Raw genomic sequence first — 141,893 nt, forward strand, 5'->3', positions numbered from 1 at the left:
AACGAAATAACCACTGAGACTCCCTGTTCAATATACAGTACCGTGTGTTTCGACGACCCCGCATAAGTTGAGTTTGAGTCTAGTAGGCTAGTGAAATTATTAGTTGTGCTCGGAGCGCACGTATATCGCCCAGTGCTCTCCGAGTCCAAAACATCACTAGGCATACCGCCTCATAAGTAATAATTACATGTAGTTTATAATTAGTTAGTTGTAGTGATGCTCCGTTCCCAGCACGACAAACCCCACAGTCATGATCGTAATGAGTAGATCTGCCAAGCAGCTGCTGCATAAGTGTGCATGAAACAGGGTCGCACATAATTATGTGGAGTTGTGGATACAGACGCCGAGGGTTGTTGACCAATGGCTGTCACTTCCGCGATCCGATCATAGAGGAGAACACAATCCCGCCGGAACTGAGAAAATGTATTTTACCGTTCACGCTATAACTTCGACCGTCGACCTGGACCGTTTTTTGCGTGTTTTCAAGACGTGGTTAGAATTTCGGTTTCTGACGGAACGATCGACTTGTGACGTAACTCTATTTGGAATCTTACCGTTTCGTTCTCCCGCTAAACAGAGCTTTCTATCGTCGAAACGATACCAAACCGACGGCATTTTGGGTGTTGGGTACGAGTACCGCTGGGTTTAGCGTGAATGATAAAAATTAATGCTAACCATGTCGATTTTATTATTTTGCGACTTCCGCGGTAATTGCGGCTGCTCCTAACGTGACTCCTGAGTCCTGACTGCACTCGACTGACTCAGCCTCTGGAGCACAGGAAAATAATGGCGGCCTGCTGTTCTTCTCCTGTATCCTCGTCATAGCATACAGCTTGCTCCTGCACAGCACAGCCGGACTACATGTCACTACATACACACTACATGCTTGGCGCTATAATGGATCTGGTGATATGCCTTGCCTCTTGTGTGGGGGTTGGGGGGGGGGGGATATACCAGTATATGCACTGCAGACAGCAAGCTGTTTCGGCCATAAAGGAAACAGCTTTTAAAAGGAAGCCGGAGTTGCAAAGGTGGCACCACAGACATTTTAAGTTAAAGACAACTCATTGCTCTAGCGCCAGAGTGCTCAAACTACGAAAGGCAGCGAGCGATGCGTAATGCTGCAGCACAAATCAGCCAACCGAGAGTGCTTAGAAACAAGACAAATGCCGAGGAGCGAGATACCCAATGCTGTAGACAGCATGCTGTTTCGGCCATAAATACCTCATCAGTATACACATGTAGCTGGGCTGGGTCCTTCCTTCAAGCACAAATTTCCAGCTTGGTACTATAGAGATTCGAGAGTACTCAGGGAACTGAACACTCGCTTGAAACACCTAGAATGTCTTAGATGCTCTCTCCGCAAAGTTACTTCGAAGTACAAGCAGTTCTTAAAAGCACATACATGCACTATAATTTATCAAGGCAGCACTTATTTTTAAATTACTATTCAAGTACAAGACAGTACTACAAGATCAATAGCTTCAAGGCATGCCGGGCATTGGCGGTCAACATAATAATTAGTGCTCAATGCTAGGTGCGACAGTCGTGCCAATACAATTTCATATCGATCAAAAATAATATGATTGCTTATCTAAGAAGAGCGCTGGTTACGAGCTCACAGAACACGCCGGTGTGCCAGTGGCATGCAGACAAGCAATTGGTTGTTACCTTAGCTGCCGTGCAGCACACCCCTAGGTAATCATAGTGCCACTACCAGAGACTATCATTACACTAGTTAAGTTCCTTCTACTCTCAATGCAACATTCGCTTGCTATTTGCTAACACCAGATGACCTGCCATCAATTCATGAACAGCAACTGGTTTCCTCTTCCGTCTCTGGCTCCAGCACAATCTTCTTGCTGCCGGGATCCAGTTTTCGCTCATCCTCCATCAGCCTGCCCAGCATTGCACTACATACGAGGGCACAGGCAGACGGGAATCAGAATGGAAACTCAGCATGATCTTGTCAATGAATGTAAAGTCAATAAGTTGAAGTCCTGTGAGGAAATACTTCTACCGAATACTTGTACTTTGTGTGTTTCCCCAGCCCTCATGTCCCTCGTGTCCAGCTAGATCGTATGTGTACTATGAAACACCGCTACTGAAAAAAAACACCTAAACTGACGCCTGAGATACTGGCAGAGCCCTTGAACAAACAGTAATTCAAAAGCGTCACCCCTTACCACCGCCACCACCGCCACCACCACCACCACCACTAACACCACCACCACCACCATCACCACCACTAACACCACCATCACCATCACCACAACCAGCACCACCACCACCACCACCACCAGTAGATTGTGCTCTTGACCGACCTGGTCCAACCGACCGAGTTCGGCCCCGGTGTGGTTTGTGTATGTAAGATGGCTTGATCGATCAAGTGTCGATCAAGTGTGGTGGTGGTGGCGGCGGTGGCTGTGGTGAAGTTTTTGAAACACTTGAACCATACTTGCCAACCCCCTGGCAAACAGTTTCCTTGACACTGATTACGTTTTTCCTTGATTTTGCCCATTTTTCCTTGATCCGCAATTTTTACATCATAATTGTGCAAAATATTGTATATGACATCATGGTGACGTCACCATGACCACAAAACATTCGCAAATAGTACCACATGTACGACAAAAAAGTACTTTTCATGCACTAACTCAAAAGTTCTCGCTCGCTACACCTTCCTTTTCCTTGATTTTCCCGGAAATTCCAAGTTTTCCGAGAAATTCCGAGTTTTCCTTGATTTTCCCGGAAATTCCGGTAGGGTTGGCAAATATGTTGAACTTGAACTTACGTTGTGATAATGGCACAGGATTCGCTGACACCATAACCCTCCGTGGCACTGACCTCGAGGTACATAGCTGAGCTCATTTCCTTTGAAAACACAGAACGACCAAGCAGCGCAGGACAGATGGCGAGTGCTAGATGCCAACATACCCCAGAGCGAGAGACCCAATAATAGAAAACACACCACTATGCATTCGCTCCAACTGATTCCACCGGCTGGTGCGTGTATTGTGAAGGGAATTTGTATAACCGAGAACCGGATGTGCGGGATCTCCCTGCATCTGATCTTCGCAGTACTGTGGCCAGTGCTACTGCCTGCCTACTGCCTGCCCTATCAAACAGATTCACTGCAAAGAACTATCTAGCATACCATGAAACTGGATACGGGCCTGGTTTAAATCTGGCTTTGGAAAATTTATTTTTCATTGCTACCAGGTTCGGCCTCATTTCCTCTGTGCTGCGCTGATGAGTCCACAAAGGACGAAATAGTTCTGTCCGCAGATTGAGTACCATGGATATTACAGGAGCAACAACAACAGCAAAATTCACGGTTCGCGTCAGACTCGGCTAGAGGCCGAGTACTGTGGGTAAAAAACTATAAAATGTATCATTTTTTTACGGTAGCTCATCCCATGATACTTTATGAGTCATTTCATCTCAGATGACGATATAGAGCACCTTGGCTGTAAAATACACGTTTTGTGGTTCTCTGATGTACATTGTACGTTGTACCAACGTTTCACAGTGATTGCTGTCGCACAAACTCACACTTTGCAACATGCATGCACCGTAATTATTTCCGGAGTACAAGCAGCACTGGAGTATAAGGCGCACCCAATTTTTTCACAAATTTTAAAAACATCTGCCCTGTATTTCACCGTTCATTGGACCATCGTAGTATAAGCCGAGAACTTCTTTTGTTTTGGTCAACTACGAGTATTTAAAGTGTGGCTTATACACCGCTTAGGAGCTGCATCTGCGCCTTGATCCAAGAGGGTGGTGGCGTTCCTGCGGATGCGGAAAACTGGGCCTTTGGCCGAGTCTCACGCGAACCGTGAAATTTTTTTTTTTTTTTTTATACGCCGGAAATACGATATGTTTCCCTTTCTCACCTGAGCCAGGCTGATGGCTTCAGCCATTGTCACGGCATGACACTGGTCCTGGCGATTTGCCAGATCAACCTTGTTGCCCAGCATAAGGATAACGACATCGTCACGGCAAACGTCCTGTACGCAGAAGAAGAAGAGCAGACAGTCAGTGCCATAGAGCTCGACAAAAGCCACTCCGAAACTGACGGCCATCGTCAACAGCTGCGCTGCTATTTGCCTCCTCCATGCTGGCGTGTACATAGCACAGTCTCAAACAGTTTGAGCTGTGGGCAGGCAGCAAAACACATGCCAGAGAAGAGGCCTTACGACATAGAGATTTGCTGTGATAGTGCGCAGCAGTTAGAGATTGTGCATTGGTTGCTCCCGGTGAGAGCTCCCGCTTTCCTGGCGACTTGAAATGACACTTGACTGGACCACACCGCTCCTGTACTAAGTTATCCCCGAAGTCGCTACACCCATTAGAAGGTGAAGAGTCCAAAAAATGTTGAGAGCATAAGCCAGCTGGGCCACTGATAACACAGGAACAGATAAAAACGTGCCTAACAAGCCCAGACAACTCACCGCTATGAGCTCATACCAGGACTTCACTCTGTGGAAAGAGCTGCGATCTCCGACGTCAAACATCAGTATGATGCCATCGCAGCGTCGCAGGTAGTTGCTGGTGAGACTGCGGAACCTGGATGTAAAAATTGATCATGGTGTCAGGATAATAAAAGGGAAAGTAGGAGAAATTCAGATAGATCGAGTGGGTTGGCACAGTCACAGGTGATTAAATGCTGAAAAAATCTGCATAGTAAAACCAATTGCTGAGAGGGCACATTGACATAGCTCGCTCACCAAAGAGAGGCAAAGAGCACAAAGAAAATGTAATCTCCCTGTTCCATACAAACTAACCTTTCTGCACCAGCTGTGTCCCAAACCTTCAGCGTGACGTCCGCTCCGCACACGCATGATGTACACACAACAAAGTCCACACCTGTTTCATAGTTTAGCCAAAAAGAAGGAGAGAACGGCAAGGAGAGATGTCCATTGTGAAGGTGATGGCACTGATGGCCCAGTGATGGGTATGTTATGTATAGCTATGTCATGGTGATGTCATCGCGATGTCATGATGATGTCATCGTGATGTCATCTTGATGCAATGTCTCATATGGATAGATACATGTAGACGTATGGCTGGGCGAGCAGATGGGTGAATGGAAGGGCTAACAGATACATAGTAGGAGAGAGACACAAACACGATGCGACGGAAAGATGGATCAAAGCAGCAAGAGAACAAATCTGTTTCAAAGGCCTTTGCTAACCAAACCTAGAACAGCCACTGCTACTAGTACTCTAGTCAGTTGACCATCGCAGCACGCACGGTGAGCTGGCAAGCGCATAGGCTTGTATGCCTACTTACCAATCGTCGTTACTGGTAACCCGGGGCCCGGTTGTCCTGCAGTGCCTGCTCCGAAGCGATGAACAAAGCTGGTCTTGCCAACTCCGGACGGTCCAACCACGGCAATGTTGAAGAGCTGGACCTGCGGTACGTCATAACAGGAGTCAGGCAAAAGGGATTTATATACAATCAACTTTGCATATAACGACACTCGGCGGGGCATCAGAAAAAGTGTCTTTACTCGCGAAGTGTCCATGTACCCGAAATCCCATAATACGTATTACAGTTCGATGGGACTTTGCTCTGGGCATGGAAGTTCTGTCGTTATTTGCGAATTGTCGTTATATCCGCAGTCGTTATTAGCGAAGTTCACTGTCGCACAAATCCTTCCGTCGTTATCGTCATCGAGCCCGGCTCACAGTACATGTGCATGGCTCAATTTCTGCACAGCTGGCTCCAGGAAAGAATTGCGAAACGGGAACCATTTGGTATGGCTGTCGGGAAGAATGTGTGAAGCAAGAACTGAGATGGTGAGCCAATGAAATATTAACCCTTTAAGAGCCACAGGAAATTTTCAAAAATCTGCATTTTTTCATGTTCCTCGGATCATAGCTTCAGTTCTACTCACTCAATCCTCACAATCTAGGGCTTCCTGGAAAGGTATTCGCGAGAGGAAGAGAATGAGGTCGATCATGATAGCCAGCACACCGTCTATCCAGCGCTAGATCGCAGCGACAGTACGAAAAATGCCCCAAATGCGTCCAATTGCGTCCCGCTCCAGATATTTCATTCTACTCGATCGTGGAGTTCCAATTTTTTTGCTGTGTACCCTTGACAATATCAACAGTGAAACCCGTGCAAATTCGAGTAAACCAGCGTGACGAAAAGTCTCAAAAATCTCAATACTAAAGTTGCACTGCGCGCTTTTGAAATTGCCGCGATCGCGGCTCAACTTACGAGTGATTTATCTCGGGAACCGTTGCTTGCAGCGCTTCGCAAATTGTTTCTCCCGACAGGTGAGAGTTTTCTCTTCGCCCTGGATATTTCGATCGATGGATTTGAGCGAGATTAGACTGAGTTACGATCTTTTGAAGTTTTGCATTTGAATGCGTCGTTTACGACGCATTCAAGTATGGGGCGGCTCTTAAAGGGTTAAAATAATTGATGATCCACGTGGGTCAATAGAGGGTGGTGATGTTCCTACGGTTGCGGAAAACTTGGCCTACAGCTGAGTCTCCCGGGAAGCGTGAATTTTTTGGCTACAGTTTTGGTATGGTTCCATGCATGTTTGGGTGGTTTCCCTTCACAGCAGGGTGACTGACACATCCGCCGGTAGTAACCAGGTAACTGGCCTGGGCCCTACTGGTTGGTGTGTGTGTGTGTGGGGGGGGGGGGGGGGGGGGGGCTCCTGGTTTGGAACATGTCACATATGCGTGCGACGCAAGGGGTCCACCCACCACACAATGAATGTACTTCGCTATGAGCAGAGTGGATCCAATTTTGACCCAGAAGTCGTTTTTTGTCGTTATCTGTTGACTTCTGATGGCAGCACTTGCAATCCCTATGAGCAATCACGCATCCACAGACAGCTTGATTCCTACTATGCATATTGCACATGGATTGTACTCAGCTTTTTTTCTGGCGGAAGATTGGTGGAACACGCTTCCTCCTAACTGTCGTCAGGCACAACCTACTCATTCTTTTGGGCACAGCACAAGTCTTTACCTAGGGTTCCCGGTAATAAGGCCATGCCTCTTGGGACTTCCTAGTAAAAAAATGATAGACTTTACTACTACCACAGTGCTGGCAACTGAAATCCGACCCCCTGAGCGGTGGGTTCACATTCTTTGCGATGTGAGCGCACCGCTCAGGGGTCGGATTTCAGTTGCCAGCCCTGTACTTTTAGCTAGATAGATCACTAGAATTCCCAGCACATACCGCTATCCAGCTGCAACTCACATCTAACTGACGTTGTGGGGAAGTTGCTGACACGGATTTAGTCCCGGCCGAGGGCGTTCTCGGTGTTGAGTTCCTCACCGGGTAGCTCGGGCTGAGTACAGGCAGCCAGTTGATGCGCGAGACGGCGGCGGAAATCTCCACTTTGGCCACGTTGGACTCGCCACGTCCGCCGTAGCTGTGCGAACGAAACCTGCCGTCCATTTCATCATCCCCACTGTCCGTGTCGTCATTCGTAGCATACTGTCGGCTAACTCTCAGGCTCGATTTCAGCCCTGGGCCTGGAGTGATCGGAATCGCTGATGATGATAATGATGATGATGATGCTGCCACGTCAAGTGAGATCTCTGGGCCGTCCACAGACTCTGTGGAATCTTTCTCGATTATGCTCTCCAGCCTTGGGCATGATTTGCTCCTGTAGACTTTAATGCTGTCGATAGGATCTGGGTAGGAGATGGACAGCATCGTCATAAGATGGCTGTGCTGCATCTCACTGTTGCCACGGTGACTGGATTTTCCACTGAGATGTTCGGCCGGTGAACTAAACAGACGTGCGGCAGAGATTGCCTTGAGTTCAACGGCTGCCTCCTCCGAGTCGGACGGCTCACCGGGCGTTGACAGCACATTGCGTTCGCTGTCGTGTGTTTCGTTGGCGGCTCCTAGCGATGTGCTTGCAGGTGATGAACGCCGGCCGGGCTGTTCGCCGGTCGGCGTGAGGTCATCGTCGTTGTCGGGGCCAACGAGCATGACTGTATCGACTGGCACCAGGTTGCTGCGGTGCATGGCATGATCCGCCGGCAGCGTGTCCGCAGTGTCCAAGGTGATCACTGGTTTATGCTTCAAGCTGGCTGCACCCTCAATGACGGCATGGTTGGCAACGTGTTCGTCGTGGGATGCGCCAGTCGTATACCTAGTCGTACTGTCACGCTCCACCGTATCATGACAATTCGCATCGTCCAGTGCCAGTGGACTCGGAGGCCTTGCCAGGCGTTCCGTACTCCCCCGGAACGAATCCGTTTGCGACACATCCATGTTAGCAGAAGGCAACTGCGACACGAACCGGTTGACGACACTGGGATGATCTTCGTCCATCGCACCCAGGCTGCTGGTTCCTAGGGTCGACCTAGGGTCAGTGTGGATCGGCAAGTGAAGTGAGCTATCTCCGCCATCAGACCTGGCAGCAATGCACAGAGCATGAAGTGCACAACACCACCACAGAAGGAGCTGATGAGTTTGCAACAGGGAGTAGTAAAATACCTACTGGGAGTAGTAAAATATCTACTCCCTGTTTACACAGTGACAGAGCCCATGACACTTCTGAATTACAGTTTTTTAGCATGAACAAAAAAATCAGGTTCTACCGAGATTTGAACTCGGATCGCTGGATTCAGAGTCCAGAGTGCTAACCATTACACCATAGAACCCTGCATGTGTGTAAAGGTGAGAAATATTCACAAAACCTTTCTTTGCAAACTGGGTGTACTCTCTGACAGTAGGGATGTCAGCGAACGCACTGCGCAGGCCTCTGCGCATGCATTGCGTCATCGATTTTTTGAACGTGATCGCGGCCGACAGAGAAAACATGGCCGCGGTCTGTTTGCACCGCTGGGAGTCGTAAAATTACTGTTCTTCTGTCCCCGCGACCATTCAAATCATACGCGATACTCGAGGACCCACGAACTCACCACGTTCTCCCCGGTCGATTTCTCTGAAAGTTTGCACATCGTGAAACACCAGTATGAGAGGTGTTCAGGCCAATTTTCAAGGAATTTCCCTGGTTGGATCGTTCCAAAATCGGACTTCCATTTCTCGCTCGCGGCCATTTCTTGCGCGATGGAAGCGCCCTGCCCTGGTGAGTAACCAGCATCGCGCTTGGTAGAGAGTTGCTGCAATCAGCTCCCTGATGTCTTCGCTGCCATTGTCAGAAGCGATGGACCATGAATTTGTTTGAGAGTCTCTGGATGCTACTATTCCTCAGCCTAGTTTTCAGCCATTCCGTGCATCTTCTTCGCACGATTTATTTTGCAAAAAAATGAAAGTGTTCATGAGTTTTCTTGTCGGCCGCGCGTAGATGGGCCAGGCTGACCTGCGCAGATGGGCTGCGCAGTGCGTTCGCTGATATCCCTACTGACAGTTAGGAGCTGTCTATCAGCTGAGAAAAAAGTCAGTGGACTTCCACCAACCTCAAACCTGGTAGGGCCGGTAGAGGAACCAGTAGAGGCAAGTAGAATCTACCGTTGTGGGTAGAGACAAAGGAATGCATCTACCGAAAGTTGTGATGTGAAGTTCTGCCGTCGCAGCACTGCATAGAGCGGTTGTGCAGACAGTTGCACACTCTTGGCGGTTAGGTGCTCATGCTTGTAGTGACTTTCTACTGGAAGGTGTCGGATCACCACACCCATGCAAAGTATACAGCACATTTGCACCACGCACCAGTCACCGGCGACAGAGCTTCCAAATTGTATTCAAATTGTAGAAAAGGAGATCGATGCATCACTATTTGCATTACAATAATGCAATCCACAGCAATACTTAAAATTGCACAATCCCATGGCCCAGTGCTGTTTTGTCGCACGAATCTTCCCGAGGTCAAGTCCAAAAAACTTGCCCAAAAAAGGTTCTACCGAGATTTGAACTCGGATCGCTGGATTCAAAGTCCAGAGTGCTAACCATTACACCATAGAACCCTACACATTCTGCATCAAATATTTTTTCAGTATGTACACCATGGGGCTTGATCCTCCTCTACTTAAACGTTTCCCAGTTTGTGTTCCCAACCGATGCAGAGTGAGGCCGGGGGTGCCAGGTGGGGGTGAGGGGGTCAGGGCATGGTAGTGATTGTGATCATAGGTGTGTGTGTGGGGGGGGGGGGGGTACTGGCACAATCTAAAGCTCCACTGTTAGCAGGGCAATCAATGCATTACCTCCCACTGTGCTCCACGTCCTGGAGATCGAGACCGTAGTCGAACAGTGCCGAACCTCGGTTGCCGATGGAATTGTAATCGTACGATCGCTACTCCACGAATGACGATTGTCATACACACGTGTGAGACACACACACGTACACACACACCCGTGCGCACCCATGCACACACACATACACCCACGTACAAGCACACAAACACACGCACACACATACACACACACACACACACACACGAGCACATTGGAAACAAAAACACAAGACCAGGACGTGCAACTACACTAATCTACACACTGGGTATATTCCAGCTTCCCAAAAATCGGTTAACATACTTCGGTACAACACAATCAACTTGGACGGAGTTACCACTCGTAAGGCGGATATATGTGTGTGTGTGTGTGCGTGCGTGCGTGCGTGTGTGTGTGGGTGTGTGTGTTGTACTTACCACTCGCACGGCGGATCTGTGTGTATGTTGCTCCATGTCTGTCAGGTCTTGGTGTCTCCTCTGCAATGACAAGAGCTCGCTTCTGCAACAGATCAAAAACAGAGCACAGGCCTCATAATGCTACTCTGCACAAACTAGTATCGCATTTTACCAGTTATAAGTCGACCCCAGGTGCGGATCCAGAGATCTCTACAAGGGGGTTCCAGTTTAGTTTGTGCTTTGTACTGTTGAGGCAACGAACTGAAATAATAAAAACCAAACCAACCAACCAAAGTCAAACTGAACTGCTGATACATGCACATGTACATGCATATGGTTTCCTGTAGTACATTTTCAAAATTTATGGGGTTCCAAGGAACCCCTGGAACCCCCCCCCCCCCCCTCCCTGGATCCGCCCCTGGACCCCCAATAGTCCTTATGCACATTGTACAGATGTACGAAGTTCTGTACTATGGCCGTAGGTGTGTACATACCCGGTTGGGTGTTCATTGTGTGCTATACATGCGCGTTTGACCCATTTAGCCTCACAATTCATGGCAAACGATCACTTTTCAAGCCTTCTTCACTTTGGGATTGAACTAACGACTAGCTAGATCTCTGCCGGAAAAAGATTTCGTATGAAATGCCTTCATGGCCCATTTCATAGTGGAAATAGCAGTAAACACAATAGGGTCCTGCACATTCAACACCCAACCGGGTCTACGGGATTCTACAAGATTATACGGGATTTCGTGCATCTGTACAATGTGCATAAGGCCTATACTTGGGGGTCCAGGGTCGGTGACTCTATGGACTGGGCAGATGATATCCAAGGTTGATTCATCCACAAGAATCACCTAACAACACCGATAGCATGAAGCGTTGTGATATTGCCGTGCCTATCAAAGGGCTGGTAGTCTGTTCCAGCTAACTCGGCTCTCTCTGTCTCTGTCTCTCTTTCTCTCTGTCTCTCTCTCTCTCTCTCTCTCTCTCGCTCTCTCTCTCTCTCTCTCTCTCTCTCTCTCTCTCTCTCTCTCTCTCTCTCTCTCTCTCTCTCTCTCTCTCTCTCTCTCTCTCTCTCTCTCTCTCTCTCTCTCTCTCTCTCTCTCTCTCTCTCTCTCTCTCTCTCTCTCTCTCTCTCTCTCTCTCTCTCTCTCTCTCTCTCTCTCTCTCTCTCTCTCTCTCTCTCTCTCTCTCTCTCTCTCTCTCTCTCTCTCTCTCTCTCTCTCTCTCTCTCTCTCTCTCTCTCTCTCTCTCTCTCTCTCTCTCTCTCTCTGCCTCTCTCTCTCTCTCTGCCTCTCTGTCTCTCTCTGTCTCTGTCTCTCTCTCTCTCACACACTCACACACACACACCAGGCCCATCGCACCGACTTTGGAGGTGGGGCGGCCATGGAAGGGAGTCCGGGGGTCGTCCCCGGGAAAAAAATTCAAAAATTGAAGCCAATTGCAAGCATTTCCGGGTATTTGGTGCCATTTCAGTGTATGGTAACTACAATGAAAGTCTTTTTGATTCTGCAACAAACGAAGAAGACGCTACGATCGGGGACAAACGTTACCCTCCCCCTGGAAAAAATTCAAAAATTGAAGCCAATTGCAAGCATTTCCAGGCATTTGGTGCCATTTCAGTGTAACTGCAATGAAAGACTTTTTGCAACAAACCACGATCGGGGACAAGGATTTTTCACGTTTGCGCTAAGCTGCGCGTGCGATCATTGTGCTTTGTTGTAATGTGCTCAAAAAAAAAAAAAAAAAAAAAAAAAAAAAAAAAAAAAAAAAAAAAAAACGGTCGAAAAAGTGGGGCGGCCTCAGCCGCCCCAGCCGCCCCGGCTGTGACTGCCTTGCACACACACAAACACACACACACACGCATGTACAGACACGCATACTTCGAAGTACATACATATGCACACACCGACACAAAAACACACACACAGACACACACAAACAGAGGAAAGACTTCTTCCCACAGAAACAATGATTATATGTTCACACACTGTGCAGGGAGCATCCAAGGGACTCACCTCAACTTCTCTGCCTCGTCTGCCTTTTCACTCGCCAGGCTGCACGAGAAAATCACAATACGAGATCAACACACAGTTGGTGAAGAGCTAGAGTTCTGTGTAATTTTTACAACAGCCAATGTCCGGCTTCACAACACATACCAACTGCCAAGCGTTGCAACAATCCAGGACATAGACCACTGTAGGTGCCGTGCTCTCCTATGTGTCTCAATCTGCCTTCGGTGAGGCTCCGTGTTGGGTTGTATTGTATTGGTATTTATGGATTCTCCACAGGCCTTAGCCTACATTGAGGGAGTCTCCGTGTCGAGGCTTGCAAACGTGCTACCGGCATGGCATGCAGGACTTTCAACGCTGGAGAGAAGTAAACTGTAGAATACCGAGTACGTTTGACAGCACAGCACTGCACCAAGGTGATCTTAGTCTAGTGCGGAGTAACCTGGTCCATGCACTCACCAAAAACCAGCTGCTATAGAATCATGATGAACAGGCCGAAAGCTGCTGGTTACCCTTTGAGAGCTATAGAATCATGCTATAACTACTAATCCTGTTCATTTTGATCTGTGGATCCAATCACCAAATCGGTGCATATACATGTACGGTGCGTGTACTTCATGTAGAGCACACCAATGCAATGACATTGGCCTTCTTTCCGAACAGTTCTACTTCGAATACTAGTGTGTGTGCTGTTTACAATTCTACAATACTCGATCGCTACACACCACTACTTGCCCCCAAGTGAGTGATAGAAGGAATGAGCTGTGTGTTTGCCAGCCGCCTTTACGCCAGTTGGGCAAAGCCGAGCAGCAATCCCGTGTATCATCCGCAACAGCCAGTGGATCGTGTGCATTTAGCCAACCCTAAATCTAACGCTCCGAAGCCAGTCCAGAAGCATTAAGTATGGGTGAGTAAGGCATACGCTTGCAATGATACAAACGGTGTGCTTTTCAAATCATACAGGAAATTCACACATAGCCGACACATGCCATAACCGAGGGGTGTCACTTTACTGAATGTCCCTTCCCTTCCAACACTTACTGAAGGTTTCGTCTGGGGGAAATCCCCTGATCGTGTTATAAATAGTGTGCAGTTCAAAATAGATTCACTCCATGGCCATGAACCATCTCTCTGATAAGTGATAACACGCCCTTGGAAAATGTCTCTGGTGCAAATAATTGCATGTTGACTATGCTGCATTTGGGCGCTTGCTAAGGTGGTGGCTGGTTGGAGAGGGAGAGGCAGGATGGGAGAGAGAGAGAGAGGGGGGGGGGGGGGGCAGGAGAAATGGAGGTGAGGTGAAGAGCTGAAGAGTACGAGCAGTCATGGTACTACACTGCTAGTACTGCTACGTCACAACAACGCCTTTACTATACAGTGAACTTTGCGTATAACGACACTCGGCCGGGCACCAGACAAGTGTCCTTATTCGCGAAGTGTTCTTATACCCCAAGTCTCATTAAATGCACTACAGTTAGAAGGGACTTTGCTCTGGGCATGGAACTTCTGTCGTTATTCACGAATTGTCGTTATATCCGCAGTCGTTATTAGCCAAGTCACTGTAGTACAGCAGTCCCGTTTTGGGGCACTAGAATTTTCCTAGGGCCTTTGGTTTTTCGCACCGAGAGTACCCGATGCTACATTGAAATAGATGAAGGAGCATGTTCAGAAGCTGAATAGATCGCGTCAATCCCTCTGTACAGGGAGGATATGACTGGAATGAGAACCGTGTTCTGAACTGTAGCGGACTGTGTGAAAGTGCATATCACACAAGTTGAGATCGTCTGATGAGGGGTTTTGAACACGAAACTCGGAGTCACAAGTTTAATTCCTGTGCATGTGTATTACTTTGATAGTTGTTCCAGTAACATTGAGCTGGGTCTTGAGGCCGTCTCGCCACCAAACCGCTTGCGCCTCCGCAAACTCCTCGTCTTCACCTCGACAAGCTGCGTCCGCAAGGCGTCCACCTCGTGAAGCAGCTTCTGCTGACCCTGTTCAGTCAGAGGAAAGGACACGATGAGATTCATCTGTGCTTGTAGTGTGGATACAAGCCAGTGCACCGCCTCGTAGGCATGCCATTACTATATTGAACGTCATACAGTGCTGGCAACTGAAATCTGACCCGGCCCTGAGCGGTGGGTTCACATTCTTTGCGATGTGAGCGGACCGCTGAGGGCCGGGGTTGGATCTCAGTTGCCAGCACTGTGCTACAGGTGGTGTATGCACACCACAGACCCAGTCACGGATGCTTACTGCGTAGAGCACACATCGGTTACATATAGGTTGGGCCTGGCAGGCTGCACAACGATAGTGTACGTTCGTGTTCTGCAGAATGTTTCTGTGATCATGTCATATTGTGATCATTACATAATACAATACAATCCCATAGAACATTGAAATTATTCGGAGCAGTTAGCTGTCCAGAGATTGGATGCCATATTGATAGAAGACAAGAACACAGAGGTAAGGACTTCGGCGGCGAAAATATGATACTTTGTAAAACTGCACTCCTTGATCAAGCTGGTGTCTTAAAATGGCTCCTCTATGCACAGAACGCTCCATTGAGTGTCAACTCTTTGGCCTGGTAAACATGGATGGGAATCACAAAGACCCTTACGTCTTCAACATTCCTGAGATTATCTGCGTGCTGCTGCTCTTTATCTGCCAACTGTTGCTTTAGCTGTATTCACAGACAGACGGACGAACGGACGGATGGACAGACGGACTGACAGACAGACACATGCATCTTCCCTCCTTGTAAAGCTGCCGTGTTCTGCTACGGAGTCCAAATGGGACAGATTTTGGGAGGGGGGGGGCAGTGTTGTCTCTGGGAGGTGGTGCAGGGGTATCTGTGGTGGGTGACACTGAAACATCTATGACGGTCGGAAGTACTTCGAAGTAGTATACACAGCCATGGTGTATGCATCGTTGAGTCATCATGATGATGATTATGTGGACATGCTCTTTGCCATACCCATACTTCAAGTCTACACAATCATCATGCACACACAACTGTGTGTAGTTTCATGAAGGCAGAAAGAGATTCAGTCGTGCAACTTGATATCCACACAACGCCAGTGCACATGCCGTTGAAAAAAGATGTCACTCCCCTCCCTCCCCCCCCCCCCCCCCCCACACACACATGCTATTAGTAATAGCTGCTAAAATTCAATTCAATCAATGCCTTGGCAGTACCGGTACTCGGTGGATATGTGCGTGGCGTCTATCGACTTGATGCCTCATCAGGCACATTGCCCTTGCGCAGCGGCCTCCAAACAAGCCGCTCCAACCTACCTAATCAGACCTGCCTATATTATAATATATCTCACCTTATTTTGTTCATTCACCATGTGTCGCATTAGCAGCTCCTTTTCCTGAAGCTGCTTGCTCATCAAGTCAACCGTATCGTCGGGATTGATCTCAGTCGCAAAATTCTGATAGCAGGACACAAGTAAACAGCAAATGTACGCATTCATGTATTTATGTATTTATGTATTTATGTATTTATGTATTTATGTATTTATGTACGTATAAAACTGAACTGATTGTTTAGTAACTGGTGGTGTTAGTGGACATTATAGTGTAACTTGTAGTTCCTTGGTCCTATTTACTTTTGTATAAAACTGAGAGAGAGGATCCACGTGGAAAGTGTTGTAGCTCAAATTTTTCATGTGTATGTATGCATATCCCATAGCCATCCTGGTCGTAGGGGCGTGAAACGTGTCATACGGCAGCAGCAGACAAAGTTGAGGTGCTTGTACTTGTAAAGGGAAAGGTCGGTAGCATGACAACACGCGTGGATGTGTCTAGTTCTGCAAGGCAAACCTCAACCAGGGATGTTCCCATCGATGATGTCATGCTCGCGGACTGTACAGTCTGCATAGTGAGGCAGTGAATCAGCGTACACAGCTATTTGACAGCCATTCGCTCCATCTACTAGCCCTACTCTTGATCAGTACAATACAGGCACTATAGTCATATACTAGGGAAGTATGACGGAGGGGTTTGTAGTTTGTACCATGCTTTCAAAGCAAATGGCAAAGGTGTGTGCAATAAAACTTGAGAATAGTCAATATGCCGTCTCCATTCATATCATTCATGTCGTACGTGTTAAATGGGTATCATGAGCTACTGTACAGGCAGAAAATTTCGTCGGTCAAAAATTTCGTCCAACTCCAACGAAAGGGAGTTCGTCCGGTTGTAAATTTTGTCCATGGATCATAAGAGTGTATTGAAAAGCTGGACAAATTGACATTAGTCCGGCATTAAATTTAGTTCAAATGCTCCTTGGACGAAAAAGACGAAATTAAATTCCAGACGAATATTTCTGCTTATACAGTACTGTATATCATACCCACACTGCACTCTCGCTCACTGTACTGACCTCTCTATCAACCTGATCACTGTCTTGGCACTTTACGTCAACAGTTCGTTCCCCATGTGACCTTTCCTGCTGTCAGCCCATGTGAAAAGGTAGATACTGCCATATCTGGTCAGCGACGCTAAACAAGTCGCCTTCTACCAAAAAGAAAGCCAGTGGTACTGAAATCGGCAAACTGAGGTTACACAGTTCCCCCGTGCCGCACCTACCTGCAATATTTCAGCTTGCCTCGCCACCGTTAGTTCATGCTTGGCTTTCTCGATTTGATCGGTGGACAGCTCTTCCAGGTACTGGACGTGTTCGTGTTGCTCCTGTTGCCTTCTGTGATGCCAGCAAGACGTATGCATGCACGCAGGTCCACCATAGTCACGACCTAAGTTATCGTTGCATGTCCCACACCAGAATGCTCAATGCGCATGCAAGAAGTGCTTCTACTGAAGTATGTAGTAAAGAAAGGCATTATTTAAGGCAGAATTTTATGAAGAAGTGTGTGTTGCTCCCTACATGGGAGCTCGCGGTTTTCCTGCCGACTTGAATTCTCACTTGACAATTTTTTGAGACATTTAATATGGTACTCAAAGTGAACTTGTGACAAGTGAGTCATTCAAACTTTACACTTGTGGGCCTTCCATCAACATAATTGGCCTTGTATTGCTGCTGTAAATCAGTGTACCCCTTGCTGACTGAAGTTGCTGTACACCGCACATGCATGGTACAGGCTGTATCACAGGAGACTCCCGGGCCAGAGTGCCATTGCTGTGATTCAACTTAACGCAACACAGGCACACTGGACTGCCCAGAACACAATGTGTTTTTAAAAAGGCCCCACAAAACCAGCCCAACAGCTTCTAGAAGTGGTGAGGCAGGATCACCAACTTTCCTGGCAAATTCCACAGATGGAAACTGATGTCTCGGCAAACGTGTTGCGCACATTGGCAATTAGCAGCCGGCCAGTCATACAGGGGCCAACAGCTTGCCCCCGACGGAACTGAAAAAATGTTTTACCGTTTCATTTCGTGCTGCGTGGACGTCAGCGCCTGCTGAAGGCTGCGGCGCTCTCGGATCAGCTCGGTCATGATGTCGATCAGCTCCGGGTGATCGTCCATGACGTGTCCCACACTCGGATGCCTGCAAGAGAGTGTTTGCAGAGCAGGCAGCACGGTACAGAGTGAAACACATACTTGCCAACCATCATGATTCGGCCGGGACCGTCCCGATATCGAGGGTGGTAATAAGCACCCAAAAGTGCATTTGTCGCATGCCTCATAGCTAAAGTGTGTGCACATTTTCATACCTACCTTGTAGGTATGTCATTGTCCTGATCTCAGGATTGCAAAGGCTGGCATGTATGATAAAACCTCTAACAGACTGCGTGAAAATCCGCCAGCTAGACAGAACTGCAGGGTGATATGCACTGCATCGTTTTTGTAAAGATTGTCAAAGCCATTGCATAATGGGGTATTCACATGACAGGCACTTGCACGTTTTACAGGGAGTGACCTACGAGAAAAGTGACTGTGTGGATTCAGTGACCGATTCACACAGCTGCACTCGACGACAGGCACGTTTGCATTTTTGAATGCTTCACCGACCAGTATCCATGGGCATTTCAAATTTTCAAAACACGCACACAATAATTATCATGCTCTAAAGAGCCGCGTAAAAAATCAAGTCTTGTTTCGCGCTTTTTGGTGTAAATGTACTCGGACACGCCAGGATTATCGTGAAAGTGGGCCCCCAGCTCGCTTGCACCTTTCAGCCACTTTCAGCCACTTTTCTCGTTCACAGGTAAAATACCATAGCAACTTTCCGGCGCACGTGGATTTGCCTGTCGTCTGAATACCCTATAACCGGCTAAGGGAGGAGTGTGGGGCGCAGAAATAGTACTTCAAAAGTATCTGTACAGTAAAACCTGTCAATGCGACCACTCGGATAAGGCGACCACCTGTTAAAGAAGACCACTGGAACCAGGACCAAGGGATGCTATTTCCAGTCAATTGCCCCTGGATAAGGAGACCACCTGGCAACAGAGACCACATTTTTGAAGGTCCCTTGAGCGGTCGTCTTAGACAGGTTCCACTGTACAGTAAAGCATGCCCTAACCGGATGCCTTTGCTGCAACGGAAACTCTCCTGATGTGACAGGATTCCGTGGGATCCAGGCATGCACATTCAATCCAAAGCACTAGAGCTTTGGTGCATGAAAACATGTCCGGTCGCTACAGGATTCCGCTTGGCACAGGGTGCAGTAAGCACAGGGTTTTACTGCACAGCGTTCACTCTCTGTCTACTGTTTGTTTGTTGTTTGTTTGTTTGTATTCTTTATTTGGAGTGGGAAGTCCAAAACAGGCCCTGGCCTAATAACAATGGTCCCACTACTAGTGAAGTACGGCCAAAATGGGTCAGCGAGTCGCTTTTAGGACGGGGGGGGGGGGGGGGGGAGGGCATTTGCCCACACATATGCTCAGTGCAAAGCATTTTTACCCTCTACAGTACAGTCATGTCATGCAGGACAGACGGAAGTAGTTTTCAATTTATTTATTTATTCAACATCTTATGGCTTCCATAGGCAGCCAAAACGGGAAGATGTGGGTGATAGCCAACCATGGTAAAAGAAGGAGAAGATCATATACATGAAAAGGAAACAGCCGAAGTGTTCCGGTGGTATCATGGCCTTTCATACTTTGTGTATGAGTTGGCGGGTATACATGACCTCCACAGTAGGACACATTTGTTGGTGGCCAAGACCTTAGTCCAGTGATATCCTGACCAACCGGACCAGTTGCGGCAGGCCTGCAGTACATGCCATTGACAGGTGCATAATAATAATTTTAAGAGCATCTGCTCAAGGAAGGGAGGCGAACGACCACATTCCTCTGCACTCTGCAGTTACCCATTTCACCTACATGATGTTCGATGTCATAATGATGCAGCAACAAACAACTACAGTCGACTCCTGATGTAACGAACACCATTGTGCAGGAGAATTAGTTCTTTATGGCCGAAGTTCGTTATGACAGAAATGCACTCTCACCATGCAAGCAGCAAGTCATGACTGGCAAGTGGTCCATGGCAGTATGAATGCACTTTGTTTACATGCGGCCCTTCAAGATTTAGTTCGTTAAAAACGAAAAATGTTCGCTATAATGGGTTAATTTTGTATGGGTTCAAACAGGGACATGGACAAGGGTTCGCTATATCGCGAAATTCGCAATAATGCGAGTTCGTGATAAGTGGAGTCGACTGTATAATGTTCAGTTTACATGGCAGGGCCGAGGGGCGGGGGGGGGGGGGGGGGGGGGCGGAGATTGCAGGATCTTTCAACCAAAGGTGAAAGTGATTAGTGATTCCCATACTTTTAAAAGTCAGAGCAGATCTTATCATCATGACATGAAACATCTTGTAGACGTCTACCTGGAAAACATGTTTATGTATTTGCTACAAACAAAACACGTGCCATGTCACCAGTTTCCCATCACAGCAACCTAACCTGTCAAGCCATTCCGTAGCTCTCAGATGATCACTGAGGTCGTCGCCTAGCCGTGTGGCTAGAGAATTCGTCAGCAGTACTTGCCGCTCGCTTTCGCTGGCATCGAACAGCTCCCCGTGACGATGATGGCGAGGTGCGACTGCGCTCCGGGGTGTGCGCGCCGTCACGGTCGACACCTGCAGGTCGTCTCCGCCAGACGGCGGGGGTGCCCCCAGTGCCAGATCCTCACTTTCCTCATCCAAAACGCGCTGCATGTCACTTTCGACCAAGGTTTCATCGCCGTCATCGCTGTCCGCTCCCTCGTCGACGCGTCGTCCACTGCACGATCCTCGGATGCTCCTCCATGCGTGAGCAGTGCGTCCACCAGCAATTCCGCCTGATTCGGTTCAAGATCTGCACCGCTGTTTCTCAACAGGTCAGCCAGAGCGGACCTCAGCGACGTAGCGTAGCTCGGAGTCGACGCTTCCACATCCAGCCCCTGGCTTTGCTGAACTGCCATGATTCTGTCCTACCTGTCTTGCCCGGACTCCAGGCAACAGTTTGGAACGCTCTACTTATTGTAAAATGACTGTGCGTAACACGCGTGGTGGGTCGGAATGCACAGTCAACTACTACTGAGTACTAGTACTACTGTACTAGTACAAAAGCACAGTCAGGAGATCTACACTTTTAGTTTTACTGGCTCAGCTGGCAGATTGGTAGACCTACACAGCAGTACAGGCTACAGAACGTGTATGTAGTCTCCGCACTGATCACATCGCGCGTCGTAGATCTACCACACCTGCATGCTGCAGGCCGCATGAGCTTCGAGCTGGAAAAGTCCTTCCACGTTTACAAGAAGCATTCCAACATCTCCACTCTAGTAAAATCAAGAGAGCTTATTCCTGGGACAATGGGTAGGCTAGCTTGTGATTGACCCTGGTGGAGTCTAAGACTGTCGGGCATTCATTTAGTAGATCTACTGCTGAGCGCTGCTAGTGAAGGGCCTAGGACCATCTGATTCTGAATCGGAAGCAGTGAACTCAACTCACTGAACAGCTGATCACTTACTTCTTTCTACGCAGGATGGTCTCACACATGCATAAAATAATAGTTTGGCTCATGACTCTTGTGTTGTGACAGCATGCAAAGTCGACATTCGTTCAGTTTTGCTTGGAGCCGCCAGTGATCACGGCTCCTGAGACTTAGCAACAGCAGGAATTCTGTTTTTGACAGGTTGCCACTTCGCGGGTCGAAACTACTGCCGGTGCTTGCGACGATCTGCACTTGAGACTTTGAGAGATGAGTTTGCGGTGATCTGTACTGGTACTGCAGCCTAGTTTAGGTGGCTTGGTGTGAGCCCCGGCCCGTGGCCGATCGAGGCCAATGGCAATGGCAATGTGGCAATGAGGGACTGAGGTGAGGAGTGAGGTCACTTACTCACTGAGAGCAGTGCACTAGTGGTGAGTAGTGTGGGTTAGCACTAACAAAATAAAATACTGTGTAAGTAAAAGCAGCATGTGCGCCCCCCCCCCCCCGGACGGTCAGTGACTGTCTGTGTAGATGGATCTGCCGGCCCCACTCGCGTTACCCCGGATAGGAATGACGAAAATATTCACGTGAACCGGTAACCCCATTCAGCCATTGTACTACTGAGCAGGATGCCACCTGTTCTGTACATCTGGTGCATTGTCATGTTGCCAGCTAATGTCTATTATCACTCTCTTACTAGTAAGACTCTTAGTATTGACTCCCATAGATTTTTGCCATACCTAAGCAGTCAAATATTCCTGCATATTTCACTCCTTAGGACCGCTTATATTTGACTCCTTTTTAGCGATTGAACACAGGCTTTGGCTAGTCGTGATAAATCTAATATTGACTTCGTACTTGGTCAGTATAGGAAATAAAAGACCTCGTAAAAAACCTCGGCTTCGCCTCGGTCTTTTAGGGGCCGTCCGTAAATATCGATGTTTTTTTAGAGACGATATTGGTGCTTCTCTCCCTTGACCCCCCTCCCTCCCCCCAGAAGACGCACATGTACATCTACACATAAAAATAAAATATAGATCATGGAATCAATATTTTTGGATGCTCATGAAGTGCCCAGGATGTTGAGGGTCCGGTGTATGTAGGCGTGAAAATCCCGCCGCACTCACGCAATAGCTGCATCGCCTGGGCCTGGGGGGAGCGAGCCGGGTTGGCGCTGCAGTGCTCACAGCCATCGTGTACTGGTGTAGCCAAAGCGGCTACGCTCGGGCTTGAATTTTTTCAAATCCTTGTTCAGACAGTGAAGACTGGAAACTCTTGTGGAGTTCGTCCGTGTTTGTTCGCACTGCCTCTACGTCTTGAAAAAGGTCTCCTGCAGGCATCGTTCGGCCGATTTCCACAATCAATAGCTCATTCTTTTGCTCTTGAAATTCGCCATGGGCGTACAGCTTCCAATTTTTGATTTTGTTCTTGTGTCGCGAGTTTTAGCTCCGCGAACGGAAGCTGGTTTCACATTTCTTGTATAGCCATTTAGACGTCCGCGTGCAGGGATCGGCGAAACTTCAGATATTTACATCGATATTTTTCTGATGCTCGAAAAGACGCACATGGCTCAAACCCCCTCCCCCCCAGACGCACCAATATCGTCTCTAGAAAAACATCGATATTTACGGACGGCCCCTTAGTCGGCTTTTATTTCCCATATTGACCTCGTACTCAGTCAATATTAGATACGTAATGACCACGATGTAGTAATCATGGGGAGCTCTACTCTAGTAGTAGGCTCTACGGCTCTACCGGTAGGCTCTAACTGGGGATTTACCACCGACACGAGTGAAGGACAAGAGACGTCAAGAGTACAGTACAAGTCAAGAGTTCAGCGCTACATGTACAGTCATGTATCTATCTGTGCCACAAAGAGCCCCTCGTGGTGCAACTACGTTGCTAAATAAGTTACAACCACAATAATAGAAAACCTGACAGGGTCGCTTTTCAAAATGTGCCAGGCAGCCTTGTACAATATGCAGCTAGGCCATGGAGAACATCAAACGATGCACAGCAGGAGATCGTTTCTGTGAGAAGGTGGCCTGTGCTTTAGACAAATATAAAACAATTATTAAAAATACCCTTGTCTCTCAAGATTGAATAATGTGGGTGGAAGACTGCACATGCAGCTCTCTCTCTCTCTCTCTCTCTCTCTCTCTCTCTCTCTCTCTCTCTCTCTCTCTCTCTCTCTCTCTCTCTCTCTCTCTCTCTCTCTCTCTCTCTCTCTCTCTCTCTCTCTCTCTCTCTCTCTCTCTCTCTCTCTCTCTCTCTCTCTCTCTCTCTCTCTCTCTCTCTCTCTCTCTCTCTCTCTCTCTCTCTCTCTCTCTCTCTCTCTCTCTCTCTCTCTCTCTCTCTCTCTCTCTCTCTCTCTCTCTCTCTCTCTCTCTCTCTCTTCTCTCTCTCTCTCTCTCTCTCTCTCTCTCTCTCTCGCGCGCGCGCGCGCGCGCGCGACATATCGTCGACTCGCTATGACTATAATGCTACTTTTAGAAGAGGGTCAATATAATGATTCGGGTCCACTGATGGCAGGCCAGTGTGATGCATGTGCATGGCTAGCACCAGTCATGAGCAGAGCACCAGTCACTCTGTTGCAGGTGACGGTATGCAGCAATCTTGAAGCTCTGCAGGTGTTTCGGGGCTGGCTGCTTGTCCAGAACTGCCTGGTGTGCATAGCAATTACATGATTATAAAACAACAATACAGTTACAAATTATGTACTTCGAAATAACAGTAGAAGTAATCTACCATGGCTAGCCCTGTCTCCCATAGTACTACTTCGTATTAGTAGTACTGTAGTAGCTAGCCCTGTCCCCATGGTCTCTCTCTTCCTCAGTTTTTTTTGGCAGCAGACAGATGGAACATGCTTCCACCTGGATGTCGTCAAGCTAAGCCCCTTTCTGCATTTGTCACAAGCACCAAGTCATTCCTACTATCCTCGGGTTTCCAGTAAAAAGGCAACGCCTGTTGGGAGTTCCCTAGTAAAATATTAAATTCTACTAGTACTACTACCATCGGTACTACTACTAATTCCTGTACTACATGAAGATGGTATAATATAACCCGATACTCCAAAAAGAACTGAACAAGCATTAGATCAACCTTGTTATACTTCGAAGTAGTTCACGCATATTGTTAGATTGACAGCATGAAACAAGGTGGAGGACATTGTGTTCGGAAACAGTGACCTTCCCATTCCGTTTTTGCTTTGGTGTAGCCCTGAGGTTGATTGCTTATTTATTTCTACCCTTCCTCTCTCCATACTTCTGCCCCCCCCCCCCCCTCTCTCATTCCTTCTGTCGTCCACATGTATCAAAGGAGGCGAAATCGCCTGTTTGTGGTGCGACGTTAAATAAACTTCTACAACAACAACAACCTTACTACAACCTTCCGCGGTTGGCAGAGCCCCGGTCCCTGCGGACCATTTGAACCATATGGGTGTCCCGTGTCGCACCCGGTTCTGACCCTCATTATGCTAGGGTGGTAGGAGACTACTCCTGACGTCCGTCGTGTATTCTTTGATCGCTCCTGGATGTCGTCCTGGTAGTCATGTAGCTACTTAAACCTCAACTTCTTTTCTTCCAACTTCTGCCCATGGCGCCCTTCTCTCAGCTCGTCAGCTGTCAACAGTTACTGCCACCACCATGACACTGTCGCGAGAAGGTGCTCTCTATAGACGGGGTGATGTCCCGGCGTGGCCATGGGTAGGCCTTCACCACGTCGGAACACCCTGGTTACACTTTGGTTACCTCCACTCGTTATATAACTTGTTTGTTGTTGATGTTGTCACGTAAGCTAGTACTGGTCAAGAAAAACTTGAATTTCATCTACAAACCTGAGCAACTGCTTCAATTTTGCTACACGTTGGTTACCTTCATCAGTAAGTAAAAGTAAATTATCGTGTCCGTTCCCGAATCCCGAAGGGGACTCACGACGGCCGCTGACACCCGGCAAACCCTTCAGCAGTACCGCTTGGAAATAACTCGTATACGCGTATGTTGCTGAAGATCTACATCATGTGAGTCTGAGCAGACTGTACTGAGGTCCCAAGTGTGCGTTGGACCCAGTACCGCGACCAAACGCGGTACGCGGTCCAACGCACTGATCTGTGCTGACCCAGTCGCTGACCAGCTCGGTACGCTCGTATACGCGTACTGCACTGCCGCGCCGGGCCGCACGCGCGACTCTCGCCGTCGACGTCACATCACGTACATGCATATGCAGTAATTAATTCTTTCTTTCTTTTTTTTGAAAATGCAGGATGAATCGATCAGTGAGTGAGATTTCATTTTAGAAGTGCAATCAACTGTTTCTCAAGCAGCTTTCGTCTCAAGATTAGCTTTAGTAGGTGAGGGAGGCATGGCGTTCAAAGATCCCCTCCTGAACGCCGTTTCCAATTTAGCCCGACGTCGTGGGTTTATTTTTCCAACATCCCATCATTACGGAGGAGTTGAAGGGCGATACGAGTATGGGCCTTTGGGAACTTTATTGAAACAGAATATTGCCAAAGAATGGTGAGAAATAGGTAGTGATAATCATAAATCACGCAGTGCTGATGTTCTCGCTCCAAATTCGTATATGTACATTGCAGAACATGCTGACGAAGATTTATCATTCTTCTTTGTTCGTTCGTTTGAGGGGAAGGTGCAAACGGAAATTCTTATTAAATCTTTAAATTAAGAACTCAGAAGTCTTTAAATATTTAATTTATGTGTGGGTGGGTGGGTGAGTGTGGAGGATGTACTCACACTTGTAGGAAACCAGATTTCGTTTGAACAGAACAACAGGGGCAAGGCTAGTCTGTCGCCACTCTGAGTTTCATGGTTCTGCAATCATCAGGCCACACCTACAACATCTTATAGATTTAAACAAAACGAAAAACAGTTCTTGCAGCTGCCAGGGTGAAGCGCAGGATGAAGCTTTCTGCTCAAGTCACAATGATTTCCCTTGCTGCACCAGGCACGATCTCTCACCGGCTTACATGGCTATTTTTTGTACTATATCGCCGCGTCTTTCAATGTTTCGCCTTGCTGTGTGTTGCCCAAAAGAATCGCACGCGCTTCTCTTATATCACCATCACAGTTCGGCGATGTGCTGGAGAACCTGCAGTGTGACGGGCTATCCAGCGATTCATGATGACCGTACCATACAAATTTGTCAGTGGAGTGGTCTTGCACCGCATAGATTTGGGGTTGTGCACTCTGCTATGCACCGTAATGCCGCGTATTACAGCTGGGCTTATTCCAGTGGAAGCCTATGTCAGAGCTAACTCGCACTGCACTCGCTGACTGTATATGATCTGGTTATGTTGGTGAACAGTTAGGCAGAACTCGTGACATTTTGTCCTTTCTCTTAATCTTAGATAATTGAACTACTAATGTATGAGGAAAAAGGAAAAGCTCACTTTTTTTTAACGAACTATACTGTATGTCATCAGCATGTTGTTGATTGCGACTTGCCTTTTTCCGATTGCTTGATTTTTAACTTTCTCCTTTGTATGTTGTAGGTGGCGTGCGACCGTCACGGACAAGGAGAACGGGTTTGCGATCGACTCTTCTGTTGTGCAGCACCCGCAAGTTTGGGAAACGTCCGGCCACTCCAAGGTGTTCGGCGACAGGTGGACCCGGGATCTGTTGACTGGGGTGAGTGGATCTCTGGTGAAATTGGACAAGGCCAGCCCTACTAGACATTGTATTTCCGAAGTACTGTAAAACGGCTAGTTTTAGCGAAAGGAGTGTTTTCGCCAAAGTTTTGTCTCGCCAATCGAATATTTGCATGTACAGTACAGTAGAAGTGATCCTTCTTTAGTCTCAAACTCGGATTGCTGAAATATTTCATCGTGAATTGGTCCAGATTCAGAAAATGCTTTAAGGGGAAGTATACCCTAAAATCAAATTTTCACCAGTTGTAGTCTTTGGTGTGCTGAGTCGAATGGTCTTGGTCCGAGGAAGCTGAGACGCTCCCTTCCTCCTTTATTCCCAATCGAACTCGCGCACTTCCACCGAAACTGGGTGACTGCGCCCTACTAGATAGGGATTTGTATGGAAAAGTCACTAAAAACGCCGTTTCGTTCTTATAAAAGCGCGGATGACCGCGATTGGTCCATATGTTGTAGTCTTTTGGCCGCTGAGTCGACTGGTTTTGGTCCGAAAAGGCTGCGATGCAGCATTCGGCCCTTATTCCCAATCGAACACGGTTGAGTAAGCGGTCACGTGCTCATTTACAGCCTGTTTGGGCCCGTTTATGTCACTCGAGTTGAACCTTTGAACCAGGGAGTCGTAAAAGCCTCTTACGACTCCCTGCTTTGAACCTTTGAGTTGAATCTTGATGTGAAAATTGTACTCTGCGGGCACGTGACCGCTCACTCAACCGTGTTCGATTGGGAATAAGGGCCGAACGCTGCATAGCAGCCTTTTCGGACCAAAACCAGTCGACTCAGCGGCGACAAGACTACAACATATGGACCAATCGCGGTCATCTGTGCTTTTATAAGAACGAAACGGCGTTTTTAGTAGGGGTCAAACGGGTGTACCTTTAACTAACGAACGGGTAATTTCCTTAACGGGCGGGTTAACGGGTACCCTTTAGCAGCCATATTATTTTTTTGCGCATTTCTCACATAAATCATGATTTTAATTTGTATATTCTCAGGTTGTATTTTGATACTACATTACGATTCGCAATTGATTCGTGTATCATAATATTATTATGGCAATAAAGGTTCCAAATGAATGTCATCCGTGCATTTGCCCATGTACATAACTTCACAGGCAGTAACTTACAATCGTACATGTAGATGGTCCTACAAGCTACATGTATTTTGATACACTACGCAAATCAACTGCAGATCGATGTGATTCAAGCCATGCAAGGACAGAGTGGTTTTGCAAAACTTCCGTGATCTCACGCAATCCTATTTGCTATGTTCGCAGAGAACTGGTACTCGTTGCATTCAGAAGATGTTCGCGCCCATAGCTAGCTGGGGTGCCTGACACAGCTGATGTGCTGCTGGCCAGCTAGCTGCTAGTGCTAGCTTGTTGAACTCGTGAAATGAATCTTCACAAATCCGTAATCTTGTATGCAATATTTCGAACTACTTTTCAACTCGTCGATTGAAGGAACAAACTACAACCATGAGTATCATACATGTAGCTACCACCTACGGACATCACCGTTTGTGACACTCCGACTGGTCACTCAGCCTGGTGACACTAGTTCATCAAGTACTGTGGCAAGTTCGATGTCGGAGAACCATCGTAACTAAGTTACTTTCTAGTTACTCAGCTGCCACCTCGAACGAGTTTCAAGTCTTGCATTTTCTCACATCACAATCAAAAACCTCCAGTACGAGGATTTTTACTTGCACTAGAGTGGAGAGAACAACTGTCAAGTCTGTCTTTCAGCCTGCTCCTGCCTGATAAAGTCGAAAGCGGGAATGCACAGGAAAAAGGAAAAGAGTATCCGCACTCCTATTTTGAGTCTTGGAATACGATAGGATCACCCTTTTTTTTTTTTTTTTTTTTTTTTTTCTTTTTTTTTTTTTTTTACAAACGGGTACCCTTTTACTAACGGTACTTGAGATTAACGGGCGGGTACCCGGGTACCCGGTACACCCGTTTGACCCCTAGTTTTTAGTGACTTTTTCCATACAAATCCCAATCTAGTAGGGCGCAGTCACCCAGTTTCGGTGGAAGTGCGCGAGTTCGATTGGGAATAAAGGAGGAAGGGAGCGTCTCAGCGTCGTCGGACCAAGACCATTCGACTCAGCACCACGAAGGCTACAACTGGTGAAAATTTGATTTTAGGGTATACTTCCCCTTTAACTATTTTCCCGGTAAAATTAGCCCTTCTGCAGTATGCGGCTGCCAGGTGGGATTACACACGTGAAGCATGTTATAGTAGCTGATGCAAAGCCCCCAAGGCACCTCCAGATTGGCTGGGGCCTTCCACGTGACCACTGCTGGTATGTTTTCATGTTTGGCATTGTGTTCACTTGTCCCTTCTTTCACATCTTTCTTGTTTGTCTATTCATTCTGTGTGTGTGTGTGTGTGTGTGTGTGTGTGTGTGTGTGTGTGTGTGTGTGTGTGTGCGTGCGTGTGTGTGCGTGTGTGTGTGTTGGTCGTGTGTCCGTGTTTGTGTGTGTGTGTGTGTGCGTGTGCGTGTGTGTGTGGTGGTCGTGTGTTCTCCAGGAGCAATTCAAGTTGACGAAGGGGGAGAAGGTGAAACATCTCCAATCAGATCTTGTCATCAAAGCACCGAGCAAGAAGGAAGCGCAGAAATGGCGAAATATAATCAAGCAGGAGCTGGCGCCCAATGCTCGGGTTAGTTCTTGTTACTGTTGCTGTTGTTACCGTGGTTACTGTTGTTACCGTGGTTGCTGCTGTTCTTGCCACCTCGCAGCTGCAGTGCATGACTCACAGGACAGTCTGGTGGTCGCTTTCGAAAGCAAACTGCACCCATCGTAACACCAGAGATGGCAGATGACCGCAAACTCAAAAGTGCATGCACCACAACCAGTGGTTTCCTACTTTCCAAGCAAGCAAAGCGAAAAGCTCGTAAACGAATGCGATTTTCTGGTATTTTTCTTGGCAAGCACGTTGTTGCGAGGTTACCTGGCCAGTGACGCCCTTCACATTTGAAATAGTCATTCTAGGGCTGAATAAAAGTGCTAAAGTATTCCAGGTTGGAAACTTTCCTAAAACCACTCCCGATAATGGAGCCCACTGGAGGAAAAATGCACATGTCCCAAGACCAAATGTAGACGAGTTTGCTGTGAGAAAAATTTACTATTAGACGGGTCCTAGGCGAGTGCATGTACAATACTTCAAGTACTATAGTGGTGCTCAATGAAATCCAGTCGCGTCACTCAAGTACGTGCCGGACGTTTTGCAGCCCTGGACCTGCGAACACTGGGCTGCGAAATGATGCAAGCCTCAGACTCGAGCGACGCGACTGGATTCCGTTGAGCAGCACTGTGGTAAAGTTATAAGCGGGAATCTTGTATTGACCGGAAAAAAAATGTCATGCGCCAAAGTGCTGCGGATCGAACGTGCAATCCCTGGATCAAGCCGAATCCTGTCATATCAGGACAGTTCCCGTTGCACCAAGGGCGTCCTGTTAGGGCAGGTTTTTACTCTACATGTGTAGTGAAACAGCTGTCTAAGACGACCGCTCAAGGGACCTTCAAAACGTGGTCTCTCTTACCAGGTGGTCTACTTATCCAGGGCCATTTGACTGGAAATAGCAGCCCTTGGTCTTGGTTTCAGTGGTCGTTAAGGACAGGTGGTCTCCTTATCCAAGTGGTCGCCTTGACAGGTTTTACTGTACAGTAAAACCTGGTTTAAGCGACCACCCCACGGTGCAAGCAAAAGCGGTCGTTAACGCCAGGTGGTCTTCAGAAGCAGGTTCAACAGTTTCAGCGTAGAGCTGTCCGTGCACGGAAAAACGGTCGTTAATTAAGAGCAGGTGGTGGCTAAAATCAGAGGGCGCTTTCACCAGCTTTTACTGTATGTTATATCCAGGGTGCTTGTACCGTATTATCTCTATTATAAGCACGGTCCTTTATTTTTTCAATGTACCTCCGCCCCGTGCTATTAATGGAGACGTTCCTTTATTGGAGATTGTTCCATTATTATTTCAACCTCATTTCAGAGGCATGTTGCCATGCCAAATTTTAAAATTTATATGTCAGACACACACATTTCAGGGTTTTTTAGCCGGTACAGATAATGAATTTACACAGTGTGCTTATAATGGAGACTGAGCACTTTATTTTTTTAATGCCACCCCAAGGTGTTCTATTATTGGAGACATGCTATTATTGGAGACTGTGCTTATATTAGAGATAATACGGTATGTAGAAAGTTGACTAACTCGACTCGTGTATTGGCTTGGTGTACTCTTCTTTCTCTGCTTCTGTGTCTTTCCTGCTGATAGACCTTCACCCAGGGAACTGATATCACCATGAGAGTGGAGTCTGTGACCGACAGTCACATCATCCTGGCGGGAAATGACGGTAAGAAGACGCTTCCAGAGCATGGCAGAACGGTCTGGGTGTGTCGTACGGAAAGGTGGCAGGCTTAAATCCCTCCTTATCCGGGCTGGCCTGATTCGGACACATCTATCGAACCGGTCAGTCTCTGCAGCGTGCACGGTCATGTGCATGACTTCACAGCTGTATACAGTGAAACCTGTCTAAGCCGACCGCTAAAGGGACCTTACATATGTTGTCCCCGTGTACAGGTGGTCTCCTTATCCAGTGTCATTTGACTGGAAACAACACCCGTTGGTGCTAGTTGTAGTAGGCCGTCCGGGACAGGTGGTCGCCTTGACAGGTTTCGCTGTATGTTCTGCCTTCTCTGCCGTCATGCATATGGCTGAACATGTACCCTGGAGAAAAGTAACTTTTAATATGTCCTGTAAGTTCACAAATATTCGGCACATATTTATTTTCGGCTACTGTAATTTCACAAATTTTCGGTGTGCTTTTATTTTCGGTACTTTCGGTGCATCTGTTTCATACCTAAGATTTTAATACACCGAACAAACTTTAACACACATAATCCAATAGGGAACTGCTTCTCTGTACCGAAAATTTCTGTTCACCTAACCTACAGTCCATTCAGAAAAAAATGAACTTCTAGCTTTTGGCCATAAATGGGTCAAACGTTGAGTTTTTTTAGAATTTTTTTCTGCAATCCCATATGGAATCCACTTCCAATTATGTTTCTGAAGTTTTTTTGTCCAAAAAGCAAGCCATAGCAAGAATAGGATTTCGGCCAGGTTTTGCCCCAAAAGCACTGAATTGGGAAAAACCATCAAAATCCAGGCCGTTTGACCCCGCCTGCAACAGTGCATTCTGCGGTTCGAACCCCAGTTCAGGCACCCTTTTTGGACCCTTTTTCAAATTTCAAAGTTCGCAGCACTGCACTGTGTACGATGAAATCACGAAAAATCGCCAAATACGGGAGCTCGCCAGAGCCAGGACCCATTTTTTTATGAATGGACTGTAGCCTTTTGCCCTCATACCGAAAATTTTGAGCACCGAAAATTTCTGAAATTAGAGTATTTTCAGCCTGATCATATTTTGTTTAGGAATGGGTTTGCTCCCACACTGGAGCAACCCCATTCCTAAACAAAATCATCGCCGAAGTCGCAACCTCTACTTCGTACTGATCATATTTGGCGGCAAATTTGTTGCAGCCGAAATTTTGTTTTGCAAGGTTCAGTGTGACAGTGTATAGACCATATCCAATAACGTCACGGATCGCGCGGCCAAGGGGGCTGCAGAGTCACTGAGTGGCAAAAGAGATCAGCTGAGAGTTTTGAGTTTGAAAGTACATGTACAAACGGTCAAACCACTGAGTTTGGGCGGAAGAGATTCAAGACGAGAAGAAGAAGGCAGCAGTTAGTAATGGATGGCGAGCAAAGCGAGGTAGTGGAGTTTTCATCAGAGTACAAGAAGTTGGATGAGGCTGCAAAGAAAAGGTACGACGAGAAGCTAAATTTGATCGCGATGGGAGCGAAAGACCCGTACTGCATCAGTGGCCATCAAGGCGATCATTTGTCAGACTTGCTTCCTCTAGTCGAATATCCGGACTTGTACAACTACTTAATTACAGCCCCTAGCCCGGTAACGAAGGAAGAACTGAAGGCATATAAAAGTCTCGACGGTCACAAGTTCTTGGTGGCAGGGTGGCTGGGAGATGTGAGTGCGTACGAGGCGACATCGGATCATGAAAAGAGAGTTGTGAAAGCAAAGGTGAGACACTCCCAGTCAGTCAGCAGCGACCCTCTCACACCGTGGATAGCTGCAGAACACAACGGCACTATTATTTGCGCCCACTGCACCTGCAAAGCGGGGCTGGGTGAAGCATGCGCCCACATCGCTGCTTTATTGTTTGCCTTGGAATCGCACACTAAATTTGTGTCTGACAACGCCTGCACATCAAAGGGATGTGTGTGGTTGCCACCGTCCATAAAGTCAGTTGACTACAAGAGAATAGCTTATATAGATTTCACCTCCCCCAGCAAGAAGTCAAAGACATCCAAGTCGTCTGCTGCTTTACCCAGCCCAACATCTCCTGTTATTTCGGCCAGTGCACCAACAACGTCAGAACTGGATGGATTTTACAGCAAATTGTCCGAGGTGGCAATGCCAGCCCTGCTGTCCATCGTGCCAACTTACGCAGATGCATATGTTTCAAAGCTACCATCTGATATTCCTGCACCACTGTCCAACTTGTATGAGGAGTCGATGGTCTCAGCCAATTACACTGACTTGCTTGACCGATGTGATGCAGTGTTCTCGACAATTTCTGTGACACCAGATGAGTGCATGGCAATGAAACGAGCAACGCGCGAGCAAGCAAAGTCAGACTTGTGGTTTATGTGCCGTGCGGGTCGCATCACTGCCTCAAAGTTTAAAGCCGCTTCCCACAGTGACCCCCATCAACCTTCTGTATCACTGGTGAAGGCAATTTGCTACCCACAGAGTATGAAGTTTACATCCAAAGCAACAACGTGGGGATGTGAACATGAGCAAATTGCCAGGGATGCCTACAAGGTACATGTGATCAAGAAGCATAAGGCATTTCAGCTTTGTGACAGTGGTCTTGTGGTCCGTAGCGACTATCCTTACCTTGGCGCCAGCCCAGATGGTGTTGTGTCTTGTGCTTGCTGTGGCAACGGTGTAGTGGAGGTTAAGTGTCCCTACAGCTGCTGTGACAGTTCCTTCGACGATGCAACCGAGAAGTCGGGCTTCTGCCTTGGTCGAAATGCTGATGGTTCTTTCTTTTTGAAGAAAGATCATGCATACTATTATCAAGTGCAGGCTCAAATGTTTCTGTGCCAAGCTGCGTATTGCGATTTCATTGTGTATTCTCATACGGATCTTGTCATTTCTCGCATCTTGCCGGATACTGATTTCATTTCTGGTGCCATTTCTAAAGTCTCTGACTTTTTCAAACTGGCTGTGCTGTCAGAGTTAGTTGGCAAGTTCTTCAGCAAAGGCTTTGAAATCGCCGCAGGACATGCAGCATCAAGTGAACATGCAGGCCAGCACGAGCCTCAGACTGGGCATTGCTTCTGCAACCAAGTGAAAGATTCAGAGACGGTGACGTGTGCTGGTGTTGAGTGCCCTGTCAAGACATTCCATGTCGTCTGCTTGCGGATGAAGGGAATACCGAAGCGCAAATGGTACTGCCCCACTTGCCGCAAAACAAGGAAGGCCGAGAAGGATGCCAAGAAAGCACTGTGACGGGAATGGTCTTAGAGACTGCTTCTCCCATTCCCGTTGGCCTTCCAATAACGTAATTATTTACACTCTTCCTGCATGCTCCGAATTACTTATTATTATTCAGGCATAATGTACAACTATTACTCTACACACTTCATTTCTACACATCCTTATTCTACCTCCCACACCGTACTCTACACACAGCGGGGAGTCGAATACGACTCCGTGCATTTGATTATGAAAAGATGAAGCTGGCCACGACGAGGTTTTCCCCTCAGTTCTTGGTTAGTCCAGAAAAGAGTGAGATTGATGTGTCGAGTGAGCTGGGTCTCTTACATGGTGTCAGAACTGATCTAGAGCATTGTTCGTCAGGCTCTTGTATCCACGCCCGCGCCGTTCGTCGGCCACGCCGATAGCCCACTTGAATATTTCCGTTTGTCGGAAGGTTTTTTGTTGTTGTTGTTGCTGTCAGTCAGCATCGCCATAATCCCATGGACTTGGCGCGATTAGCATTTGCTCGTCAGGAGCTGCTATAATTATTATCTGTATCCCTGTATTCCCCTGGATTGGCTGTGGTTGTGCCTGGTTGGGGTTGGGTCGTTGTGCAGTTGGAGTCGCGTTCCGTTACAGCACCCACTTCTGGCATGTACACACGTGCACACTTCTGGTCTCATATGCGTACTCTACCGCATACTCACGCATTCTCAAAGAGAGCGAGAGAGAGGCTGCATTATTGCCTGGACGAATGAATTGTCCAAGCTATCACTGCATGACCAATAAAGGAAAGAAATAGTACATGTGAGTCAGGGTAAAGCATGCAAAGATAAGAGAGAGGCAGAGAGAGAGAGAGAGAGAGAGAGAGAGAGAGAGAGAGAGAGAGAGAGAGAGAGAGAGAGAGAGAGAGAGAGAGAGAGAGAGAGAGAGAGAGAGAGAGAGAGAGAGAGAGAGAGACTGCCTTATCGCCTGGACAAGTGAATCGTCCAAGCCATCACTAAAAGACCAAGAAAGGAAGAAATCATACATGACAGTCAGGGTGAAGCATGCAAAATTAGAAAGAGAGAGAGAGAGAGAGAGATGGGGATTTTATGAAGGACTTTGACATGAAGTTTGATGCAAAAAGGTTAGTATGATGAGCCCTCACGGGGTCGAAACAGCTAGCTGTCCGGAGATGGAGCAAGCACTACTATACACATCCAGCTATCCAGCTCTGGCTTTGTCTCAGAGCTAAGGATACATCCCTGCTAAGCCAAAGGCACGACTGACTCACAGCAATTGCACAACGCGCAGCACACAGTGGCAATCTTGTCAATGACAGCAATGTTTGCATCACTGCTGTCACGCATGAGGAGGTTGATCGGCAATGTGGATTGCAACAGTGTATACTTGTTGCGTAGCACACCAATCACACGCTCAACATGAATCCGGACTCGGGAGAGCTGTCTCGCTTTGTCAATTTCAATTCGAGACAACTGGCTCTTCCCTCTCATGAATGGTGGGATCACAAGCTCAGCACAGTACAGACCTACGCTGTCTTGTACAGTGAAGCCCCTATCTGCCAGTACCTGGTCACCCGGGAGGAGTTTCTCCAGAAAGCCACAATTCTCGGTGATGTGCTTATCTGATGTCCTCCCACCCCAGGCTTGTGAGATGAACGATATTACACCTTGCGGTGTAATGGCAATGAGGAACTTGATCGTGTTGTGCGATTTATGATGTGAGTATGACTGCGCTCTCACCATCAGATCAGAGGGACGCTAGCAGAATACTTCGAAGCAGTCGATGATGCACACACACTTCTTGAAATTCTTGGCGAACTCTGGCGGCATTGTCTTGCCTAGATCACCCGGATCTGGCCATCTTACAAGTGGCTTCATACGCACATACATAATGTTCACCTACTTCAGCACATACCTCGACACGGTACTCTGGGCCACACTAAAATGATACCCAAGGTCAGAATCATTTAAGTTCAGGCGGAGCTTCATTAGCGTCATCAAGAACTGCGTGAACAATGAGGTTGCCGAGCGGTGGTGACGCTCAACGTCGCTGGAAACAAACTCAAAAACAGTGATGAGCACAGCGTACGTTGGCAATCCGGTGTAGAGCTTCACCTTGTCATCATTACATATCAGATCGTTCTCAGAAAGTGCTGCTCCACCACGGAGAGTTGAGTTTTGGGCCCTTAATTTCTTCACCTCCTCTCTCAGCAGCAAGTTCTCACATTTCAAATTATCGAATTCTGACTCGTGATGACAGCATTTACCACCGGTGTCTGGACTAGCTGAGTCGGTCCTATCGCTGCTCTCCACAGGGATCTCCACAGGTCATCACTCTTCTTTCCACCAACAAAATGTGCAGAGCACAGCCAAGTGTTTTGATTTGGTGACCACTTGTCACGACGAACAGCTACAGTCCACTTCTTCCGTTTCACAGGGTCTGCCGGAAAGCGGTAGAAACTGACAACCGAACCAACCTTAGACCGGTTACTGCAGCCAACAGCACAACAACTTTTGACCATCGTACTAGCAAAACTGCAGAAGGAATGACTCTTCCACAACGAAACAAAAAATGCCCCCTCCCTCATAATAATCAGATCAGCAGCTGCTTCTCAAGTTCAAAAATTTAGTTTTTTGCCACTCAGTCCCTCATGATGAGCTCAGCTGGGCACCGTTACTATGGAGATTGCAGCCTGTGACGTGTATTGCATAAGGTCTATACAGGCAGCAGCATTACAGGCCGAACATGTGTTGCAGCCGAAATGTGTTTTAGCCCTGGGCCCACATTTGCGCTCCTTTTCAAATGTGGTGTTCTGCCCTTTCTGGCCCTGATACTTGCTTCTTGGAAAGGGTTTGTCTACTCCCCACTTCTCTTTTCTTCGTGTGAGACTCTCGAAGTTGTTTTCGAACCCATGCGAATTCACCCATAGTCCATCGTAGAGATTCGGAGATTGACAATGGTCTGATTATTGCTGCTCCCCTTGTGCAGGACCAGTTCATGTGGTGCACCACGGTTACCTGGCGCCAGGCTCACGGTCACCGTTCCTTCACGAGGTCAGTGTTAACCCCTATGCTGTTTTCTGTCACGACGGCCCTCGAGTGTACACTCCGGTGTGTGCGGGGGGGGGGGCAAGCTTGTAGTCGGCTGGCGGCTAACCTGCGTGCTGGGAAGGCTCTAGCAGTACAGCACTGCCATGCGCCGAAAAACAAAGCAGGCTAGGATTCCACCACTCAGGGCAAACTGATGTATACACGGTGACCGACAGTACTGTAGGCTTTGCAAAGTTTGAATGGCTGGCTTAGTGCAGCTGGCCATGTTGGCTGTGCATCTTGACGGAGCACTGCCTGATATTGCTTTTCTAGTACAGATAGACGTTGGTATACAATCAAGCACTCTTATGATCATGAGAAAGTGTGGAGTACAGTGGAACCTATGTGTAGCAATTATCCCAGGGTGCACTGAATACGCCCGGTCCTTCCAGACAGGTGGTCTTTCAACACAAGTGATCTCTCAACACAGGTGGTCTTTCAACACAGGTTCGCATGTATGTAGCAGCGTAAGCTGGATCCTGAACTGACCTCTTGCACAAGATGGGTGCTGTCTGATTACAGTGGTCGCTAAGCGCAGGTTTCCCTCTTGGTGTGTGTGTGTGTGTGTTTGTGTGCGTGCGCGCACGTGTGCTCGTGTGGGTGTGTGTGTGTATAGCTAGTTCGGTTGGTGGGTACACTTATGCCTGATTGTGTGGGGTCTGTGGGGCCAACAGGCTCGGCTGCTTGAAGGTGTATTGTTGTATCTGCCACCTTTGTTGGTTACAGGGTTCATATACTTTCTATTTGAAGTATACATACCTGTTAACCATGGACTGCTTCTGGCTAGATTAACTCTTGTGTAATCAATGGTGCTAGTGAAGTTTATATCAGATCCACTCTGATTTAGCCACCCACATTAGTAGCAAGTATTACCTTCACTGGGGGCAGGGGTAACTGCAGTTGGATCCCAGGACGGATACCCTGATGCCGTCAATCCATTTTCTGCATCTTTTCCTCACCCACTTACTGAGGTGTAGGCCTCCATGGAATGTGCCGGCATAATTTCGGGAATTATCGGTGTGATTTTTTAAACGGCAATTATTGGCAATTTTTGTGGAATAATCGGTAAAATTTGAGCAATGCCCCCCTTTTTTCAATTTGTTTCCATTTATAACGGATTTATAACACCCTGATTTGTACCAAAAAGCTTGTGATCCTGAAGTTTTCAAAAAAGAAAGAAAAAAAGCTTCCAGCCGAGTTTCACGCGAACCGTGATTTTTTTGCCCGTACAAGTGGCAAAAACCCCGTACGCGGTACGGTATCTGCAAAAAAGGGAAGAAAAAAGCATTATTGTGAGAATAATTGGTGGAATTACGGGAATAATCGGTCGAAATTTTGAGCAATGCTCAAAGGAATTATCGGTAAAAATACGACCATATTCCGCGGAGGCCTACTGAGGTGTGGTGAGCCCATAAGTGGGATCATTTTCAAGTCCACCCAGAGTTGGGGATTTCAGGGGGTGTCGGCCGTTGGGCAGTTCAATAGCCAATTGAGTCATCTTTCTAAGATTCCTTTTGAGTCTCTCTCCCCTCTCCCGGGGAGACCCACGTGACCAGTTTTGGCAGTGAGCAACAAGTACAAGTGTGTGTATGTGCGCGCGCACGTGTGTGTGTGTGTGTTGTGGTTGTGGTTGTATTTTATGTAATTTTTTCATCTCCTGAATAGCCTCGAATGCAAGGGGGACTGTCCTACTGTGGAGACACCTCGCCTGAAGAGATGGCGGAGGACTTTGTCAAGATCGTTGAAGACAACTCGGGTGCATCTCGGTGAGCTGCTCTCCATCTTAAACTTGTCTTTCTCTACCGTATGTCCCGGCATCTTTGCACTGCTATGGATGGCCATTGTTCGAAGTGATGGACAAGTTTTGTGTTGAAAGCCATACCCGTTGGCACGCGGCAACGCCAAACACATGTATCACGTTGTCATTGTGTGTTGCAGGGCGACGTTGAAACAGTTGTTCACGGACAAGTACAAGGAGCGTAATCGCCCGCTCCGACCAGAGCTCGCCCAAGGTACAATGTGTGTGGGTTCAGTCACTGATCACGGTCATGGTGACTCAGACCAGTTTTTGGGGCTTTACCCACGTAGTTCATTGAAGTTCATCTCTCTCTCTCTCTCTCTCTCTCTCTCTCTCTCTCTCTCTCTCTCTCTCTCTCTCTCTCTCTCTCTCTCTCTCTCTCTCTCTCTCTCTCAATTAAAAGCTGGGTTGGGCAGTTAGATGTCACATTTACTTTTGTGCGCTACACTAGTGCCAGTTTCTCGTGTATCACGATATTGTATGGCTGTGTCCGGACAGTTTCGCTTGAGTTTTGGTCAAGTGCTGGATACCGACTCCTGATGATGGTTTCTAAACTTTGCGTGATCCCTTCAGGACATACTTGGGGGGTCTGGTATGTGTTCTCTCTGCTCCGGTGTTTGTTGATCATTCTGCCAAGGGAGTGATTACTGTAGTGTCTTGTATGAAAGCCTGTCTCATCAGGGACGTCGAAAGGTATTCTATATTGGTGCGACTGTGAAAAGGTGTGTGTGTGTGTTGGGGGGGGGGGGGGGGGGGGGGGGGGGGGGGAGGCTCCCTGGAGAAAATCTTAGGAAATTGAGCCCAAATAGCCCATACTAGTATTTCATTGCTTCAAAAGTCACAGAATATAATTATTGGTGCGGCCAAAGCTACACTGACGCCCTTGCTCATAGAAGCCTGTTTTCAAAACTAGCCTGATCCTCAAGATGGACTGCCAGCACACCAGCTTAGGTTAGTGGGAGCATACATGGAAATACCTGCTTTTAGTGCAGGCCTGAATTAAGTACAGGTAGACTCCCTCTAATTCGAATACGGTATAATTCGAACATTCCGTGTAATTCGAACTTTTTCGTCGTACCGATCTTCTGCAAGTCACTTCAAGTCAAAATCGAATGCATAATTCGAAGTACGAAAAGTGCGCCGGTTGGATAATTCGAACCCAGTCTTCTTACAGAAGAGCTGTTTACAGTACATTGGCTATGTCCTTTGAACGCTTATTTCGAAGTGAGATTGAGTTGCTATCCTTGTAATTCGAAGTTCATTCTTTTCTCCTTCTCTAGCCAAGAGTAGCTCAAAAATCGATCGATGGTCCACTGCAGGATCGACTATAGCGCTCAAGAAACCCACCTTCTCTCGAAATTTCTTTCAAGCTCGTGCGAGGCAAATTGCAAAGGTTTGATTGAAGACGATGTCTTCCAGGTGGCTGACTCTCTTCGCGGATCTCGATGGCCTTTCTTGCCGCGCCAGCTCGTGCGCGGAGATGTTGGCGCACAAAAACACTATTGTCGTAAATATTGTCTATGCCTATGCTCCACTTCCGTTCTCCAGAACGACGTGCTACTGTCCGACGGCCTTTCATGACGCGGATTAGGCAGCGCAGTTCTTTTCCGTTGAAATTGTTTCAGGAAAGCTGCAGTGACTGACAACTTCTCCACTAGAAAATGAAGATGTCAAAATGATTTTGTTTCGATCCAGTGGTTTGATGATCCGTTGTACACGACCGGTACGACCACCTTGCACCTATGTTTCGTTGATGGAAATAAAAATGTGCAAAAAATATTCAGCATGCGATTTCAAGCATTTTGACATACATATCAGTGCATGGGGCTGCATTTGGATAATTAGAAGTTCTGGATAATTCGAAGTTAGGGCCTGGCAATTTGAGGTTCGAATTAAAGGGAGTCTACCTGTAGAAGCTTAGCACCGACTTCTACAGGAATAAGCCCGGCTTGTGTGCAATTACAGTATGCAGTTGTTCCTACGCATTGAGGGTACACAGTAGAAATACTCCTCCTCCCCCCCCCCCCCCCCCCCCCTCCCCTTCCTCTGCCCCCACACAGCGCTCAATGTCGCAATGGACCGTGTTTCCTTGCCCAGAATACAGAACCGGGTTAGGACTGCTAGTTGAGTTACACGTGACGTTATGCGATCCCCAGGCACAAGATCCCAAAATCATCCGCATTGAGGGTATCTTGTTCTGGATGTCTGTTCTTGTGCATCATGTGTCCAGCGGCTTTTCAACAGTTAAATTTCGTATGCAACAGTATTGACAAGCGATTTCCTTTCTCCCTGGCGCAGATCGGTAAGTCGAAGATATCTGCGCTGTGGAGCAAGCACGGTGGAGACGGGCCTGTTTTACTTAGCTAGCTCTTTTATTAGTTAATACTCCCTCAAACTTGTGATGTTTTATGTATTGGGACTCCCCGTGTGCTAGTTTGTGTGTGACGTGTGTGGGTTACAGCGAGGGCTGCGTCCCCGCCCGCCTGTGTGGATTCACAGGAAGTGTGAGTTTCAAGGTCTGAAGAGAATATTTGTCAGTCGCTGCTTGGATGACGACTTCACCATAGCTTAGTGGTAGAGCATCGCTGGCCATTAGCAAGGGCCCCCTGGTTTGAGTTCTGGTGGTGGCGGTCAATTTTTTCTTCCAACTTTTCCCGTTTTCAACTCCCTCAAACTTGCGAATTACTCTTTCTTCCTTTGTTTCTAGTCTGCCTCTTACTGCTGCATATCGTCTGGTACTGTATCAAGTCTACAAATTTCCGGTCCACTCAAATTTCGGCTTCCCAGGGCTAAAACACATTTCGGCCGCACTAAATGTTCAGCCTGTGCTGCTGCTGCTGCTGACCACTGAACCTTGCAAAAGAAAATCTCGGCCGCAGCAAATATTCGGCCAAATATGACCAGTCCGAAAATGGCCGAAAATAAATATGCACCGACTATTTGTTGACGTACAGTAAGTGTTTGTTTGGTCTGCTTGTTACAGGCAAAGCATTTCGCAATGAGTTGTCATGTGGACCATTCATTTACAGGTAAGAAAATGTCTCCTGTTAAGTGTGAACTCGACGAGATACTGTTGACGCGGACGTTTGTCGTGCATACCCTGCTTTGCTGACTTCAGTTCAGACACATGGTGGTGGATGGATAAACGGTCAATCGCGAACAACGACCCTCGCTCGTGCCTGAGAAAGGTTTCGTTATTCGCGGGTTGTCGGTATTGTCAGGAAGAAGGTGTGCAGTCGAATGGCCAAGATGTGTGAAGATCGTGTCGTTATTCGCGAGTTGTTGCTCTGCCCGAGGTCGTCATTCATGCGGTTGACTGTAAACCTGTCCGGCGGCATCGATTGTGTGTAAAATTGTAAATATAGTGCCGCATCCCTGCCCCCCGTATATCATAATACAGTAGTCCAGGGAATTTTCTAGAACCGCCCCAACCGGTTTTCGACCGGTTGAAATTGTTGGCGACCGGTTGAAAAGTTACAAATCAGTTCCAACCGCCTGTACTTTTTTACGGGGGGGGGAACCCCGGACCCCCGACTCTTCATTGGACCGTAACCGGTTGGAAATTTGTCCTAGAATATACCCTGACTACTGTACTGGAAATGCCCCTCCACCAAAGTGTCCGATTTGGGAAATGCGGAGTATACTTGGACTACCCCTTGGTTCTGATTGTTGCAGTGCAGTGTATGTATGCTGTAGTCTAGTCATCAGCATTCTAGAAGCGAGGACGCATTCAAGTCGTTTGATTTTCATGTCATGAGCCCTGGAATCGATTCGGAATCCGTTCCCCCTATTCACATGGGGTGATGTGAATAGTGCGAATCGATTCGCGGGCATAATCAAACGCACTCAGTGTACTGTCCATGTCAGAACTTAGTGAATTGCCTAACACTTATGGGGAAGTGTCATGGATCGAGCATTTCGTGATCTCTGGCAATGTCATTCTTCCCGACTCTTTGAGGGTGTGTCCCTGAGAGGTTTTGGAAAACCACCACCCCACCTCTGGGAGAGCGAAGTTTGTTGTTTCCTTCCTTATGGCCTGATGTAAACAAGCACGTTTGCTTCTGTTTCGTTCTGTCTTGCAGGCTAAAAGAGTTTGAGCAAATGGAGTGCTATCATTTCCTGGAGACTGAGAACAGTGAGCGTCACGCTCTGGACTTGAGTATCGACCGCCTAAGCTGGTGGAGATCGGTGAGCTCTTGTGTTGCTCGGTAGAGGGCTACCCTCATCAGTCGATAATCCCGGAGGCTTCAAATTGTTTGTCTTATAACCGGTGTTGTGCTTGATAATCGAGGGTAGACCTGTTCTGTCAAATGACATGTTTTGTCCCCTTGTTTGCATAGGGGGACTAGCTCACATGGTAGAGCGCTCGCTTAGCATGCGAGAGGTACCGGGATCGATACCCGGGTTCTCCAGGCAATCATTTTTCTTTTTTTCTTTCAAGGAATATATTCAAGTATATTCCTTTTGTAATTTCGAACCAGGGAGTAGTGAAATACCGGGAAAATTCCACGACACGCAGGAATACCTTCCAAAGTGATACCACTATTGCCAGACTTCCATCGTGAAATCCAGTAGGTTGGTGGACTACAAAACTTTGCAAAGGCAGACAATTGTTGGAAAATCTCAGCGTTAAGAGTTTCTTCAGGCTGTAGCGGGAGTCTCTTCGGCGGTAGGGTAGGTATTTTAGTCGAGGGAATCCTGATCCGCGTGCATAACTTACCTGCATACTTTGGTAACCACCTTACCCCAACCTCACCCGCTGGGTGAAAACGGTTCTGAGGCAATTGTCAAATTGGTCGTGTATGCTTGTGTCATCTCCCGGTATTTTACTGCTCCGTGTTTCGAAGTACTTGTAAATCCGGAACCAAATGCGAGCTGAAGCTCAACTGAACTGACGGTCGTAGGCGATTCACACGACTTGCAAATCCACATTTGCCAGATGTCCGCGGGAAGTGAAACGTGAGTTCGCAGTTCAGAGAGGGCTGCGGTTGGTGGCCAGAGCATCCACAAGTATGCTTTAAGCATTCAGAGTTACCGTGGTGATACCGTAGTGATATGGAACGAGTAGCTTTCTCACCGAACCGCCTCCGGTGTGTGTGTGTGTGTGCAATCGTTTTGTTTTGTTTTTGAAAACTATTTTTTTGTTCGGGTGCCGTGGGCAGATTTTATCAGTTTCGTTTCCAAAATGATTGTTGACTGCAAAATCATGGAGAATGCCTAGGCACTGCTTTGTGCCGAGAATTGAAATCAATATTTTGTTGAAGTTCATTCTACCTGCAGACAGGCTGGATGGGTGTGTGGAGGGTGCTGAAAAAAAGACTGCAACTTTCATTTTTTTTAACGATCTGTAACCCCGGACGGCCTCTAAAATGGTGTCAGTTGCTCAACACTTTCACTTATGCCTCAGCGCCCAGTTCCCGAAGTGGTTGGTTAATGACATCTGGTTATATATGGTGTGCTTCCTGTCTTCACTTCATTTCTAGCTTGCACGGAAACGTTCCAATTTCAAATCGGTGGAATTGGACAAGGACGACCTTGCTCATTATGCGACGAATGCGGTGGATATCGAGGTGAGGCAGTGTGTGTGTGTGTGTGTGTGTGTGTGTGTGTGTGTGTGTGTGCGTGTGCGCGTGCATGCGTGCGTGTGAAATTTTAAAGCGCCCGAAATGTGTTTTATGCTTAGGAGACCAAAGTTTATAAAAAAAAATAAAAAAATTTGTAGACTTACAGTATAACATCCTATAGATTGCACAAGCATTGCCGTCGTGTGTTCAGACGGTGTCGAAAGCTGAATCTTCTTGGGGCTGGCGGAAGGACAGTTGCCAAACATCTGCAATGCTAGCAGTGACCTACTCTGAGTACGTACTACTGGTATTGTACTAGTATAAGCAGAAATATTCGTCTGGCATTTAATTTCGTCTTTTTCGTCCAAGGAGCTTTTGGACGAAATTAAATACCGGACTAATGTCGATTTGTCCAGCTTTCCAATACACTCTTATGATCCATGGACGGAATTTACAACCGGACGAACTCCCTTTCTTTGGAGTTGGACGAAATTTTCTGCCTGTACAGCAGCTGATTTTGCTTATAGTGGTAGTGACCAGCGAGTCAGTGACCAGCGTACTGAGTTCCCTGAACACACCGTGAAAGTACCGTCGATCTACCCCTGCTCTAATCCCCGGCCCCCTGTCGAATTTCCACCTGCGAAGCGATTTCAGTGTACTCGCAGAAGCATGGCGTTGAACCGCCGCTTGCACTTCTGTGTAATGTGTGCCAGTGCAGGTGTGCATTTGGATGAGAACGTGCGTAATCCAGCGCGGCAAGTGTGGTCTTTTGTGTAGTTGTACAGAGTACATATTCGGGAATATTCTAATTTCAGAAATTTTCGGTGCTCAATATTTTCGGTATGAGGGCAACAGGTTAGGTTAGGTGAACAGAAATTTTCGGTACAGAGAAGCAGTTCCCTATTGGATTATGTGTGTTGGCGTTTGTTCGGTGTATTGAAATTTTAGGTATGAAACAGACGCACCGAAAGTACCGAAAATAAAAGTACACCGAAATTTTGTGAAATTACAGTATAGTGGACTTTCGTATAAAATAAAAAAATTAAAAAGTACATGTACTGCACTTGACAGCCTTGATCTGACTCTCCCGTCCCCTGCCGAGAAACCAGCTGGGAAGCACCATAGTGTGTGTGTGGGGGGGGGGGGGGGGTACCGTACTGGCTTCAGTTGTCTCCACAGCAATGCTGACCTGCACAGTCCACCACCACTGAAGCTTCCAGTCCAAGTGCATGTTAGTGCCTGCCTCAGGTGTGCAGGGGGACTAGCTCACATGGTAGAGCGCTCGCTTAGCATGCGAGAGGTACCGGGATCGATACCCGGGTTCTCCAGGCAATCCTTTTTTTTGTAGAGTTTTCTTTTTTTGTCAAAGCGAAATATACCACGAACATGCACAGTTGGTTGCTGTTTCTTTTCTTATCCTATCTATTGTTTCTTCTCTGCTCAGTATGAATTTCCTTGGGGCTCTGAAGAAGTGGAGAGCATCGCGAATCGCACAGACTACGACATCCGAGCGCACGGGGAGGCATACGATAACACGTTCCATGTAAGAATCGAATGGGCACGATGCGTAGCTGCATTGACTTTAGTTACTGTGTTCTGTGATGAATATAGTACCTTTATTCCGGGGTCTTGGAAAAAGTCAAATAACTTTCTCGTGTGATCCACAAATGCTGTATTTCTAGGATATGTCAACTACCCAGAACAGTGAAATGTAGCTTTTCCTACTGATTGGCAATCACTGTGGAAAGAGACTGCCCATCTTCATGGATTTCTTGCGTAATCACTGTGGAAAGAGACTGCCCATCTTCATGGATTTCTTGCGTGTGTGTGTGTGTGTGTGTGTGTGTGTGTGTGTGTGTGTGTGTGTGTGTGTGTGTGTGTGTGTGTGTGTGTGTGTGTGTGTGAGAGAGAGACAGACAGACAGACCGGCAGGCAGACAGACATAGAGGAGAGGAAGAGAGAGAGGACCGCCTGTCACTAGAAATCGCTTTCCCATACACGTCGGGGTGACAGCTAAACCCGGGCATTGGCTGTACGAGTCACGCATGTGTATGTGCGTTGGTATCCTGTGTTCCTGTTGCTATGTTCTACTGCTGCTTATGATTGTGCTGTCTGTAGCATCATGACGGCACAAGATCCTTCGTTCCCCATTGTGTGGAGTCCTCCGCCGGCCTTGATAGAGGTACAGTTTAGACCTTTCACGCATAGATTACATGCAGATGGAGAGTTGACTCGATATGGTCTTTGATGTAATTCATTTATTTACACATCTGCCCTGCACGGGTTTTCCTCGCTCAGTATGCGTTCCGGCCTCTCTGGGCCTCCACTGTGCTGGCTCCAGGGATGGTCTTCGTTGTACTGAAGTATTTATTCTCCTAGGTTGGAAGTTTGTACGGTCAAGACGGTTATACAGTCAATTTTGCGTATAACGACACTCGGTGGGGCATCAGAAAAGTGTCCTTATTCGCGAAGTGTCCTCATGCCCGAAGTCTCATTATATGTATTACAGTTGGATGGGACTTTGCTCTGGGCATGGAAATGCTGTCGTTATTCACGAATTGTCGTTATATCCGCAGTCGTTATTAGCGAAGTTGACTGTAGTTCTGACTGCTGAGCAGCCCAACTCAGCACACTCAAACTTCCCTTATCCGGACCTACCTCATACCCTCTTCTGCTAACCAGGCACTCTGCCGAGTCAGTTGAGTGGTATTTTAATGACTGCTGCATTCACACATGCAATACTGCCGTTATTCTTTGGGAAGTGACTTTGAATAGAATGCATCACAGAATGTCCAGTGTTCTGAGGTACGGAGACGCCCTTCTGCCCCAAGGTGACTGGATAGGCTGGGTTTGAGTGTATTATGCACGCTGTATGGTCATGCTTGTTGTTCTTGGGCACCTTGACCAAGGCCGTAGGCTTGTGGGGATTTCCCTTTCAAGGTACAGTAGGTATCGGGTACAGCGTGGGTGTTTGAAAAACGACTTTCTATTCTTATTTCCAATATTTCTCACACACGATAAATCAAGTTTGACATATCATATGCATGTGTGCAGAGGCAGGAAGATCATCGTACATGCAATGTAGTGCTACAGTGCATGCGGCTTGTCATAGTCCCATAGGCTTACCATTTGGCTATGCAACATGAGTTACATGACCACAACAGTTGAACCTGCAGCACTACGACCCAACGCGAGTCAGATTAGAACTGCATTGGACGGATGTTATTACTACAGGCGATATACTTTGTACTAATCTGGCATGTTTCGCTACACAAAGTCCATTCTTAGGACCGATGTAATATTCTACTGTGCGATAAAATTACTTGTAAGAATAAATGTGCACTTGAAACCCATGTTATGATTATGAAAACATGAGAGTTCATTCTTGTAGGCAGTATATTCTTTTACACGACCACGCTATAACCGATACGCACTGTAATTGTTTTTGCATAGTGTGCTTGTTCTTGGGTACCTTGAAGAAGGCCGTAGGCGTGTGGGGGTTTCCCTTTCAAGGTTTTTAAAAATAGTGGTCTTTGCCTGTTGTGCTTGTTCCCCCCCCCCCCCAGCGGTCATGGCTTATCTGTGTGACGCGTATGACCAGCGAAATGCGGCATCAGATACGACGCGTACGGTCAGACCGGTAAGAGCTCTGGCCTCTAGATTATTTTATATATTTTTTTGTTCACAGTCCAATGGCAAAAGCAAAAGCCGATACAAAGGAGGAGGCTTTAGCCAGGCATGGCAAAGAATGAAATTGTTTGCTGATGAGCTGTTTTGCCTGCTCTTGTGACTTGAAGGCAGTCCACAACGGGCATGCTTCCTATCACCTCTTTCATTCATCCATTCTTTCTGTCGTTCTTTCTCCGTTGCCTGGCCCATGTGGGCAGCAGTGTTTTTTAGCTGCCTGTTTTCACTGCTGGTCTGTCACAAATGCTTTTCACGGGGAATTGCCTGCAGGCATTACATGATCATGTGTGATTTGAAGTGATTTCCCGTCTAAAAGTATGCTATTCGGAGTTAGGGACATTTCAAAGTTCTGAGCAGTGCCCTATCCCGGACCGTCAGGATAAGTGAGGTATGAGTGCACTGTGAAGCATGTATTGTCCCTACAGTAGTCCTTGACGTATGCATGTCTGAACTGATTCAGGTCTTGAGCCTCCACAAGCGGATAGCGCCAGTCAAGGTCGCCGTCTTCCCCATTGTTCACAACAAGCCTGAACTTGTACAGGTGAGACAGCAGGGTCTGTGTGTGCATTTTTGGCAATGAGACGATTTGTTGTGCTGCTTCTGCCTTGACTGTGGATGTTAGGCGTAGTGGTGTGTGATTGTGTACTCTGTGTGTGTGTGTGTGTGTGTGTGTGTGTGTGCCGCCCCCCCCCCCCCCCCCCCCCCCCCCCCCACCAGCAGCAGGACCTAGCCAGACATTTGCGGTCCTGGTTGTGATCCGACTCCCGTTTTCTGGTCCCCTTTTCATAGGGTGACACTTGCCCATCTGTGCAGTCATGCTGCTAGTAGTAGTAGTAGTGTGTGTGTGTGCGTGCGTCCGTGTGTGTATGTGTACATGTGTATGTGTACATGTGTGTGTGTGTGTGTGTGTGTGTGTGTGTGTGTGTGTGTGTGTGTGTGTGCGTCCGTGTGTGTGTGTGCGTGCGTACGTGCGTCCCCGTGTGTGATTGTGTTCTGTGTGTGTATGTATTCTGGTATGCGCCTGTAGATTGCCAGGGTGCTGGCCAAGGAATTCCGCGCAGCCGGTCTCTACACGATGTACAGTGAAGTTAACAGCATTGGCAAACGCTACGTGGAGTGAGTTGACTGTTGCTTCTGTACTGCTTTAGGGGTCGTCCGCAATTATCGAAAGTTTTTTCCAATCCGTAGTAGCTTCAAATTTTTCCTCACCCACCCACCCCCCCCCCCCCAGTCCGTAATAAAATATTATTGATGGACACACAACCCAATACTCGTCCATTCCTTTTTCGCTTCGGCAAAGAATACATCCTTGTTCGTCGTCTTGGACAACTGCCACAAGCAATTTATTGTTCTGTAATATTAAATCAGAGTCACCAGCGGTTTTGAAAAAGGGCTGCTTCTTCACCGCCTTTCCAAACAACGTCGCCTGTCTGGACATAGTCAATAACAGTCGCAGCGCCAGCGCTAGACGGAAGGACTCCAAAGGAGTGCATGGAAGACGGTACTCTGGACGAAGGAGACAGTGAAACTCAAAAATAGAAGGGTCGACTCGCCGTCGAATGCGCCGAACTGTATGATCCCCGGCCCAGGAGCAACCAAGGAAGCGCGCGCGGGGGCGCAGAAACTGCCAGAACTACAAAAATATTTGTAGTAGACAGTTCGCGCGCAGCCGCGCGTGGAAAACAGGGGCTACACGTAGACGTACACGTGGCACGCGCACGTGTCATTTCGGAAGTTTTTCAATCCGTAACTGGCCTTGACCCACCCACCCACTTTCGAAGCTACCACGGATTGGAAAAAACTTCGATAATTGCGGACGACCCCTTACTGCACGACTGCATGTAAACTATAAACCTCCCTTAGAGAACTTAGTGGACTCCTATTGATCAAGGACGGATCGGATTCACCCGTTAATAAAAAAATTTGTGGGCAGCAGTACGTTTGAGTTGGAATCTATTTATAGGACTTAGGGTGCATTTAGCTGAACACGTTAGTCCGATGGATCCGGTTCTAGGTTGTACCAATCAGACACATCCTTAGGGTATGGCACCGAAAATACAAATTAATATTGTGTGTACATGCATGTGCCTGTGCGTGTGTGTATATTTGTCGTCTACGTGTTTGTTCGCAGTCACGATGAGATGGGCACTCCGTACTGCATTACCATCGACTCTGACACCATTGAGAAGGGTACTGTGACAGTGCGCTCACGCAATACTATGGTCCAGGTAAGCATCAATGAATGAATGTCTTGCGCCAATGACACCCATGTTGAGATCCATGTTGAGAAAGTTGTGTTTCCGAACAGAGTGCTGCAGGTGATGAACGATTTCTTGAATATTTATGTTCTGTGTTCGTTGTCCACTTCTATGTTCATGCAGTGTGCTGCCATCTGAGCATGAATGCTAGCTGTGTGACATCTGTTTTGCTCTTGTGACCGTGTGTGTGTGTGTGTGTGTTGGCGTGTGTGTGTGTGTGTGTGTGTGTGTGTGTGTGTGTGTGTGTGTGTGTGTGTGTGTGTATGTGTGCTTGTGTGCAGGAGCCAATGCTAGTAACGGACGTAGTTGGTGCTCTGGTGACGTTTTACAGTCGCGATGATTTGAGCGCCAGCTGAATAGCAGATACATAGCAAGCAGGTGGCAGCTCGTTCGCAGAACAACTACCAGCACAATACCAGTCAGTGTAGGCGGAAGCACTCATTCTTTTGTTTGCAAGTGCCGTCCACATCCTACGAATTTATGCCAGCCGCAATGGGAGCTTGGCATGTAACTCCAGGACGATTTTCACATCGCAGCTGCCAAGCCGAGACTCTCAAATCGCCATGTGATTGTGGCTGGATGAACACAGTGTAACTTATTCTGCCCCAGGCCAAGATTTTCCATTCTTCTTGAAGTCGTGGCTGAGTGGATACAGTGGTGAGAATCTAAGTATTCGGCCCCGGGTGAAGACTATCAAGTAACATTGTAGTGCCTGGGTGAATACGGTGTATTCTTCCCCAGGCTAAAGACTCTGCAGTCGACTTGTTGTGGCCGGGTGAATACGGTGCATTCGACCCCAGGTGCCATTCAGTCGCCTTGTGGCTGTTGCTCACTGAATACTGTGTATTGGGCATCTGATCCCAACGCTTTACTAAGTCCAGCCCGTTGACGACGAAGTCACGTAGAGCCCTGTTAGCGCTCTGCAGAACTCTAGCTTAGCTTCAACTTTACAATCATTGTGATGTTTTGGGAATAGTGTGTTGCTCCCTACGTGGGGAATCACTCGTTTCCTGCCTCTCTTCACATTGTGATATTTGCGTGCGAAATTGCCTGGTGCTGGCTCGTCAGGCATGCACATATTCTTTTTTTTCATTGCTGGTATTTTTTCTTTTCTTTTTTGTTAGTCTGATGTGATGGACTGATTTGCTAGAGCCTTCGACATTCCAGTGTGCCTCGGAGTGGCATGTAGGCACTGGCAATGACCGAAGCTGGTGGGCCTTGCCCAGGAGCTCAACAATGTAGCACTGTGTGCATGCTATCAGCCGTGTGTGTGTGTGTGTGTGTGTGTGTGTGTGTGTGTGTGTGTGTGTGTGTGTGTGTGTGTGTGTGTGTGTGTGTGTGTGTGTGTGTGTGTGTGTGTGTGTGTGTGTGTGTGTGTGTGTGTGTGTGTGTGTGTGTGTGTGTGTGTGTGCAGTGGTATGTGCAGCGATTTCCAATCGATAGGTTGCGGGTTCGATTCCCGACGATTATGGTCACACACGTCTTTCTTCTCTTTCTCAGACTCTTCCTGACTTTTCTTTCATTCTCCTGGGTGGTTACCAACAGCCAGTGCATGCCGGAGTATGTGGTGTGATGTGTGTGCGGGAAAAAAGAAGAAAAAAAAGAAAAAAGGAAAAGACCAAAAATAGGGATTCACTGGCCAGAAAAAGTCACTTCAAATAGCTGTATGGTGTAGACCAGGCTGAATAGTGACGGTCAATTCTTCAGCCTTGCAAGCTATTGAATGGTGCAATCCCAGCACAAGTTGCTATGGCTTCTGCCGTAGCATTGCTATCATCGCCTCCGGCGATGGGCGTCAAAGGTCAAAGGTCAAAGGTGTGTGTGTGTGTGTGTGTGTGTGTGTGTGTGTGTGTGTGTGTGTGTGAGTGTGTGTGTGTATGTGCAAGGGGACACGTGACCGTAATAGCAGTGTTTACCAGGATCAGGTGTGTGTGTGTGTGTGTGTGTGTCCTTACCAGTTGCCTAGCAGCCTGGGGCCCGTCACTGTGGAGTTTGTGACCGCTGGTTTCAAAGCGCTGGCGGTTTTGCATTTCATTGTTGCGTGGAGCGACAGACATCGGACGAAGTACCAGCTGTTCCAACGAGATGCAGCCTGAATTTGGACTGCTGCCAGCACCATTGCTCGACCTGTGATCACTGCATGAAGAGTCATGGTGGTTTTAACCGCCGTAATTGTACTCGAGGCAAACGATAGCGAATGCACCAAAGGACTAATTTGCCCATCCAATGTAGCCTACTAGTAACAGTGGCGTAGCCAGGGGGGGTGCTTTGGGTGCCCAAGCACCCCCCTCAAAAATTTCAGGTACCATTTTCGTACTGCTGTGGATCTACGCCCGCCCGCGATCGAGACTCGACGTCGACAAGATCGACGCCACACGACGCTGCGCTGCACGACGGGGCCCGGCCAACTGTATTACTAGTAGCGCATGCAGGTTGCACTTGAGACTGCATGCATGGCTGCACATGCAGTCATGTTCTCGCCGGTGACAGGCGCAGTAGTGCTAAATTATTAATTTTTAGTACAATGTAGTACTACCGGTACTGTAATTTGAACTAGTACTACCGTGGTAGTATAGTTGTGTGTAGATCTTTGCCTTTGAATGTGAGTTTGGTCGTTTTCGGATGCACTGCGCATTGTACAACTACCGGTATATAGACTCACACTTTGTGTAGCTAGACTTGGTAGAAGTGAAAGAGAAGTGACAACGTCGTTTTGTGATCCGCAAGTCGAATGGATTCTTATGAAAATGTCGATCTTGAAGTATTTCAGTCGAGGGAAGTCGAAGAGACCAGATACCAGTAGCAGCAGTGCCAGTGCCATTTCCGAATCTGACGAATTTAATTGCGAAATTGTTTATCTGACTTTTTATTGAATCATTGGTGGAATGGAAAATAATGAAATAGATGCAAAAATGAAGGATTTGGCACTCAATATCGAAAAATTTCCGGGGGAGGGCCCCCGGACCCCCCCATTTTTCTCGCCCTTCGGGCGCAGGCCCACACTTCCAGTGAGCACCCCCCTCAGCCACAATCCTGGCTACGCCCCTGAGTATGTAGCAAACGATTCTTCTGCCCACAGGACCTCACACGCCACCTGAGGCCGAAACACTGTGTGTAGATCGGTCCCCTTTCACCTCAATCATGTCCAATCATGTCCTTGGAAAAACGCGATTCCGCGACCGCGGCAATTTTCGCAGAAATTGCCATCGTCCTCGGAAATCACGGAATCCACACTTTTGCCCGCGGAATCTGAACGTTTGTGGGTAGATCAGTAAAATTACTACTCGTAAAGCAGCAAAAAACTTGAAAGCTACTTTGCGATATGTTATAGCACGTTGCAGTTGCCAGTGTAGGTGCATGAGTGCAGGTCCCTCCAAGACTCTTCACTCCCATTCAGTTGGTGACGACAAAGGATATAAAGGACAATAGTGTGAAAAGTACTCCTTCAAAGCACGCAACTAGTTGCCACACCGGTATCCTCAAAGAAGGTGACACGCTAGCTGCAGAAAGTGTTCCAGATTTTTTGATTTTACTACAGAAAAAATGCAGATTGACCCCCTTCCCCCCCCCCCCCCCCCCTCCGCGGAATTTAGAATTCGTGTCCGCGTTTCCCCAAAGGGACAGTCGATCACTCCCCTTGTTTTCCTTCCGTTCTTGCTGTAACGAGTGTTGTCTCCCGCTTCTGGGAGTGATGTGGCCATGTTGTGGCAGTTGTGCACAGTAGTATCCGCCATCATACAAAACTATTACTCAAGCTGCAAACAGCATATTAATTAAAAATACTGTAAAAACGTTTTGAAATTATATAAAAATCTAGACTGAGTTATGAGTTATGAATCAAAAATATCAGGTCTGAGGAACTAGTATTAGTTACATCTATGAGAGTAAAATTGGATAGGACTAAGGTCACAGTGTTGCAGAACTGAGAGACTCATTAAAAACTGAACTGAACTGAACTGAAGGTAAATTAACTGGCAATTGAAATGTAACATAATAATACTGAGTATCTAGGTAAGGATCGATTGACGTTTGCCTGGTGTTGACTGTCTAGTCCCGTACATGTACTGCCATGCACACATGCTCAGCTGGGTAGTGAACCTGCCATTCAATAGATGTCTGTTATAGGGTCGTGCTGCCGGTTGATTGGGAAATCTAGCTGTGTCATGCGTACGTGACAATGTTCTTCGTGAATTTCTGCCTCGTCCACTGCTCTTCGATGTTCTGCAAGAAGTCGGGGCGCACGACTTTGCCGCGTAACCGCAGCCAGGGGCCTGCTTCCGATGCACCAGCTCCGGCAGACCTGGACGCTTTGCCTTTACCTGCCACAGTGCCAAGCAGAGCACCCACATACACGCACGCAGACACACACACACACACACACACACACACACACACACACACAAAGGCAAATGGAATGTGCTATCAGTTAGTACAGTGGACTTGTGATCGGAGTAGCCCTCCACAACACGACTCGCACAATAGAAGTTGCAAGAATGACATCATTGTGCACAGGATACCGGCATACAATTATGTCATCGCCCGGGGTGTTCTGCATGCAGTGGGTGACATCACACGTACATATTTGTTACTACTGTGTAGAAAGCATACACGATGACCTCATTCACAGTACCTCTGTATGATTTAGAAAAGTGATCCTGTCAATTTGTATGGAGTGGCAAAGGCAGTCCTTGTGTTGCCACTCCGTACAACTCACCCCAAAATGAGATGATATCGGCAAAACCTCTATACTAACGCTTAGGTTATAACGTAAATTCCATAGCCATAGGCCTGATACGGAGGCTGTATTTGTAGCAAGAGATACCCTCCTGTCAGAGTGCCAATTCCCGCATGCAATGCTCTCCAGACGGAGTGCCCAGTTGATGTCATGTTCACGATGCACTGCACGTTGCAGGCGTTAGTACGTTGTTGTAAAATGATGTGTTGTTTTCCTGCATTCCCCAAACTGTCTCGTCTAGTCGCGTGCATGTGTGATATGAGCATGCGCGATTTTGTAGTCGAAAGTCCTTTTGTCAGTCTTCTTGTCCGTGTCCTTCAGTGTAGTCTGCTTTTCCGTCATGTCAATGATAATAATGTAACAAACGAGTACCTGTCCTTTGTGTCCTGCGTCCCGGGGAACGGAATGGCTGTGATTCCGTTACAACGTCCAAGTCTCCTTCTCCAGTGTAATTTGACTGGAAATACCATCCCTTGGTCCTGGTTGTAGTGGTCCTCTGGGACAGCTACAGGTGGTCGCCTTATCCCAGTGGTCACCTTATCCCAGTGGTCACCCTGACAGGTTTTACTGCATCCGCTCAAAGCAGAGAGAGAATATTCTCTCCGGCACCTAACCTTTCTTTCGCCCATGGCTATCTGCCAGCGGAAGTCTCATGGCCGTCGTTCCCGGCGCATCCTCGTCAATGCGTATGTACACACCCTCGATGGGCCCGTCGTAGAACCGAGACTGCTCCTCCAGAAGGTCCAGCACCTACATTGCGTAGCACAGAGTTCACACCGCAAGACCCTCAGAGATTAAACAGTAAACACACATTAAGCACATATACCCCCCCCCCCCCCATACACACACACGCCCACGCCCACGCGCCGCACACACTCACACACACACGCACACACACACACACACACACACACACACATGCACACACGCACACAATATGCCCATCCGGAGATGATAGCAGGTCCCGAAGTGACCAACAGTGTTCAAGTCACGAGCGGAATCGGGCGTGGCGAGTCAAGTCCTGGCGACAGCGATAGCGCTTTCCACAAGTGCAAACGAAGTCTAAGGTGACGGGCTCGGTCGGAGGAATGGTGCTGCATGCTGATCTCCACTCTCTGCGATCCTGGGCGACGTCGTACCAGTCCACTATCTGGCGGTCCTTCATGTCGGACACGACATTGCCAAAGTGTATCCTCTTCGGCGAACTGGACAAGACCCGGCCACGTCATGGGCCCCGGAAGCGGGACAATGTTGTGTCCGACATGAAGGACACACACACGCACACACACACACACACACACACACACGCACATCTCCCCACACACACACGCACACACACACACACGCACACACACACAAACGCACATACACACACACACACACACACATACACACACACTACTACTACTACTACTATGTACAGCTACCCTATCGGGCCACGCCGCTCCCAGAAGCGGGAGACAACGACAAGAAGAGAGAAGAGAAGAGAGAGAAATCGCAAAGTCAACAATATTTGGCATGGCGTTGCAAGTCCTGTGGCCTTGAGAACCGTCTTTCGCAATGCTCGCATTCATGACAGCAGTTGTTCCTGGCTGCACGTGACATCCGTTTCGCACGGTCACAGTGATGACGGCTCAAACCAGAACGAGAGCGGAAAGAGCGGCGACAAACATCACATCGCAAAGAGTCAGATTCATGGCGAATGGATACAGTGGGGACATCCGTGGACACAGGACAGCGATGCACAGCCAGTCCTCCAGCGCTCCTCAACCACCGCATGCACTTCATACATTGCCTGGCACCCTTCTGTTGTGACACAGGCAACTTCCGCTGGGCAATGCACTTGTGTCGGGCCATGTCACACACACATACACACACACACACAACCCCCCCCCCCCCCCATACACACACAGTCATGCGTCAACAACATCAACACCCCCACAGGTTAGCTACTTACGTGCTGTTTATTGCGCAGCAGTCCGCTATAGACGAGTCGCACCGTCGACAGGCTAGTGGATTCACTCAGGCGCCGATCACGCTCTCGTCGGCTACAGAAGCGCTGTGCCCGGCGGTCGAATAGGTCAAATGCCAGAAAGAGATCGGGCAGGTTGGTGTAGTGTATGGAGTGTTTCGCCGCCAGCCATTCGCCGTACAGGATGTCGTTGCCTGGCGACAGGAGATCGTACAGCTCTCCGCGATGCTCCTCCAGCCAGCCGTCCAGCGCACTGAACTGCTTGTGCGTGCTCGAGTCGACGTAGTGCGAGCGATTCTGCGCCCTCAGCTGGCCGCCGTCGTCGATCGAGATTCCGAGGTTGGCCCCGTCGACTTTCTCCTCCACCTCCACGATGATCTCGCCGGCCGCAGCCCCTCGTCCTCGTTCTGGCGTGTAGAACAGCTCTGCCGTCCCGGAGTCCATCACCAGGTCGTCGCGCGACACACCACTGCCGCCGGCGTCGAACAGGTGCTGGGTGCGAGGGAACTTCAGCAGCTCCGTGTCACAGTCTGGAGAGGCCATGTCCCAAGTTTTATCAAGTTCTAGGTTCTATTTAAGTTAAACTTAAAAGTAGTTACCCAGTCTACGAGTTGGTTGATGAACACTCTCGTGCGACTTCTGGATTCAATAGCAGCTAGCTCGGTACTACTATCCAGTACTCTGCAGTGGCTGGTGGTTGATGCGAGCGCTACTAGTCAAAGTCACTTCGTTCTTCTCTGCCCCGGAGCCTTGGCTGGGCGCAAACAGTACTGAGTTATGCTAGCCTACAGGTTGCAGTGATCTTTCTGTGCTGCAGGGTTCGCAGTTTTCACGACCTTCACGTACCATCCAGTTTTTGCACTTCCATGACGCAACCAGCCGATCACCAAATTCGGAAATCCTTCTAAAAAGGCAAACAGAGATTGTGAGTTGCACTCTTCAACTTCAGAGAAGAAAGTGTCAATATCAATGATTATGTTTTAGGAAGGTCTTTACTCCTTTCTTGCTTCGCCAACTCGTACTCACAGACACAGACAGAAACACGGACTCGTACATTTTTTCCTATTGGTTTTTTGAAATACGCATCACATTCACAGAATCGACGTCATGCTAAGAAAACAGTTGTAATAAGATAACTCAGCCAGTAGATCTACGAGTACGCTAGTACGGGGGTAGATCTATGAGTATGGCGAAAGGCTAAATTAAGGGACAAGCCCAACTTTTTTTGCGGATTTTCTGTCATAAAAAATAAACGTCACAGGCTGCTCTTCGTAGGTGTCCACGTAGTAATATAGGAGTCCGCGTCCCAGCGGTCCGGGCAAGCGACCGCACCTCAGTGGGACACTTGGCCGTGGCTTTTGTACTGCAATCTGTGGGAGCTCCCGCGGAGAGCCTTTCCAGGGGTAGTACACACCTGGCCTGGGTACCGGGTATGGACGAATCCCTGGTGTTGATCCTTTTTTGTTCCTTTCCTTTTTATTTGTTTTTGCTGAGAAAGAAACGTTGCTGTTTCTGTTCCCGCCAGCGCCTTTGCTCTAGTAAAACATTGCTGGCTGATAAATGGTCATTGCTCGTGATGCCAAAGGTGAAGGGAAGCTGGGTTTCTTGCCATTTGCAACTCCCTGTCTCTGAAAATGTAGCTTGTAGCTCCGAGTATTTTTTGTTTTTCGACGTGCCAGACCTATTGGTATGAGCTGCAGAGATGAGGAGCAACGAAGGCGTTGGATTAATGCGTTGGATTGATGCCAATAATGGTGTTTATGGCCGGACAACGCCAGCGGTTTTCACTTGTCAGGAGGACAGTCAAGTTGGAGCAGGCAGATGACAGATTATTAATTTTGGCGCATTTTTTTGCAGAGTGGGTGGCTTGCCGAAGAGAATCATCTCAGTACCTCATGGTTACTAGTATCTGACAAATGCCTCTTATTGCTAGTCTGCATTAGAGCATAGCAGAATTGATCATGTCACAAGTACTAGTAGTGTCAAGACTTGATGTGCTACGATTGTACTCAGATCATGTGGCAACTTCACGGTAATTCGTCCTGCCACTTTACGCTCTCCCGGAATTCCCTGCAGAAGTCACGTGCCTGTGCAGGGGACAACGTTTTTGCATTGCTTACTGATGCAAGCGGATGGAGTGCGGAGCAGATAAGAAGACATAATCTGGCTATTCAAATAGCTTCGGCTGCTAATAATTGGCTGGACTCCTGGAAACGTGGGCAAGAATCTAAACCAGTCCACGGAAACGATGTGACGACACACAGGAAGCTAAATGGCAAACCAATCAAGTTCTTTGGTAATGAAACCTTTCACCAACGTTGTCCGGTTGCATGCCTAGTGTCACTCACACAAGACCAATGGATGCCACATGTACCTAAAAGATACGCTGTTGATCAACCACAACTCCAATACCACTGAGCAGCGTCTTCTATACAGATCCAATTAGATATTGAAGTATATGAGTCGAAGTTGCTGGTATAGTCTCTCCTAATGACCGCGTATTTGGCATAATTTTCTCTATACTGCACTCTAGAGCTACTTACCTTTTCCGACATTGAACTCAGGCAGTGACCACTCGCCCACAGAATGAGCCAATTGACACAGACACCAAGTACCATGTGCATTTGTCGCAAGAGAGACACGCAAGTTTGCAAGTGCAGTGGATGTACACCCACTGATTTTCTCTTATGCCAACGATATCAGACATGACCTGAGTGAAACATATCAAGACTAGCACCGCATTACTGCCCAATTCCGTAATTATAATTATTGCGATGCCTTGTGAAAGGATTCTCAATGCACACCTGGTCTACGCCACACGGAATACATCGGATGATAAAGACCAAGACAGCTGCCTATGTCTCTCTCTCTTTCCCTCTCTCTCTCTCTCTCTCTCTCTCTCCCCCCCCCCGCTCTCTCTATCTTCATCTATATCTATCTATCTATCCAATCTGGGGACAGAACTGTTTCGTCCTTTGTGGACTCATTAGCACAGCACAGAGAAATGAGGCCGAACCTGATTGCAATGAAAAATAAATTCCAAAGCCATATTTAAACCAGGGCCGAATATACTGTGCCAAAAATATCTCTCTATCTATCTCTATCTCTTTATCTCCTTGGCTTGAGGGCACACTGGGTCCCCTGTTTTCGCAATTCTCCACCTATCAACTCCCTTCTGTGTGTGTGTGTGTGTGTGTGTGTGTGTGTGTGCGTGCACGGGTGCAGGGTATATGCGTACGTATCTTTCCTTCTCTTCCTGTCTACCTGGTTTGTGAATCGGCTTTTTAATCGTATTTTTTTCGGCTCACTGTTTTATGAGTTCACCTCATTATTGCACACAGGCAAGCAGTCAGGCAGCATTACAACAAATCAGCTTTGCTTCACTCCTGTACAGTAGTGTCTACTACACTCTGCTTTCGCCGCATTCGACAACTCTCAGCACTCTAGATCTGTGTGCAATATGCTGCTACCTACTTGTATTATACTACTTCAGTATTAGAAATCCAACGAACGAAATCTCTCGTATCTGTGTGTCTCCACATGTTTCTCTGTCTGTCTGTCTCTCTATTCTATTAATCTATCTATCTGTCTGCCCCTCTCTCTCTCTCTGTGTCTATGTGTCTCTGTCTGTGTCTTGGTTTTTCTGTATGCCTGTCTTTGTCATTCTCTAGCTGTCTGCCTATCTCGTTCTGTCCGTGTGCCTGTCCCTATCTGTCTGTCCATCTGTCTGTCTTCCTTTCTGTTTCTCTGTCTCCATCTGTCTGTCTCTGTTTCTCTGTCTGCTTCTCTTCTTCAGTCTTTCTCTGTGTGTCTCTCTTTGTCCCTCACTCGGTCACTTTTCTCTGTCTCTTTCTCAGTTTTCTCTCTCTGTTTCTGTGTGTGTGTGTGCGTGTGCGCGTGTCTCTCTCTCTTCTCTTCTTCTCTCTCTCTCTCTCTCTCTCTCTCTCTCTCTCTCTCTCTCTCTCTCTCTCTCTCTCTCTCTCTCTCTCTCTCTCTCTCTCTCTCTGTCTCTGTGTTTCTCTGAATCTTCGTCTCGGCCTTTCTGTCTGCCTATCTGTGTTTGTCTGTGTAACTCTCCAGCTGTCTCCCTGTCTTGGTCTGTCTCTGCTTGTCTCTCTATGTTTGTCTGTCTTCTTGGCCCTGTACTTATGTCGCTGTTTCTCCGTTTGCTTCTCTTCTTCTGTCTCTCTCTCAGACTCTGTGTCTTCTTCCTTCTCGATCTGCCTCTCCCTTTCTCAGTTTTTTTCTCTCTGTCTCTTCCTAAGGACCCTCTGTCTCTGGCTCTCTGAGTCTTTGTGTCTGTTTCTCCTTTTGTCATTCATTATGTGCGTCCCTCTGTTTCTGTCTCGGTCTTTCTGTGTCTGATTGTCTGTCTCTGTCTGTTTTCTCCTCAGTCTGTGCTTTGTCTCTTTCTCTCTGAGTCTGTCTGTCTGTCGCTCTTTATGCGCAGCATCCCTCCGTTTCTGTCTTTCTGTGTCTGTCTGTCTGTCTCTATCTCTCTACCAGCCGCTGTTCTACACATAATGAAATTGTGTGGCACCGCGCACGTGGCTACCGCATTGTTATTTCTCCAGTCCACGACAGAATGACTGATGGCGTTTCAGGTCGCCGCTTTGACGGAACATGCGGCCGCAGGCGCAACCGTAGTCAGCAGCAGAGGGTGCCTTGTGTGGTCGACGGGCAATGGCACGCCACTCCGGATGGTTCTGGGCTGCATCGTACCATCCACATGTTGGTACCGGTGGCTCAACCGACGCAAAGTCATGCATAACAACGTCCCTCCACCTCTTGCGTGGATCACGCGCGGGGCGCGGGGCAGGCAGTTCCCAGAAGAGAACACACTTCGGCAACCGGTGATCTTCCCTCCGTGCCACGTGTCCAAGCCAGCGCAAACGTCATTCCCGTATGATGTGACCAATGTCCTCAGGCACTCCAAGGGTCTTTGCAAGGGCTGAGGACGTTGCGTGGGTCTCCCATTGCTGCCGTCGCGACACTCCAACGATAGATCTGAGACATTGATGGTGGAAAAGGTTGAGGTGTCGTAGGTCCGGAGCCTTCGTTGTCCAGGTCTCCGCGCCGTACAGGAGGGTAGAGAGCACCACGGCAACATACACGCGACGACGACACTGCAAACTCAGTGACTGGTTCTCGGATACGGCTTGCTTCAATTGCAAGGAACTAAATACGGCAAGCAAATCGAGGGACATTAGGTGCAAACCTCGTTGTTCTAGTTGTCTAGACTGCACGGGGTCTTGAAAATACTGAGCCTCCACGTTGTATCTGTGTGGCATGTGGCATCCGTTGATCTCGTTTGAGTAGTAGTTGGCATGCACTGCATTATGTTTTGATGAAAGGTTCGATAGCTGATGAATGGGTTTATCATTTGGCTTCCTGTGTGGGTATTGCTTCTGTGGATTGGTTTGGAGCAATGTTCAGATAGTCCAGGCATCAGGCAAATTTATAATGGCGGTCCAAGCTAGTTGAATATCCGGATCACTTTTTCTCATCTGGTCTACACTCCATCCGCTTGCATCCGTAAGCAATGCAAACGCATTGTCCCTTGCACAGGCACGTGACTCCTGCAGGCAATTTTGGGAGAGCGTAAAGTGGCAGGACGGATATTCCCGTGAAGTTACAACATGATCTGAGTATAATCGTAGGACATCAAGTCTTGACACTACTTGTGACATGATCAATTCTGCTATGCTCTAATGCAGACTAGCAATAAGAGGCATTTGTCAGATACTAGTAACCATGAGGTACTGAGACGATTCTCTTTAGCAAACCACCCACTCCGCTATAAATGCTCAAATAATCTGTCATCTGCCTGCTCCAACTTGACTGTCCTCTTGACAAGTGAAAATCGCTGGCGTTGTCTGGGCCATAAACACCATTATTGGCATTAATCCAACGCCTCCCTTGCTCCTCATCTCTGCATCTCGTAACGATAGGTCTGGCACATCGAAATCTAAAACTAAAATACTTGGAGCTCTTATTTGTTCAAGCTATATTTTCAGAGCCAGGAAGTTGCAAAATTAATGGCAAGAAACCCAGCTTCTCTTAACCATTGGTATCACGAGCTATGATCATTATCAGTGAGCAACGTTACTAGAGGAAAGTCGCTGGAGTGAACAGAAAGCTTTCCAAGCAGCAACGTTTCTTTCTCAGCAAGAACAAATAAAAATGAAAGGAGCAACACCAAGGATTTGTCTATCCCGGTATAGGTACCCGGGTGTGTGTAGCCTCTGGCATGGCAAGGTTCTGCCACAGATTTCCAGTACAACGGCCACGGACAGGTGTCCCACTGAGATGCGGTCGCTCGCCAGGACCGCTCCGACGCGGACACCTGCGAAGAGCAGCCTGTGACGTTTATTTTTTTATGACAGAAAACTGCAAAAAAAGTTGGGCTTGTCCCTTTACGGCTTTAGTCCTACCCACTATGTCTATGGGCAGTCGAGTCGGACACTCCGTAGATCTACCCCACGCGTGGCCGTGCAAAGCACTGCAAACTCTTCGAGCAGCTGGTCGCCACGTGATGCAAACCATGTGTGGGATGCGATGCACCGTACCGTACCTGGTGCACGCTGTTGTTCGAACTGTCTTGCTGAAAATAAAAATAATTGGCAGGATCTAGGATCTGACTGATTGATTGGTCCGAGATCGAGCTCCCATACGCGTCCAAGTGTGAAGTGCTTTATGGTTTGGGTACCTGTAGCTCAGCTTTCGCGAACTGTTTTGGTCTTACCGGTAGTTGTGTTGGAGGCATTCCTTTGTGAACAGTTTGTTTCATTGCAAACGAACCTCAGAGCATAACTCCTATACCTGTCTCTTGTTGGTAGTTATGATGGCAGTACTGCAGCTAGTCGCAGCAATTGCACTGCTTGGTGTATGCGGTGCAACAAGGCGTTCGGAGGGTGTTGGCACGACGTATCCAAACATTGACTATCGGCCTCGTTATCACCTGACATGCGAGCGAGGAAGATTGGATTATCCCAGCCTAGCATACTCAGAAAGTAAGATAGGATGGGCTGAGGGGGGGGGGGGGGGGGGGGGGTATGCATTGTCGCACATATCCATGTCCAAAAAGAGAAGAAAACACATGCGAACGAGTTATGCAGCAACTATCCACGACTGTAACAAGATGATAAAGAGTCAGAACGTGCGACAATAGGGCACAAAACTGACAGGCTACTGAGATATTCAGCAACTGGAGACCTAGCTCTAACACGTCCCCAGTGCGCGAACCCCAACAGCCTTCCAACTTGGAAGGTTCATGGTTACGTAGGACCGAAGAGGGAAAGGTGAGCGCAGCGAAAATGTGCACAAGCTAGGACCCACGGTAACAAAGAATGCCGACGGTTACAGGATGATAGCTCCAGGAAATGATAAAACAATTCGTCTGTCACGCTCCTGAACTATCTCTAAATTCCATAAGTGACATCAGACCTTACCTTGCTAAAATTCAACTCAAGTCGTGTTAGCCATTCTGCGAGTTATCATGGGAAGCGCAGTGTTCGAAATGCTAAAAATGTCCAAGTACGAATCGGGAGTAGTCGGCGCATGATGCCGTCTTCTGTTCACGCTCAAAATGCACCTGTTTTGTACGCTTGCGTCCCCGTCTACGCTCGTCTACGGTATGAAAAGTTGGATCGATCCAACTCTTCCCGTCGCTTCTCGATCCGTACGGCAGTACGGTTGCGTTCCCGTTTCGTGGTGTTCACATTGGACGCCGTCAGACTGTCCCGTCTTTGAAAACGTTCAGTCCAAGTGTGTGTTGGCATTCTCCAGAAGTGTGCAGGGGGACTAGCTCACATGGTAGAGCGCTCGCTTAGCATGCGAGAGGTACCGGGATCGATACCCGGGTTCTCCAGGCGATCATTTTTTTTCTCGATTTCTTTCACAGGAAGAGTGCACCATCATTGTTGGCAAGGGCACTGACACGTTCTTTGGCATGCAGGCTGTGCAGGCAATTTTTTTCTGAGTGCCGCCCTATACATACAAGTTGTCTTGGGTGGTGTTGTATTTCTGTGCTTGCTTGCTTGCTTATGTGCAGTCAATGGCAGATTGGTTTATCACGTCTTTTACCACTGCTCCTCATTGCCCACTGATGATAACAGTGTCGATGCTATTGGTAAGTCTCCCCGCTCCCAGGCACCTATCCTGTGTCCTACTTGATTATTTCATGCACTCTGCTAGCATACTATCATTAAAGGGCGACGTACTCATGCGTACCCCAGTCGCCTTGTCACCGTGCCTGCAGGCTACAACTTTCACACCAAGTTTCCACTCAAAGGTTCAATGGTTTAACTCGAGTGACAGGAACACGCTCAAACAGCTGTAAGCTGTACCCTGCAGGCATGGTGACCATGTGACCGGTGTACGCATGAGCACGCGACCGCTTATTATATGACTGTGTTCGATTGGGAATAACGGCCGAACGCTGCATCGCAGCTTTCTCGGACCAAAACCAGTCGACTCAGCGTCCAAAAGACTACAACATATGGGCCAATCGCGGTCATCCGAGCTTTTATAAGAACAAAATGGTGCTTTTAGTGACATTTTGCATACAGCATTACGGGGAGCGCAAGTGACATAATTAGATAGCAAGTTGCGGGATTCAGCTACGACTTCGTACGTCGGCCTTGCTGGCGGTCGCGTAACATAGTTGCCACCATGATTATTGCCGCTCCTGTACCCGCAGGCCCTTCCCGCGCCTTCCCCGTAGGGTGCATAACGGCAATGCCGTGTTCTTGCCAACGGGCCTAGGGTCTACAGTACTCGAAGTACTGTCGACCCTTTGCATCTTTTGACACGAGAAGAGGCGCCACTCTTGCTCAACTAACAAGGGTGTCAGCTCCCTTGCAGGACTAAGCGTGGTCCCCTCAAGCTCAACAGCGTAGTGAGTACAACACTGACGATCTGTACTGAAGGTGTTGCCAACGTACGACAACACTTGGTGGCCCTCGGCCACCAGTTGTAAGCCATGATTGCTCAACTAACGAAAGTGCCAAATCCTTCGCAGGACTAATCATGGTTCTTGCAGAACTCTATGATATTTCGGAGTCCAGCTTTTGGCTGCTGAACTCAATGCGTGGTCGCTTTCACGACGAGTCCGATCCGGGTCATGACGTACGTAATGAGCAAGGTCTGCCGGTATTTCTGTCGATGTTAAATTTTACGGGCTGAAATGTTGCGACTTACAATGTAGACGGTAATTTTGATCATGTACGTGTTGATGAATGCATCACACGAGTGCAGTGTGAAATGGGATAGTTTTCCTGGCTAATTGTTTGTCGGCTATCTGGTGATACCTTTGCGAGGAACTCAGATTGAGATGCTACGAGGAGCTGGGTCTGGGTGGACCATTGCATCCCCTGTGTTCACCTACTAGTACTGGCTTGGTATTAGATAAGCCTTGCTTGGTTGAAAACATGTTGTTTGGTTGACAGCATGTCACAAGCCAACCGTGGAGGTTGTGATAAGGAGCACTGTTTTCAAACACGGTGCGTCCTCCACCTTGTAACATGCTGTCAGCCAAACAACTAGCACTAGTTTATACGCTGTGTTCTGTTGTTGGTGCTCTGCACGTTAACAGATAGCTGGTATCACACGACCAGCACAAATTTGATGAGCTGGGAGGCTACCCTTTTGCGCGGCATTCCGGCGGGAACGACGTCCATTTCCGTCGCTCAGCCGTCGTTCAACTCCACCAAGTATGCTAACTACTGGTAGTGCGTATGTGTTTGTGTAGAGTATGGTTTGTCTCTGCACTGGCAGCTTGTTTTGAATAGTATACATGCCTACTTTAAAGCCAAACCTCTTGGCGTCTTTTCCCTGCAAGTACAAGTCACTTTGTGAAGAAAAACAGTCTGGCGCTGTGAGCCAATACGTGTCAGCACAGTTGTCCTGTGCGGTAGAAGGAGGGGTACAGCTCCCTTGATAAGGCGCTGGTGGGTGCGCTGCCATATGAAAACTACTTTGAACTACGTGTCATATGCTTTGAAGTTGTGAGATTTCTATTACATTTTTGAATTTTGATGTACAGTAACACTGCTAGAAGAACATTGTGTTTGCCTTGCTCAGCTTTCAACCGTGTTTGGTCGTTTTTCATCGTGCAATATAGTGGCTAGATATGTGTGCAATTTGTTTGTTGTCTCTTCAGAGCTGTAGCGGCACTGCTACGAGGTGATGGTGTCTACCTTGTGCACTCGGTGGACGAGAAAATGGTCCAGTGGGTCGAGTTGTCTCTGAAGCCGATCATCACACCGCCCGAGGGCGCCAGCAACTTCACCGACGTTCGCATTTGGTCGGTGAGTGGAGCTGACCCGATGTTGAGCTGCACGCAGGCTCTGTGAGCCGTGCCGCTGGAAAGCGTATGGCTGCATGCGTGCACCACTGACTTTGGGCAAGCATCTCTGCGTATGCTCTGCCGTCAACTTAGTGCTGGATTACCACTTGCACATGTACTCTGTATGTACACACGATAATATTATTATGAGTGTCAGTGACCTTTTCACGTGTGTTGTACTAGTTAAGCTGAAACTATGTAATTAAAAATAAATTAAAAATAAATAAATAAATAAAATAAATGAAATATCTTGGTGCACAGTTCCTGCTACAAACCAGCATGCTTTGCTTTATGTGTGGCACTGTGTGTATAGAACGGCACAACGCAGTACTACTTACTGGCTGGCTCCACTCTGAACAGCTCCTACACGAAAGGTAAGCAGTGCGTCATCCGCCGTGTCCAGACGAACTTATCATAACTTAGCATAGAGAATATCCAGGTTCTCAAATCTACAAGTACTGATTCTATGTCAGCTGTGGAACAAAAACCTGTTGTAAATTTCAATACTCAGTCAACTGTCAAGATCATTTTTGACCCGTCCAGTTCTTACAGAACTGTAGACTATTTCGGAGTCCAGCTTCTGACTTGCTGGAGCTCAATGCATGGTCGTTTTCACGACGAGTCTGACCCAGGTCATGACATATCCAGTACTGTACAGGCAGACATTTTTGTCGGTCAATAATTTCGTCCAACTCCAAAGAAACGGTCCGGTTGCAAATTTCGTCCATGGATCATAAGAGTGTATTGAAAAGCTGGACAAATCGACATTAGTCCTACATTTAATTTAGTCCAAAAGCTCCTTGGACGAAAAAGACGAAATTAAATTCCAGACGAATATTTCTGCTTATACAGTACTTTGTACGGTATGCTGTGCGTGCGTGTGTTTGTTTGTTGCAGGTATTCACGCGGACAATGGCTCCGTTCCCGTCACCTATCTGTACGAGAGTAGCGACCTGAAGACCTGGACATCGCACGGCGTCTTCTGGCAGGGCGATTCTTACTTTGGCGCCACGGCAAAGTGAGTGTATGCGTAATGCGCTGACGCTATGGTCTGTGTGTGTGTGTGTGTGTGTGTGTGTGTGTGTGTGTGTGTGTGTGTGTGTGCGTGTGTGTGTGTGCGTGTGTGTGTGGAATAGGAAATAGCTGTACAGTACTGTCGGGCGCCGAAGAACAGACCGCCGAAGAACAGACCGCCGAAGAACAGACCGCCGAAGAACAGACCGCCGAAGAACAGACCGCCGAAGAACAGACCGCCGAGGAACAGACCGCCGAGGAACAGACCGCCGAAGAACAGACCGCCGAAGAACAGACCGCCGAGGAACAGACCGCCGAGGAACAGACCGCCGAAGAACAGACCGCCGAAGAACAGACCGCCGAAGAACAGACCGCCGAAGAACAGACCGCCGAGGAACAGACCGCCGAGGAACAGACCGCCGAGGAACAGACCGCCGAGGAACAGACCGCCGAAGAACAGACCGCCGAGGAACAGACCGCCGAGGAACAGACCGCCGAGGAACAGACCGCCGAAGAACGGCCAGGCTAGAAGTTCACCAATTTTTAAGAACGGTCTAGGCCGGATGTTTGCAGATAAGAACGGAAACCATACTGTACACTCATAACTCCTTAAAATGTACATGTAAGACTGCACGTCGAATAAGAACAAAACTGCTGTGTTCGCTAACAATAAGAACGGGCTAGGCTAGAACCTTGACCCCCCAGTTCTTCGGCGCCCGACAGTAGTACTGTACCCAACATTGGTATGTGACCATCATGATAACATACACTGTGTATGGATGCTTTGGTTCATTTTTAAATCAAGTCCTCCCTGACAAACTCGTCTAAGGATTCGCAAACTCCGTTGCAGCCATTCACACATTACTCTCATCTACTCAGCCAAGCGCTCATATCTAGTCTCTCTGATGCAAACGCCACTTCTGATTCACCTTTCACCTGATATCTCTCCCTTTCTGTCTCCGCTGTAGGAGCGTCGATTTTTACGAGGTGATCAATGCTCAGCTCAGCTTCAAGCAGCAGGTTCTTACGGTGACGTTTCCACAAGAGGCTGGCTCATTCTGCATCAGTGGCCTGGTAGGTGGTAGTGATGTGCGTGCAGGCCGCACGGCAGCCTATTCCTTTCCAGCTAAAGCGTGATCGGGCAGACAACTGGTTTCGGCAGCCATTAAGTCTCGACAACCACTGCTCTTTAGCGCCGAATTTATTAAATGTGCCAGCATTGCCCTGCATTGAGAGACCAGCTGAGTTTGAAGACCGCTGCTGCATCTGTTCTCGAAGTTGATCTGTCGCCTTTCTCAAATATCTGTGGCACATGTGCTACTGATATGGTCGGGTCTACTCCCCCCCCCCCCCCCGATCCTTGACGATAGTTCATTGCTGCAGTTACGGAAAGTCAATCAAACTGACACTAATGTAAAAAACCCATTTTTTAAAATTATTTATGCACGTTCCTTCAATACATGTAACTCCCTTCTGAATCCCCAAGGGTGAAGGGTGAAGGGTGAATTTGGAGATCACAGGATTGCAATTGCAGTGAAAGACTGTGGTAGTGGAGGTGTTTTAAAGAGATATTTATGCACCTGTTCTTTGTTTGTGTTGCAGTTTAACTTCACCAATCCCAATGCGTTCAAGGTGTACTCCCTTCGACATGCTGACTATGGCAGACTGGACCATACCAGCAGTATCCTGGATACGCTAGGTCGCCGTCTGGTCATCGGGGCTGTTGACGAGATGAAGAGCATCGGCTGGCAAGTGCACGACACGTATGCCGGTAAGCCTTGTGTGTGTGTACAGTGTGTGTGTGTGTGTGTGTGTGTGTGTGTGTGTGTGTGTGTGTGTGTGTGTGTGTGTGTGTGTGTGTGTGTGTGTGTGTGTGTGTGTGTGTGTGTGTGTGTTGGTGTGCCTTCGTCTGCTCGATTCCGCAGCCATTGTCTTGTGCATTTCTGTAATATTCGGTGCCATTTTTCCTAATCAAACACAGTGCAGATCATTGAAATCCTAACGGGTGAGTCAAGTGCACGCCGGGCGCCATGCGACCCCAAACCTGCAAACACTACACTGTGCACTAGTGCAGAACACAGACTGAACTCACACGATCATCGGATCTCAGTGAGCAGCATTGTATGCACATGTGCACACACTTGAGAGGAATCAAAAGCATTTCTGCTGTAACTCCAAGTTTCGTGGTTTTAACCGATCATCAGACAGCAACTTGACTTCAATTTTCAGAAGATATGATTGATATAGGCTGCAAGCTTGTACATGTATGTTGTTTTGTAAAAGAGAGAGGTTCCAGGCTGTCCAGTAAATGTTTTGTTTTCTGATGATCGCTTTAGGGGCCGTCTGGGTTACCGATTTTTTACAAACGAGAAGTTTTAGTATTTTTCAGCCCCCACCCACCCATATCGATGCATATTTTGTATGTGTGGGCTCGTCCAGAAAAAAACGAAAAGAATATCGATACTACGTACCGTTTGTATGTGTTCGTTTCTCAGCGGGGAGGGGGGTTCTAAATAAATATCGGTGTTTGCGGATGGCCCGTTTTAGGCCATTCACACGACGTGCAAACATTTGCACGCGTGTGACCAAGATAACACTGGCAAACCGTGATCCAGTTCATACGGTGCTGGGCAAACTTTGCAACCGTCAATGTATCCATAGTGACCTCCTGAAAATGCCGGGAAATGTTTCAATTTTGAATTTTCCCTTGTTTCAAGCACTGCATTTGCAGTACGCACTTTCAACATCCGACACTTAAATCTTTTCCTGGCGTGCAAAGATAATCGCGAGCAAAAGGGCCTCGGCCAAGATAAAAAATCAGTTGCACGCGTGTGTCCAAGTTTATCGTATCCGAGTAAATATCCTAGGAAACGGTACGATAAAAGTAAGTTTGCCCGTCGTGTGAATGGCCTATTAGTGCGTGAAACTCGGAGTAAAACACTTTTTAATCCTCTTATTCTTGTTGTATGTTGTTTTGTTCGTGCTGTTAGGTATTGTCAGTTTGCCACGCATGGTTCTCTCTCTGCCAGATGAAGAGGTTGGCTTTCAGGCACCAGAGGTAAGCAGTGCTGCCATACGCTTGAGCGTTTGGTCGCAACAGCGTACACCACGCGTGTGCATCTGACCACATCTTCTTTGTTTTTTTTTAAAGCTACTGACTACCGGTAGCTGCAATGCTGTTATTGGACTCAATCTATTCCGGAAACAGGAGTCTGGGATAGGAATATGAAAGAAGAGTGAGCCCATTGGAGGACTCTGCTGTGTTGCAACCCATTGCTGACACTGTATGGCTGGCGGTGTCCCAGTTCACAACATTGCATTCACCTTTTCCTTATTCCCACTATGCTTGTCTCTGCTGATCGTTTTCTTGTTAGGATGTCTCCTTCCTCTACGGCAAGTCTCTTGGTCGCCTTGATGGCTTGGCACTGAACTCGGGAGAGACAGAAATTCTGCCATTGCTCTACGGAAATCAGGTAAGGCCAAAAGGAGGTTATGCTAGTCCATCAACAGCTGAGCTACTTTGGCGAAGTCGCGGCACAGCGCTGCACTGCACTTGCACTATCGACTCACGCTGTAACGGTTATACTTACAGTCCATTCAGAAAAAGATGGACTTCTAGCTTTTGGCCATAAATGGGTCAAACGTTGAGTTTTTTTAGAATTTTTTTCTGCAATCCCCTATGGAATCCTCTTCCAATTATGTTTCTGAAGTCTATTTCTCCAAAAAGCAAGCCATAGCAAGAATAGGATTTCGGCCAGGTTTTGCCCCAAGAGCACTGAATTGGGAAAACCCATCAAAATCCAGGCCGTTTGACCGTGCCTGCAACAGTGCATTGTACGGTTCGAACCCCAGTTCAGGTACCCTTTTTGGACCCTTTTTCAAATGTCAAATTTCACAGCACTGCACTGTGTACGATAAAATCTTGAAAAATCGCCTAATACGGGAGCTCGCCAGAGCCAGGGCCCGGCGCCCATCTTTTTGTGAATGGACTGTAGGGGCCATCCATAATTATCAATCTTTTACACAAAACGAGAAAGTTTCGTTTATGGGTGGGTGGGTTGGGGAGAGTTTCGTCATGAAAAATATTGACAACTGAAACATCAATCCATTCTACAGTAGCTGTCAGGTCGATATATTTTTCGTTCAGGGGGGGGGGGGTCATAACCTTTTTCGTTTCGTGAAAATTATTGATAATGCTGGATGGTCCATTAGTGCCCATTAGAAGTACCTCTGACTCACCCCATGAAATCACTCGCATAACCTCTGTTTGTTGCGCAAGGACACACTAGTAGTTTGTACCACCAGTATCCCACACACACACACACACACACACACACACACACACACACACACACGCACGCACGCACGCACGCACGCACACACACACACACCTCAGACCTCAGACATGCCCATCGCGGAAGCGATGATAGCGAACAGCTATGTTAGACATAGCAACTTGTGCTGGGATTACACCATTCAACAGCTTGCAAGGCTGATGAATTGACCGCCACTATTTTTAGCCTGGTATTCACCACACAGCTGTTTGAAGTGACTTTTTCTGGCCAGTGAATCCCTATTTTTCATTTTTCTAATTTTTTTCTACACACACCACATACTCCGGCGTACACTGGCTGTTGGTAACCACCCAGGAGAATGAAAGAAAAGTCAGGAAGAGTCCGAGAAAGAGAAGAAAGACGTGTGCGACCATAATCGTCGGGAATTGAACCCGCAACCTCTCGATTGGAAATCGACTGCACATACCACTGCACCATATGGGACACACACACACACACACACACACACACACACACACACACACACACACACACACACACACAGCCGCCTGGGTGTGTGGCTGTGTGCAGTGCTGAACAGTGTACATGTACTGTACAGGCAGAACATTTCGTCGGTCAATAATTTCGTCCAACTACAAAGAAAGGGAGTTCGTCCGGTTGAAAATTCCGCCCATGGACCACAAGAGTGTATTGAAAAGCTGGACAAATCGACATTAATCTGGCATTTAATTCCCGTAGCTATGCAGAAGACGTTACTTCAGTAACGTCTGGCGCTAGCCAGGGTCCACACAGCTTTAATTTGGTGTTTGTTTGTTTGTTTGTTTGTTTGTTTGTTTGTTTGTGTCACGTCTGGCGCTATCCCGTATCTGTACCGTACTGTACCGTACCAGCAAAGACAGCTGGCTAATATATGTTTGTTTGTTTGTGCCATCGACATGCCTGGCGCTATCCCCTACCTGTCCCGTACCATCAAGAGTACGGTACCATCAAGAGAATGAGTATATATGTGAAGTGTATCGGGGGAATGCATTCAGTGCAGTAACATTTTGTGTGGATTTGTGTGCGAGGCCGAGAACCCACTAGCAGGCTGGCTGGTCCGCCTGTCGACCAGCCCGGGGATCGCATGTAGGCTGATAGCATAATAATTATAACGTATCAGATTGAGTAATTATAACGTATATACAGTCATGTAGATCTATAGCAGGGAGTCATATTATGTAAACGACTCCCAGCTGTATGGGGAGATTTTCTGGAAAAAAATACGAAGTAGGGAGACGAGTGAATGCAATCAGAAAATCTCCCCATACAGCAGGGAGTCATATTATGTAAACGACTCCCTGCTGTATGGGGAGATTTTCTGAAAAAAATACGAAGTAGGGAGACGAGTAAATGCAATCAGAATGGATGTTAGTTGCCGTCAGTATAATAATAATAAGAAGAAGAACGCCCGTGATCGGCAGAGTCAGCGCCGGTCCCAAGAAACGTCAGGACAGACATCCCGTCGACTCCAGAACGCCCGTGATCGGCAGAGTCAGCGCCGGTCCCATAGCTATGCAGAAGGCGTTACTTGTACTTCAGTATCTCATTGAAACGTTTTTGCAATACAATGATGTAGCTAATCAAAGGAAAAAGCATTTCCATCAGTTCTAACAACATGCACGATGAGCTAGGCAACAAAGCATAGCGCAGGGCCCTGAGCTTCCAAGCTCTCTCGTTTCGTCCAAAAGCTCCTTGGACAAAAAAGACGAAATTAAATTCCAGACGAATATTTCTGCTTGTCCAGTATTCCTGATCCCAGTGTACTCACATGGCGCATTACTCATGCCTTCCATACTTGGCCCTGTGAAGTACCGGACGTAAACCATTTGCGTTCTACTATGTGAGCTAAGGCTTCGGACGAAATTACCGTGAAAGTCTGTAGTCCTTCTAAGGGTGCGTTTGGTTGGTACGATCTAGAACAGGATCGAACAGCTGGTGCACATGGAACAGCCTCATGCCAACCAAACGGTATTCCAGAAACAGAGCACATTTTTGTGAAAAATATGCCAAACTTGGTGCATTCTTCATAATGTGTATGAGTCACCATGGTCACTGTGTATGGTACGACGAGTCCAACCCAAAAGCGTATGCACGTGATCATTTGGGACCAAAATCGATGTTCCAGCCAGGTTTCACTGTGAAAAAGTGAAACTGCTCGGTCTGCTCCGGCCTCGAGGCCGGAGCAAGCAGAACATGTTCTGGCCGACCCAGAACAGGTGCAGTGCCAACCAAACGCGCTGTTCTGATGAATCCTGTTCTAGGTGGTACCAACCAAACGCGCCCTAAGGATCGCTTAGTGCGTGAAATTCGGAGCAAAAACACTTTTTTCATCCTCTTATTCTTGTTGAAAGTCCGTATATAACTACTTTAGAAAAGTTGAAAGTCCGTATATAACTACTTTAGAAAAGTACATCTACATGTACAGCCTTTGTCCTTACCTCCTTTGTGTGTGTGTGTGTGTGTGTGTGTGTGTGTGTGTGTGTGTGTGTGTGTGTGTGTGTGTGTGTGTGTGTGTGCGTGTGTATGTGTGTGTGTCGTTTTGTAGATGGTCATCCGTGCCACTATTGCTGTGACCGTTATGCCCAGTGCTAAGTTTTCGACTGGTTTCAATGTGCTGATGTCGGACGACAAATCTGAGTTTACAACCATCGCTATTAAGAGCAATCCAAACCCCAAGCCAGGTACACGGCAAATACTGGTTTCTTTTTGTTCCGAACATATACTTGTACTTGCTCACTGCCGAAACTGGTCCCGTGGGTCTCACCGGGAGAGGGCATGCACATACGCACGCACGAACGCACGCACGCGCATGCATGCACATACACACATACACACACACGCACGCGCGCACACACACACACACACACACATACACACACACGCGCGCGCGCACGCGCACGCACACACACAATAAAGCAGTGAGGACCCTGGCAACGCCAGACGCTACTACACAACGTCTCTTTGCATGGCTTTGGGAATAATATTGTCTGGGCTTGTACTGTAGAGGGTAGTTGTGATAAAGTCATTGACAGCATTCTGTTTCACCTAGTCCACAAAGTTTACATCCGGAACTAACTGTTGTGTAATTTTATCTGTGGTTCATCGGGATCGATTTTTAATGGAATATCCTTGTCGTGTGGGTTGTCCCTGACCAAATTTAACTGCAATGTCGAGTGACCTGTCTCCATAGTTACTCATACCCTAGTACAACTCTGCTTTCGACTATCGACACTCTGAGTCTCTGCTTGTGCGATTGGCCGTGTGTTTATGTGTACGTGGGATATGTGCATGTGTATGTGCGTGTGTGCGTGCGTGTGTGTGTGTGTGTGTGTGTGTGTGTGTGTGTGTGTGTGTGTGTGTGTGTGTGTGTGTGTGTGTGTGTGTGTACGCATGTGCTGAATGACTTCTGCTATACCCATTTTGTCATGACAGTTCAGTGTATTGATATTCCAGTGTCTCATGGGTCGGACCGAACTGGCTTTGATTACTATATGTAAGGTTACCTGCAACTCTCTCTCTCTCTCTCTCTCTCTCTCTCTCTCTCTCTCTCTCTCTCTCTCTCTCTCTCTCTCTCTCTCTCTCTCTCTCTCTCTCTCTCTCTCTCACTCACTCACTCACTCACTCACTCACTCACTCACTCACTCACTCACTCACTCACTCTGTCTGTCTGTTGGTCTACTAGCATATATCCACACGTATCTCTTTCTCACTTCGATAGGTTTCAGGTCGTTGAATATCTCAGTAGCTTGTCAGTTTTGTGCCCTGTTATTGCACTTTCTGACTGCTTATTTACCTTGTTCAGTCGTGGATAGTTGCTTCATAACTCGTTCCCTTGTATCTCTTTCTCCCTGTATTTCTTACTTAGCTATGAGGTAGCTCAGCTGGATGAGTGCAAGGCTGCATGCTGCGCTGATAGCCGGTGCAAGTCCTTCGTGTTCGTCTACAAGATGAATGTGAGACGAGCCATGTGACTAGCCTTCACTAATCGATAACTATTTTAGATGTGCCGAGTTACCAGTCTGAAGTTCTCTTCTGCCTGAGTTAGAATCCATTTTTGGCCGTATGCCCACATCTGCTTTGCAACGGCCCGGGTTTCATTCCTGCTGACTGTACCACTCTTGCTTCCCTCAAACTACATTGTGTTGCCATAGTGATTGTATTTGCAATATCAACGATGATCTGAACACAACTATCCTACAGAGGTTACTGCACAGGCAGAACATTTCGTCGGTCAATAATTTCGTCCAACTACAAGGCAAGGGAGTTCATCCGGTTGAAAATTTTGTCCATGCATCACAAGAGTGTATTGAAAACCTTGAAAAATCTACATTAGTCCAGCATTTAATCTAGTCCGAAAGCTCCTTGGACGAAAAAGACGACATTAAACTCCGGACGAATATTTCTGCTTGTACAGTATGAGATGCTTTGGCGAAGTCTTTGCACAGCGTGATGCACTATCGACACCCTAGAGACTCACTAGCACCTCACACTGTATACATAGCGCCCATAAGCGTTTCCACTGGCTCACGCTGCATACATGTAGCACACATACCTGGTGCCGTTGATTCACCGCCATCACATTGTTCGCATAACCTCTATCTATCTGTTAGGGAGTACTTTGAAAAGGCGGCGAGGTGCTTCGACTATGCTTAGAACGAGGTCTGTCTCGTTGTCCAGGAGCCGACCAATCAGCGACGTTCCCGCCAAGGGCCTTATCAGAGTTTAAAGCCCGCTCAATCGTAAATTTACGTACGCTGCAAGCGGATCTGTGTTCCACCATACGGAGTTTTCGAATTAGCTGCCCTTGGCAACTCAGAACGCGGCAGTGTACGGTCGGGTCGACCTGGGGAGAGGGTCATAAATTTGTACCCCAATCCACTTACGGAGCACCTCCGTTATCAGAGCCCTATCTACTTGCTCTACGTAGACAACTTTCCGTATGTGGAGTGCAAACTTGCAAATTTACGGGTTTTCCCACCCACTTACGTAAAGTTGCTCAGCTTTGCGTAGTGCGGAACCTCTCTATCACCTCACACTCTGGTTGCGTGTTTTTTTTGTGCCTTTTCTCGCCACTTTTTGCAGGTGAACATTGGATTCAACTGCACTGTGGGATCGAATTGCTGCTTCCTGAAGAGCAGGGCCCCGCCGATGAGGCCATCTTTGTTGAACATCTCCTCCGGATTGCCCTCCATTGTACGTCTTGCCCGGTTTTTAAGGCCAGCCACTTCCATCCAATCAACTATAACTAAATGCACTAAATGCACTTCTATTGAGCGGTTTCACATCAGTTTGTCATGTGACTAAATTTGTGCCGAAAGTGATCATGGCATGTGGACAGTGGAACCAACATGGCCGATATCATGTGACCCATAGATGCTGCGGTTGAGTGGAGTTGGAACCAACATGGCTGTCCCATAATGGTCATGTGACGGATGTGAAACCACTCTATAGGAAATACTGGCCTCAAATTTGGACCAGTTGCTCACCGAAGCATTGTCCACATAACTTTAGTTATCACATCTTTCAAATTTATCCCGACTGCAAAATGTTCAATTGCCAGGACTCCCAAAGTTGACCATGCGGTCATGTTTTTGCAGCAGTCACGAAGTTTTTGTATACAGAGGAAGTATACGGAATTGCTTTTGCGAAATGTGTATGCTTCGGGTGTGCATGCAATAAAAATGCGTGAGATACTCATGGGCCACTTGGATTCCCCCCCCCCCCCCCTCCCTACCGTAATCCACTTCGCTCTCATTGTTCCGCCAAAGTAGGACCTTGCCCTGTCTGTTTGTGTGACCATACACAACTGGCGGCGCAGGAGAGACACAAGCCTCGCTGCTGCGAAACCTTGTTGGTGAAACGAAACTCCTGTGCACGTATGGGCCCTTATCTTTGCCCTCCTCACTATTATATCACTCTGTCACCAACTTCCCAAATTCATATTTTCGATATTTTTTGGCACAGCATGCCAAGCATGTGTGAATGGAAGAGAGCGCGTGGGCTCTACTCTTAGGGGAAGTATACCCTAAAATCAAATTCTCACCAGTCGCAGTCTTCAGGGTGCTGAGTCGAATGGTCTTGGTCCGAGGAAGCTGAGACGCTCCCTTCCTCCTTTATTCCCAATCGAACTTGCGCACTTCCACCGAAACTGGGTGACTGCGCTCTACTAGATAGGGATTTGTATGGAAAAAGTCACTAAAAACGCCGTTTCGTTCTTATAAAAGCGCGGATGACCGCGATTGGTCCATATGTTGTAGTCTTTTGGCCGCTGACTCGAGTCGACTGGTTTTGGTCCGAAAAGGCTGCGATGCAGCGTTCGGCCCTTATTCCCAATCGAACACGGTTGAGTAAGCGGTCACAAGCTCATTTACACGCCCGTTTATGTCACTCGAGTTGAACCTTTGAACCAGGGAGTCGTAAAAACCTCTTACGACTCCGTGCTTTGAACATTTGAGTTGAATCCTTGGTGTGAAAGTTGTAGCCTGCAGGCACGGTGACCAGGCGACTGGTGTACGCATGAGCACGTGACCGCTTACTCAACCGTGTTCGATGTATAGTGTACATTGATGTGTATGTGATTTTCCGCTATGCAGCAAAACAGCGTACTGTCAGTTTCCACACTCAACTCCAGCTTGAACCCAGAGGCTTTTACAGAGGAGAAGCATGTTCCTTTCCAGTACGCACCTCCGAGCCTCGATCCCAATGTTGGTCGTCGCTCTGACCGTATCAGCGAGAAGCGTCGCTCTGAACTCGAAGCAACCTTTGGCCCGTCAGTGCATAGCAACGAGGTTCCGGTGACGGACTCTGTGACCGTGCAAATCTTCATCGACCACAGGTCAGTGGCCCCGACGTGTGTGTGTATGTGTGTGTGTGTCTGTGTGTGTGTGTGTATGCGTGTGTGTGTGTGTGTGTGTGTGTGTGCGTGTGCGTGTGCGTGTGTGTGTGGGGGGGGGGGGGGGTGTACACATGCGTGTGCGTGTTACTTAAATTTTGCACCCTGGGTTTCTCAAAGCAGAACCCTGTGTTTATGCATACGTGCGAAGCAAGTATGTGCCAAACTCTTAGCCGTTGCAAAGTACATGATTTACCTACTGTATTTAGCCAACCTCCACCACTTCATACTGCGCTCGTGGCTGACCTATTCCACTTCCACCAGACCATCTTACCAATAACAACTCCATAGCAACTCCATTGCTCCATGTTGGAAAAGAAGGATTCACGAGCAGGATTCGAACCCAGCACCACTGTCTTTCCGGTACAGTGCCCTACCGATTAGGCTACCGGGGATCGCACACACCCGTGGCTCCTTCTTGCTACACCTGGATCATTCGTTGTGCTTGTTGCTCTGGACCATGATGTGGCATGGTGTAAGTGTTCGAAGAAGCTTGCCTTGAGTTGTGAAGTGATGGAGTTTGCCAATACAATGTACTAGAGTGTACTCAGGGGCGTCGGACTCGGTACCGTGTCACTACGGTATTGGCCGTACCACTTTTTGCCCCAGGTACCCCTAGAACCAATATATAATAATATTAATACACTGATTTGGGCTCTAAATTGCCAAAAAGTTCGTCTCAGCCACCCCTCCCCCACGAGTAAATTATACTCCAGTTGTCTGATCGTACCACCCTATAATAACTTCCGACGCCCCTGGTGCTAGTCGAGACTCTAGAGCAAACTCCACCGCTTCATATGTATTACCCAAGGCAGGAGAGCGGAGCAGCACCAAGGTCAGTAGGACTGAACCTACGGGGAAAAAAATGAACTACTAGAGTAAAATCAAACCAGTACTTGTACTAGTACTTGGGCTATGTGTAGCTGGCAGAGTGGGTCATGACATCTTCCTGTTGCTTACCTTGTGGGAGTGTTTGGTATCCTGCGTACATGCACATGGTTTCAGGGTGACAGCGTGAACAAGGCGAGGGCGTACTGTGCTGTCACCGTGAAAGCATGTTGCCTATTAGGCAAGGCTTTCATTGGATACCATGCACATAGTTGTTGCTACATTCAGATTCGCAGTACTGGACCGTAGTTGTTTCTATGCCTGTCCTTGTAATGCTCTTTCTTGTCCTGTGCTCTGTTTTGTAGTGTGCTGGAGGTGTTTGTGGAGAATGCGCTGGTCATTACCGAACGCATCTATCCCACCAAGGACGACAGCATGAACGTTGAGCTCTTCTCTAACAACAGCAACGTGACGTTCACGTCCATCGAAGCTTACCAGATGGAGAGTGCGTTCAACACATAGCGTGGTGCTGCCTCAATGCAACGGCAGTGTTCTCTACGGTGGGATTCACAACTGTACGACTTCGTCGAGTCGTGTGCGTCCCTGTATGCGTGTGTGTGTGTGTGTGTGTGTGTGTTGTTGCATTGTGTCCTGATGGCGTAGCCTTCGTGTTGGTCCTTTGGAACACGCACACCCCCGGGGCAGATTCTTCTTATTTGCAGCGGTGCACTCGTTTTCTCTTTATCCCCAGCACGCCGGTGACTCGCTCTACTTTGTGCATCTTTGCTTGAGACTGTTCTGTTGCTGGCAGTGCACCAGCGAGAGAGCAGTTGTGTAGATAACCTTGCTTTGCCGTGTTGAGTTTGCATGAGTGCCATTTGCGGCGCCGATTTGTTGTTTTGTTTGTCAAATGATTTGTTCATACTTTCGGTTTTATATACGAATTATCTCACGCTGCAGATAGTGCTGTTATCAAGGCCGCGTAAAATTAATTATGAAAGTTGTGGTACAATCGCTGCGTTATACATGGATATGTAATGCAATATTACGTCCTGGCTGGCTTCTCAGCTGATTGTCTGTTGACATTCCCACGTGTCGTGACTCGTCGACAGTCTGCGATGAAGCATGGTTCGTGCCATTGGCTACAGAGACTCATGATGATGATGAAGGAGAGCTCTCTGTAGTCAATGATTATGTCATGTACGTGTTTGTGTGTTGAAACCAGGGAGTAGTAAAATACCTTGCCCTTGGCTTTAGTTAGGCTTTATCACTACTCCTTGGTTGAAATGCGTTTGTATACGTAGACCAGCTACGGCGTATGCAGGAAATAATAATGTGTGGGGGTGGGGGTCGGGGTCATTGGGAACGTTTTCGCAGGTACGAGCAGGCCCGTTTTCCCATCGGCGGGGCCGGGCAGGGGAAAGGCCACAAAAAGGGGCACAGGCTGGCTAGGCTAGTATAGTATAGGCCCGAGCAACAGAAAAATTAATAAAAAAAAGAGCATGCGCGGGGATTCCCCTCCTTAGCTCCTATTCAAGCCAAGACATTATGATTGTACATGTCACTCCTCAGCCACTTTACTTTTTTGCTTCACGTGCGTATGGCTGGCTGTCAGCATTCGTCTTCGCCAGCTTCCAGTTTGTTGCTGTTCCTGCTTGTACTAGTTGTAGGTTGGGTTGTACTCTTGCAGTCTTGGAGCACCCTCTATTCAGTCATTCTTCTGTCTGTCTCAGTGAGTGAGGTCCAGGCCATCTAGATCGGAGCCACCACTGTCCAGGTGGCGGAGACCGGTGCATTTTGTTTTTTATATCGGCTTGTCCAAGCAACGCTGCCTACACGTAGATCCAGTTTCCAGTTGATAGACATGATGAAAACACTGCAGCTGGTCGTAGCAATTGCATTGCTTGGCGTATGCGGTGCAACAAGGCGTTCAAAAGGTGTTGGCACGACGTATCCCACCGTTGATTATCGACCACGTTATCACTTGACCTGCGAGCGAGGAAGACTGGATTATCCGAGCCTGGCTTTTTCTGCAGGTAAGATTGGGTCTTGGAAATGCGCTGTGTGTATGTGTGTGTGTGCGTGTGTGTGTGTGTGTGTGTGTGTGTGTGTGTGTGTGTGTGTGTGTGTGTGTGTGGTGTGTGTGTGGTGTGTGTGTGTGTGTATTTTTGTTCGTTGTTTTTGTTTTTGTTTTTCCCTTTTTCACATTGACCACGATTGGGATACCAATCATAAAATGATTGAGCGATCAGTATAGAAGTAAATTTTAAAATATTACACAGTCCATTCATTGGAAACCGGCACCTTCCAAACATTCATAAAAAATAATCTTACTTTTGGCCATAAATGGGTCAAACTTTGAGTTTCTTCAGAGAATTTGTTTGCAATAGCCAAAGTCTATTTCCCAAAAGCACTGAATTGGGAAAAACCGTATCCATGCCTTTTGACTCCACTTGCAACAGTACTACAGTGCTGGCCAAAGAAATCCAACCTCACAAATACAATAGCGCCGGACGCTACGCAGCCCTAGCACTACATATACCAGGGATGAATTTATTGTCATATCTTCGCATAGCAGTTTCTGCTATACGAAATCCCAATTGTGTAGCAGTCTTTGATTTTGAGTAGCATTTTCTGTGAAGGTTGGGTGTTTACCACATTGTCCTTCTTGAGAGTGATGCCTGAAAGCCCATTTGCAAAAAAACGACTGAATCATACATGTGCATGCAGATTGAGAGTGCCTGCACCACATACACTGCACTGTATGCATGTTACTTGATAGCGCAGGCTAGGCATGGATAGTCTGTATGTATCGCAGTTTTCTGCGAGTCACGGTGACTTTTGAGTAGCAGTAGATCGATTTTGCATCGCAAACTGCGATGCGATACAGGATAAACTCATCCCTGTATACACACACTGGTCTGTGCACTCGAACGCGGCGCTACTTTATTCATGAGGTTGGGTGTCTCTGGCCACAGCTGTACATCGTGCAATTTGACCCCCAGTTGCACGGTGGGGTAACTTTTGAATTTTCAAATTTTGCTGGATAGCACCGTGTACAATAAAATCACGAAAATCACCAAATACGGGAGCTCAACAGAGCCAGAGATCATCTTTATTTTTATTTTTATGAATGAACTGTAGTAGATGCTATACATGTAATAACAAGAGTATATACCCCCCCCCCCCCCCCCTCCCCAGAATGTGCAACTCTTGATACCCTTTCTATGGGGTACACCGACGGCGAAAACTCACATCACGTGGTCCAGTGTTCCAGTTGTACGTTTCCAGCCTGTTTTTAGCGAGCAGCAGAGTAATAAAAAATGCACTCTCTGACAGAAGCTCACTGCGGGTATGCAACTCGCCAGCATGATCATGGCAGATATTTGGATTGCGCGCACGCTATCCTTCGTTTGTACATACAGGTGGAATCTTGATAATTCGAATATGGCTTATTTCGAACATACCGCTTAATTAGAAGTTTTTCCAGGACCGATTTCTATCAATACAATTTCCACATAAACGTTTCTGATAACTCGAACCTCGAACTGGATATGTCCGGTTAATTAGAAGTCCCACAGATCCCACTTACATAGAAAACATGTGGGATTTGTGCTGATAATTCGAAGTTAGCAAACTGTAATTCGAAGTTCACTGTACACTGTACTGGTCAGTTCAGTTTGCATGAGCAGGCTGTGCCGGTCAGTTCAGTATCCGTGAAATCTGTGTCTAAGGTCCATAGCGCAACTCTGCGTGACCATGAGAGCATTTTGACATACATATTGTGTTGTGGGTTCATGTTTGGATAATTAGAATGTCCGGATAATTAGAAGTTTTTTCCTGGCATTTTGAGGTTCGAATTATCAGGATTCCACCTGTAGTACGAAACGTACCTGAGGCACGTGATGTGAGTTATCGCCGTCGGAGACCCCATATGCAAAGTTGCGCACTCTTGGGAGGGGGGTTATATACTCTTGGTAATAATAGTGGGTTTGAAAAAAATATTTTACACAGGCCCCGTTGCAATTCATCCTACAGTGTATTTTACTTTCCTAAAGGAATTTCCCATTGATAAGAAAATTGAATATTCAACCAGGTTTTCCTCGAAATATGCTAATTGCTGCTTTCAATGGGTTTCCTTTCCTGTTCTTTCCGTTTTCGAAATTCGCCCTCCGGACTCTTCGTACGATAATTGATTTCCATGTTGCATTCCGCCATGTCTCTTTGCGACTTGTTTGGGGCGGGGAGTTCTGCACTATTGATTGGGGGACGTTTGTGTCAATGCGGTTGTATTTCTGTGCTTGTTTGTTTGTTTCCAGGCAAGGGCCAATTGGTCTATCACATGTTTTACCACTGTTCCTCGTTAACCGATGATGACAGTGCTGAAGCTATTGGTGAGTCAATCTGGCCAAGTATCTACATGATGCATGTATCCCATTGGTGTTTACTCCTAAGGAGTTAGTTTCCTACAGGTGCCCCCCCCCCCCCAAACAAAAAAACAAAAAAACGGCTGCTGTTGACCTGGATGACTGCTCTGGCAAGAATTTCAGGGTATCCCAGAGTCCTAGTGAGTCACGGGATATGCACAATGGCACGTGAAGCAATGGGCATGTTCCTTATACGTTACTCAATCTGCGGACAGAACTGTTTCGTCCTTTGTGGACTCATCAGCGCAGCACAAAGAAAATGAGGCCGAACCTGATAGCAATGTTTAAAAAAAGGTTATAACCGTTTGGTTAACCATGAAGATTCCGGTCAACTGATCAGCTGAAAGCTCAAACCGTTTCAGCCCTAGCCCTAATGGAATGTCTTCTCCACTGTGTGTATCCTGAAAAAAACTCAGACAACTCGGCCTCCAGCCTCACCTCACCCGAACCATGATTTGTTTGTGTATATCCTGTGTACTCTTTGTAATGATAATTATTCCCGTAGCTATGCAGAAGACGTTACTTCAGTAACGTCTGGCGCTAGCCAGGGTCCACACAGCTTTAATTTGGTATTTGTTTGTTTGTGTGTTTGTGTCACGCCTGGCGCTATCCGTATCTGACGGCAAAAAAGCATAGGATTTTTTTTTCAGGCATATCCTGGGATTCGAACCCGCACTATCGCCCTACATGCATCCCCCCCATACACTTCGCATTCATACCCATTCTTCCAAGTTGCTTCACGTTATTAGCTTGCGTTTGAAAGCCCTATTTGAATATTGCGGGCAGCTAGACGGTGTCGTATTACCCTCGATCGTACCTGTCCCGTACCTATCCCCTACCGTACCGTGCCATCAAAGACGGCTGGCCACAATGCATATTCAAATAGGGCTTTCAAATGCAAGATCACAATGTGAAACAACTTGGAAGAATTAGTATGTATGCGAAGTGTATAGGGGGATGCATGCAGGGCGCGCGATAGTGCGGGTTCGAATCCTAGGTTAAAAAAAGGGATTTTTTTAAAGAATTTATAACATCCCTATGCTTTTTTTTTGTCTAGGTCATCAAGGCAAAAAAGCATAGCGTAGGGCCCTGAGCTTCCAAGCTCTCGTATGCATGGTATTCTGCTGGTGGTGTTTTGTACATTACAGATAGTTGGACTCACACGACCAGCACGGATTTGATGAGCTGGGAGGCTTCCCTTTTGCGCGGCATTCCGTCGGGAACGACATCCATCTCCATCACGCAGCCGGCGTTCAACTCCTCCAGGTGTGTTACTGCACTCATACCTCGTTTATCCGGGCGGTCAGGGACCGGGCGTTGTCCGTCTGACGGTCTCTCCAGCTCATAGTAGTTATTAGGAAATTAGAGGCCACATGCCTCTTACTGCTCTTTTCTCTCCTAAACTCAACACTTGCAAGCCAGATATGAAAGAAAGAAAAATCATCAGTCACACCACCGGGACTCGAACCAGGCACCCTCATCTCATGTTAAAATTTTGAAAAAACCATGCTACCACGACAGTGCATGCGCACGAGACATGCTAGCATATTGGCAGGCTTCGAGTTAGTACAACTCACCTAGTACCTACTGTAATTTCACAAACTTCGGTGTACCTTTTATTTTTCGGTATTTTTCGGTACATCTCTTTCATACGTAAAATTTCAATAGCTGCACAAACACAAACCCCCATCATCCGACACGGAGTGGCTTCTCTGTACCTGACATTTCAATACAGTAAAACCTGGTGTAAGCGACCTCTGGGTTTAGCGACCACCTGCTCTTAACGACTGCCTTTCCATGCACCGACAGTTCTACACAGACACTGTGGGACCTTGTTCTAAAGACCACCTGGCTTTCACGAACGCTTTTGCTTGCACCGTGGGGTGGTCGCTTAAATAGCACATTAGAGCTTGCGGTAATGTAGGTTAACACATTGCACAAGCCACCACTTCACACGCGCTCCAGCGGCTTCCAAAGAGCCCGCAGATCCCACGCTATTCATTGATGCATGTCAAGTAACACGTACATGCACGCTGTGGTGGCATGTAACATGCGTACGCCGGAACTCACCTTAACTCGCCAGCCAACCAGCCATATGCGGCTGCAGCACACATCGGAGCTTGAACCCGTAACGCATACACCATACTTCGCGCTGGCCGTATTGCTACTTCATATTTGCTTTGCTTGGGTAGTGAGAAGAACACCGGTTTGTTCCTTTCTCACCCACCCACCTCTTCCCATCTATGAATAATATTGATATCCTTGATTCAACACAGGTATCATAATTCATACAAGACGAAAATAAATAGGAGTGCTGGGCCAGCTATCTCCTCTCATCTGGCAATTATCACGGCCTTCGGCCATCACACTCATACTCCCACACTCCTGCCTCCTAACGGGCATTGCACTTCGTGCGTGGGCCGTCCACACTCCGTCCATTTCATGGGCGCCCATCTCATGGGCTGCACTTTGTGCGTGGACATACATACACACTATCATACAGGCCGTCCACACTCCGCCCAGTTCATGGGTGCCCATTTCATGGGCTGCACCTCGTGTGCGTGGGCCGTCCACACTCCGTCCATTTCATGGACGCCCATCTCATGGGCTGCACTTTGTGCGTGGACATACATACACACTATCATACAGGCCGTCCACACTCCGCCCAGTTCATGGGTGCCCATTTCATGGGCTGCACCTCGTGCGTGGACTATCCTACATGATTATCACATGCCAGATTCGGTTGCCCAGCACTCCATGAATCCTCCGTATGATGTGTGCTCTCCACTGGTCTGCAATAGCGAGTGCATGCGTGTTAACCAGGTTTTACTGTAGCTGCACAAACACAAACACCCATCATCCGACACGGAGTGGCTTCTCTGTACCTGAAATTTCTGTTTGCCTACCATGTTCACCTGACCTGGTCTTTTGCTGTCGTACCTATAATATGTGTTCACCACAGGGCCGTGGCAGCAATCCTCAGGCACGGCGGTGTCTATCTTGTTCACTCGGTGGACAATAGCATGGTGGAATGGATCGACTTGTCTCTGAACCCGATCATCACGCCACCCGAAGGTGGCAGCAACTTCACCGACATCCACCTTTGGTCGGTGAGTACGCTAGTCTAGGCACCGGAATGCTTCTAAAAGCGATGGCTCTGGAGCTCGCCTTGCTAGAAAGCACATGACAACGAGCAGTGCTGACTTTGTTGCCGTTGGCCATGTGGTGTCACACGTGTAATCTGCTTTTGCGTGTAGTCAGCAAGTTTTTTTTCCTTCAAACTATATCATGTCTCAATCTCCTGTTTTTACCCCATGGTTTTACACTGCAATCGTCGTAAATATCTCCAAATTGTCGCCCTTGGGTCTTCATCCGGGAGTATAAACTATATGTACACGCAATACAGTCTCACCTGTGTTTATTCCACTCCACGCTGCACAGAAAGTCAGTCTTTGTAGCCAGGTGGTCCATCATCAAAGGTCTGGATGTATGCTCAAAGATGGTCTGGGGGCTTGAAATAACAGGTAGCCAAGACAGGTGGTTGTCTCGTGTTGCAATGGTCACTAGACTCTGGAGGCTCCGGCTTTACCGTGTTTTCTTTCGCTTTATGTGTGGCACTGTGTATGTACATGTAGAACGGCACATCTCAATTCTTCCTGCTGGCTGGCTCTACTCTGAACAGCTCCTACAGCAAAGGTAAGCTTTGTGCTCCCCCCCCCCCCCCCCGCCGCTGCCGCCATGCCAAGGCTTTATCGACTCCGATGCCTGTGTGTGTGTGGTTTAGCGAGGTAGAATAATATGCTATTGGAACTGCGTCTCTCATGCGTATGGATGTGATCTGCTTTAGTAGTATTATGAGTAGGGCTGAAACGATCATTCAATAACTCTTAACGATCAACCAATATCATTAACGATCGATATATTGGTGTTATTGATTCTTGTCGGCTCTACCCGTGTACCTCTAACACCAGTTTATGAAAAAATTCCACAATACCTTTGCTACGTTAGAAATTTGTGGCACCGCACTGTTGACATCTGTAGACATCTGGGTGGTTTATCAACATGACCTAGAGAATTTCATGTTGTTTCTAGGGCGAAGAATCTTGTCATCACCCTCCGGCAACTGCTCTTATCTCTGACCGTTCTCGCAAATTAACTGAAAAGACAAAGAGTATTCTCTTCCGATCTCTTTCAAAGCCACAAATCAATTTTACTGCGCTTGAAAGTGCATGATTGTACTCGTATTCACTATCGGATGGAGTAAAAGGGCTAGAATACTGTCACTCATATACATGCATAAAAAATCGTTAGCACTCATTTTGAACACTAACGATTATCGATTGCACTCTTAACGATCGATATGCGAGTTATCGGTATAATTGTTTCAGCCCTAATTATGAGACAATGCCATTTTCTGATACAAATTTGGGATTTGTATGCAGCGCTTCAGTGGAGTTGGAGCAATTATGGCTTGCCCATCTGGTCATGTGTTGGATGTGAATCTGCTGTATAGCAGCCTAGTTTTGAGTGCTGTCATTCTACACATGCAGTTTGTGCTGACACACACTGAAATGCTGAATTCCCTGATTTGAACACGAGCGTATTGTGAATAGAAGCTTTGCCCCCCCCCCCCCAACACACACACGTGCACACATCGTGTACACCAATACACCTGGCTTTAACACATCATGCTACTTGTGTCACTGATGCGTTGCAGGCATTCACGATGCGAAGGCAACCAGCTCAATTCCCGTCACCTATCTGTTCGAGAGCAAGGACCTGAAGACGTGGACATCCCATGGTATCTTCTGGCAGGGTGACTCTACGTTTGGCTCTACTGTAAAGTGAGTTGCTTCACGAGTGCGTGTACAGCGGCGGAGTAGAGTGGGAATCGTTTTTCTTGTTATGTGCACATGGAGTTTGAGCCAGTGTAAAGCAAAGCTAGATAAAGGGTCTGGGTAGCTGTGGCAAACATGGGTGATGAGCGCGTCAGCAGCTACCCAGGCCAACGGAACATAACAGTTATTTCAACATAAGGTGCAATACAGGAACACGGGAACCTATGACCTATTGGTGCGGGGTAACTGGGCTAGGTATGATTCAGGGAGCGGGACGTGGAAGCTATGTGTACGGGGGAAGTTAGATGTGTGGGATTGCTTGAGTGCAGGCTGCATGCAGGGGAAAGGATGTGGAGAAACAATGTTCGGGGCGTGCGGGCCTATGAGCAGATGTGTGCCTGGCCTTCTTTATTAATCCTAGCATCTATCTGTTCTTTCTCTTATAGGAGCGTTGATTTTTACGAGGTGGTCAACTCTCAGCTCAAGTTTAAGCAGCAGGTTCTTACGCTGACGTTTCCCGAGGAGGCTGGTTCGTTCTGCATCAGCGGCCAGGTGGGTGATAATAGTGTCCATGCATGCATGCATCGGCCCACTGTCCTTTTATGTACTGACTTACTGGACACTAGGGGCGCGTTCGTTTGGTACGACCTAGAACAGGATTCACGAGAACAGCGCGTTTGGTTGGGACTGCACCTGTTCTGGGCCGACCAGAACATGTTCTGCTTGCTCCGTCCTCGAGGCCAGAGCAGACCAAGCAGTTTTTTTGGAAGTAAAACCTGGCGGGAACATCGATTTTGGTCCCAAATGATCACGTGCATACCCTTTTGGGTTGAACTTGGCATGCACTCGTTGTACTGTACAAAGCGACCATGGTGACTCGTACACCTTTTGAAGAATGCAACACACTTCACAAAAATGTGCTTTGTTTCTGGAGTGCCGTTTGGTTTGCATGAGGCTGCTCCATGTGCACCAGCTGTTCGATCCCGTTCTAGATCGTACCAACCGAACCCACCCGAGGAGTTTCCATCTGAAATCGGTGTGTGAGTACGCGTGCAAACGTGTGTGTGTGTGTGTGTGTGTCTGTGTGTGTGCGTGTGTGCACGCATGGGAGTGATCCATTCACCCTGTTTGTGTCACTGTTGCTCATTCTCCGTGTTACAGTTTGACTTCAGCAGTGCTAACGACTTCAAGGTTTACACTCTACGACATGCTGACTATGGCATGCTCGACCATACCAGCAGTATTCTGGATACTCTAGGTCGTCGTCTGGCTGTCGGCGCAGTGGACGAGATGAAGAGCATTGAATGGCAAGTGCACGATCAGTATGCTGGTAAGCCGGGCTTTTGCATTCCCTTGTGCGTGTGTATGTGCCACTTTGCGTGTGCATGCATGCTGCTTTGCGTGTGTACTGGTATACATTTACAGCGGAGCCTCGAGATTCCGACTGCCTTTCGCACCTGGACAAAGCGGTCTGTTTTCCGAGCTTTCCTCTGTCTGACGTGTAAACTTGACCATCCTGGATGCTTGCTTGTGGAGAGGAATTGGTCGGATTGGTGAGGTTGTCAGAAAGCGATGTTCCACTTTACCTGCTGCTTTGCGCATGTGTTTGTGTGCCACTGTGCCCGTGTGTTGCTTTGCCCGTGAGTGCAGAAAGCCCGATCACGTATTGTATTCTACTGGTGATAAGTCAACTTTTTATGACCTAAAAACCTATCTACTGAAGTACCTTGTAAAAGCAAGAGTAAAATTATAACCTCCCCAGAGTGTGCAACTCCTGGTACCCTTTCTATTGGGCACGCCGACGGCGAAACTCGCATCACGTGGTGCAGTGTTCCAGTTGTACGTTTCCAGCCAGGTTTTAGCGAGCAGCAGAGTAATAAAAAATGCACTCTCCGAAAGAAACTCGCTGCGCTTATGCAACTCGCCAGCATGATCATGGCAGATATTTGGATTGCGCGCACGCTATCCTTCGTGTGTACCTAGTACGAAACGTACCTGAGACACGTGATGTGCGTTTTCGCCGTCTGAGACCCCATATGCAGAGTTGCACATTCTTAGGGGCCTATATACTCTTGCTAAAAGTGGTAGTCGATTGACAAGCGGGATTTAGCCATAATTGAACCTGGAAATCGAGGCTCCAAGTATGGAGGTTGACTACTAACTGGTAAAATGGGGTAAGCAGGGTGAACCAAGCCGTTTTGTACCTTTCAACCACACGCACGCAATCAACACTGAAAACCACATTGTGACTTTTCTTAGACCCGACTGCTTTTTTTTTTCCTAAGGGCCGGGTTCCACTGCGGCTCCGCTGCTCCGCGGCACTTGGCTGCATGCAGCGAAGCAGCGCGGTTCCACTGACACTTGCCATTCGCGGTCGTGCTCCATGTTCTTTCATCATGTTTTACCTGCCTGATGCGCGCGTGGAATCAAACAATGCTCCTGTTCTGGCCTGCGCAACGAATAAGAATTTGAATTTTAAAATTCTCGTGTACAAAACAATGCAAAGTACGGGAAACAGGTCGAGACGCGACTGCGGCTCGCAGTTTTTGGTCAAGAATCGTAGCGAAAGCTCACTGTGAGCCGCGGCCTCGCTGCTCCAGCTCGAGCCGCGGTCACTATGGTAATGATGACGTTTCAAGGCGCGGATGACGAGCAGTGCAACACGGCCCTAATTTAATCAGAGTGTGTTCTGTGGTATTTTCCTGTTATTAGGTATTGTCAGTTTACCTCGCCTGGTTCTGTCCCTGCCAGCTGAAGAGGTTGGCTTTCAGGCACCAGCGGTAAGCAGTGCTGCCATGCAAGGGTCCTGTCGTGATAACTTACGTCTCCTGGTCCTGTCGTGATAACTTACCACTCCTGCACAGCTCCTCTCATAGCTGTTGGTGTATTGCTATGCTCGTAGCAAGCGAGTTTGCTGGGAAAGACATTGTAGAATTCTCTTTGGTCATGCGAGAAGTTTAAGGCGGAAAAGCAAGTCTGCCGGTTTGACATGCTCGCACCCTAGTATACCACGCAGGTTGTCGTGCCTCACTGCACTTGAGTTGTGTATTTACGCAATGACTTACCGCTCTTTCTCTCTCTCTCTCTCTCTCTCTCTCTCTCTCTGTCTCTCTTTCTTTCTTTCTCTCTCTATCTCTCTCTCTCTCTCTCTCTCTCTCTCTCTCTCTCGTTGTCAGGACGTATCCGCTCTGTACGGAAAGCCCCTTGGTCGCCTTGACGGTCTGAAACTGAGCGCTGGAGAGACGGAAACGCTGCCACTGCTCTATGGAAACCAGGTAAGAACCCAGTACAAATCCTGCATTGAATTTCTATAAAACGTACCTTGATTTATTTATAACTTTAGTTCCGAGTAACTCTCCACCACTGTAACTAGATACTATATACAGTCAGAAAGTGCAACAACTAGGCACAAAACTGACAGAGTACTGAGACATTCGACGTCCTGACACCTAGCTTCAACACATCTCCGTAGCGCTAACCGACAGCCTTCCAACTTGGAAGGTTCAAGGTTATGGAAAAACCAAAGAGGGGAAGGCAATGGTCTTTCCATAACCTTGAACCTTCCAAGTTGGAAGGCTGTCGGTTAACGCTACGGAGATGTGTTGAAGCTAGGTGTCAGGACGTCGAATGTCTCAGTACTCTGTCAGTTTTGTGCCTAGTTGTTGCACTTTCTGACTGTATATAGTATCTAGTTACAGTGGTGGAGAGTTACTCTTAACTCGTTTCCATATGTCCTTTTCCGTTCTACTTTTATTATTGGCTCAATACCTGAGTTTCAAACTTTAGTTCCCTTCGCTATTTTTTTGCGGGTTATGGATCCAGCCCTACAGCCCAGCAAAATCACCCCCGTACTTGGATACATGGTTATAAACAAATTCTAAGAGCCCTTTCTCTCTCCTTGGTTTTGGCCAGCTCAAATTTTGCGTGGGGAGTGCTGTGAGGCCTTGCTCTCATTTAATTAAATCATTGTCGCTTTGGCAACAGTCAGAGCTGTAAAGGGAAATCCCCGGCCTAAAGACCCATCTTGCCCACTCAAATCACAAAGGAGCCATGGTCCAGGTTGCAGCGCTGCAGAATTGCAACTGTTCATATTGACAGTTCCTAGGGATAGCCTGAATTTTTCGCAACCTAGATTTTTAGATGTTCGAGTTTGGCCCGAAATTGACTGAGTTCCGAAAGTTTGAAGAAAAAAATGGATTTCTCTTCTTGCATTTGTGTGCGTGCATGTGTGGTGGTGGTGGCGGTGATGTGTGTGCGTGTGTGTGTGTGTGTGTGCATGTGTGTGTATGTGCGTGTTTGTGCGCATGCGTGCTTGCGTTTTTCCTCTGCATGGTGGGATGCAGATGACAATCCGCGCCACTATGAATATGACAGTTCTGCCCAGTGCTAAATTCTCAGCCGGCTTCAAGGTGCTGATGTCGGGGGATGAGAAAGAGTTTACAACCATTGCCATCAAGAACAACCCCAACCCCGTACCCAGTAAGGCACTTGTGTTTCTGTTCCACCTATGCACAAGTTGACTACTCTAACTAAGGGGCCGATATTTATTTAGAAACGAAAACTAGTCGTTTCTCGTCAACCCCCTCCCTGAGAAACGAACACATACAAATGGTACATAGTATCGATATTTTTGGTCTTTTCCTGGACATGCTCACGTATGCAAAATGTACATCGACATTTTTCGAGAAACGAACAGGCGCTCAACCCCCTCCCCCCTAAACGACTAGCTTTCGTTTCTAAATAAATATCTATATCTACGGATGGCCCTTAAAGTACCTGAGACTGCAGTGTATGTGTGGTGATGCTGCTCAAGGACACAATGATGTAGTGTGTACAGTGAACACCCCACACAAGCACCGCGGGCATGGTTGTGTTGTAGGCTGTCGACCAGTGCAGTGCAGTGCAGTGCAGTGCAGTGCTGATCCCAGTGTACTCACCTGCACTACTGCTCATGCATTCCAGGCCCGCCGGAACCGGTCCGGTTGATCAGGTTATTACCGGACCAACTTTTTGACCATCAACACACGTTTCCTATTGTGGAGGGTATGTGTACCCGCCATGTCACACACAAAGTATGAAAGGCCATGATACCACTGGAACAATCAAAAACTGTTGCCGGCTGTCCTGCATTCTATATTTGAAAACGGGCCCTGGGCTTCTAGTCCAGGCTAACTGACTGAAACAAAGCTACTTGGATCACTACTTTTTCCCTCGTCTTCAGTGGCACTGCTAGTGGCAGTTGGCACCGACATCCTATATGCGCGTGGCAGGTGATGCAGTGACGAATGACAAACGTACCTCTCTATTGTCCTGCGCCACCCAGAAGTTGAGGTTGAGTTTACCCGAATTGTGTGTTTGTGTTTGTGGCTTGCTGTGTGTCTGTGTCACGACAGTTCAGTGTATTGACATTCCAGTGTCGCATGGACTGGACCGGATTGGCTACGATTACTACGTGTAGGTCTACACATGCATGCTCTTTGCCTGCCTCTCTCTGTCTCTGTCTCTCTCTCTCTCTCTCTCTCTCTCTCTCTCTCTCTCTCTCTCTCTCTCTCTCTCTCTCTCTCTCTGTCTGTGTGTCTCTCTCTCTCTCTCTCTCTCTCTCTCTCTCTCTCTCTCTCTCTCTCTCTCTCTCTCTCTCTCTCTCTCTCTCTTTCTCTCTCTCTCTCTCTCTCTCTCTCTCTCTCTCTCTCTCTCTCTCTCTCTCTCTCTCTCTCTCTCTCTCTCTCTCTCTCTCTCTCTCTCTCTCTCTCTCTCTCTCTCTCTCTCTCTCTCTCTCACTCTTTCTCTCTCTCTCTCTCTCTCTCTCTCTCTCTCTCTCTCTCTCTCTCTCTCTCTCTCTCTCTCTCTCTCTCTCTCTCCGTCTCTCTCTCCGTCTCTCTCTCTCTCTCTCTCTCTCTCCCTCTCTCTCTCTCTCTCTCTCTCTCTCTCTCTCTCTCTCTCTCTCTCTCTCTCTCTCTCTCTCTCTCTCTCTCTCTCTCTCTCTCTCTCTCTCTCTCTCTCTCTCTCTCTCTGTGTGTGTGTCTCTCTCTCTCTCTCTCTCTCTCTCTCTCTCTCTCTCTCTCTCTCTCTCTCTCTCTCTCTCTCTCTCTCTCTCTCTCTCTCTCTCTCTCTCTCTCTCTCTCTCTCTCTCTCTCCCCCTCTCTCTCCCTCTCTCTCCCTCTGTGTGTGTGTGTGTGTGTGTGTGTGTGTGTGTGTGTCTCTCTCTCTCTCTCTCTGTCTTTCTCTCTCTCTCTCTCTCTCTCTCAGGGCTTTGAGGCTTTTGGTTTGATGTTATTACTGAGCGATTCTTTTTGCCCGACTGATGCTCAGGCCGAGAGAAGCCAGGTGCTTAGCATTGTTTTGAAGGGCACTGATTAAAAATTCACCCACCGCTTGGGGAGTATGGGAGCAAACCATAGCATTGCCACTTGTAAGACTGGACTACTTGCAAACGTCAAGCATCTTCAGGTAGCCACACTACAGTCCATTTCAAAAATACAGACGCAGGGTATTTTTGAAATATTTCAAATTGGGCTGGATCTTCTTGAGAATTTTTTTCGGAATATTGCTCAGGTCGTTCCCCCAATTACACTCATATACATCTACATCTTCTCAACGTAATGACAGTAGTACAGAACAGGACTTTGGTGTGGGTTCATTCAATGTCCGCGGCTTGTCGTCAAGCCTAAAGAAACAGCAGCTTGCTGATGACCTTCGGAAATACAAAATTAAAATTTGCAGTTTGCAAGAGACTAAAATAAAGGACGGCTGCGACGAACTAGCTGGTGACTACAGGATATTCTGCTTACCAACGGCGAACAGGCATTATGGGCTTGGGTTCGCTATTCACAACAGCCTGTTTGAACGTATTCATCGGATATGGTCAGTATCAGACCGAGTAGCTGCGATACAAATCAATTTGTCCAAGAGAAGTACTTTATCTCTCGTCAATGTGTATGCGCCAACGGCAACCCGCGTAGCGGCAGATGATGTCCATCTCGACGAGTTCTACTCAGCGCTCGGAGATTGCCTGGGTTCAGTAAGGTCCAGTTCGCTCGTTCTCGTCGCTGGCGACTTCAATGCCAAACTCGGCCAGAGGGATGACTCAGGCGGCTCGTGCACCGGACGATATGGTCGTGGACGTCGTAACTACAGCGGAGCTATGCTAGCGGATTTCTGCGAGTCGTTTGATCTCTTTGCATGTAACACTGCCTTTCAACATCCAGCTAGGCATCTGACAACCTGGACAGGTTGGAGGCACAACCCAAACGGCGGTTGCTCTATCCCTATATACAATCAAATAGATTTCATCTTGAGTAGCAGCAACCAGAAGCAGATTTTCACAGATGCCCGATCCTATGCTGGGACACTTGTGAAATCAGACCATCGGCTCGTTGTCGCACGCGCCCGTCTGAGCAGGATCTATGGTCTGTGGGCACATAACAACAACAAAAAGAACCGCGAAAGCTCAGAAGTTTCAGGTTCATAGATTGAGCGAGCACACCTGCCGTCAAAACTTCCAGTCCCAACTCACCCATCGGATCGCCAACGGCGCAGTAGACACATCCACACCGGAAGCACACTGGACATCGATCTCGTCTTTCATCCAGCAAACGGCAAAGAATACCATTGGACTGGCACAGCCCCCAAAGAAGCAACAGCGTTTCATGGATGATCAGCTACATTCCTGGTCAGAAGAGAAAAAACGGTTACGACTGCTGATAACTACAAGTAGGGATCCACGGCAAGTGACTGATCTGAAGCATCGGCGGAACACCCTCTCACACCGAATCCGGCTGCGAGCAAAGGAACTAGCATCGAATGAGCTGGACGCTCGGGCGAGGGAAGTAGAAGCAAAGAAGGATACAGCACAGATGTTTCATGCAGTCCATCTACTCCAGCGACAAAAACAACAGCCTATCACTGTGCATGATGAAGCGGGTAGACAAGTAATACAGCCAGTCTCGGTAGCCATCCAAATCACCGACCACTTTTCTAAGCTGTACACACCGGAGCCTGGTGCACTGTTGCTGCGGCGACCGGGCCTTGCCGACCAGGATTGCGCTATTCAGTACCGCCGGCTTGAGCGGCCCATTTCTGAGGCAGAGGTGACACAGGCAGCTGGAAAGTTGAACAATGGCAGGTCAAGTGGCCCAGATAACATGCCAGGGGAGCTGCTAAAGTACTCACCTGCCCTCGTCTACTCCAATATCGCCCAGGTCCTCAACTCTGCCGTCGAGACAGGCCTGCCCCTGAACAGCATCGGTAGTGGGTCGCTTATTCCGTTACAAAAGCCTGGCAAATCAAGGGGACCAGTCGCTCACCTACGGCCCGTGGTTTTACTCACAGCGCTCAGGAAGATTCTATCATTGATTGTGCTGCGGAGGATCAACAAGGACGTCAACAACTTCGTTGCACACACACAGAGTGGTTTCCGCCCCAGCAGAAGCACCACAGATGTTGTGTGGTCATACCGATGGTTGGCGGCTCGATGCCAACGCTATCGCTGTGCGCTGGATATCCTAGGCATTGATATGTCAAAAGCGTTTGACTGTATAAGCAGGCCACGGCTCATCTCGGTGCTGGGATCGTTCTTGCAGCCGGATGAAATCCGAATGATCAGTTACCTCCTCCAGGACACCGTACTGCGGGTTGTACTCCCATCCGCTAAGGGCCCGTCATTCCCCACTCTCCGCGGCACACCCCAAGGTGACTCGTTGTCTCCTGTTCTTTTCATTGTGTACCTTGAGGGTGCGCTGCGTGATGTCCGGCCTCTTCTTCTACCACGTCCCCCTGCCGATATCTCCCTGGGGTTACCAACTGAAACTGCCTACGCCGACGATGTGGATTTCGTGACTACTGATGGTGAGAGGCTGAGGACCCTCCTTCCAACCATATCCAACAAGCTCCTCGAATGGGATTTGAAAGTGAATGAGACCAAAACAGAGCACACGCACATCGAACGGCACACTGATCGCATCGAGGAGGAGTGGCGAGCCACCAAGAAACTCGGGTCCCTATTAGGTGATGCCGAGGATATGCTACGGCGACAGCAACTGGCAACTGTTGCCTTTGGTAAACTCTGGACGCTGTGGATCCGTAGGTCGCTAGTTTCGGAGGATCTCCGCATCCGGCTCTATAATGCCTTTGTACTCCCTGTACTCTGCTACAATTGTGCAACATGGGCACCAACGAAACAGCAGCTGAGCCGTATTGAGGCCTTCCACCGAAAACAGCTGCGGGCGCTAATCGGCATTGTGTTCCCGAATCGGATTAGGAACGAGAGGCTCTATGAGCGTACCGGCGCGGTTCCTCTCCGCATTATCATCTTGAGAGCTAGGTGGAGGCTCTTTGGGCACGTCCTCCGGCTCCCGGCTGACTCCCCACCATCCCTGGCCATGGGAGCGTACTTCGCAGAGCCTCGTCCAGCGGGCTGGAGGGGACGACCAAGACACACACTACCGACGCTACTACAAGATGATGCCAAGCGGATTGGACTTTCCCTGTCAAGCAAAGTCGATCTGGAGGCGGTCCGTGCCCTTGCTGCTGACCGAAGCAGTTGGGTGGGCATCTGTGCCCGAGTGGTGTCGGCACCCTAGTTTTTGTCTTCTTTTCGCATATTTCTTCTTTTTTTTGAAACTGTTATGGTCTTTTGTATCTATTCGAAGTGGCTTATGCGAACATTTTTGGCTGGTTTGCATGATTCGCATGCCCATTAATGCAGCTGCAGGCCATGCTGATGTCTACGCGAACAAGCACATAATAATAATAAAATACATCTTCAAGCAATCAGATAACAAACGCCCAATTTCGAAATTTTTGTGCAAGAAGTAATCACAGATTTGAGCAGTCACGTCTCGATGACCGATCACGATCCCCGTGACCAATCAAACAGTCACAAATCCCCGAAGAGCAGTCATAAAGTCACACACCAGTTTGAATCCCGATGACCAGTCAGAAACAGCCGCGACTTTCTCTGTGAACGGTCACAGGATCCACGTCAAAATATTACGACTCAACTGTAGGCATTCACGCGTTCAGCATACTTTTTTCCTTCACAGGTTTCAGAAGTGAGCAAGAAAGATTTCGATCAACTCTCGATCTCCGCGTAGTTTACTTGTAGCTCGAGTGTGTGTGGGCTCCTCTCCAAAACGAAGGGTGGTCGAAAATCTTGCAGGCTTCAGATAGAATCTCTTTTGAGAGGACGTTCTGGCTAGTAGGTTGTGCTATTCATCATATTTGAAGAACAAACTTCGTCGTTCAGAAAACCTATTTCGGAATATTTTCAGTCATGTAATTTTTGCATGCCGATCTTGCTAGAGCAGAGACTGACTTCAACTGAACCAGCATGCAAGCAGCACTCGATTTGTGTTTTTGGAGAGGATGGGTGACAAGATTACGGAGTCAGAAGTGGACATCGTCGACGATGCAGAGACGAAAATATAATGAAGATGGAAATGAAAATATGTTCATTTCCAAGAAGGTACTGAGTACATCAAGCACCTTCGTGTGTGTAGCTCTGTCTTTCTTGTGGAAGACTCCACAGAAAAACAATGTCCAGCTTGTTGAAACTGAAACTGCCTCTCAGTTGAATTCGTTCAGGAAGACATCTATTCAAGACATCATTGATCCATTCTCAAGAACCATCGTAAGAAATTAAATCAAGTCATGTTTATCGATAAGAATGGCGAACTAGACCAGAGAAGTGTGAGTGTCTTGTTTGACTGCAGGAAACTGTATTTCAATATTCTGGCTCAACGTAGTGCTTACGCAGTTTACTGCTTCGAACACATCTTCATTTCTACTCCCAAAATAACTCTGTAAAATTTATTGATGCAACATTAATCATCATGCATCATGGTCTTTCTCGTTGTGCTGCTATAACGTGTATAAGTACATGCATACGAGTACTGTGTACCGTTTACTTTCTCCTTGTCAGTGTTTTTGGGCGATCCTCCACACCTTCATTTGTCTTCCAATTATTAATTTTATAGAAATATTCACTCACTTCAACTTCTTTTGATTGCTGGTGCGAATGTAGCCTGCGATGCCTGCTTGTTAGTGAGAGTGTACCAGACATGTATCGATATGTATGTCTGACGACATGTTCTTGAACTGGCATGCTGCTTTGCTTAGATAAGGTTTAGAATTGGGTGCTCAATGGCCTGGAGGAATTAATCATGTTTGCGGTCAGTATCACCAAGAGTATGGTTCTTCCGTCTACGCATCTCTTCTTGGCTTGTGGATTGGTTGAAAAGAGATAAAATAATAATACAGAAAGAAGTACTTGTGTCCAAGTGTCGTCATGAAAACAAGTTCTACCTCCGTAACTTTGTCCGCAAGGTCACGTGAATCTAGCTGGTAGTCCCGCTGCCTATTTGTGTGTGTGTGTGTGAGTAAGTGTGCGCGCGCATGTGTGTGTGTGTGTGTGCATGCGTGAGAAAGAGAGTGTGTGTATGTGTGTGTGTGAGAGAGAGAGAATGTGTGTGTGTGTTTGTGTGTGCGTGCGTGGATGTGTGTGTGTGTGTGTGTGTGGATGTGTGTGTGTGTGTGTGTGTGTGTGTGTGTGTGTGTGTGTGTGTGTGTGGATGTTTGTGTGTATGTGTGTGTGGATGTGTGTCTCAAACTCTCTCTTCTACTCTCCCCCTGTCTCGGGGGCGGCGTGGCCAAGCATTTGGCAGCTGTACACCAGGCCAGTTGTGTGTGTGTGTGTGTGTGTTTCAAACTCTCTCTTCTACTCTTCCCCTGTCTCGGGGGCGGCGTGGCTAAGCATTTGGCAGCTGTACACCAGGCCAGGTGTGTGTGTGTGTGTGTGTGTGTGTGATGTAGAGAATGAATGACATATGTGCGTGTGTGTGAGAGAGAGATTTAGAGAATGAGTGTGTGTGTGTGTGTGTGTGTGTGTGTGTGTGTGTGTGTGTGTGTGTGTGTGTGTGCGCGTGTGAGTGTATGTGAGAAAAGGGAGAGAGTGTGGGTGCATGTGTGTGTGTAATGGTGTGGGCATGTGTGGTCCCCAGCTCTATTCTATGTCATTCACGCTGGAACTGCTGCTGCATAGCCCCAAGTCTGAAGACTTGGCAACTTCACGCCTGCACCTGACTCTTGCACTATAATACCCGTCGCCTATGATACCCCTCAGAATTTCCCACCTAACCCCTTGCTCCCCCTTATGTTCAGGCTGCCCGTTTAGGAGCCATCAGTTGCCTGACGATCGTAGTAATACGTGAAACTCAGAGTTGTGACAAAGCCTCCAATCTCTCTTGTAATACAGATATACTTATATTCTGCCTGTGACTACTCACAGAGAAAGAGTGGTCACAACTGTACATTCCGCATGGAATTATAGTGGTCACAACTGTATTCTGCGACCGCTCATAGGGAATTATAGTTTCCACAACAAATCCTGCAGTACGAAGCACCCTGCGAGCAGTCACGAACTGTGTACTTTACACATGTACATGTATGGTGATTTGTGACTGGTCATGGGGCATTGTGACTGGTAAACTAATTTGTGACTGGTCATGGGGGGTTTGTGACTGTTTGACTGGTCACGGGGACCGTGATTGGTCACGGGGCCTTGACTGGTCACTGAGTCCTACATATATGCTGGCCTAACGGTTTTTTTTACATCGCGCGTCTATATTTTTGAAACGCACTGTAGCTACTAGAGCAAAGACCCTGCTTACATGGGGCATGATGCACAATGGCAATAAGGTGTGTGTGTGTATGTAGCAGACTCTGCCAGCATACTGCTTCCTTTCAGTTTGTAGTTTGGCTGCTCACCCGTGATTTTGATTCTGATCAGAGTATTGTGTGTGTGTGTGTGTGTGTGTGTGTGTGTGTGTGTGTGTGTGTATGTGTGTCTGTGTGTGCGTGTGTGCACATGTGTATGTGTCTGTGTCCGTATCCTCCCTTGCATAGGTTTGAGATTTCTACGCTGGAGGAGTGCAAGGCCGCATGCTGCGCTGATGCCAAGTGCAAATCCTTCGATTTTGTTTACAAATTCCCAGTGAGTTGCAACCGTCAAAGAACGTCCGCACTCATGGCCAAAAGAACCCGGAAATCACTCATCAGAGTTGCTCATCCGGAATCACCTCACTTTTGTAGTTCAGCTTTTCATATTGAACATGGTGCCGCTGTGAACTGAATACTGTGAATCAGAAATTGTTGTCCAGTGAGAAGCTTTGGCCAATCTTGAACTAAACGTTTTGGCCGTCGTCGAACTTTGACGGATTGGGGCTTTCGAAAAGGAAATCCGTCGGTGTTTTTTGCTCTCACATACAGCTATGGCTCAGTCTTGCATAATTCTCCTCTATGACAAACTTTGGTCAACGATTTTCTTTTACTTTCGCACTTGGTGTACGTGCCCCCCCCCCCCCCCCCCCCAAGAAAAATTGTTTTAGGATCGTTATAAGCGAGAACAGTTTGCTAGGGAGGGTCAATTCTGTATGGGTTCAAACTGAGACTTGGACAATGGTTTTCTGCATCACGGAATACATGTGAGTTCGTTATACAGTCAGACCTCGCATAACCGCACACATCCGTTTTCCACAAAAATATCCGGATAGGCGAGGGAACCGGATAATCGAACACACATACTGTATGTAAGCATGGCATATGCTGTACATTTGTAACCAACTATTTTCTTCCGGATGGCGAGGGATCCGGATAAACGAGGTCTGACTGTACTCAGAGTCAACTACCTGTATAGTAGGGTTTCAGCCACACCACGTGTTTCTTGCCGTTTTCATCCGTGTCCGCAGGTGAACATTGGATTCAACTGTACGGTGGGGTCGAATTGCTGTTTCCTGAAGAACAAGGTCCCTCCGCTGGTTCCGTCCGGCTTGAATGTCTCCTCCGGAGTGTCTTCTCTGGTAGGTACTGCTGCTAGCCAAATTGATTTGACATTCCATGTGCACGATTTTCCCCACGTGCAAATTCAATGTTGTCACTGGTTGGCCGAAAGGTTTGCGAGGATGTGAATAGCTAGACAAGTCGACTTTTAGTCAAATTCTAATTTGCCAATATTGATCCACTGATGATGAGGATGATGAGGATGATGAGGATGATGAGGATGTGTGTGTGTGTGTGTGTGTGTGTGTATGTTTGTGTGTGCATATGCATGTGTGCGTACGCGTATGCGTGTGTTCGTGTTCTTACCCGCGATGCAGCAAAACAGTGTGCTCTCAGTTTCCACGCTCCACTCCAGCTTGAACCCGGAGGCGAGCGGCGAGGAGAAACACGTGCCATTCTCCTACGCACCGAAGAGTCTGGCTCCGCGTAGCAAGTCTGTTTCTGACCGTATCAGCGAGAAGCGCAAGTCTGAGCTTCTGGCGCGGTTTGGCCCATCGGTTCACGTTGGCGAGACCCCAGTGACGGACTCTGTGACCGTGCAGATCTTCATCGATCACAGGTCAGTAGTCTCTGCTCCGCTGTCGTTTACGTTTAAGTTTGGTGGGTCCGCTTTGCTGCTCAATGAAATCGGATCACGCAAGTCAAGCACGTGCAGGGCGCTGTGCAGCCCTACAGTCCATTCATTGGAAACTGGCACCCTAACTTTTTGGTGTCTCTGTCACATAGTTGTAGATATCGTGAAAACAACAGTACATCCTGCATTGTGTGACCCGTGCAATTACTCCTTGCCACATTTGAGGCCAGAAAAGTCCAAGAACAGGGAAATAGAAATTCAGCCAGGCTTTACAAAATTAGGACAGGTATGCCATGGCAAAATGTATGGAGAAGCAGATCCAAAACCCAGATTTTTGAGATTTAAAGTGGGTTTTGTAGACCTGTGAACACTGGGCTGTGTTCTAGTGCAGGGCGCACACTAGACTCACACAGCGAAGTTTTTGGAAGTCTGGAAAAGTTTTGGATTTATAATTCAATTTCCCCAAGTCTGGAAAAAAGTTTTGAAAAGGCGCTCCTTTTGAAAAAAAAGTTTTGAGTCGGATTTGTTCGAGCGGCATTGTAGCAGTTCTCTGACTACCCAGGCCTCGCCCATTGGGCAAACGATCTACAGTGTAATATATAATATTTTGTCCACGTCTTCAGTACGGAGTCGTCAGAAAACACTAGTTGGCATCTGCCTTAGTGTCAGCCCAAATTTGCCGGCAATTCTTTTGGCATAATATCGAAACATTTTAGAAAAAGAATTGCCCGGCATATTTGGAGCATAATTTCGAATTTTTTGGAGATTTTCACCGTGATTTCGCAGATACTCGGAAGTTCACGTCCAGCGCCAGAGGTACATGCGTGTATTGTACTAGGTCCATGCTCAAAACTAAATTCCTTTGCACGGCAGCTTGGTAATGAGCATTGTGAGGTCAATCTTCACACTATAAAATGTGAACCCAGCAAAACCGAGCATATTTCGATGTTTTTCTGAAATTTTCTCCAAAATTTGGTCCAAATTTGGCGTTTTTGAATCTGTCATTGAGCATAATCAGAGCAAAATATCGTCTCCGCCCGGAAATGCCAAGCATAATATCGAAAGAAGCGCAGCAAAATTATGCGGCATAATATCGAAAAGTCTCGAGCAAATTTGGGCTGACACTAATCTGCCTGCCCTGCACATGACCTTGTGCCAGTACTTTTTTACTCTGAAAAAATCTCATTTCCGGCCTCTCACAGCAACGAGTTGGATGTCAACGGTCGCCTCGTTGGGCATCTTCTAGGGAAAGATGCTCTTCGGAACCAAGCCATCAGTCTGTTGGCGTGAAATACTGGGAAGTATAGAAACCTTCAGGCTTTGATGAGGTTGTTTATGCCCATCACTTTCTCTGTCCAACACCCCAATAGTGTTGCACCTACTTGAGCATTGGGAAGGCTGCAAGAAGCCTCAAACTTCCTCGTAGCAGCTTCTCCTTGTCGAGAGGTTGCATTCGTGTGTGTGTGTGTGTGGTGGTGGTGGGGAGGGGAGGGGGGGGGGGGGTGCCTCTTGGGTGCTAGGGTGCTCACTCTGAACCAGACTCGCAGTTGTACAGCAGCTGTGTCTTATGGCTGTCCTGTGCTCTGTGCTGTAGTGTTGTGGAAGTGTTTGTGGAGAATGCGCTGGTCATTACGGAGCGAGTCTACCCAACTCAGGAAAGCAGCATGAACGTTCAGCTCTTCTCTAACAATGGCAGTGTGATATTCACGTCGATCGAGGCTTTCCAGATGCAGGGCGCCTTCAACAACTAGTGCTGTGTTGACGAAAAGGTAACGTACCGGTACTCTTACACTGGGTCTGGGTCAGTACGACTTTGTCGCTTTATCTCCGTGCCTGTGCTGGTGCATGGAGTTATGGTGGTGTATCCTCCGCTTGTAGTACTACGGCTTGTTCTTATCGGCAGGACATGCCGTGCTGGCCGTGTAGACTCGCCTGCAGCGATGCGCTCGTTTGTTTTTGGCCTCGGCGCAGTGCGTACCGCATTGGCGAGCTCCGCCTTTGATCGGGGTGTAAGGTTGCGGCGGGCGTGGCTGTAGATTGTCCTGCAGGTGCATCAGCCTACTTTAGCCTCGTTGAGACGGTGTAGCCGTGTGCTTGTAGAGAGAACTATGCTCGTTTCTACTGCATCATTCATACTCACTCCTCAATCGTTGTGCAGCATCTAGGCATTTTATTTTTCAAACTTTTCTCTTTGCGCAGCGCTCCTGTGTATATTGAGTCTTAACCGAACTTATTTATTATAATCATGGCTCACAGCAGCAATGCTTCGCCATTTCCAGCGTTTGGTGATTTGGGAACTTGAGATGACGCAGAGAGTCTTCTTGGATGCATAGACTCGTTTGGTGACACGCTGTGGGCGTGCTTGCTTACTGCTCAGACTAGCAATCATTGTGCAGCTGGAGAACTCCAACTTGTGTGGCTGTGTGGTGCTGTGCAAGCAGTGCTTGTTTTTGGACGCATGTGGAATAAACCCGCTCCAATTTGTTCGAGAATGGTCTACCGATTACTCGTTATGGATTTTGCGTCCGGAAAAGTACCAAAAATCCGTGTTTGTGAATTATAATCGATCATTGAAGTTAAACGTAATCGACAGGGAGCTGGGAATCCGCTATTGCTTTAGCCCTTCATAACTCTGTACCGCTGCAGCCCAAGTGTGTGTCCATTTCTGAATAGTGGCATACATCTACATGTACTGCAGTTCTTTGACGTGCTGCTGGCCTGTCTGCCAAGTTATGTCGGCTATGGCACGTGTGTGGCTCGAGGCTAGGAGTGCAGAATGTGACACTGTCCAATAGCTCTCTGCCTGGCAGTTGCTCAACTCTGTCTGAGACTGCCTGCATGCAGTCCAACTCCTTGAATTTTTTTCTTTTTGGAGGGGGGGGAGGATTTGGCTCGCTAGCAAGTTAGTTGGCATGTATTTCTTTGCTCTTAGCCAGGGGCTATTACTCCAGGAAGCTAAGAGGATGCTGGGCTTGACAGTGTGGAGGTTACTCTGGTGAGAGCGTGCTATGGCCTGCGGCGGCCCAGTCAGTTTTGCACGTTGGGAAAGTGCGGGGTGCTACAAATTGGCAGTCCAGTCAGTTTGCACGTTGGGAAAGTGCGGGGTGCTACAAATTGGCTGTCCAGTCAGTTTGCACGTCGGGAAAGTGCGGGGTGCTACGAATTGGCAGTCCAGTCAGTTTGCACGCATTGGGAAAGTACGTGCTACAAATCGTTGTCTGGCGGCCGTCTATGAGTTTCAGTGAGCGGATCTCTCGCCAACAGCAGACCGTTCTACTCTCCGTTATTGCCGTTGTCGGCGTGCTTGTCGTGTGTGTGTGTGTGTGTGTGTGTGTAGTGCAGCTTTGGCAATGAATGTACACAGTCCAAGTCACTTGACATGTTTTGTTGTCGCGGCGTGTGTTGTTGTTGTTGTTGCTATTGACTGCACGAGTACATGTACTGCCTCGAAATCATAATAATTATTACACGCCTGCCAACCGTCATGATTTGGCCGGGACCGTCCGGATGTCGAGGGCGGTAATAAGCACCCGAAAGAGCATTTGTCGCATGCTGTAAAAAACGATATTTTCGGTGTAACTTTAATTTCGGTGATTTCGGTAGAGAAACCAGGCACCTAAATTTAGTTTACACCCAAAAGGCACCAGAGTATGCACTGTATGTGCAGGGAATGCTGGTCACCTAATTCTAAATTACACCCGAAACCTGGCAGGTCCCTGACACCGAAATTTTAATGCACCTAAAATTACATGTTTTACAGTACCTCACAGCTACATGTACTATGTGTATACATTTTCATACCTACATGTGGGTATGTCATTGTCTGTTCCGATCTCGGGTTTGCAAAGGTTGGCAGGTATGATAAATTGATAATTATTATGTCTTGCAAGTCTGGGCACCCAAGAGACTGATTGGTACGCTGCACATACAGTGGTATGCGTCTAAACTGTGGATTGATTTCTTAATTGATTACATGATTAATTCATTGATCGGTTATTGTTTCTTTGTCTTGGTGCGGTGGCGAGGATCAATATGATGAGTAGGCTTCTGTCAAAGTGAGTGTCCTGTTGACTTTCGTATTTTTACGATGAGACAGTGTAGAGCCCGTTGCAAAGAAAATATCATTCCCAAAACACACGTGAAGCGTTTGGGACAGTTGGTGTTTGGCTAAAGGGTTTTGCTCAGACGAGATAGTACAGAATGCACACGCTGGCGAACAGAATTCTGGAACAGTGCATCGGCCAGGGCATGCATGGCACTCATTTAGTATATGCAGTTGCAGCAAGAAGCCAGTTTATGTGCATGGCTAAGCTAGCCTGTCCTCTCTTCTCTTATCTACGCTAGCTGCAGTCCAGAGTTTGTTCGGGTGGCATCAGTTGTCCAACCATGGCAACAGAATAATCAATTGTTTGGTGAACGGTGGGTATCTTTCCGTGGTAGACTACAGTGTAACCGGTCTAAGGCGACCGCTCAAGGCACCTTCAAAATGTGGTCACTGTGCACCAGCGGCCTCCTTATCCAGGGTCGTTTGACTGGAAATAGCACCCCTGGGTCCTGGTCGTAGTGGCGGCCGCCTTATACGAGTGGTTGCCTTGGCAGGTTCTACGGTATGTTGCACTTGCCTTCTGCTTGGCTTTGTTTTTTGTTTTTTACTAGTATCCGGTTATGGTTTGAGTTTGATGACAAGTGTCCCGGTAGTATTTTCACAGCTATGGTACGGCGGTAACGCTATGTTTACTAGTAGTAAACCGCTAGTGTGCAACTCTGCATGGGCTTGCTATGGGGCACGCCAGTGGCGAAAACTCTCTTCACATGATGATTGTGAGTTCTTGCTGAAGGCGCTTTAAGTGACTAACAGGGAAGTAAAAATTGCCTTTTCCAGGCGGAAAGTAGAGAACATCTTTGGCATTCTCATCAGTTCCAGACTGCCCACACACTGAACTCCACTGCACGTACTACGTGTACTTGTATGCAAACAGTATACTAGGAACACCCTTGCAGCAGATATAGACCACTTGATTTAAGTGTTCGACAGAGGCCCCGAATGCGGAGTTCTCTTGGGGATTGAATATTCCCTGTGTCATTCATTGCTGGTTCTCCTGGGTCTGCGTTCCACTGGTGCGCTGAGTCCACTGAATGGCAGTGGCCAGGGTCCATGGCTAGCCTTGAGGCTTGGATTAGACGTGCACTGTGTAAATCTACCACTTGCACCGATCTCCCACTGAAAATGGATATGCCAATTACAGGTTGTAGTACTGTCCCTTGGCTCGGGTGTCTCCGTACAATGTGTCCATGCACATGCACAGCGCGCCACCAGCTCTATTCAAGCGTAATCAGGCCGGGGGAAACTCAATTTTGTATGCACAGTACTTGCATGGCTTCCTAATCACCGGGTACTTCATGTCAGCATTAGTAATCTGAGCGCAGTGTGCTCAATAGAACTTTAGCACCAAAGGGTTAGCAACTGTATGTCATAATTATGCGATGGGAGAGGAACAAGTGTACTAAATTAGATTACGTGTGATGCCTGCTTGAGAGCAAGACCTGGAGGATAAAGCAAGGGGAATTTTTCAGCTGCTCAGTGCACACTGTGGATAACTTGAGTCCCACGCCAGGGGAGCCACCAACGTACAGCACTTGTAACACAACTTTACGCCTTGTTATCTGCATGCTGGTACTGTACATAATAGTGCATTGAAAGCATTCACATTTCAATGCACTATTAAGTTAAAATTGCTGTGTAGGAGTCATCAGCAGCAGTTAGTATCAGGGAGTAGTAAAATACCGGTATTTTTTGACTCCCTGGTTAGTATTCTGGATATATGCTGCACTACATGGTACCAAGAGTCCATAAACGTTGTTATGCACTCTTGATGGTACTATTGGGATTACTCCAGCAAAGTGGTGTAGCCATGTCCTACCCAATTCAGAATCACTTGCCCTGGCTTGGACCTGTCATGCCTGGTTCCACCAATTATGTTGAAAGTGGCCAACTCCCAAGAACCTCCTTGGCCACCTGACAAACTACCTTTAGCATGCTTTGCACATTCTAGTTTTAAAATTATGATGAGTCAGATGAGCGATTGCAATCATTACGTGCACGATTGGTGAATCATTGCATGCACGGGGTGGCAAATGTTCTTTTGTGTTGTCTACCTCGAATGTAGATCTACACGTAGTTTGTGATTTCTTGGGTGGTTGAGGATGCGTCAGGGTGGACGGTTCATGTATGTATAGAGAGAGAGAGGGGGGGGGGGGCACAGGTACAGTGCTGGCATTTGAAATCCAACCTCGAGGTTAAACCACTCATCCCCCGACTGTCCAATTTTAATTCAAGCAATGCACTATCAACAGTGGACAGTGCAGTGTACCACGGCTCTGCTTTATTCATGGGGTTGGATTTCGTTAGTCACCACTGTACAATGCCCCGTGTATGTAGTGTATGTAGTGACTAATCACATGTTGCACAGATCTCTTGTAGCCTGTGTCAGTTAGGTTTAGCAGACAGAGTCTACCCTGAATCTCACATTCTAGGGAATTAATCGACCCAAAGCACTATTCCGAAGACTCTAATTTTTGCTAAAAGCCTAAAATGTGCTAGAACTCTTTGCCTATAGAGTTGAGTACCTCTCTGTAACAACGTGCTGATTTGATAAACTAAAGTTCAGCCCAGGAATGCTACACGACGGACTGACGTGTTTGTGTGAAGGGCTGGGGGGTCAGGGTATTTGTGACTGTCAGCAAGCACAAGAAACCACCTGTCCACGCCAATGTCACTGTCATCATGAAGTGGTGTCACAGCTGACCCTGATTGACCAAGCACCAAGCACAGGAGATTGCCTTCATGGATCAAGAGCATGAGAAAGGTGTGCGAGTACTGCTGTGAATTACCTGAGTGCCTCCTAATTGCCCCTGCCAAGCAGTGCTGCTTCCTGACCAAGGTTGTGCTGCTGCTGCAGGCGGATGTGTTGGTGTCCTTATTGGGTGACAATGCATGCCACACACTACTAGTAGCCATTACTAGAAGTCAGTGTGTCGCCCTGGTGCCAGTGAGTTACTTGTAGTACTAGTAGCATCTTCCCGGCTTGTGTGACTAGGGAGAGAGAGAGAGAGAGAGAGAGAGAGAGAGAGAGAGAGAGAGGGGGGGGGGGGGAGAGTTTCGCGATGTAAAGGTAGGGCTTGAGATGGAAATGCTACTTTCTCTCAGTATACGGTGTAAGGTTTACGACTTCCTCCCTCCTGACTCGTGATCATCTTGTTCCTGTTATTTTCCCCCTTATAATACATGCCACCACTGTTCATGCTGCCTACAGTACATGTGCATGCCTTTACATGTATATGTACGACGACCTTATCCACAATATAAACATGCATTACACATTGCAAACTCTACGTGGTACATATCGTGACAGCACTCAACTTATTCTTTTGCTCACTGAGCAATACAATCTTTCCATTTTCTTTCTTCTGTTTTCTTTTTCATTTTAATCCTCCCTACCCAATATCCCTTTGGTGCGTCCATGGAGCTATGAAGCCGAGACCTCTGGTCGGCGGAGCTTAATGGGCCCCACCACCACACTCCATCATTCACCCCAGTGTCTGGAGATATGTGGATTTTGTAGAAAAAAAGAAAAAGAAAAAAAAGCACATGCACTGCATGCAAGAGAGTCCACTGCGTGGAACGGTGACAGAGGTTGCTTGTAGGCTTCTGAGAAGCCACCCTAGCCACTAGCAAAGTCCTGCAAACCACCAGCACACCCAGTCCTGTAGTTACACCCACCATACTTCTGTTGACAGCTGCAAGTATGGTGTTGAAAGCCCTACATGATATGACTGAAACCATTACAGCGCTACATGAAACCTGCTGTGGAAATAAACCAGCCATCTCTTGTACTTTTATTACCTGTCGTTGTCTGGGCTTATTTGGTCTGAAAATTCAAGTAAGCCTAGCAAACGACGTAATATTAAAAAAAAAAAAAGAAGAAAAAAGTAAGTTAAGAGAGAGAGAAGGCTCAGGTGTTCCATATCTACTTTCATGTAGTGTTGTGATGATTCTGGCCAGGGTTTTCAACTTCCAACCCTGCAGCTGCCAACAGGTTCAAGAGTCATTGCTCTCCGGTTTCTTGGCGTGGCATCCACACCCAGTTATCTGTGCCTTAGTTCAAAGAGAATTGACAGGCGATCATTAATTTGTCGCTCTTGATAACACCTCTCCATCCTGTCAGCGGCCAGTGACCATTCAACGATCTCCATCACCAGGAACTGAGGCCACAAAAGCACCGACAATACCCTGTGGGGCAAATGCCCTGCACCTCTTCAGCCAGGCCAGCATTACTATCACAGAGGTCACTTTGGAATTCACTCAGTCCGGTGATTGCGTAATTATTATTTTTTTGACATTATTTTAGATGCACGTGCAGTTGCTGGGTTGCGTGGGCTGGTGCTCCCTGATTCACACTAGTATAATATCACACAACATACATGTACATCTTGGCACTGCTTGCAATGGCTGAATACAGTAGATTCTTGTGGTCTCTGGTGGAAAGAAATTAAATTATTTTAAAAAGCCCATAAAAAGCAAATGCACAGCGATATAAGGCTGTTTGGTTTGGCTTAGTGGATGGACGCTGCATACAGAAAATGGCCCAGGACTCTGAGGCTGTAACTAAAGAACAGTGTGCCAAGCAGGGAGTCGTATTTTATTACTTCCTGGTTCCAAGCTGCAGCTACTGGGGGCACTTCTTTACTGTTTACTGTAGACGAAGTTGTGCGGAACATCTGAATCAATGTGGGGGGGGGGGGGGGGGGGGGGTGAAAGTGACGCCAACGCTCAAGAACCATGCTTGCCAGCACATGCTGGAAATGCATGTTGCCACTCCAGAAATCAAGGAAAGAAAAACAGGATGCCAACAACACCGTGACCAGGCCAGGCCGTCAACAGATGGGTGTGAAGATTCAACATGGACAACATGTCATATTCGACAATTATAGAGAGGGAATGTGATAATTGTTGTTAGACCTGTCCGGCCCATGGTGTGGCTATATAAAAAATCTCAGTGAAGACTCAATATAGTGCTGCTGCGTTCTAGTATAGTAAGTCATAATTTACCCTCAGTGTGCGGCCAATCAAATTTTCCGGCTCAACAGATTTCTTCCGCCACTGACTTTGAAATGTTATACGGGCTGGTACATGTAATTAATTATTTGATTCGCAGGAAGTTAATTTAGCGGCCACGCAGTATGCATGGGCATCACTCCGAACATGACAGCGCGCTAGGCTGGGCACCGGCTTACCCCTTCATTTCTATCCGTGTCTTCCGCTGCACGGCGTGCAAACGCACTCCGTTGCTTTCGGAATCCGAAAAAACTTGATACCTTCTTCCAGGTCGGGGCAGGTCAAATTGACCGTGACGGCAACTGCGCCGTCATGACTTGGCTGGCAACACGTGCAGTGGCTCTCCATGCCTCCCTGTCCGTTCAGCCTCGGGCCGCTGTGGGACCTACAGAGGCCAGAGCATGTCTTGGTCGGGATCCGGCGCGAGATACAGCCCTTGTGCGACACGGGTAGATTGTAGTCGGATACAGCGCATTTGGAGTTTGCCGTCGTTCCATCAAAGCAGATCAGAATACTAGCGATAAGCAACAACGCCCAAACGCTGGTACGGGTGGAGGTGGAATACGGCCGAATCATCTTCTCGTTTTGCGTTCAGAATCAGAACGTGCTGAATGCTTTCCATTCACTTCTTCTCGTTCGTTATTGCAAGACACTGAGAGAAGGTCTGGGCTTCTGCACAACCTTTATACGGTGACGAGTTGGCACACGCGATTCACGTCGTTCAATCGCCTGGATGCGTAAACCGACGCGCAGTTTGACACTGACAGTCGACAGGCCTGCCGGGCTTGGACCAGCTTCAGTCAACTACTAACTAATCCACCACGCACACTTTGACAGGTCGCAGACACTTCTCAACTTATTTTGCGTTCGATTCAAATTTCTGGACCTACGTGCGAGATTGGGAGAGAGGGAGAGCTAGAGGCGGAGAGAGGTTCTCTGTGGGAGTCTACATCGACCCTTGTCTTGTTTGCGGGCATTTGGCGAAACCGTGCTGCTATTTGTGTGGTGGTGATTTCTGTGAACATGACCTTTGCAAGACACCATACCACCGAGCAGCCAAGCTGAGCCTGCACTCTGGCGTGCCGTCGCAGCATCTCCGGCTCTACTCCGTCGCTCTAGTGAAGTGGTACACGCAATGATTCACCATACACTTGGTCGAAGTAATTTCTCCCGAATGCACTGCATGCGTGCCTCTGTGCATACCTAGCACCTGCCAGGGGCTTCCAAATCCAAGGCAAGGTTTGGACTTGGCGAAGTGGTATTCTCGAGTGGGAGTTCCAGTGATCGCACGCGCAAGAACGTCGAACCACTCCAGCTGGCGCGGCCAAGTGGCGCACTCACTCTGCGGCCCATCGTTCACCTATCCTGCTAGCTGATCGTGGACGACATGATGGCAGTGGGGTGGACTAGGTACAATGGGCAGCAAGGCACAGTCGCTGTGCTGTACACGCAGAGAACGTACACACAAGGTACACTCCTTCTCAAGTGCATTGGCGTATCACCCAAGCTGATCTCCACGCACGGCCACTTCACAGATTCATCACTCAACAGTCATTACAGACACAAGTGGTTGCACACGGAAAATGAAAATAATCCATTGCACTCACGTTGAGACACTAATGTACAGCCATGTACATGTACGTCACGTCCGTGTACATATCAGAGTGCTGAATTGCAAACGCAGCATTGCAAACCGTATGATGTAGGGCATGACGTTAGGCATAGAGAAAAGAATAAGGCAAGGACTTCATTCAAAACCTTCTTTGGAATATTGAATGTATGGCGGCAAATTGCAAAAAGTCAGATCGTGAATGGTCCCATTGATTCGGCACAATCTGCTGCATGTAGAATTGTAGAGCGATGCAGGCACATTACATGAACGGTTTCTCTACTGGTATATACACAGTGGTATTCTGATAAGACGTGCTCCCCATGGGGAACAGGAAAGTGTTTGCTTTACTGATGAGTGTCCGGGGTGCTTCTTATCCGGACATACATCAATAAGTTATAGACTAAGTAGTATACATGTATTAACGGCACAATGCACTAGCACTCCGGAAGACAATGGACATGAAAGGTAAAAAATAATGTAAATAAACGGGTGAAGATATCCCATAGTCGATTCTGACCGTACAGGGCAAGAGGTGTTTGAGACCTCCTGTTTTACAGAGCTTGACATAGTGGGGACGGTGCTCATCTCCGTCCCTGGTAGCCATTGGCAGATAATGCTCGAAAACTGTTGGCAGATTCTGCTCGAAACGCAGTAAAATTGGCAGAACCATACATAAGTCATTACAAAACTTGTGGCAGGAAAAAATGCCTGCAACCAGCAATACTAGATCTACGTAGTGAGCGGTGCACGGTGACAGATCTGCCGCCAGGCTAGTCCAGCGCTTTTATAATAGTAGCTTAGTACTGACGTCATGACCTAACCATCCTCTCTCATCATGCATGCGTCACACTCTCATGGAATTTTCTCTTATAAGATTGCATGCTTCACACTCTCATGTAATATTTCTTCCTTTCTTCGTCTTTTGTGAGAGCTTGGACAATCCACGTGTCCAGCTGGCAAGAAGGCAGCAATGCCTGTTCATTCTGGCGAAGTAAAATAAAATATACCAAACAACCAACGACCATGACATACATGTACATGTACAATACGTATAGTATGTACAGTCATGTACAAACAAACGCTTGAAGTACATTGCAACGTGATGAACTTACGTGCATGACACCCCAATTTCATTTATTACTGCTTTCTATCTGCATTCGCCACCTTTTCATTGGGCAGATCTGCCCGTTTGGTTTGCGAACTAAAATAAACACAACAACAACAACAACAACAACAACAACAACAACAACAACAACAACACACGTATGGGTCTATGACTGTACTCTTGCTGTTGTCTTGCAGTCTTGGTGCTGCAGGACTATGATAATATTATTGATATTGGCATAGCACCAAGCTGGTAAGTGGTATGCAGCGTCATGGCACTACTACATGACTATTAGTATTAGTTACACAAGCTCAGGCAAACACGGTCGCAGCGTTAACCAATCGTTACCAATCGTTACCAATCGTTGCCTTTCAGCTGCTGGATTGTGCTGATCTTTCTACTGAAATCTTGACATTCCTAAGCTTCTGTGATACATTGTATGACTGTGTACCTTTCTACCTGTCATAGTGGCTGTCAACACCCGCGCGCTAAAGCCTAGTAAATGACCCATTGTCCCGTCACGGCGAGAGGCTCCGCGGCAGTCCGCGCATCACCACGTACACGATAACGACACCACTATTCATTCGCCGCTTTCACACATTGTCCTCGAATGCCCCAGACCCCCTTTGAATCCCATCGGAAGGCTCGTGGAATACCTAATACTTCGAAGTACAGTAAAACCTGTCAATGCGACCACTCGGATAAGGCGACCACCTGTCCTAAAGGACCACTGGAGCCAGGACCAAGGGATGCTATTTCCAGTCAATTGACCGACCCTGGATAAGGAGATCACCTGGTAACAGAGACCATAATTATTTTGAAGGTCCCCTGAGCAGTCGTCTTAGACAGGTTTCACTGTACATAATGTACATGTCATGTACATCAGGGAGCTGCACAGTCATGTACATGTATGGATCTACATGTAGTATTAACCCCCTTAGCTGAATACTCAAGACTCTTTTACGGGCAAAAAAAGCACAACCACAAGACAAACATCTTCCTCAGCCTACTCGACTTCAAGCTCAGCTGATGAGGGGTGAATCCCCCCCCCCCCCCACACACTCCCAACACTGTGTATTGAGCAAGGAGTGGTGCTTTCTTGCAGGTTTGCTGAGTCGAAGGTTCGATGGACTTCTCGTGTGCTCTGGATGGCAGTCGTGAGTCAGTCAAGTGTCAAGTCAAGTCGGCGGAATAGCGCGAGCTCCAATGTGGGGAGCAAACCCTTTTCTAACAATCATCGCCGAAGTCGCAACCACTATTCCGAAAAGAAACACAATGGATGAAAATGCAATACAAATGCAAACCCAGAAAACCAGAAAAGGAAAACATGTAGAGGTCTACCCCAAAAGAAAGAAAAAAATGTGTCCTAGCTGAAGGGCATGGGCAGTGTATTTGGAAGATCCTGCCGATTAGCACCCATGGTCACAGAGATCGGTTATGACAGTAATGACTATAAATGAGGCACAAACCGTTGCGCTTTCTCTTGTTCCTTTTGTTCCAATGCTACTAGTACAGTAGTAGTAGTAGCCGGGAAATGAGTGGGCGAGCGGTCAGAGTGGATGACAAGTGCTCAGGCCAGGAAACAGTGAAGTAGGTTTATTCAACTTTATTGCTTTTCGTTCTTATCAGGCTCCGCGTAGATCGGAACAGGAACCTGAGTAATCTTGTGAAGTCTCATTCCCTACATGTAAACAATCGTCGACCATGCAGCGGCTGTCTGATGCGGCTCGAATCAATGATCAAAATATGAAACCGTTTATCAAGTTGATAACACAGTTAATGTACATGTACATGTAGTTGCAAGTAGTTGTTTTTCCCGCCACCTTTCGTAGTTTGGTGAGGGTGAGCCCTTAATTAATCAGGTGAGCTGCATGGGGATTTTGCAGTCTGATGTGCGACCTGTCCTCAGCCTGGTTGGTTTGGTTTGGTTTGGTTGGTCTATATTAATTCGCACAATAAACGGGAGCTAGGCCCAATGATATTCGGAAGGCGAATGGATTAAAGCCGAATTTATACTTTTCCCGTTTGTCACTTTCCCTCAAACTAGTGAAGTTTATAAACCCCTCTTTGCACCAGTTCACCACAGTTCCCTCCTCCATCATGCAAAGCTCCCCACCCTTAGCTCACGACTTCTTGTTAAACAAGTCCTACTAGCATGGGACATCCACCACTAAACCTCCCCACCACACCTGCAACAACCACATCTTGCACCACAACGTCAACACCAATCATACACCCTTCGACAGACAAGGACCTACTCCATCGGACACGCACACACAAACAGGCACCGAGATTCCCCCATCAACAGTGCCCTCTCCCTCTACAACTCACTTCCTATCGACATCACAACCCAAACCTCGTAGAAATTCTTTCCGAAACAATGCATCCAGTCTTCTTTTGAGCAGTACCTGTTCCTGCTCCGCGCATCCCCCTGGTTTCGGATATCTCGAACGTGTACTTAACTATCTCGATCACCCCTGCTAATGTTATTGCCCCCCGCTTGTTTTTCATGATCCATTGCTTCTTGCCTCTCCGGTTAATTTCCATCTAGTTGTTTCTGGCTAGTGCCAGTTCTAACTCACTTAACAATCATCCTTATTGGCGTCACGCCATCGTGGAATAAAAGAATAATACAGTAATAATAAAAGAAAGGACAGGAATTAGACAATTATGAAAGAAGAAGTATCTCACAGAGGAGTCAAGCGAGCATCAGGGGTGACAGGGTGGTCGAGGAGAGCACGGGGAGCAGGCTAGTCTGAGCATCAATATGGTAAGCAACTTATGGTAAACGTTTTCTGTCTTGCTATGGTCCGAACATCATCCGGCAGCAGGTTCCAGAGTGCAGATCCTGCGACGGACGGCCGAGAAGCGCCAGAGCGAGTGAAGTGTGGCTGACTGAGCAGACCACTGGACCTCTGATGACGGGCTCTCCTGCCGGCAGATCTGACGAACAGTACTGACAACGACTTACGTGGCACTAGCTTTCCCGTGAAGGCACCTCCAAACAAACACTAGTAGCTTGCGCTTGCTGAGTTCGCCTATCCGGTACAAGCCGTGCAGCACCAGCAGGGAATGCACCGTTGTGTAGGCTGGGTGGCCGTCGATAGCTCGGGTGGCCCTGTTCTGTAGCAGACCCAGGCGGTCAAGCTGGCAACCAAGGAGCGCGGGGAAGAAGGCATTACTGCCATAGATTATGTCAGGGATGACAACAGCCTGGACGAAGAGACGCCGTGCAGATCTGGACAGGGAGCGACGGGCTCGCCACAGCGCACCAATCTTGTTTGTCTTGCTGACAATTCGGTCGACTTGAGAGTCCCACGGAAGCTTACTATCAAGTACTACACCTATGTGATAGTCGATGCTGTTGGAACGGCCACTTCACGACACTGGACAGTTACAAGAGGGTTGTCCACCTGTCGGTGAGGAAGAAAGGTCACAGCTCGGCTTTTGTTAGGGCTGAGGACAAGGCCCCTCGCCTGTAGCCAAACAGCTACAGTAGGTTGGTGACTGCTGTCGTAAGCGCAGCAGAGACAGCGCCAACAAAACTCTGCGATGAGTGCAATGCTATGTCGTCCGCTAACTGGATGCTGGGTATAGGGTGCAGCACGGAGGGGACGTTGCGGGTGTAAATGGAAAATAGCACAGGACCTAGCACAGATCCTTGTGGTGCACCACACGTGCAGGGGGTGGCCTGACTCGTGGTTGGCCCAATACAGACCATCTGCTCTCGCGCAGTCAGGTAGCTGGCAAACCAGGTGAGGGCCGATCCGCACACACCGACGTCAAACAGATCGACAATGAGCTGTGTGTGGCGGACGTTGTCGAATGCTTTGGACATGTCCAGTGTGCTTAGTCCGGTCGCATCTCCCCTGGCGTTGGCAGCGAAGAGACTGTCAGTAAGAAGGCAGAGGGAATCCTCAGTGGAGTGGTGCTGACGGTAGACAAATTGGGTAGGTACTAGTAGGGAGGCACTGGATGGTTCGAAGGTGGCGGACAAGTTGACGTTGGACGATCTTCTCAAGTAGTTTAGAGATAATGGGGAGTAAAGAAACAGGTCGATAGTTATTGAAGAGGGAGGGGCCGCCGGATTTATACAGAGGCACGACTGAGGGCAGGACACCATTCCGGAGCGAAGCACAGAATAAAACGGCAAGTGAATAGGCCAGAACATCAGCACATTCCTTCAAAATGGATCCTGGAATTCGGACGGTCACTGCCAGTTACTTTCGAAGCATCAACCTGCAACAGATACAAGTACGTATAGATATCCGATCGAGCGACTGGATCGAAGCGGTGGAGCGAGTCCATGGTGGGCGGGCCACTTGGAACAGAGAGAACATTGGGACGTTCACGATCCGTGACAATCCGATGGAAGGCCTCGCTGACTTCATCAACCTTGCAGGTTGGCTCTTGCTTGTGGCGTGTGCGGCCGGTTACGACATTGACTAACTGCCAGGTCTTCTGCCAGGTCTGCCAGGTCTTCTGCGCGTTTCAGGCATTTACTTGACACTGCATGGCATAATACTGGTTTCGTTTCCGTCGTCGAGCAGTACTTGCCTGCGATCGGGCTCGCTTATACTCCTGATGAAGCGACTGGTTAGCCGTATCCTTCAGCCAGTGGGCGTGCAATCTGGGTTTTTTTGTGTTTACCAGCTGGAACAGCTCTCTATCTGACCAGGGAGGGAGAGAAGCCTTCGTTGCCCTTGTCATGGCGATGCAAGTGGTGCGTGGCCATTGAGGACTTTATTTATTTATTTATTTTTACAAAAAACACACACCATTGGACGGCACAAAGCAGCAAGGCATCGATGAGACATATGGAATGGCAGGAGTGTCATGAACGCAGAGTACCATTTGTCCCACATCTTGGTGACATCGTCATGGTTTTCAAACTCATGAAGTCGAGCGGCAGCCAAGTCCTGACGAAGCAACTCCATGTCCACTTTACTGGTTGCTCCTGTACTGTAGTGGAACTCGGATAAGACGCACCCCTCCCCCCACCCCTTGCCCTTGGGGAGTGGAGAAATGCTTACTATCCGATGTACTTCTTACCCAACGTTGAGTTATCTGGCCAATGGGTCAATACTCAGTACAGAAGTACATGTAGATACTTCAAAGTAGTTCAATTCAAAGTTCATGTACATGTACATCAGGGAGTCGTACCCAAACTATGGTTTGTGGTTCGGGTACGACTCCCTGATGTACATGAACCACCAAACACCTGCACGTAGATCTACATGTACATGCAGGTGTATCATCATTATGCTTACTCGTTAGCCAGCCGCTACAATGGTAGCTTACCAAACGGAATTACACTGTGCTACACTGTAATGGCTGCTTAAGTTAGGAGTCTTGTGACCGGCGCACAGGTTCCAGATTCGGAAGAGGGTCGTCTCTTGCAGTAGGGCTGAAGCTGTAAGCTGGTGTGCACAAAATACTGTGCCCGGCTGCACTCCCAATATCGTAGCACCGGAAAAAAGCATGTACATGTAGATAAGAGATATCTTCGTGTGCCGGTGTCCTGTACAGTGCACATGTTTTGGCAAGAACCTTTAGGTCACGTGAGGAAGCGTGGAAGGTCTTATCATCAGTAGACCGTGAGAAGCTTTGTACCGCTCTCTACAGCAAGGACAGGTAACCGCAAGAGTCGAGCGTGAGTCGTAACTTAAAAATGGGACAGAGCCCAGGATTATGTCTTGCGCATGCGGAACACCTCCGGATGCCAGGAGAGGAGATGATGTTCCATATTCCATGTTCACATGGTCATATAGGTCACTGAGGATAATGCTCGAGACTTTGATGGATTCTGCTTTTCAATAATTATTATGGTCGCATTCTGCTCCAAAATAGCACTGATAATGCTTGAAGTCTGCTTCGGAAATATGTAAATAGTGGCATAGATTACTAATGTTGCAGATTGATAACAGCATACATGTACTTTGCAGCATAAGTCATGTTCTACGAAACAGAAAAAATACAAGAAGCAGCCAGGAGGGCTAAAGGAGATGATGTTCCATGTTCACATCATCACATCAATCACGTGTACAAGAGACGAACCAGTTCAAAAATCAAGGCAGTACCATGTGTGTCTAACTAAGTTACATGACTGTAGTTGTAGTTGCGCGATGTTATTCAGTTCCTAGCTAAAGTCCAGCCATTCCCATAGTCACAGCATCCAATGGGGGCCATTTTAGAGATGACCTACAGTAAATATTCGTCAGGGAGTTAAGGGAGTTATAATGACAACCGAAGTCGCTACTTCTTTTGCATTAGGGAGTTGTATAGACAACTCCCTAATGCATAAGAAGTAGCGACTTCGCCAGTATTCAATGATGAAGTTTATTGTTACAAGTAGTTGGTTGCTCCTACGTGGAGCACACACTTTCTGTCGAGCTTGACGCTTGACTGACTCACGAGTCACGGCTGCCATCCAGAGCACACCCAGACTCGCAGGAGCACGTCATGGCGCACCTTCCACTGACTAGCTAGGCAAACCTGCAAGAAAGCACCCCCCCCCCCCATACACAGTGTCTGGGGGAATTCATTTGCAGACGACATTGCAATCGAAGCCTCGGGCAGCTGCGAACAAGTGTGCTCCTCTCTAAGCACAGCCATCACTGGCCTGTCGCAGTGGTTGGAGGGCCGCGGACTATAATACTGAACCAGAAGAAAACGCAGGCGCTGTTGATTACCCCAAGAGGCCCAGCCCCTGCCTGCTTAATGACATACGAATTCGCTATGGGAATGCAGCCCTTGCAGTTGTGGAACAAGTGCGGTAACTGGGCATAATGGTAGATGGTCAGCTCTCCTGGGAGCCTCACGTCAACCACACAATCCAGCAGGTTCGGCAGTCAGTAGGTGCGCTGTGGCGGAGCCGCCGAAGCCTCACCCTGGCGTCAAAGATCCTGTTTTGCAGGTCGATGATCCAGGGTGGGTTGTCATACGCTTCCAACACGTTTTATCCGGCACTAGCAATTGGCAACATGGAGCCCCTGACATGGCTAACGAAGTGCGCTATCCGCGGCTTCTTCGGTCTGCCACCGTGGTCGCGCACGAGCCCAATCTTTCAACAGCTAGCTCCGCCTAAACACCCTGGAGAACTCGTTTAACATCAAGTTCCTCGTCTTTGGCCGTCGTTGTCTGCTCTCCTGAGCTAGCTCCCTCTTCACCAGTTTCTTCCTGAGGGTTACTGGTGACCGCACCCGGGGAGGAGCACATCACCTTCTACAAGTACCACTTTGGCCTGGTCTTGCGGGTCGAGCGACCATGCAGCTCATCGGGGGGGGGGGGGGGGGGGGGGGGCAGTCCTGTGGAACCAGCTCCCGCCTGATCTCCGTTCCGAGCCCAGCCACCAGTTTATGATGCTATTTTGTATATATAGTATACACAACAGAACAACAAGGACAATCAAGGCTTGTTTGCTGCTACTTCAAGTTTCATGCCCACGCAATCATCAGGCAACAGTATATTCCCATTCCGTTTTTGCTTTAGTGTAGCCCTGAGGTTGACTCACTTATTTATGTTCTACCCTTCCTCTCTCCTTTTTCTGCCCCCCCCCCTCCCCCCTCCTCCCCATAGCAGCCAACCTACTCAACAAGACAAGCTCAACTGATGAGGGTAGTGACCAAGCTGACTGTGCATGTGCGTGTGTAGCAGTACTGTTGCAGGGCCAGGGCCTAGGCCTAGCTAGGGAGACGGATTGGTGCATTTTTGGAGGTTTTCCGAGTGGAGGTGAAACAGCAAACAGAGGCTCAAAGTCAGCAGGGAGTCTTGGTCCGCCATGGAAACCAACTTTTAAAGTCCGAAGCGATGCTCCCTTCCACAGTGCCCAGGGTCTCCTTCTCCCTTACCGAGTGGTTTGATCCTGCACACCTTCGCCGTCTCTGCCTTCATGGTGTGGTGAACATCGCCTAGGTCGGTGTTCTGCGGGATGATCCGCTCCACCAATGGCTGCGTGATGGTCCTGGAGCCATAAAACTGGCTGGCGAGATCGCACGGGTTGATTACTCATGCCCCCCCCCCCCCCCTTAGGCGACAAGGCAGAGCGAGGAGAGTGCGGGTGGTCTGGTCCTGTGAGCGCCGGGATAAACTCGCCGTGGATAATCTCCTCCAGCAGCTAGAAATTTTCCGTCGCTTCTGGCATGGTTGCGAGCGAGGGATGTCCACTTGCCCTTCAGCCCTTGCGTGAACACCGTGTACGCTGCTTGCAGTTGCGATTGTTGTTGTGTTGTTGTTGTGTTTATTTTAATTCGCAAACCAAACGGGCAGATCTGCCCAATAAAAAGGTGGCGAATGCAGATAGAAAGCAGTAATTAATGAAATTGGGGAGGGATGTATTAAGGATAGAGGTGGAGAGAAACTAAGCCAGCTGATCATCAAACAGGACGTTTGGTACTCTAGGTACTAAGATTGGGCGTGTCTTGTCTGCGACCGTGCCTTCGCTGCAACAAGCTGCTTGCAGAAAGCAGTAGTGCCCAGTCCCGCACCCAGGCCTGAGGGACGGCAACCGTCTTGCATGATATCGATATTGGTCCCATGGAATACTTCCTCCGCGATTTTGGCAAACTGTGGTTTCACCAGGAGAGTGGACTTGGCGCCATTGATTAAGTAATAGGCTGTCACACTTGTGGCCCTCGTCCTCAAGCGTGTTCCACCACACACGCAGCAGGCGCCGCACCGCATTCGTCCTGCTGCTATGGAATCATCCGCAAACCAGATGTACTGTGCCGCTGAGGTGCTGGCCGCCTTCTGCATGAGTGGGAGGAGCCCAATGGCATACATTGGCATTGCCATCGGGTCTCCCTGGCTGGTGCCCTCCTCAGAAAGGAGACACTCCCCATCGACGAACAGCCGTGCAGGATGCCGGTAGGTGTTGGTGACGGCACCCGCGATGGCCGGACAGAGGTGACGGATGTTGTGCAAGCACACACTGCGGTCCAGCCTGTTGAACGCATTGCTCGCGTCTGCTAGGAGGACTGCTTTGGTCTCTTCCTCGTTCCACAGGTGCCGCATTGCGTGGATTGCTGCTTCCACTCCACATTCTTGGCCGCCACACAGGTGAAGCGACCCGACTGCCTGTTGGATCTGCTCTCCGATGATGGTGAGGATAGCTTTGCCTACTATCCTTCAGAGGACTTCGCATATGCCGCCGATTGGGCGCACCCCGGGCTTCTTATCCAGAGGCACCAAGCGGCATGCCGCTAACTTAAGGCTCGAGGGAGATTGGGGTGAAAATGATTCCGGTGGCGATGCGCTTGGCGCAGGCGGCGATAGCAGGGAGTCGCACGTTATGACTCCCAGCTGCATGTCCTATCGACTAGAGTCAGACCAAATTTGCTAGCAATTCTTCGAGCAAAATATCGAAACTCCTGAAAAAGAAATTGCTAGCAAAACCGAGCAAAATATCGTTGTTTCTCTCTAAATTGGTTTCTGCTCGTAAAAAAAATTCATTGCGCATATACAACTTACTTGTACAGTGCACGTGACTCACTTTTCGTCAATTTTCAAACACGTGACCCACTTTTGGCCATTTTCAAACACTGACAGTGACAGAACATGAGAAAAAGGTTGCATCGAGTTGACCTTCAAAATGTCCGGGGACGTCCCTGATCGAGCAAAACAGAAAAAGGTAGCGGGTTTATGTACTCTTGGTAGCATCTAATCGAATAAAAAAAAAAAAAAAAAAAAAAAAAAAAAAAAATCTAATCGAATTGACCTTCAAAATGTCCCTGACGTCCTGGATCGAGCTGATGCAAAGAAATCATGGACGCGGTCAACGTGACGCCAACCCCGAGTGAGTTATGATGACTCGAAAAGTCAAAACATCCAGAAAACAATGTCGACAAAACCAAAATTACACTGTAGCTATGTACATATTATTATGTAGATGAATGAACGGTGTGAAGTGAAGATCTGTTGTTGTCTTCGAATTCATCGTCCCAGTCCCAAGCTCCGTTGCGTCAGGCATAACCAGTACCGGTATATTCAGAATTTTAGCACCGTTGTTCGGCCATTCGCCAACATCACTTTCTATTCATTTAGCTGTCTACGTGGAATTGTCCCAGGTTTTTAGCTACAGTACCCGTATTGACGTGCACAGTTTCACGCACAACAGTCCTGATCAGCACAAAGACTCGACAGTGCAAGCTAGTGTTCAGTGCTGAACATCTCCCCGTGCAGCGGTATTGACGTACACGTACAGGTGAGGTGAACTGGAAGAAATGTTTTTCTGACACCTAAACAAATCTGGACTGTATGGCCGGCTGTTGAACTGTGCCAAACGTGACCCAAGACCGAAATAAATGGGCTGCGTGTGATTGACACGTTTTCCCGGATTTCAATTGGTGTTGACCAAGTAACTTAGTTCAAACTACATTGTATAGAGGTTTTACGAAATGATGTCACAGGCCCGGCAGAGCCGGTCCGGTTGGTCAGGTCATGGACAGACCAGCTTTTTTGACCACCAACATGTGTTTATTGCTGAGGAGATCATGTGTATACCCTCCATATATCATACACAAGGTATGAAAGGCTGGGGCATGACCGGACCACTCAAAAACTGCTTCTACCGGTCTTGGTGGTGAACTAGGGCATTCACTTATGGGCGCTGAGTATCCCACGTGAGTCCGCAGATTCGCGTATGGGAGTCGAGTACGCAGCGTGTGTCGGCGGTTTTGCTTGAGGTAGTGTATCGCAGCGCCGCAGCTTTACCAGTCCGTACAAATCATCTAAAACCGACGATGTAATCGCGTAACCTGTATAGCTAGTATGCGAATGATGTCATGGTGGCGAGTGAGCAGATTGGATGATGTCATGGGAGTGAGTCAGCGGTCATATGACTCATATCTCGCCTGTGTGTGTGTGTGTGTGTGCACGTGTGTGTGTGTGTGTGTGTGTGTGTGTGTGTGTGTGCGTGTGTGTGTGTGTGTGTGTGTGTGTGTGTGCACGTGTGTGTGTGTGCGTGTGTGTGTGTGTGTGTGTGTGTGTGTTCTTCTGTACAGATCCACAGTAGCCTCTCCAAGCACACTACCAGTAGTCGGCACTGCCCTGTACTCTGCACACGTACACGGTGGTGTGTGTGTGTGTGTGTGTGTGTGTGTGAGAGAGAGAGAGAGAGAGAGAGAGAGAGAGAGAGAGTGAATGGAATCCAGTGTTGCCGGCACAACGACCCTACGGCATCATGTTTGCTACAAAGTTGCGTGCCAATCTCAAGACCGTGAGTAGCTGCGTTCAGCGCGGCTACTGTGCGTGTAGAACATCATCGCCGAGACGAAATGCTCCTAGCATGCTCGCGACCATGCAGGCGTCGACATGGCCCAGTCAAACAGTGAGGTGGTGTTCAGATCGGGGTGGCAGTCGAATCACTACCGTGCAAGATGCCGTTGCTGCTATCGACTCGATGTCCGCCGGCATGATCAAGACGCACACGTTCGAGCCCGGTGATTTGATTTCACGGTGCGCTCTGATCCACTGCCACATGGGCGAGATGCAGAACGTGAAGAAGCTCCGGGTTATCCTGGAGGCGTGCGCTCGCGTCACCGACGAGAACAGTGACGTGACCGAGCTGGTTGTGGCCGTGCTGAATCACCTCGCTAGCTTGCCCGCTGATCTCTGGCAAGAAGGCAAGAACCAGCAGCAGCTGAGGATGGTGCTGCACTGGGCGGCCCGGTGCCGATGCACGACGCCGGAGTTCATGGACTTGCTGCAGCGACAATTGGACGCCGAGCGCATTGATCAATGCAAGCTTGTTGGCCAGTGCGCACGCGCTCTGTTCGTGCTGAACACGCCCGATCCGTGCCTGGCCGAAAGCTTGATGACTCGCTACTTGGCGATACACGCTACGGGTAATCCCATGTTCCGCGATACTGAAGTACTCTCACTGCTTCTCTACTGTACACTGTGTGGTGTAGAGTGCAGTGCCTTGCTGAAGCTGATCAGTGTTGATCAACTGATCCAGAGTAAGTCTATTCTGGAACAAAGCCTATAGACTATACACTGTAGACTACAGTACATTCATCGGAAACTGGCCCGCTGGCTTTTGAGAGTCGGATTTGGGCCGAATTGAGGATCAAAAACCCACTTTAAATCTCAAAAATCTGGGTTTTGGATCTGCTTCTCCATACATTTTGCAACGGCATACCTTTCCTAATTTTGTAAAACCTGGCTGCATTTCTATTTCCCTGTTCTTGGACTTTTCTGGCCTCAAATGTGGCAAGGAGTGATTGCACGGGTCACACAATGCAGGATGTACTGTTATTGTCACGATATCTTCAACTATGTGAGAGAGACACCAAAAAGTTAGGGTGCCAGTTTCCAATGAATGCACTGTAGTGACTGTGCATGTTGATCATTGTGGATTGTCTGCACACATCTACAAGTAGCTGCTGTGAAAGAACATTCAAAGCATTCATCTGTACATCCCCCGATGTTGCAGTTGGGTTTTTAATTTGCGACCCATTCCTATGGTTAATTCTGCGCTAAATACTGCTGGGTCAGGTGTGTTTTGAAAAGACCGGAAGATGTTGTGTTGAATTTACAGTTGCGAACAGCTACCGTTGCGATTTCATGCTCTATGGTCGCTTTTTCTGTGGCTTCATGTTTGAGTATGTTGATGTGGAAAATGGCCAATGATCATCTGTTGTCATCTTTTGTTTGCGTGAATTTGTTTGATGTCCAGTGCCGAGTTTGTGTGTGTGTGTGTGTGTGTGTGTGTGTGTGTGTGTGTGTGTGTGTGTGTGTGTGTGCATGTGTGTGTGTGCATGGTGTGTGTATGCCGGTAAGCCTTGTGTGTGTGTATGCCGGTAAGCCTTGTGTGTGTGTATGCCGGTAAGCCTTGTGTGTGTGTATGCCTGTAAGCGTTGTTTGTGTGCGTACATGTGTGTGTGTGTGTGTGTGTGTGTGTGTGTGCATGTATTTGTATTTTGTATTTATGGATTCTCCACAGGCCTTAGCCTAAATCGAGAGGCATGTGTGTGTGTGTGTATGTGTGTGTGTGTGTGTCTGTGTGTGTGTGTGTGCACGTGCTGGCGGCCTATCTGTGTTCCTCTGCCCCGGCTTCTGTGCAGATTGCGATGTACATCATCTGCAACAGTTACTCATGCACAACACACTCCCAGTTACTGCTGATCAGCGGCAACAGATAATGGACAAGCTCTCAGTTCAGTTCCAGGAAGACGTGAAAAGTCAGCACGCAGGCCAAATGTATGACATGCTGTCATACTTTATTGGCCCAAAGTACACCACTGGCATATCTCTGGTGGATGGTACGAAAGTTCAGGCATTGTGCATCTTCAACCAAGACCATGAACCAGTGGAGACTGCTGCGTATCCAGCTGATGTGTACGATGGTGTAGCAGTAGACATGACTGCAGCTACGCGTCGTGGTTTCAGTGTCGTGGCCTGCCTGAGTGCGAGTGAGATGAATCTGCTACGCTATCCCGGTGACATAGCCAGTGGGCAAGTCGCACTCCTTGCGTCCGCTCTTGTCTGTCGAGGATGCTACTTCATGCCAGTGAGTGGAAATGCATGATGCCAGGGCCGCCACTTGTTCCAATTTTTCGGAAATGCTCTGATTTTTTAAAGGTCCTTCCGAAAAATCGACCGAAAAAAAATCGACCGAAATTCTGCTTTACTATCTTACCGTAAAAGTTCGTAAAAAAAAAAGTAAAGTACCTGCCCGAAACAATACCCCCTTCATCCTTTTGACTCTGTAAACTATACCCCCTTCATCCTTTGGACTCTGTAAGCAATACCCCCTTCATCCTTTTGGACTGTCTGTTGAAGTCAAGTTCAGCCCGATAAACATACTGCCCGAAATAAGTACCGGTATGGTTCGCACATGCAGCACATAGCATGCACATCTACATTGTACCGGTACATGAAAAGCGACTTCTCCGCTACACACAAGTCAGGTCCGAAAGTTAGTTCGTGCCCGAAAGTTAGTACGGGTGTGACCACTAAATTCGAAAGTAAGTACGGACTTATTTACGGACTTTTACGGTACTTCGAATATTCACCAAGAAACCCTGATCTGATGTTTTGGACCCTTGATATCCTTAAAAACCTTTGGTTGCTCACTTACTTGCTATATAACACCCCCCCCCCCCCTGCTGGGGGTTGACCTGTTAAGGTTTCTACCCACAGAGAAGTGGCGGGCCTGTGATGCGTACTAATGCTTACAGCTGCCCTGGGTTCACACTTTTGCAACGTGGCGTAAGGCAAATGTTGTGTTCGTCTGCGGCTCCCAAGTAGTCGTGGCTTTGTCACTTCCTGCTGCTGAAGCCCTCGGCTGGCCTCTTCAAGAGAATGGCGATATTCAGGTCTCTTTCTGAGGAGGACTACAGCAAGAGATTAGGTTCCCGTTCTTTAGACTCGGGGACGTCCGAAGTTACATCAGGCTAATAATTATGGTCAACCAACGTTGTAGGTGCTACTTCGCCCGCCCCCCCCCCCCCTGAATATTTCTGAATTTAGAGCGAACACTCGTCGCATTTAAATGTGTGTATGTGTGCGTGCATGCACGTGTGTGTGTGTGTGTGTGTGTGTGTGTGTGTGTGTATGTGTGTGTGTGTGTTCTAAACTGTTTCTGTCTGTTTCGCTAGATGGCACTCGAAGACGGAGCCAGACCCTCGCAGCGAAGCAGCGACTTTCTTCTTGACTTGATGATCAACTATCCGCATCACATCAATGTGCTCAAAGACCTGTTACCTGCTGAGTAGAGATGGACGGATATGTTGATATCATAGTGAGCGTGATGGTGAGTTTTCAGGGATGGCATAGTTGTGTAGCCAAACTGCCATCCATCAGTGTTACTTTGTGGTGCGCAAAACAGTCCCCTGGTCTGCTGTGCGGAGTTTTATGTGAGTTTGTGCGGAAACCCCTGAGATGGCTGAAAGCGCACGGTGCTGCTGCTCACCGAAGAACTGGGGGTCAGCCTCCTGGCCTAGACCGTTCTTATTTTCATGCATTACAGTCTATGCACCGATGAGTCGCCGCGTATACATTGGTATGCTGGGCTTGGTGAAATCCTAGCCTGGTCGTTCTTCGGCGCTCCGTTCTTCGGCCCCGGACATTGCTGTACTGTACCGCACTTCTAAGAGTTAACCGGAACACCTGCTGCTGGTTTGTAATGCATGTTGGCAGTTGCATTGCAGCAGAGTAGTTCGAAATTAAATATTTTTTCGACATCACTAATTTAAACTCGGATACTGAGCCAGTAATAAATGTAAAAACAGAGAAGAAACACATGAGAACGAGTTATCCAGCAACTATCCACAATAGTGTCATGCATGAGGAATACCGTTAGATATTGGCATCCGGTTTTGTACAATTCGTTTTCGCAAAGCTTCCTCCCTTCCTTTATCTCTGATATTGCTGACCCACCCCAGTTGGGTGGTGTTTTGCTTTGCTGCTTCGAATTGTAGTTAGACCGCATTGTCATGTTATTAACTGGTCTCGTCATCGTCCTGTAACAGTCGGCATTCTTTGTTGCCGTGGGACTTAGCTTGTGCATATTTTCGCTGTGCTCACCTTCCTCTCTTCGGTCCTACGTAACCATGAACCTTCCAAGTTGGAAGGCTGTTGGTTTGCACACTGGAGATGTGTTAGAGCTAGGTCTCATGTCGCTGAATGTCTCAGTCGCCTGTCAGTTTTGTGCCCTATTACAGTCAGACCTCGCTTAAACGCACACATCCGTTTTCCACAAAAATACCCGGATGGGCGAGGGAACCGGATAATCGAAAACACACACTGTGTGTGTGCATAGCATTGCTGTAAATCGGTGACCAACAATTTTCTTCCGGATGGCGAGGGATCCGGATAAATGAGGACCGGATAAGCGAGGTCTGACTGTATCGCACTTTCTGACTGTTTATCACCTTTTTACAGTTGTGGATAGTTGCTGCATAAGTCGTTCTCATGTGTTTCTTCTCTTTTTTTGACATCACTAATAAAAGAATTTTCATCCAGCGCATGCGCCGAGTGAATGGCAACTGAATGGAGCGGTTGTGAGTTGACAAACCCCCTTTTATTTACAATGTAGTTGCGTGATGTCCACCACTTTCTGAATGAGTTCGAAATTAGGGCTAAAGAAAAAGAATGACGCAACAGCCGCTTGCTATGGGGCTGCAGGGCGCCATGTCAGTGGTGCTAAAAAAAATATTCCGCACGACCATCGTGGCAATATTTCTGCACCGAATCAATACCCACTATAAACCGTTCCCAAACTAGACAGGCATAGGCAGGCATAGTGGGATGGTCTAAGACCATGGTTGAGAAACAGAGGGTACCAGGTTCAAGTCCTGCTTGGAAGCGGAAGGATTTTTTCCAGTCGTGCTGCGACCCACAGTTACTGATTGGGAACTCGTGGCCTGGCACGAGGGAAGCGTGGATGCAGCGAATGGGATTTTCGGTTTTTAACCACTTTGTGGTGGGTCTGATCTACTCACCTCCCACCGCTTTAGTAGCTGCATATGCACCTTGACCCATAGAGGGTGATGGCGTCCCTGCGGATGCGGAAAAGTCTCAGCTGTGAAGGACGTTGGCGGATGTACATGCATATCGATGACGATGCTGGCAAGACAATTGAACAATACGGTCAAACCACGATTCAAGGACGCAAAGGACGCACGCAACATTCCTTCACAGCTGAGACTTTCAGCTCGTGCTTTTCTTGGTTGCGCTCACCTTCCCCTCTTATGTTATCATATATTAGAACCTTCCAAGATGGAAGGCTGTTGGAGTGCGTATCCAAGATGTGCTGGAGCTGATAGCCAGTTAGTTGTAGAACGTCAGTATTTAAAAAAAAAAAATTAATTATTTTATTTATTTATGGATTCCCAAAGGCCGAGGCCTAAGTCGAGGGGGTCTCCGTTCATGGCTTACTGGGAATATATCTACAAAATTATAACATATAGATTGAGAAGAGGAAGGCTTATACCAAATGCGTACTGTAGAAATCAGCCAGAACATTTGTTTCTATGTTACAGAAACTCTGGAAGGAATGAAACCAGCATGTTCAAAGCGGGTGTTGGCAAAGATGGTACGGACACGAGACATAAAGCAATGACTATTTTGGGTGGTTCTAATGTCAGTGGGGAGAGATTTCCAGGTGGCAACGGTAACAAAGAGGAAAGTGGCACGCGAGTAGGTGTTCGCCCTGGCAGGCGGGACAAGTTGGAGAGGGCACCGCGCGCTGGTGGAGACTATAGCCCAGCTCCATCAGGACAGTGGTCTGGTGGTGGACCAGGTGATGGAGCTCCCGGAGGCACTGGACGTGTCGCCGCCAAGCCAGACTGGGCCATTGGAGGTGCGCGAACAGAGATGTCTTCGGTTCAGTAGCGGAGGGAAACACACCGTACTGTCTCAAGACGACTCGTGCCAATCTGGCCTGCAGACGCTCAAGGACCGCCGCTTGGGATGCGGACAGATGGAACTGCCACTGTGGCGAGGCGTATTCAATGGTGGGTCGGACATAACCAGTATAAAGCCGGTTTGTAACTTCCGGCGTCAGGCGGCTCGACATGTGGGCAAGTAGTACCACACGTTGGCGAAATTTGGTGGTGATGGTTTCGATGTGGCACTGGAAGTTGAGGTGGCTATCAATTTGCACGCCAAGATGTCGGTGCGTGTCGACCGTGCGCACTTCTTCCTGGTTCATTCGCAAGTGCCCAATATTTGGAGGGTCCGGTCCGTTGGTACGAGGGGAGAATGTCACTTGGAAGGACTTCGTGGGGTTAAAACGTCCACCTGCCGAGTCGTCCCATTTCAGGGCGGCATCCGTGGCAACTTGGAGTGGGTGACTATGATGCTGGGAAGAGGGAGTGGTAGGTGCAGCGACTTCCGTTCCAATGGTCGTGTCATCGGCAAAGAGAAAAACTTGACAGTGGTCCTCATCTGGGATGGTCTGCGGTAGAGAGTTGATGTACAGAAGGAACAGGATAGGGCCGAGATGGGACCCTTGTGGTACGCCAGCGGCTATAGGGCGGATTGTGGATACGGAGGAAGTGACTTTGACCGTGAATTGCCGGTCACCAAGGTAACTGGAGAACCACGAAAGTGCGTTCTGGGTTGCAAACGTGCCCAGATGGTAGAGAAGGACTGGATGCGGCACTTTGTCGAACGCCTTAGCGAAGTCCAGGAACAGGGTGTGGTAGGTGCTGCGCTTGTCCATCGCCTTGGCTATCCTAGATGTCAGCATGACGAGCTGATCCAGTGTTGACCTCCGGCAGACGAAACCGTACTGGTGGGCAGAGATTATGTCATGTCTGGATAGGTACCTCGGCAGGTGCTGCGACGATCGAATCTAGGAGCTTGGCAATGGCCGGAAGGAGGGAGATTGGTCTATAGCTGGTGGGTACTGCCGGTTGTCCATTATTCTTGAATATCGGGATAACAGTGGCGCTTTTCCAGTCTACTGGTAGTTGTCCGAGACGAAGACTGAGGTTGAGAAGCTGACACAAGGACTGCGTGATCACGGGCGCAGTTTCTTTCAGGATTCTATTTGTTATCAGTCCTCCGGTGGATTTCCTTGCCGGAAGTGTTCGGAGCTTTCGGAAGACTTCTTCTTCGGTTATTCTTGGTAGATCAAACTCATGGTCAGGTGTAGAGAACGAGGGCGTCAGGAGAGCTGCAGCTAGGTCGAAGCTAGGGTTTGGCAAGAATTGTCTTGCAAACGTGTCTGCCAGCTTTTCTGCCTTGCTTGCGTCGCATGGGGCTTCCCCACTCTCGTCGGTTAGCATTGGTAAGTTAGCCATCTGGCTCGTAATGTTCGCGAGCTTCTTGGCTTGTGCCCACCACCTGTGACTATTCTTTTCACTCTCGATACGCAAGCAGCATTGGTTGAAGTAGTCTGCTTTGCTGCGCTTGAGGCTGCTCGAGAGGGCGTTGCGAACCACCTTGTACGCAACCCAATCCTGCACGGTGTTGGTTCGCTTGGCTAGGGCAAACATCCGGTTTCGCTGTTTGTGCAGTCGCTTGTGGCTTGCCGTGAACCAGGGCTTCGCAGTCTGCTTTCTTCGTGGTCTGAGCAAACGTGTAGCCAAGTGACGGTGGATGCTCTCGTGAGCGTAACTCTGCCAGGAAAACCAAGCGCTCTCGATTGAGGTACTATTAGCTCCTTCTAAACATTCGTACAGGGGCTGTGCCCAAAGGTTTGCGCGCATGGCTTCGAAGTTTGTACTTGCATAATCCGGAATAGATATGTCTGTCTGGTGCTGCTCTCGAGGTTGGAGGAGTTTGACATTGCAGATGACTGGGCAATGGTCAGATAGTGGTGGGAGAACTTCAGGCTTAGTGACAAGATGGGGAGTGTTTGTGATGATGAGATCGAGAAGGGACGGGGAGGACCGGCCTGTTGGTGAGTAGCGTGTCGGCGTACCACTTACAAGTTGGAGAAGTCCCAGGTCATCGAGAATGGTCGATAGCTGCCAATCTTCCGTGGTATCCGGATCTGATTGCAGCCAACTAGATAATTTACAATTAAAGTCCCCAAGCAAGAGGAGTGGGACATGCGGATGGTCTAGGTGGCGAGTGACAGTGGCGCGAAAGACAGTAAAGAATGTATCTCGTACCGCAACATTGCTATGTGGGGTCTATAGAATGCATGGAAAACACATATAGGGTACTTAGGGTTGTCCCGTTTGTGGTAAATTAAACAGATGTCCTCTAGGGAGGAGGATTCAAGGTGAGGGCAGCGTGAGAAATACGGTGTTAGAGTGGAACGAACGTAGATGGCTACCCCACCACCAGTAGACGAAAGTATTGCATTATTCCTATCGCGCCTATACAGATTGTAACCATTTAATCTGAGCACAGTGTCCAGGAGGGACTGATGAAACCATGTTTCAGAGAGAAAAATTACGTCCAGATTAGAGTTACATAGCAGCTGTTCAATCACTGGCAGTTTGCTTACCGCACTTTGACAATTGAGCTGGCCAACACGGAGACCCGAGAATTCCTATGCCTTGCTTTTTGCTTGCTCTTGCTGGGGAGTGGCGTCCCTGGCCAGCATCCTCTTCGCTTCAGCATCAGAAACGGGCTTCCAGTCCTTCATGATGGTATCTCTTGGAAGACTACATGCAATGCCCATCTTTCTCAGGTCTTTGTACAATGGTAGTACTGCTCTTCGTGCTGCGCGTTGCTTGGCGGTGAGATCGTGGTTGACATAGACGTTAGCGTCGCCAATCTTTAGGCTACACCTTTGTTTCATTAGCATGGTCTTTGTAGGAGCTGTTGTACGCACTCGAATAAGCCGTGGCTTGCCTCCTGTTACTGGTTGACCCAGTCTCTGTGCCTGCATATCCGCTGCAGCAGCTCCTGGCACAAGGGACTGCAATGTCTTGGCAATATTCTCATCAGGTAGCTCAGCCATTCCGGAGATGATGACGTTGTTGTTGATCTCATGTTGCAGCCGCTGGTCTTCAATCCGCATGCGTTCTGCCTCGGTAGTGAGCACCGGCTCAGGAATCACCTGTGGGGTGGAGGCAGGAGGTCTGTCTGCTACGGTATCGCTTGTTGCATGCGTGCTACAGAGTCCGCGGGTTTCCAAGGCGTCCAGACGCTGCTTGTGGTCGTACACATCAGTCTGCACAGTCGAGAGGTACGACTTGCTCTCTTCCTGCAGCTCGGTCAGTTTGGCAACCCGCTTGACATTGTCCGCCAGGCGGGCAGACAGCGAGGTACGGCTGCTCGAGTTCATCGTGCGTAGCTCTTCAAATTTATCTACAAGGCTGTTCATACGGTGCTTCGAATCCGTGTAGCTGGTGGCATGATCAGACATGGATGACTCGAGGTGGTCACACTTTGATGACAGGAAGTCCATGCTTGTTTCCATGTCCCATACCGTACTAAGCGTAGACTGATGGGATGCCTCCACTGCAGCAGTTCGACTTTCAAAGCTCTCAAGGCGTGCCTCAAGATTGATTTTTAGTGCTGAAACTTCGGCATGAATACTCTCAAGTCTCAACAGAATCTACTTCAGTAGTACAGCACCAATCTTCTCCTCCATGAATGCACTCATGCTCACACGTAACTGCTCAACTATGTAGTCTACATGTACACGTACTATGCTTCCTTCGGGCGCTGTGGGTTGGGAGGGGTAGACTCGATTCGTCACGGGTTTGAAGGCGGACCTTGACTCCGATTTTTCACTATCAGTAGTGTTTCCTTCGCCTCGTACATCCTCACTCGTGGTTCTCACGTCAGAAAGCGTCCCAGATCGAACGTGGAGCGTGGAGACCCCGGTTTCGAGATTGTGGGGCAGGGTACCGCACCATCCTGAATCTCACCAGGAGACGCTTCCATGCTGCGGTCAGCGTGCCTCCTCTTCCGAGTGGAGTTTTCCGTGGTAGTATACAAGGCTCCAAATGCGCGTGCAAATCCCTCCAGTACCGTCGTCAGTGTTGTGCAATGTTATCGCATGAGCTCAGGATTGTTTAGTACCTACTAGTGGTGTTAGTGGACATTATAGAATAGGGAGGTTTTGCTCTACGTAATTACGTATGAAAATCTGTATGTCGTACACGCCGGGGAGCGAGGGCTTTTCATACGAAAATCTCTCTACGGATTTCCGTAGGAAAGCTGTTTCCTACGTTGGGGCCTCCGTATGACTTTTTGAAATATTTTTCGCATTTTCCGGATTTAATCATGGCAAAGTTCAAGCCGCGCGAAACACAAGGTACACACACCGTACACCACGTGCAAAATACGATGGAAAACGCGGTTTCGGTTCGTGGTGCATGCGGTGGCCGCATGCAGCCAACGCGTCTCCAAAGCAACAGCGCATGTTTAGCAGTCGTGGAGAAATCACGTAGAGCAAAACCCAACAGCACTTTTCATACGTAATTCCGTAGAGCGAAACCTCCCTATTATAGCGTAACTTGTAGTTCCTTGGTCCTTTTTCTTTCTATAAGTATATTTGTTGACTTACAGTATTTGGCCTTCGTTTGGCGGGAGATTATCCCGCGGTTGATATAGTAATGCTAAGACGCCGCTTTGATCATATTTGTGAGCTTTCTTGTTTGTACTGTTGTGTGTTCTCTCAGATATCTCCAACCCACGAGATAGTGTCCGGGAGTGTCCTGGCACCGAGTGACATCATTCAAGAATATTGCGTATGTGATCTGGACAGGTGCTGGCATACGTCCGAAAGCATACAAGCAGACTGCACTATTTAAAATGTGTGACTTTTTTTCAAATTACTTGTATTATAACCACTTGAGATCTGTGTGCACTTTCCCCTGCATTCCCTGACCGTACTGAGCTGAACGTGAGGCATCTGGTGCCGAGTGATTAGAACGCCTTTCTGTATGTGTGGACACAGGTTGCGGGGCTGTTAATTAACCTTTTGAGCCCGGGCCCATTGAAAACCTCTGCCACGCAGTAAAAATTGTTAATTCACTCTATGTGAGCAAACTTGATTTCAAACAACTCTTTCATGTATCCTGAGCACAGAACTGTTTTTGTTTTGGAAATACAAAAAAGATTACAACAGTTATGACCGTTTTCATAAAGGTAATTTTACGCGAAATTGGTATTTTGAAATGTATGCACGCGCATGTAACTCCAGTTTAAACGTACGGAGCGACTCGCATTTTTTTTGTTACTGTACTTGTACATCCTAGGAGTCCTCTGTGCAGCGGTACAGTTGGACGCCACGCCACGGAAGAAACGCGGTATCGATGTAGTTCCGCACTGACTCGTGACGTTCTAGAACGTCACACGTATCACAGTGGCAGTGGTCATGACGTGTCAACTTTACAGGCACATTAGTCATTGACTCAGCGAGGTCTGACTATATTGCGTGCTCCTGCACTCATACAGTGCATGTGCATGGCTGAGTACCAATAGCACTTTCTGTGGTATTATCCGACCCAACTCACAACTTGACAAGTAACCCAGTAGTATGTCCTCAGGCGGGTCTAAGTCCCCCGACCGGGTCACTGGCTCGGCTGACCTGGCCTCGGCCCCTTACTGTATCACTATCAAGGCTAGGGGTACCGGGTCGACCCCATCTGGGAATAGAAAAATAGTATTTTTTCTCAAGTACCGGGTACATGTATCATTACTGCTCGGACAGAGTCGGACTCCTTCGTTCGTACTACAAATTACAATGTATACCTGTGTCAAGAGTCACCGAGGTCTACATAACCCCAAATAAATGGGGGTTATAATTAAAGGGGAAGTTAAGGCAAAAATTAAAATTTCACCAGTTGTAGTCTTCGGGGTGCTGAGTCGAATGGTCGTGGTCCGAGGAAGCTGAGACGCTCCCTTCCTACTTGAATCCCAATCGAACTCGCGCACTTCCACCGAAACTGGGTGACTGCGCCCTACTAGATGGGGATTTGTATGCAAAATGTCACTAAAAGCGCCGTTTCGTTCTTATAAAAGCACGGATGACCGCGATTGGCCCATATGTTGTAGTCTTTTGGACGCTGAGTCGACTGGTTTTGGTCCGAAAAGGCTGCGATGCAGCGTTCCTCCTTTATTCCCAATCGAACATGGTTGAAGAAGCGGTCACGTGCTCCTGCGTACACCAGTCACCTGGTCACCGTGCCTGCAGGGTACAACTTACTAGCCTGTTTGACCTTTTTTGGGTGCAATCCTGTCACTCGAGTTGAACTCGAGTTGAACCTTGGTGTGAAAGTTCTCGCCTGCTGGCGTGGTGATCAGGTGATTTGGGCACCCAGGAGCACGTGACCGCTTGTTCAACCATGTTCGATTGGGAATAAAGGAGGAACGCTGCATCGCAGCCTTTTCGGACCAAAACCAGTCGACTCAGCGTCCAAAAGACTACAACATATGGGCCAATCGCGGTCATCCGTGCTTTTATAAGAACGAAATGGCGCTTTTAGTGACATTTTGCATACAAATCCCCATCTAGTAGGGCGCAGTCACCCAGTTTCGGTGGAAGTGCGCGAGTTCGATTGGGATTCAAGTAGGAAGGGAGCGTCTCAGCTTCCTCGGACCACGACCATTCGACTCAGCACCCCGAAGACTACAACTGGTGAAATTTTAATTTTTGCCTTAACTTCCCCTTTAAGGGGGTTCGGGACAGTTAGGCCCAAAAATTTAATTTCAACATCAGCCCAATCTGACATCAGGTTTGAATAGGTACAGCCTTATATTTTCGCTTAGTAACATCAGTTTTTCAATTGCCTGAATAGGTCTTGCCAAAAACACAATTTTCCTTGATGACACAAAATGACACAAAATCCCAAAATTGATGAGAAATCGTCCATAACATCAGTTAGGACAGAAAATATGACATAAAATTTTACAGACTGTTCGAGGTATTGACTTAGATGATATCAACACCGAAAAATGTACACTTTGGTTGACGATGGGATCCAGGTCGTCATTTCCTGGTGAAGAACAAAAAGACGCAAAAAATGAAACTTTGAATATTTTTTGCAGCTTATTTTTGAGTTTGCCCCATATGTGGATACTTCAAACACGTTCTATAAGTGGGTTGGAACAGGTTTACCGTGGCGAAAATAGGGGTCACCGTTCATATTCTGGAGAAAAATCCAAAAAACTGTCAAAATTTGCCTAAAATTGGTAAATTCATGTATCTATATTGCTTGTACTTCTCTGCTGCTGCTTTGGTCATAACTTATTGGATTTTTGGCTGTTAGGTGTTGCATAAACTCACTAGAGCCCTCGGCGTTCAGAACAATACAAGGATGGAATAGCTGAACTAGTAAATTTGCCGGAAAACCCTGGGTGCACGCATTATCGATAGGTACTTTTCTCCATGATTACTCTCCTGTTGGCACTTGGTTGTGATACATGTACATGTAGCTATGATAGCGCTTAGCACTGCCCCATATCAAACTACAATGAAAGCTGACATGTTGGAACGAATCAGACAACATTGAGTCCTCTTGTTCTTCAACTATGCGAGCTAGAATGTGATCCCACACTGGCAAAAATGATGGTATTTTACGGTGCGCACAAACAAGTGAAGCACTGTGCCACAGGGCGTTCTTTACAGTTGGGTTGCTGCTGGTTCTTCGCTAGGTGTTCAGCCACCACTAATATAATCTTCCTTGAGACTGTCACCCGCTTCTTACCTCCGACTTGCTCCTTCATCAGTCTGGAAATGGCTGGCTCACCACTTCGTTTGTAGGACAATACAAAGTGCTTCATCACCAACCCACTG

The 141,893-nt window shown here is 47.9% G+C and overlaps 6 protein-coding genes and 5 non-coding genes across 11 annotated transcripts; 7 read left to right on the forward strand and 4 right to left on the reverse strand.

Moving 5' to 3' along the window:
* Positions 1–1,014: 1,014 nt before the first annotated feature.
* LOC135823415 (uncharacterized) lies at positions 1,015–21,088 on the reverse strand. Its single transcript, XM_065336264.1, has 16 exons — positions 20,466–21,088; positions 17,982–18,104; positions 17,186–17,297; positions 15,925–16,029; positions 15,213–15,275; positions 14,444–14,586; positions 12,602–12,640; positions 10,602–10,683; positions 10,158–10,246; positions 7,237–8,407; positions 5,299–5,419; positions 4,791–4,872; positions 4,458–4,572; positions 3,900–4,013; positions 2,795–2,874; positions 1,015–1,913 (listed from the first exon to the last, which is right to left on the reverse strand). Exons 1-16 carry the CDS (start codon positions 20,717–20,719, stop codon positions 1,808–1,810), a joined length of 2,799 nt encoding a protein of 932 aa, XP_065192336.1. The 5' UTR covers positions 20,720–21,088; the 3' UTR covers positions 1,015–1,807.
* On the reverse strand, positions 8,586–8,657 carry Trnaq-cug (transfer RNA glutamine (anticodon CUG)). The gene has a single exon. It is a non-coding gene; the product is annotated as a tRNA-Gln (tRNA).
* Positions 9,849–9,920, reverse strand: Trnaq-uug (transfer RNA glutamine (anticodon UUG)). The gene has a single exon. It is a non-coding gene; the product is annotated as a tRNA-Gln (tRNA).
* A 4,662-nt stretch (positions 21,089–25,750) lies between the features above and the next one.
* On the forward strand, positions 25,751–52,266 carry LOC135823416 (glycine--tRNA ligase-like). Its single transcript, XM_065336266.1, has 18 exons — positions 25,751–25,990; positions 26,983–27,118; positions 29,667–29,798; positions 31,414–31,492; positions 37,700–37,764; positions 39,466–39,566; positions 39,739–39,812; positions 41,829–41,900; positions 42,582–42,627; positions 43,681–43,786; positions 45,082–45,168; positions 46,607–46,705; positions 47,281–47,344; positions 48,729–48,802; positions 49,310–49,390; positions 49,877–49,965; positions 50,981–51,077; positions 51,389–52,266. The coding sequence occupies exons 1-18, from the start codon at positions 25,836–25,838 to the stop codon at positions 51,461–51,463; spliced, it is 1,632 nt and encodes a 543-aa protein (XP_065192338.1). The 5' UTR covers positions 25,751–25,835; the 3' UTR covers positions 51,464–52,266.
* Trnaa-agc (transfer RNA alanine (anticodon AGC)) lies at positions 43,938–44,010 on the forward strand. The gene has a single exon. It is a non-coding gene; the product is annotated as a tRNA-Ala (tRNA).
* Trnaa-agc (transfer RNA alanine (anticodon AGC)) lies at positions 46,418–46,490 on the forward strand. Its single transcript has one exon. It is a non-coding gene; the product is annotated as a tRNA-Ala (tRNA).
* A 2,574-nt stretch (positions 52,267–54,840) lies between the features above and the next one.
* LOC135823417 (uncharacterized) lies at positions 54,841–58,855 on the reverse strand. Its single transcript, XM_065336267.1, has 3 exons — positions 57,800–58,855; positions 56,457–56,592; positions 54,841–55,426 (listed from the first exon to the last, which is right to left on the reverse strand). The coding sequence occupies exons 1-3, from the start codon at positions 58,355–58,357 to the stop codon at positions 55,269–55,271; spliced, it is 852 nt and encodes a 283-aa protein (XP_065192339.1). The 5' UTR covers positions 58,358–58,855; the 3' UTR covers positions 54,841–55,268.
* Positions 58,856–64,409: 5,554 nt separating this feature from the next.
* On the forward strand, positions 64,410–82,313 carry LOC135823418 (uncharacterized). The gene is made up of 16 exons (XM_065336268.1): positions 64,410–64,827; positions 65,868–65,945; positions 67,410–67,527; positions 67,977–68,124; positions 68,476–68,536; positions 69,060–69,180; positions 70,145–70,250; positions 70,779–70,947; positions 72,167–72,234; positions 72,551–72,649; positions 76,056–76,191; positions 76,943–77,003; positions 77,376–77,463; positions 78,593–78,703; positions 80,104–80,345; positions 81,596–82,313. Exons 1-16 carry the CDS (start codon positions 64,656–64,658, stop codon positions 81,750–81,752), a joined length of 1,935 nt encoding a protein of 644 aa, XP_065192340.1. The 5' UTR covers positions 64,410–64,655; the 3' UTR covers positions 81,753–82,313.
* Positions 65,612–65,684, forward strand: Trnaa-agc (transfer RNA alanine (anticodon AGC)). Its single transcript has one exon. It is a non-coding gene; the product is annotated as a tRNA-Ala (tRNA).
* Positions 82,314–82,900: 587 nt separating the features above from the next.
* Positions 82,901–107,388, forward strand: LOC135823419 (uncharacterized). The gene is made up of 16 exons (XM_065336269.1): positions 82,901–83,266; positions 85,550–85,624; positions 86,806–86,923; positions 88,620–88,767; positions 89,293–89,353; positions 90,375–90,501; positions 90,942–91,047; positions 91,657–91,825; positions 93,208–93,275; positions 93,672–93,770; positions 94,839–94,974; positions 95,889–95,949; positions 103,396–103,483; positions 104,238–104,348; positions 104,646–104,887; positions 106,497–107,388. Exons 1-16 carry the CDS (start codon positions 83,095–83,097, stop codon positions 106,651–106,653), a joined length of 1,938 nt encoding a protein of 645 aa, XP_065192341.1. The 5' UTR covers positions 82,901–83,094; the 3' UTR covers positions 106,654–107,388.
* A 19,209-nt stretch (positions 107,389–126,597) lies between these two features.
* Positions 126,598–139,021, forward strand: LOC135823422 (uncharacterized). The gene is made up of 5 exons (XM_065336271.1): positions 126,598–126,935; positions 127,735–128,691; positions 129,799–130,244; positions 131,335–131,489; positions 138,775–139,021. The coding sequence occupies exons 2-4, from the start codon at positions 127,914–127,916 to the stop codon at positions 131,449–131,451; spliced, it is 1,341 nt and encodes a 446-aa protein (XP_065192343.1). The 5' UTR covers positions 126,598–126,935; positions 127,735–127,913; the 3' UTR covers positions 131,452–131,489; positions 138,775–139,021.
* Positions 139,022–141,893: the final 2,872 nt, after the last annotated feature.

The sequence above is a fragment of the Sycon ciliatum genome, chromosome 8 (assembly GCF_964019385.1).
Source record: "Sycon ciliatum chromosome 8, ocSycCili1.1, whole genome shotgun sequence".
In the NCBI taxonomy this organism is placed as follows: domain Eukaryota; kingdom Metazoa; phylum Porifera; class Calcarea; order Leucosolenida; family Sycettidae; genus Sycon; species Sycon ciliatum.

What these genes read in the sequence shown, in the direction of transcription:
- LOC135823415 (XM_065336264.1), bottom strand. Translation starts at nt 20,719, where the DNA reads ATGCAGCGCGTTTTGGATGAGGAAAGTGAGGATCTGGCACTGGGGGCA. An exon ending in ATCTCAGGAATGTTGAAGAC is followed by an intron (nt 14,587 to 15,212) that starts GTAAGGGTCTTT and finishes CTGACTGAACAG; the next exon opens with GGTCAGCAGAAGCTGCTTCA. An exon ending in CCTGGTATGAGCTCATAGCG is followed by an intron (nt 4,014 to 4,457) that starts GTGAGTTGTCTG and finishes TTCTGCGTACAG; the next exon opens with GACGTTTGCCGTGACGATGT.
- LOC135823416 (XM_065336266.1), top strand. Translation starts at nt 25,836, where the DNA reads ATGGCGTTCAAAGATCCCCTCCTGAACGCCGTTTCCAATTTAGCCCGA. An exon ending in CCGACCAGAGCTCGCCCAAG is followed by an intron (nt 39,813 to 41,828) that starts GTACAATGTGTG and finishes TCATGTGTCCAG; the next exon opens with CGGCTTTTCAACAGTTAAAT. An exon ending in CTCCGCCGGCCTTGATAGAG is followed by an intron (nt 47,345 to 48,728) that starts GTACAGTTTAGA and finishes CCCCCCCCCCAG; the next exon opens with CGGTCATGGCTTATCTGTGT.
- LOC135823417 (XM_065336267.1), bottom strand. Translation starts at nt 58,357, where the DNA reads ATGGCCTCTCCAGACTGTGACACGGAGCTGCTGAAGTTCCCTCGCACC. An exon ending in TGCTGCGCAATAAACAGCAC is followed by an intron (nt 56,593 to 57,799) that starts GTAAGTAGCTAA and finishes TACGCAATGTAG; the next exon opens with GTGCTGGACCTTCTGGAGGA. An exon ending in TAGCCATGGGCGAAAGAAAG is followed by an intron (nt 55,427 to 56,456) that starts GTTAGGTGCCGG and finishes GCACTGTGGCAG; the next exon opens with GTAAAGGCAAAGCGTCCAGG.
- LOC135823418 (XM_065336268.1), top strand. Translation starts at nt 64,656, where the DNA reads ATGATGGCAGTACTGCAGCTAGTCGCAGCAATTGCACTGCTTGGTGTA. An exon ending in GAACAGCTCCTACACGAAAG is followed by an intron (nt 68,537 to 69,059) that starts GTAAGCAGTGCG and finishes TGTTTGTTGCAG; the next exon opens with GTATTCACGCGGACAATGGC. An exon ending in TGTTCGTCTACAAGATGAAT is followed by an intron (nt 77,464 to 78,592) that starts GTGAGACGAGCC and finishes CACTTTTTGCAG; the next exon opens with GTGAACATTGGATTCAACTG.
- LOC135823419 (XM_065336269.1), top strand. Translation starts at nt 83,095, where the DNA reads ATGATGAAAACACTGCAGCTGGTCGTAGCAATTGCATTGCTTGGCGTA. An exon ending in CCTCCGGAGTGTCTTCTCTG is followed by an intron (nt 104,349 to 104,645) that starts GTAGGTACTGCT and finishes CCCGCGATGCAG; the next exon opens with CAAAACAGTGTGCTCTCAGT. An exon ending in CAGATCTTCATCGATCACAG is followed by an intron (nt 104,888 to 106,496) that starts GTCAGTAGTCTC and finishes TCTGTGCTGTAG; the next exon opens with TGTTGTGGAAGTGTTTGTGG.
- LOC135823422 (XM_065336271.1), top strand. Translation starts at nt 127,914, where the DNA reads ATGTTTGCTACAAAGTTGCGTGCCAATCTCAAGACCGTGAGTAGCTGC. An exon ending in TGTTGATCAACTGATCCAGA is followed by an intron (nt 128,692 to 129,798) that starts GTAAGTCTATTC and finishes GCTTCTGTGCAG; the next exon opens with ATTGCGATGTACATCATCTG. An exon ending in GAGGATGCTACTTCATGCCA is followed by an intron (nt 130,245 to 131,334) that starts GTGAGTGGAAAT and finishes CTGTTTCGCTAG; the next exon opens with ATGGCACTCGAAGACGGAGC.